Source organism: Girardinichthys multiradiatus, chromosome 18 (genome assembly GCF_021462225.1).
Source record: "Girardinichthys multiradiatus isolate DD_20200921_A chromosome 18, DD_fGirMul_XY1, whole genome shotgun sequence".
NCBI classification, from domain to species: Eukaryota; Metazoa; Chordata; class Actinopteri; order Cyprinodontiformes; family Goodeidae; genus Girardinichthys; species Girardinichthys multiradiatus.
Genome location: NC_061810.1, coordinates 10,471,059 through 10,580,596, shown reverse-complemented (window position 1 = coordinate 10,580,596; position 109,538 = coordinate 10,471,059). Strand labels below are relative to the sequence as shown.

General features: G+C 40.7%; 2 protein-coding genes across 9 annotated transcripts; both read left to right on the top strand.

The window, feature by feature from the left end:
• Positions 1 to 3,244: 3,244 nt before the first annotated feature.
• Positions 3,245 to 64,002, top strand: LOC124883963 (unconventional myosin-Ic-like). 7 transcript variants are annotated; one of them, XM_047391476.1, is made up of 32 exons: positions 3,245 to 3,463; positions 37,834 to 37,989; positions 38,594 to 38,709; positions 40,379 to 40,577; positions 40,868 to 40,948; positions 41,221 to 41,400; positions 42,516 to 42,614; positions 43,585 to 43,695; positions 46,351 to 46,422; positions 46,582 to 46,701; positions 46,933 to 47,006; positions 48,198 to 48,303; positions 49,123 to 49,203; positions 51,098 to 51,189; positions 51,320 to 51,414; positions 53,452 to 53,498; positions 53,584 to 53,664; positions 54,123 to 54,228; positions 55,260 to 55,377; positions 56,560 to 56,673; positions 56,827 to 56,903; positions 56,995 to 57,063; positions 57,173 to 57,257; positions 57,444 to 57,603; positions 58,528 to 58,611; positions 58,700 to 58,793; positions 58,874 to 58,929; positions 59,004 to 59,139; positions 59,283 to 59,353; positions 59,442 to 59,539; positions 61,579 to 61,678; positions 61,857 to 64,002. In XM_047391476.1, the coding sequence occupies exons 1-32, from the start codon at positions 3,374 to 3,376 to the stop codon at positions 61,881 to 61,883; spliced, it is 3,195 nt and encodes a 1,064-aa protein (XP_047247432.1). In that variant the 5' UTR covers positions 3,245 to 3,373; the 3' UTR covers positions 61,884 to 64,002. The 7 variants fall into 7 exon arrangements, with proteins under 7 accessions (XP_047247432.1, XP_047247435.1, XP_047247434.1 ...); XM_047391479.1 differs by lacking the exon at positions 3,245 to 3,463 and adding an exon at positions 7,843 to 8,318; XM_047391478.1 differs by lacking the exon at positions 3,245 to 3,463 and adding an exon at positions 30,466 to 30,671.
• Positions 64,003 to 65,924: 1,922 nt separating this feature from the next.
• On the top strand, positions 65,925 to 103,523 carry LOC124884121 (large neutral amino acids transporter small subunit 4-like). 2 transcript variants are annotated; one of them, XM_047391795.1, is made up of 15 exons: positions 65,925 to 66,107; positions 68,707 to 68,928; positions 75,620 to 75,839; positions 75,940 to 75,995; positions 76,172 to 76,248; positions 92,224 to 92,316; positions 92,465 to 92,598; positions 93,593 to 93,804; positions 99,737 to 99,880; positions 100,005 to 100,022; positions 100,261 to 100,387; positions 100,492 to 100,624; positions 100,975 to 101,048; positions 101,683 to 101,806; positions 101,891 to 103,523. In XM_047391795.1, exons 2-15 carry the CDS (start codon positions 68,769 to 68,771, stop codon positions 102,050 to 102,052), a joined length of 1,734 nt encoding a protein of 577 aa, XP_047247751.1. In that variant the 5' UTR covers positions 65,925 to 66,107; positions 68,707 to 68,768; the 3' UTR covers positions 102,053 to 103,523. The 2 variants fall into 2 exon arrangements, with proteins under 2 accessions (XP_047247751.1, XP_047247752.1); XM_047391796.1 differs by lacking the exon at positions 100,005 to 100,022 and having other exon boundaries at positions 65,930 to 66,107.
• The last annotated feature ends 6,015 nt before the right edge of the window (positions 103,524 to 109,538 follow it).

The following is a 109,538-nucleotide window of genomic DNA, read 5'->3' as shown; positions in this document are numbered from 1 at the left end:
TGCTGTAACAACTGAAGCTGAGTTGTCCACGCAGCAGCGAACTCACCGGCCTTTCCCTTTAACCAACTGTTACTGCACTATTGTTCGTGTAGCAGTTCTTTTAAAAGTCTCCAAAACTTTTGATTTCATTTTAACAGCATGATTGAAAGTTTTCATTGTTACCCAGTGCTTCATAAATAGCTTACATAAAGATTATTATTTTAGTGTATACATTTTGAATCACTTTTTAATGTGTTTTATTTTGTAAAAAGAACATTCTGTTATTTTAAAGAATAAAACTATTGAAAATAGGTTTTGCAAGTTTAAATGCTTTTTTCTAGGTGGTCTGTAAAAACAAAACCAATGACAAATACTCAATGATAGTTTTTTTTGTAATTACTATAATCTATCAATAGGACAAAATTACAGCATTTTTTAAAGTCAGTCATTGGTTTTCATGTTGATGCGCCACCCTGAGATTTTTAATGGTCCCATTTGCCACCCAAGGCCAACCCACCCAGCACCAGTGTGCCCTCCCTGTGAAAACCTTATGGGGGTGCCACTGGTCCCCAGCACATATCAACAACAAATAGAAATACAGTACAAGTGAAATACACAACATTTATCAATATTCCACACAGGTGATGTCTCAGGCCTCCATACAACATTGAAGCTTGTCAACCACAACAACCCCACAGTGGCCAGATCCCTCAGCATCTCAAGAAATGTGTCCGCTCCTGTCCTGGAATTCCCATTCTTGTGGAGGAAGTGCCTTTTACGGTAATCCAGCCTTTATTCAGATGTTTAGGGATGAACTAAGGCGCCATAAAAGTAGCCATAAAGTGCCGTTCACGCCTTCAACTTAAGCAGCAAAGTGCTGACCTTATGAAGCTGAATATTAGAATGTTAAAAGGTAGCAAAGATTTAATCAAAGTAAAAGTGGTTACTGTTAAGAGTCTACATTGTAAAACATAGCATAGATAAATACAGTTTTATTGGTTGTCAGTTGATTTTACATTTTTTTTTATTTATTCAGTATTTAAGTGCAGGTTAGGATTCATTTATGCTTCTTTATACTCATGAAAGGCAGGCTTTCTGCATGGACATCCTTCATTACCTTAAGTCTTGTTACCACACACTATTGTTTCTTTTCACTTTCATTCCTTTCATAAAACAGCATTGGAAGCTGATCAAAGTGAAACTACATGTTCCTTTTTTAAAATAGTGCTGAGAGGAGACGTGAGTTCTCCAGGACTGTGTGTGTGCATGTGTGTGTGAAGGCTACAGATTTCCTGTTGATGCCAGGCTGCCGAGAATGCCTCCAGCTAGGGTCAAAAGTCAAAGGATGTCTCTGTCTGTCACTTCCCCTCTCTCAGCAGCAGAATGCCCATTCTGCCACTCACCCTAAAACACAGATCTCTGTTTGCCAAATAAAATCTTTAAAGCCCATATTAGAGTTAATTTAACTGAAACTCAGCCTTCATCTTTCCAAAAAGAACTCAGAGTGGCCGGAAATGAGATAAAATGTAATGTAATTGATTGCAGAATAACAGGAGGCAGTCTGCTCAGACCTGACAGAGCAAACAGAGACACAGTTATCAGACGTGTCAGGAAGGGCCTCTGAATTATGAATGTTTGTCTAGCAGTACGGAGCTGTTTATAATTTGCTGCCTCACACACAGCAGCGTTTGACCGCCATGTCACAGTTTAACCGTGAAATAACTAATAGATGCTATCATGGGATGGAAAACGTGTCTGTTTGTTTAGTGTAAAGATCAGGTGACGTCTATAGTTCTTGGAGACAGGAAGTGTTTCTCTGACACCAAGTCCTTATTTCTTTCTAGAAAGCATGTGTTTTCCGACCCTTGTTTGGGTTGTTGAGGAGAGGGTTAGTCAGTGATACACACACACACACAAACACATACACACACACACTAAATCTTCAGGGTGGATACAGAAAATGTCTGAGGCAGGATGCTGTTTACCAAATAGGTGTGTGTGTGTGTGTGTGTGTGTGTGTGTGTGTGTGTTCACTTCTTAGGGCCTTCTTTGGTATAATTACTCACCTTGTTGGGACCACATTGCAGTCAAATAATTGCTTGAAACTGTTCAGTTTTGCATTGAGGTTAGGTCACTGATAGGGTTAGGCATTAGTTTATAAAGACTAAGGCCATCAATGCAACTTAGTATATTGTCTTATTAGGACACTTGTCCAGATTTTTGTGTACAGTGCCTATTAAAAGTATTCACACCCACTGAAGTTGCAATCACAAAAACGATACATGGTTGTCAAATTTTCCTTCCAAATAAAAATCTGTATGTATGCAGCCTCCTTTGCTCTGATACCATCCACCAGTGCATCACAGGGCAACACAGAGACACATAGGACAGGCAACCATGCACATATACACTCATCCCTAAAGGCAATTTAGATTCATTAATTAACCTAACACTCATGTTTTTGGACAGTTGGAGAAAGCCAGAGTACCCAGAGAACACCCAGGAAGCCTAGTCAGAGTTATTGAGAAGATGAATGGAGCTAAAAACAGTAATAATTAAAGAAAATATGTTGTATATGACAACATATAAATATGGTTAAGTGTTCTGTGCCGGAATGAATTGCTGGCACAGAATTTAAAATTTTCTTTATCTAAAAACATCATTTTGAAGATTGAATTTGCAGGGGTTAAAGGGGCCTAAAACCTAGCCCAGCTGTCATCTGGTGAGAAGGTTAAGTCCTTCCTGAACAATGCCCAGGTCCATCACATCTAATACTTAGAAAACTGTTATGACATTATTATATACTTTAAAAGAACTATATCTCAGCCCACTTACTGACATCGGTTCTTTTTCTTTTATTCAATAAACATATTTACTTACACCTCTTAACAAACCCATATGTGTTTACTCACAGGCACGCACATCCACACACTTGTAGGACAAAAGATACATATCCTCTGCATGTGACATCCACCTCGAGTCAGGCTGAGCTCCATATCCTCCAGATGATCCTGCAGCCAACTAGGCAACATCCTCTGGCTGTAGCGAGGGGAAGCAGCCCTCACTGAGACTCAGCGCCCTGTAACAGGTAACACCCCAGCCGCAAAGCTCTGCACTGACATTTACAGTCTCTCCATCGTGCTTTTCTGTTTTCATAGGCATATACTAGAAACACTCCTGAAACTCTTAAATGCTTTTCTGACAACAAACAAGATCTCTGACATTTACATATATGCTTTTCAGGAATTGCTTGGGATTGCACTCCTTGGCACCAAAGGATTTGCCCTCACACCAGTTGAGAGAGGTAGTTTTACTCTATCACACTTTCTGTGGAGGCAACAGAAGACTAATTTAAATCACAAGAGAGTAAAGGAATAAGTGGGAGACGGGAACAATGATGGAACTGAGGATCCAGCTGATCCCGACCGGGGAAATTATCCATTCTCCTGGGAAGAATGGAGAAGACTACTGCCATAACTGCAAGGTAAGCTGAAAGGCTGCCTTTGGGAACAAACTTACAGTCAGAGGGGTTCAGGTTGGTAGCAGTTGCTGCTGACAGAGCTTAATTTATAGACTTTTCCTGACTACACACTGACATGCCTAACAACGTACGTTTTCTCCGTAGGAGGCACTGGTAATTTGGGAAATCTAACCCTAACCCTTAGGCAGCTTTATTTGATACAACAAGAAAAATTCAGCTCAGAGACGATGGAAAGAACTGCATGGTTACCATTAAAGGGCTACTCTGAACTTGTGCAATGGCTGTTGCTCGGACTTTATAATGTGGTTTTAGTAAAACTGCCTGACATGTTAATGGCTGTGAAGTCTTACAAAGCCTGGTCTGGTTGAAATCTTCTGGTCTCAACCTTTAGCATCTGCTTTGGTGGTGTTGCATGCAGAAAACAGAAGACAAATCTCCCACTCTGATTGTTTTACATGTGTTGCCCTCTGTATGCACTGAACATATGTAGGAGGGAAGTGATACAGGCGGCTGCTGTCAGATATCAGTGTGTACAGCATCTTAGGAATGAAGGGACTGAGCCTTTTAAAAGCAGTCTGTCAGAGGTCTAAGGCACCATGTGGTACAGTTTAAATTATGAATTCACACAGGATTTAGAGTTTCAGTCAAAAGAATGTGATACGGTTCATGCAGCCGGCTGTGCCAGGCCCGGTGATGACTGGGGAGGTGTGGAATGTACTGAAGGCTGGACGAGAGGAAACAACAAAGACATTCCTGAACTGGGCTTCATTTGTTCCCCTTCCCACATTCCTCCAAGGTTGGATAACCCTGTGTCTTTTAGGTCTGTGATGCTTTTAACCTGTGCCATGTGGAGCATAACATTTTCAGCCTTCTTGTGAAGCCCCTGGAAAACATTGTGATGTAAGCACATTAGCACCAGTTTCTTATGGAAATGTTGCTGCATCATACCAGCAAAGCTAGACGACATTCAAGTAAAAACAGAAAAATAGGGGTTTAGGTAGCGATGAAAGTCTGAGTGTAATACCTGACTCACAGTAAATGAAATGAAGTGAGGAGAGGAAAAAGGCTGGAATTAGAGGATAGCTATGACCAACTTTTCCTTCCAGTACAGTCGGACTGCCCAACACGACCTTGCATACCACCAATGTGTTAGTGCATGTTGATTGGTTGTAAGTAGTTCTGTTCTGAATCGATCACTCCCCCCTCTGGCGGTACAGCCATATTACAGTCAAGCTCTTTCATGTGCACCCATCTGTCCAGCTGGCTGAGGTCACCTCCACAAGAGCTAAGGGCACATTGCATAATCGAAGTAATATCAGACACAGTCTGCTCTAACCTTGCTATGTGTGGAAGCCTGTAACAAATCTTAATAACCTTCACCATCACGAAGGTTCAGAATGGGGAATTTTGGTTTGGTTTTATTTAAAGCAGTACAATCTTTACCTCTAATGTACAGATCCTAGTTAAAGTATTAATGTAAAATTTATGACAAACTTCTATTCATTTAACTCTTATGATTGATCAACTGAAAATGGTAAATAATTGTGAAGTAAAAGGAAAAATGATGCAGGATATTCAATTCTTTTCCCACAGATATGGTTCTAAAAAGTATGGTGTGCCTCTGAATTCAGCCCTTCTGAGTAAAAAACTTTCCCTGCAGAGTTACACCTTCACAGAATAGCTGTTTTCATACAGAATAAATACAATTAATTACTATTAAATCTATCTATCTATCTATCTATCTATCTATCTATCTATCTATCTATCTATCTATCTATCTATCTATCTATCTATCTATCTATCTATCTATCTATCTATCTATCTATCTATCTATCTATCTATCTATCTATCTATCTATCTATCTATCTATCTATCTATCTATCTATCTATCTATCTATCTATCTATCTATCTATCTATCTAATATTCAATAAATTAGAATAATAATGGCAAGTTTATATACTGTATTTCAGCAGCTCAATTCACCAAGTGAAACACATATTAATTAATTACACACAGTTCAATATAAAGTTTTTGCCGCTTACAGCAAATTAAACCCGAGATTTAAGATTAGAATATTATGTATAATATTACCAATAATTAAAAAACCCTTTTTATTACAGGAATGTGGGCTTAATGAAAATTATTTTTAATACCTGCTTGAAGGTTGTTAGATACTTTTAAACTGACAAACAAGTCTCATCGGAACGTATTTTCTAATTTTTGGAATATGGTTTTATATATGGTTGCTAAAGGACCGGCCATGATATCTACGGCGGGCTCTGGTTGAGCCAAATGACTGGAAAAAACAATTCCCAGCATGGCGGTGTAGTTGCACCTTTGCTCACGGCAGAGGGCGCAAGAGGTCCTTTATACAAAGTGCTACTTTATCAGCCTGTGAAGACATTTCTCACCAAACGTCTGCATAATTTGGACCTGAATTAATTGACTTCCACTCCGACTGAAATATATTACAACTACTGTGGTTATCGTTTTAATCAACCTGATTAGTTTAAAGTCATTCAAAAAGAAAAAAAAGTTTCATTAAAGCAAATGCTTCCCCAGCAAACTGTATTTTGACTTTGTGAGCTGTGAGTTCTGTTCAACAGGTCGGTAAAGCTGGGCAATTAGGCTAAACTAAATGCAAAAAGCAAATCGTTACCATATTTCAAATGAAAAAGCATTTCCAGAAATGCTTTTTCATTTTAAGAATGTGGCTGCATTATTTGACCCATAAATAAAATTAGTACTCAATCATCCTATTTGCATTTTCTTCTTCATGACTGCACATTTTATGCCATAATCAAAAAGAAAACAAAGCAGACATTGTTTTTTCGTTTTTGTGGTCTGCCCGCAAAGTACTGCCCAGAACGCATTCCGAGCGGCGGGCGCAGAAGAGTGACGTCAGCAGCCGCTCTTCCTCAGCTCCCTGCTGACCGAGCTACCCATCTTGTTCGGTAGGGGGCGCTGTGCACGTCTGCATTGCATTACATTGCAAACGTGCCGAGAAACTGAATTGCAGCAGGCCGAGCTCAATTTGTGGCAGTGGCAGGCAGAACTGGTAGTTCCGGTGGCAGACTGTGGCATCCTCATGGCAGCCTTATGGCCTGGGACATCCAGCGTGTTTTTAAGCATTTATTTATATTTTTTTGTGAGTGATAATTCAGAATAGCCGCTCATGCTCTATAATAAACCGGCTGTTTGTGCAATAAATCTTCGTCATCCTTTCAACACGTCACACATACACATAGTGCTATTTATTTTCCATGTCAAATAAATACAATCACCTTATGTTATGGTTCTAAAGCTGTTTATTAAATAATAATCAATAATGAAATCATTATGTAAAGGTAACAGGCTATAACAATAATGACAACCCATTTGCCGATAATCAGCATCAGCTTCCACAAAAACTGCGGCAACCGCATTGGCAAGCTTTTACGGCCGGTCTGGCACCTTCTGGCATCCTCGCGGAATCCCGTGCCACCCTGCGGCAGACTGTGGCAGTTCCGGTGGCAGCTTCGGTGGCAGGCTGTAGCGGACCTACCAGTTCTTCCTGCCACTGCCACAAATTGAGCTCGGCCTGCTGCAATTCAATCAGTTTCTGGCACGTTTGCAATGTAATGCAATGCAGACGTCCACAGCGCCCCCTACCGAACATGATGGGTAGCTCGGTCAGCAGGGAGCTGAGGAAGAGCGGCTGCTGACGTCACTCTGCTGCGCCGCAGCTCGGAATGCTTTTTGGTTTTCGAGTTCTGGGCAGTACTCTGCGGGCAGACCACGAAAACGAAACAGCAATTTCTGCTTTGTTTTCTTTTTGATTATGGCATAAAATGTGCAGTCATGAAGAAGAAAATGCAAATAGGATGATTGATTACTAATTTTATTTATGGGTCAAACAATGCAGCCACATTCTTAAAATGAAAGAGCATTTCTGGAAATGCTTTTTCATTTTCAAATTTTACATTTCAAATTGAATTTTGGTATCTATTTGCTGGGGCATATTTTGAAAAATAAATCTCAAATGTCTTTTTCTTTTTCATTTTAATTAAGTGAAAGAATGAGCAGTCTTGAAGAAGAAAATTAAAATGCAAATAGGATTATTGATTACTAATTTCATTTATGAGTCAAACAATGCAGCCACATTCTTAAAATGAAAAAGCATTTCTTAAAATGCTTTTTCATTTGAAATATGGTAACGATTTGTTTCCACAGTTTATGGAGCTTAGTAGGTGTTTTTTTTTCGCACCAAAAAGAGTCATCCACCATTATTTTGTGCACCCTTATTAATTCAGACCGCCAGCGCTGACATTTGAGTTTTTGCCCACTGCAGAAGGATGATATAAAACCCGGTTCCGTCGAGAAAGTCAGCGGTTCTGCGGTCATTCCCTGGCGTGGCTCGTGCTGCAGGGAGTGGGACGGGTTTTTGGTGAACTTCCTGGTAGTTCAGGGTGTAGCAGTCCTTCAATGACAGAAAAGGAAAGGGGAAATTGTCGCACCACTCCCACAGCGGATTCAGGGGAACCGAATCCCGGCAGAAGCTGCACACTGGCAGACACCTGGTCCCCATCATACTTCATTCGAGTCCTGGTTCTGGGAGTGACCGGGGTTTCCTGCGGGTGAACGGCTGTCGGAGGGGCGGTGTGTGGCACTGTGGGAGAAGCTGTAACAGAGCCCGCTGTGGGTGCGCTGGGAGTGGTAGTGGGAGTGTCGGGAGGAACCCGGCAGGACTGGGCCACTGTAGCTGACAGAGAGCGAGCTGACCGGGCTGACGGTCTCACACAGCGGGGGACTGAAATCAAACCATCGGTCTGTGCTCTCTGCTTTGGACCGAGGAACTCAGGCTGTTTCTAAACTCAGGTATGTTTACTGTTGACATAATAAACTTTATTTCTAGCATCAAACATCCACTTTGTTACTCTGTTCTATTATTAACCTCACCTTGACTAAAAACCTGCGGAACATGTGGACGGCATGTTTCTGCTGAGTAGCTGCAGCATGTTTGAGTGAGTTGGCTGAATGTGTGCCATCTGGAGCGCACCATGTGACAAACTCCGCTAGAATGTTTAAAAAACTGCAATAACAATCATTAAAACGGGTTAGTTTTTTTTTTTTTTTGTCAGATTTAGTGTAATCCCCTCTAAGTGTCACAGCAGAGCTTCCGATTGGCTGACTGAAAGACACTAGAAGTGCTAATTGGGCTTGCGGCCCACAACAATAAATCCTTAAGGTTGGGGTTGTCTTTTTATAGACTCCACCGAGACACAGACTAAGACTCTTAACTAAATAGTATGCCGCACCTCAGCACCAGGAGTGCTGTGAAGTGACTGGATGGAATGATACTGTTTGATCTACTGTTGTACTTTAAGTGAGTGTCTGGTGAAGACCTCCATGATGAATATTAACTACTGACTGTTTGTCTGAAAAGTCCATTTTCAACACTTGTGAGCCAGTGTGAATAAACAGGTCTTACCTGACCCCATCCCTACCCTCGTTGAACTTTTAGAGGACCCTGGTGTATGAGGTTCATTACACTTGTAGGAGAGATTTTTCTGTATTGTTGCAAGTTTTTCACCAGTTGTTAAGACACATGCTGACTGGACACCTGTCTCCACAGTTTAGAGTCAACAGGTTAGCCCACTTGTTAATGTGTGTTTGGTCTGTAAACATGGGAAGTAAGTGGGTATGAAACACCTGGCTTTTAGTCTAACCAGTTTCTGCCCGAAGCTTCTCAAAAGTCAGCATATTTAATCTAATATGAAAGTAAAATCTGCTGAATTGTAGCAAAACAAGTTAACCAGCTGTCAGAAAGATGCTGCCATAATACTGGCAGGTTTTTTAAACATTCTTCTTTTTGGAAATGGGGTAACCCATTTTGATTATTTGTGTTCCCTCCATGGACCTGGTTTTTGAGCATAGTTAACAAATGTTCAATATGTTATAGATCACAGCTTCTGGAGGCCTCTCCAGGAGCTTAATGATGGGGTAATTTTCCTGAAACACCAAATTGTGTCCCAAGTTTCATCCATGTGGAGATTAAGTTGAAGTAAAATTGAAGAATTTGAAGGTCATCCACCCATCCATTTAGTGCCATGGACCAGTACCACTGGCAGCGAAATAAGGCGTTCTTAGTTTTGAACACCTCACTTTTACTCCTTCAAAGATTCTGCTTCTTATTGTAGCAATATAGATCAATTTGTCTTGTATGCTCATAAAACCTTTCTCTAGAAGGTATTTGGATTGTGCATATCACTGATTTTGTTCCGAGAACTGTATTTTGAAGGGAAACTAGAGTAGAGTTTTCTAAAAATGGTCCAAATTGGGTTGTTTGGGTTCAGATCAGACCTCTGGAGGTCACCTGGAGGGCTAGGTGAGGCCTTAAATGACAGCTAGTCATTGAAGATAAATGGCTTTGAAGCAGGGCTGTATGAAGTGACATTGACTTTTTCATAGTGGTTAGGAACCTCTTTGGCTCTTTAGAAACTACCCAAGGCGAAATGTTCTGCATGAACACAGTTATACAACAGACACAAAACATCAATGTCTATGCGTTTTTTCCAAAACAGACCTCCAGTGGTACATGCTGCACTGTGATTCACTTCTTTGATTTTCCATTAAACACATGCTTCATATAGTGTGAAGAGTTTGGTTGGATGTCACCTTTAGTGGTTAAAACCAGAGCAGCTAATTCAGGGGAAAATAGGCCTCTTTCCACCAAATCGCTGCCCGCTTCCCCATTGCTATTTTCTGTTCCATTTAAATGCTTTAGATCATCAAAAAACTTTATCAGATAAAGATGCCCAAATTAAATACAAAACTCCGTTTTTAAATCATGATTTGATTCATTAAGGGAAAAAGATATCCAAACCAACCTGGCACTATGTGAAAATGTATTGATTTACATCTGATTGATGTAAATCTGATCAAAGTATCGATTTACATCTGATTGAGATGCTGTGATATGACCTTAACCAGGGTGTTCATGCTAGACAACCCACCTGTGTGGCTGAGTTTTGCACAGGTTCTGCAAAGCAGAATGGGCTAAAATTCCTCTACACTGATGTAAAACACTCATCAGTTATTACAGACACCTGATGGCAGCTGCTGGTGGAACAAACGGGTTATCAGGTTTAGAGGCAAATTGCTTTTTTCACACGGTGTCAGGTTAGTTTGGATAGATGTTTTTCCGTAACAACTAAAACATTTGTTTAAAAACCTCCCTTTTGTATTTACTATGGTTTTCTTTGTGTGATATTAACATTTGTTTAGTAATCTGAAACATTTAGCTGGGGCAAGAAAGCTAAAACAGAAGAAATCTGTAAAGGGGTAAATAGTTTTTCATAGCACGGTAGATGGAGCAGAACAAAGGTCCATTAACTTATCTTTCCCACATTCTCCTTTTACTCATAAAGATTCTTACAAAGGAGGAAAAAAGGTGAGTAGACTGGTCATGGTTTGCTGTTTGACTGTTTATCTGATCAAATACCAGTCTTCCATTGCTCCACTTTGTCGTGACAGTAGAACCTTTCATGGCAGGCTTCTCTTCTTACAAACCAGCTTTTGAAATAGTGTAAAGAAAACCAAGTCTAGTTGTAGACTATATAAATACATTAAATATGCATTAAAACATTTGTATACCTTGTTTTGGAGGAAGTGCGACCTGGTGTTGACAGGTTGAAGGTTTTTGCACAGTAACATGGTGTCAGCTACACGTCAGGTGGATCCTGAGAGGTTCCCACGGGACACACCCATCTGATTGGCCATTACATCAACATCATCACCTCTGCTACAGGAAACGCTCTCACAGATAGACATTTACTACCTGTGCTGTGCTTTAGGAAATGATCAGGGTGGGTTATTTCCACTTCAATGACCTAAAATGTGAACCTGTTTTGTAGGTTTCACCAAATGGAGTGGCTGTTAGGCATGGTGTTGTCACACTAGAGGGAGTTTACAGTTCACACAAATGAAAGAAACGGATAAAATACTGGCTGGTGGGTGGGAGGGAAGAACGGGGACAGACCATGTCCTTGGTTCAGTCTGAAATGAGTTTTAGATATCTCTCTGCAGACTTTCAGCTTTAACAAAAAGAACTTCGAATGGTCCATTTTCCCCCTAGACATCTGCTGACAGGAAACGTCCATTAGTAAAAATGTTGACTTTGTTCTGTGTGGAACCGACTTCAGAGGCAAAACGTTAACCAGGCTTTTGTATGCTGTCAGTTTTTCCCTTCATTGGGAAGGAATTTTGGCCTACTATGGTTCACCACATTGCTTCAGTTCATTGAGGTTTGTCAGCATTTGTTTATGAATAGCTCTCTAAAGGTTCTCATATTGAGGTCTGGACTTTGACTGGTCCATTACAATCCTTGATTCTTGTCTTTTAGGCATTTGGTGTAGATTTTGTTTGGGCTGGCTTCACATTTCACTTTAGAATTTTTGGTATATAAATATGAACATCAGTTTCCCACCACCATGCTTGGCAATTGGTATGTGGTGTTTGTGCTGATATGCTTTGTTTGGTTTTCTCCAAACATAGTTATGCATTATGCCCAAACATCTCTTTTTCTGTCCTGTTCTAGAAGGCATGTGGTGTTTTTCATGCCTCCACCTTTCCTGTGATCAGCTGTTCCAAACAAGCCATATTTGTTCTTTTTTTCTACCTGTGCCATCAAACATTAGCACCGACATACCAACTTAGCTTCTGAACAGTTAACTTCTGTTATTTTCTGAAAATTGCATGGTCCAACTAGAGGTAAATTTCTGAATATTTTTTTCCTCTTGTCTCTTTGATCATTGCTGATCTCTATCCACCTTGGCATTGTGTTAACAAACTCTTGCTTCTGTAGAAGTGGTTAAACTTGCTGATGATAAATTAATCAGAGGTATTTGATTCCCAGCTACTTTCCCTCTTAAATCCTAAGGAATCATCAGAGATGTACTTAGTTGTTCCCGCAACGGCATTGACAGTCATGGAAACGTAATTTTTTCCCATGACTGCATGCCTCGTCTACAATCTGTCACGTGTGAGTGCAGGAAAAACTCCAGAACTAAGATACACAGGGCTTTGGACATTCTCATTTGATAGCAATAAGATCAGATTAATCTGAGACATAAATTAGATTGATAGGGACCTAATATATCTGCTGCTGAAAATCAACCCTTTGGACTCATTTATTCATACATTGAGGTGCTGGGATATATAATTTTGCCCTAAATTACATTTTAATGCGAGACTGCTGATAACTTATGTAAACATCCTAAAATTTCACCATTTTACTTTACATTTTCATAAAAATGTTCTAGAAGTTCTTGTTTAATAGTCGTTTTTTTTCATCCCTATGACAGATCAGCTGTAGCTTTACCTATCCTAAACATGACACATGTTTACTTGTATTCCAAGCATTTATTTGGGGGGAGGGGCAGCTCAGATTTTTTTTTCACAGTGATGATATGATGCCTGCAAAATGATTTCTTACTTCCTGTGAGACAAATCTGTGGAATGCAACATGAGATGTATCAGATCAGGTTAGACTTCGAGTACATTAAGTACATCAACTTCAGAGTTGGGTGAGTGATGCTGATGGTATGTGTAGCAGATGGTGTGCGTGATGGTTGCTGCTCAGAAACCGAGTTAGACCTTATCGATCTTAATCTTGGCAGACAGACAGTTGGAGACCTTAGGCTTCATTAAAATAGTTTTAGCATCAGTTCACAGAAAACTTTGAGCAGTTTTTTTAACAAAATCTGAATGTTCATAAAATCACGTATCTTCATGAGAATCACAAGATTCTTACTGAATTAAATTTCATGATAACCAACCTCAAACTACAACTTAAATTCTAATTTTTACAGTACAGTAGTTGACCTTTGTGTTCTTCTGTCACAGCATTTTTATTCTCTGGCCAAATTTTGCAGAAGTATTCATACCCTTTTAACTTTTTCATATTGTAATTACCAACTTCAATGTATTTTGTTGCAATTTTATACGATCGACTAACACAAAGCAGTTCACAATTGTGATGTAGAAAAAATATGATTGTTTTCACATTCATACCAGTGATATTCTAGAGTGTGGTGGTAATTTGAATTAAACCCTCCCTGAGTCAGTACTTGGTAGAACCACCTATTGCTGTAATTAAAGCTGCAAGTCTATTGGACAATGTCTCTGCCAGCTTTGGACATAAACAGACATTCATAGACTGGATGGTGAGTCTGAAGGAGTCATTTTCAAGTCTTGCCACAGATTACTAATTAGATTTAGGTCTAGACTTTGACTGGACAATTTTAACACATGAATATGTGCATCTTGTTCTTTTGCAACAGCTAAGAGGGTTTCTTCCAAGATAAACTACCTTGAACAAGTTTCTTTTTACCTGCTAAAGAAAAGCACAGCATACTGCTCCTACCCCCGTGTTTCACCATGGGAAAGTTGTTCTAGATGATTTAGTGTGTTCCATTATACATTCCTTGTTTTGCATGGGGGCCAAAAATTGTGGTCTCATCTGACCAGAGGACCTTCTTCCACTTATTTTTGCTGTGTCCTCTGCATGGCTTGTGGCAAAATGCAAACAGGACTTCTTATGGCTTGTTTATAACCAGCTTTGGGTTATAAAGATTTAAACTTCTCCAAAACATTTCCCTGACCTGTCAACTGTGTTTGTTCAACTTCACAGTGCTGTTTGCTCACTAATGTTCTGAGGCCAGAAACAGAACAGCTGCATTTATACTCAGATGTTATTTAGGGGTAAGAGAATAAATCAGGGTTGAATAATAAATGCACACCACCCTTTTCAGATTGTTAATTTTGAAAGACCTAAAAAAGCATTGTTTTCCCTCCACTTCACAATCACGACCTACTTTGTGTTGGTTTATCACGTTAAATCCCAATGAAATCCACTGAAGTTTGTTGTTGTAACCTGATTTAAATGTAAAAAAACGTTGAATGCTTTTGTATTAAAATGAAAGGATGATATAATTCAAATCAAATGTAATTTTTTTAGTTAGGTTAAAAAAGAAATGTAGGTACAATAAAATGTTGGGCTGTTTTTACTATTGCTAAAGAACCTTGTTTTGGCTGTGGTTAGCCACGAGGACCCTTGTGCACCTTGGGGGATCAGATGACCTACAGATGCAGTGTGGGAAACTTTGCAGAAGCATTTCAGTAGAATGGCAGTAATTAGAGGAGAGTGTCTAAAGCAGCTTAGCATATATGTTACCTGAGTGTTGATGAGTCAGTTGGAAAGGATCTCCTACTGTACTGAGAGTGTGGGCTTTGTTCGTTTTCAGAAAGTCTCTTTAGCAAAGCTGCTTTTGAAATTCCACATGGTTATTTTCCAACATCCCAAAAGCGGCCAGTGTGAGCACCACCCTGCTGGGAATAAATGTAACGAGTGACTCATCCCGTTTCACTTTGCTTTTATATTCTGAACTGCTTCGAGACTGGAAACCACCCTGGACATGAGTCAAGACCCCACGTCAGATTCACTGCCATCTTTGGACATGCACTGGAGGAGGTGGGATGTCCTTAAACAACCCAGTATACTTTTTCTATGCCTCCAAAAATAATGCCCATTCCATTTTGTTTCTCTGTTTTAAAGTAACATCTTTGAATGAGCCAAGAGTTTGTCACAGACCTGCAGTGACAGAAGTTCAGCCAACACAGCTCAAATACTGTCCCATAAAATCAGACTTCAGATATGTGACTGATCACGGCATCATTAGCAGTGACTACAGTCTTCTCCAGGGACAGACTTCCTGAACCTCGATGGGCTGCTTCACATTATGCACAGCTCTATGACGGGCGTGGTCTATGTCATCTGGGGACTGAACTGCTCATTCATGTTCACATGCACCACTGCTGACCAAGCCACTTCATAATCCTGCTTGGTTGTACTCACACCTTCACCTGCACCCAGATTAACCCCTGTTAAAACAAGATAACTGATAATCCCATTTCATCTGTTCTTGTAGTTTGTACTTGCTGCCAGTCCTGAAGGAGAGCAGCTCTTGTTTTATGGGTTCAGTAAAATCTGCCCTTTTGAACCTTGCAATTATTTTACTGAATCATTTGGGTGTGACTGCATGGTCATCATGGATCCAACAATAATCCATGCAAAATAGTAGATGTTTATTTAAATGCATCTTGAAGTGCATCATTGTATTGCCATGCTGCTTCCCAAGCGTAGAGAGCATTGGTGGTCTCAGGAATAACAGCACTGTGCTTATTTCACATAAATAATGTCAATCCTTGCATAATAGAACCAGGACACTTCTAAACCCACCTTTTTAAGAACTTAAATATTTGCATCTTTTATTGTCTGACTTTTTCCTGATTCAGGGAAAACGTTTTTTCTGCACAATCAGCATCCCCATTTAGGACCTTGCAGGTTTAACTTCCTGTCTGTTTTTGTGCGATTATCCTACTTGACTCTTTCTCTGCCTAGCAGAGTTTGTAGTATTTTATACCTGTGCTGACGTCCAATCCCAAACAATACACTCAGTGTGTGACGCAGCTGCCTACTTGGTATTTACTGTGATATGACACCAAAGGCAAATCTGAGTCCTTGTTGAAACAAAGGTCCGTATGGCGTGTCTTGTTTGCTTGGTTTGGATTGATGAATGCCTCTAGAGCTCAAAGGGTCAATGGGTGTTGCAGAATTTAACCCCCCCCCCCCCCCCCCCCCATACATATTTCTGTATTTGTCTGACTTGCATCTCTTCACCAGATCAGCGATGTACTCTTGCTTTGACAATTGAATCAGTTAATATGAATACTTAGATTCTTCATTTACCATTTGGTTGAATTACTTTTATCAGAAATCTTCAAATATTATTTGTAATCATCCTTAAAACTTGGCACATTTTTAGCATAAGTTTAAAGGATTACTATAAATGTCAGTTGTAAACATTGTAAAATTTGGGGTTTATATTGCCAGTGCTGGTAACTGAATTTAAACACCACACAATGATTCTACCATGTTTTTTGGCTAATGCTGCTATCAACATTCCTAACTGTATGTTCTGGGAAACGATTTATTGCTGGAAATGGGGCTTGGAAATTCAGGGAAATGTTAAATAAGTCCTGGGGTAATATTTGTGAATGCACAAATCCCTGTTAACAGCTGTCCCTCCATACTGCCACAGTAAGTTGCATACCTACTTCCCAACCCCAAGTGTCTACGCTTAGTGTCCAACAAAGACCAGCAGTCCTGCTTGGTGTTTCTTTGGTGGTTTGAATGTGAGAAAGAGAGAGATTTGGAGAATCCTCTGCTGCTTTCCAGGAAGAGATGAAACAGCTGTTTGTTTAGATCTCTCCCCGGTGGGATTTACTTATTGTGTCTGTGAAAGTGGAGAGAAGTACTCACCAGATCATGTGTGTAGCTGTTACACCTTCATTTTTTTTGCTTTAGAATCTCAACTAAATAAACTTGAAATACTCAGTGACAAATTTTTAAATGAGGCCCTGTAATCTGATCTGACAACATAACTGAGAACCCCCAGACCCTATAAAATATTTTCCATAAATAATTTTTTTTCTTTCTTTTTCCTTCTCATAAATTTGTCCACGGGTTTCTAATAATCTAACATCTTTTTGTGTATACCGTCCTTGGATCCGAGCGCATCCTCCCCCCTACCATGTTGCCCCTCCCTGTCTCCATGTGAATTTTTATATAACGAAACAAGGCTCGACGTCTGTCTGTCTGGGAGCATTTCATCATTATCATAGGGATGGCTTCAGGGATTAAATGTTTGTCTGTGTAACAGTCCGGTCACTGCTGGCTGACTAACCAAATGACGTGCTGCATCCTGCAGCAACCGAGTGTGTTTGAACTGAAGTCGTGTTTTCTTTCTGATAATTTTATGTTGATGGTGGATGTTTGGTCCTGTGTGTGCGTGCAAACAGAAAATAAAAGCAAAGGCTTAAAGACAGCATTTAGAAATGGGTGTGATAAGTTGATGCATATCTCAGAATGCAATGTGTTTCTGTGGAGCAGCGTGTGTATGTGTGTGTGTTTTTAGGATTCAGATAGAGATGTTGCAACAAAGCCTGCATGATCAAATTGCTGAGCCATCCTCTTGTGCTGGGAGGAGGTCTGTGTTAAGTTTCCCTCTCTAGAAGTTGCTCTCTCAGTTCAAGCTGTTCACTCATATATATATCCACTCATTTGTCAGTTTTAGAGTGAGCACAAGAGCATTTTAATTAGAAAAGTGTTGGCTTCTGAGGAGCGGCCCTTCCTTAAATGCCACACTTTATAATTAGGGGTGCAGAAATCAGTTTTGTGGCTGGTTTTTGTAAAGTTCTGATTGTCTGATGCACATTTTAGCAGATTGCAATTTCTCTTGAAGAACTATAATATAAGAACAACTATGAGAGTTTTTTTTATCTAGCCTTCCTGCCACTAGAGGTAATCAAAACTAAGGAGATGTCGGGCTGCTATGTCGTAAAACTGTTTTATTTTTTACATTTTTGAACAAAGTAAAACTGCAACAGTCATCGTTATAAACTGTCTTTAGCATCTTTTATAAATAAAATTCGCCGTCTTCCTGTCTATTCCATACTGAATGTAGATCCTTACTGTAGCTCTGTGATTGCCAATAATTCCAGATCCAGCATGTTCCAAGATAGAACCAGACACCCTAAAAAGAAACAGCAAAGCAACTTTGCTGTACTTTGTTCAGCCTTCCTGTTATCTGCTTTAAGTCTTACTTGCCCTTGCTGTCTTGCAGCCTGAATAAACCTCAGACATGTCTCAAGAGGATTTAAAAATCTCTTTACATCTCTGTGTTACCTCTGGCTTCATTTCAAACACATTGCTGATACTGAAAACATCTAACTTTAAGTCTTCTGCATTGAAGAGTGCTGTAGTTGTTGGTGTGACCTTTTCGTGCGTGGTTATAGCATGTTCACTGACTGTAAAAGATTGGGTCTTTGGGTTTTAGGCCAGCCAGTCAGAATCAGTTAAAATCGTCTTATTCTGGTCACCAGATAATTTCTAAGTACAATTCTGTTTCCAGTCTTTGCTTAATTTGTGACATTTTCAGAGGAGGGGTCATATTGACAGCTATTTGTTCTTCTGATGGTCCAGTAGTCTAATAGACCACCTACCCTGACAGATAAGCCTGAGATGATAGTAGGAACAGAGAATAGGCCAGCTTTTATGATGTTTTTATTAGACACCATTATTTGGTTTTGTTTTGTCCCCACTGTCATTTATAACTAATCAGCTTGGAGGAAATGCTCAGGGTAAACAGGAAGCTCCCTGTTTGGAGACTTAGCAGCTTAGCATATACTGTAACAATGCTAGACATACTGTGGAGGGGAAATATGTTGACATGTCCAATTTTCATGCCATTATTCAAATCTGATCAAGCATTTCCTGATTCATTTTACGAAGTCTAAACATTGACTGCATGCTGTTGCTGGGTGACATCGGGGGCTTAAAGCAACGCAAGCTTGCACAAAAAACCAGTACAACATATGAATGCAAATCCTGTTTGCTGTGAGCATTTTATGTGTACATCTAGACAATATGACAAGAATACAACACGAGAGACCAGTATTTTTTTCTATGTTAGGATCTGTCGTGAGAAGTCAGTACTTTTCTAACCATCACTACAACAGGCTTCAGTTCATATAAAGGCTGCTAGGTAGAAACACAACCAGGACGCCGCCTCCTGTTCTAAGGAGGACACGCGGAAGAGAGGGATGAGGGGGAATACTGCAAGATAATGGAAGTGTTTAATGCTAGAAGGAACCAGAGGAGATGCATGGATGTGCAATTTTTCAGGAAACAAAAGTGTGGAATGGAGTTTGATTCTCCCAACAAAATGCACAACAATTCATCACCTGCAGCTGGAGTGCTCTGTTAGCAATTGCAACACCAGCATTTTCTCAGTTTGATTTTTACAGGCTTTTTTACCTGTTCACCCTCCATAAGTAGCAGTAAAGAGAGGTTGTTTTTATCTCCTACCTTTATCAAATGTTTTAATGCCCAAATGAGTTGCCTGTCTCATTTTTCTTCTCATTCCAATTTTTTTTTAATGAAATGGCAGATTTGAAGCTATTGAACTGACACATAACAGAATCTAACATTTGCATTTGACAAATTATTTAAAATATATTTTTTAAATAATATCAAATGTGCAGTACCTTGAAAGTATTCAGTTACCATGGAGGAGCTGTAGAGATCCACAGCTCAGGTGTGAAAACAGCAGGAAGAGAGCCACTGTTGAGACAACTTCATTTTTGTTGCAGTTTGTTACAAGTGATGCAGGAGACCATGTGGAAGAAGGTGCCCAGGTCAAATGATATCTTAATCGACATACAAAATACTGTTTTTGTAGAAAGTCAACACTGTTGATGACAGACTTGCAGCTGCAGCAGAAGCTGGTTCTACAAAGTAAAGACATGGTGGGGGTAAAGACAATGCATGCATTTTGCTATTTCTTGCCACTTTGCACTATTTTTTGTTGGACTAACACACACAACCCCCCCCCCCCCAATAAAGTTTAGATTTTAAAGCTCGGACATGAAGTGTTGGAACAAATGATTGACTGGGAGCGATATTGAGTTACCAGCCTACTTGACACGTTGCTGATTATGCAACGCCCCAAGTGTCCCACATTCATTGAAGAGCCTGTCCTTCTGTTTCAGTATCATTATGGTGGATATTTTTCACCTAAATACCTCAATCAGGTTGTTTCCAAGTGCAGCAAACCTGCCTGTGGGCCCCCTGGTTTACTCCTACATGTGAATCTCCATGTGGCTCTTGACTGCTGTTAACTGAGTACTCTGCTTCTAATGCATTCTTACATGCATGCACAGACTCGTCTTGGAGCTTTCAACTCTTTAACCTGCTGTAGTGCCTGTCTCGAGTTTGATGACGGCAGCTCTAATAACTGTATTTCTGACTGCATGCTAAGCACTCTACTGCCCCTCACACAGAGAGATTGTCTGCTAACACCCTCCTGCTTTTCAGCTTATGGAGCTTATGGTCCTCTATGACAGACATGGGAGACTTTAGGAAATGCCTTCATGACCAAAGCGCTACCACAGTGGAAAAATGGGTGTGTTTGTGTGCAAAGGACACAGATTCTCTCCATATTTGGTGTGTGAACTGAAAAGAAGAAAAAAAACCAGCAGCCCAGTTTCCTTCATTTACTTAATTTTTAAGCCTGCTGCTCTCTTTTCTTGTCACTTAAGTGTTCTGTGCCAAAATGTCACATTGCTATGGTCTGTGGTTTTTCTCTTAACCCAGATCATTAAGGCCTTCAAGAGAGAAGCAGCCCATGTGGGTGGCGGGCCAGTTTGAGTGTATTTGGCCCCTGGGAAACCCCTTGTGTCAATAGTCCTGGATCTCTTCAGCCTGGCTGACACTTTAGTCATCTCCAAAAAATACAAACACTCTCATTCATTGACTCAAGTCTTTTTTACTATCACAGTTTTCAGCATGTTTAACCAACTTCCTGCTTCATTCTTTTCTTCTTCTACACTTCTCTCTCGTGCTCTTTCCACCTCTGGTTCCCCGGCTCTCATTTGCTGCCCACATGGCTCACATTCTTTAGCTCTGACATCACACCTGCCATGTGTTTTGTGTTTTTCAGTCTCTCTGTGATTCGTTGCCTCCTGTGTCAGTTCAGGGTCCCTTTCTCCCTTCTGTCCTGACATATAGGATACATGAATTTATGTATTTAACACTTCAAAAGTCAAATGTTTTCCTCATTCTGTTGACATTAAGCTAACGTTTGATCCTGCTCAGGCCATTGTCACAGCCTGAATCCAGAACAGAAGAGTCAAAACTTCATATGCAGTTCCTTACAAAGGAGAAGCAGCTAAGAGGTATATGGGAAATCTGGAACAGCTGCCAAGATCCACAGCTCAGATGTTAGTTGTGGTCTCCATAGATTTGACCCATATGTCCTGCTTATTTGACCCTTAGACCAAAAGAAAGCTATTGTTGGAAAAAAGTCCAGAAGAAGTATTATAAGTAGGAGATGCAAATGTGGAAGAAGGTTCTCTAGTCAGATAAGACCAAAGCCAAACTATTTGGCTAATACAAACGATGTGTGGTGGAAAACTAACAAGGCACATTTACCTGACCAGTCCTTCCCCACAGTAAAACAAGGTGGTGGCAGCATCATGCTATGAGGATTTTTTTTCTTTAGGGAGACATGGAAGCTGGTTAGAGACGATGGTACGCTCTATGAAGATAAATAGAAGGCAATCTTGGAGGACAACTTTTTGGAGACTTAGAAAGGCTTAAAGCTGGGGTGAAGGTTCACTATCCAGCAGAGCAACAACCCAAAACATACAGCCATAGTCACAATGGACTGGTTTATATCAAAGTATATTCATGTGTGCTGGTGGCCCAGTCAAAGTCCAGATCAAAGTTTGATAGTGAACCCATGGCATTTCTTGAAAGTCAATGTTCACAAAGGCTCTGTGCCCAATCTCTTTGAGCTTGAGCTATGTTGCAAAGAAGAATGGACATTTTAGTGTCTAGATGTGCAAAGCTGGTAGAAACACACCCTTAAAGACTTGCTGCTGTAATTGCAGCTACGGTGGTATTGCAAGGTATTGGGGGCTGAAAACAAAATTCCATTCACCATTTTTCTGATTTTATTTGTAAAACATCTGAAGGCTATTTGTTCTTTTGCCTCGTCACTCATATGCACTGCTTTAGGATTGGTCTATCACATTAATTATCAGTGAAATGCATGTGGTTATAACATAGCAAAAGATGAAAATTGTTGAATGGGTTTGAGTTTGATGCTGCAGTATCTGTTAAAGGTTTTTTGTCATGAACTATTTACTGTACAGGTCCTTCTCAAAATATTAGCATATTGTGATAAAGTTCATTATTTTCCATAATGTCATGATGAAAATTTAACATTCATATATTTTAGATTCATTGCACACTAACTGAAATATTTCAGGTCTTTTATTGTCTTAATACGGATGATTTTGGCATACAGCTCATGAAAACCCAAAATTCCTATCTCACAAAATTAGCATATCATTAAAAGGGTCTCTAAACGAGCTATGAACCTAATCATCTGAATCAACGAGTTAACTCTAAACACCTGCAAAAGATTCCTGAGGCCTTTAAAACTCCCAGCCTGGTTCATCACTCAAAACCCCAATCATGGGTAAGACTGCCGACCTGACTGCTGTCCAGAAGGCCACTATTGACACCCTCAAGCAAGAGGGTAAGACACAGAAAGAAATTTCTGAACGAATAGGCTGTTCCCAGAGTGCTGTATCAAGGCACCTCAGTGGGAAGTCTGTGGGAAGGAAAAAGTGTGACAGAAAACGCTGCACAACGAGAAGAGGTGACCGGACCCTGAGGAAGATTTTGGAGAAGGGCCGATTCCAGACCTTGGGGGACCTGCGGAAGCAGTGGACTGAGTCTGGAGTAGAAACATCCAGAGCCACCGTGCACAGGCGTGTGCAGGAAATGGGCTACAGGTGCCGCATTCCCCAGACCTGGGCTACAGAGAAGCAGCACTGGACTGTTGGTCAGTGGTCCAAAGTACTTTTTTCGGATGAAAGCAAATTCTGCATGTCATTCGGAAATCAAGGTGCCAGAGTCTGGAGGAAGACTGGGGAGAAGGAAATGCCAAAATGCCAGAAGTCCAGTGTCAAGTACCCACAGTCAGTGATGGTCTGGGGTACCGTGTCAGCTGCTGGTGTTGGTCCACTGTGTTTTATCAAGGGCAGGGTCAATGCAGCTAGCTATCAGGAGATTTTGGAGCACTTCATGCTTCCATCTGCTGAAAAGCTTTATGGAGATCAAGATTTCATTTTTCAGCATGACCTGGCACCTGCTCACAGTGCCAAAACCACTGGTAAATGGTTTACTGACCATGGTATCACTGTGCTCAATTGGCCTGCCAACTCTCCTGACCTGAACCCCATAGAGAATATGTGGGATATTTTGAAGAGAACGTTGAGAGACTCAAGACCCAACACTCTGGATGAGCTAAAGGCCGCTATCGAAGCATCCTGGGCCTCCATAAGACCTCAGCAGTGCCACAGGCTGATTGCCTCCATGCCACGCCGCATTGAAGCAGTCATTTCTGCAAAAGGATTCCCGACCAAGTATTGAGTGTATAACTGTACATGATTATTTGAAGGTTGACGGTTTTTGTATTAAAAACACTTTTCTTTTATTGGTCGGATGAAATTTTCTAATTTTGTGAGATAGAAATTTTGGGTTTTCATGAGCTGTATGCCAAAATCATCCGTATTAAGACAATAAAAGACTTGAAATATTTCAGTTAGTGTGCAATGAATCTAAAATATATGAATGTTAAATTTTCATCATGACATTATGGAAAATAATGAACTTTATCACAATATGCTAATATTTTGAGAAGGACCTGTACAAGAGAAACCTTTGTTGTTGTTGAAACTGGAGAGTTTCAAGAAGACATCCTGTCCTGCCTCTGCAGAAACAGACATAATGCCTGAAAGAGAAGGCTAGAAATTGCCAAACATTCCCTCTCGGCTTTCGATGACCATGCTAATTCTCATTTTCCTTCCTTTGCTGCTTCTTTCATTGAGATTTTGACCGAGACTGTCGTGTTGGGGATGGGGTGCTCTGATTAGATCCCAGGATCTATCAATCTTTCATCATATTGCAGCTGGCCAACAGCCACAACTCTCCCAGTATAGGTGTGTTCCTTCAACATAATTTATGTCAGCATAAGAATGCAGACATATTGTTTTTAGATGAAAGACAAATATGTTGGAATTTTGCCCACTGGGACAGGAGTTTCATATCTTACTGATTCTTAATCTTTCTGTAATGAAGAGAGATATAAGTAATTTATGGATGGTTGCCTCGGCTGTGAAACCTAAAAGATCAATCTTTTATTTCCTTATCTGGATTTAGCTCTAGTTTATCAAACATGAACATATTTGCAGTACTGCTGCTCCATCATAATGGTTGAGTTCCAGGCTAATCTCCATGGCTTCAACAATCATTGGGACTTACTGTGTTATTTATTAGCAGTGAGGGGTCATATTGCTGATGTCTCTGCTGAATATTTCCCAGCATTTTTTTCTTTGAAGTACGAAAACTTACAGCGTAGGGTAGAAATGAGCTTAGCAACCTTGGAACCGAGGGCATGCTCAGCATGATGCAACCGCGCTACCCGGGAAGTGAATGTACCTGAATGTACCTGGGGAAATTAGAAAGATGAAAATAAAACACACTGTAACAGTAACACAGAATAAAATGAGTGCAAAATACATCAGGCTTATGTCTTATTAATAGTATGTAATTTGTACTAGAGACAGCCCCTTGCAGAAGTACTTGTATCCCTTGAAAATTTCCTTTTTTTCCCATTTTGGAAGCACAAACTTCAGTGGCTTTTATTTGGAGTTTGTGATAAACCACCCTAAAATACAGCATAATTGTGAAGTGGAAGACAGACAACACACAGATATTTTACAAATAAAAATCTGACTTGTGTGCTGTCTTTTAGTATTCAGAATTTTGTCCACTAGGCCGGCTCATTATTTCCTATCTTACTTCAAAAAGAGTCTCATTTATAAATAAAGGTTTTAAAACTCTCACCTTTGTATCCCAGGTTCTTAATATTAGCTTACATTCACCAGACAAAGATACACTGACAAAGAAACTTGATGGAGGCTTGGGAAACAAACTCCACTTCGACAAGAAATGTCACATTTTAATAAAACAAGACCCCATTCTACAAGATATAGCTCCACACAAAAGAAAGCCATAATAAGTTTAATTTACCATTTGCCACAAGCTATGTAGGGGATAAACAAGCGGGTAGAAGAAGGTGCTCTGGTCAGATGAGACCGAAACTGGGTGGTGGATAACACTGTACATCACCTGGAACACACAATCACCACAGTGAAACATGGTGGTGGCAGCATCATGCTGTAGGATGCTATACTTCAGCAGGGACGGAGTTGATGGGAAGATGAATGGAGCTTTATAAAAGCAAGAAAACTACAATATATGACATCACATTTGTCAATGAATTTGCAGGTTCATCTAAAAAAAATTTGAATATCATGAAAAAGTTAAGTTTCCAAAAGTGAAACTCATATATAGATTCATCACACAAAGTATATTTCAAGCCTTAATTTCTTGTAATTTTGATGATTATGGCTTACAGAGAATGAAAAGCCAAAATTCAGTTACATAAGATCAGTTAAAAAATATATTTTAAACAGAAATGTCAGGCTTCTGTTCATTTCTCTGCAAAGCTTGGTTGGGTCTCCTTTTGCATGAATTACGGCATCAATGCGGCGTGGCAGGGAGGCTTGTGGTTTTGCTGAGGAAGAGACAATTTATGGGGTCAGGAAACCGCTGCAAGTGTTTTGAGTTAATTAGCTGATTAGTGTGCAACACCACGAGGTTCCAGTTTTTAACCTTTTCACAACATTAAAATTTTCTGAGACACGGAATTTTGAGTTTTCTTAAACGGGCTGCACAGTGGCGCAGTTGGTAGCACTGTTGTTTTGCAGCAGGGGGTTTGCATGTTCTTGCATGCATGGGTTCTTACCAGTTACTCCGGCTTCCTCCCAAAAATCTGGCTGTTAGGTTAACTGGTCTTTTCTAAATTGCCACTAGGAGTGAGTGCATGATTATCCTGTATGTCTCTGTGTTGCCTTGAGATAGACTGCCAACCTGTACAGGGTGTTCGCCACCTTTCACCCAATGACCGCTGGACATGGGCACCAGTTCTCCCGCGACCCTGCACAGATAAGCGGTTACAGACAATATATTGATGGATGGAATATTGAACTTCATCACTATATTCTAGTTTTTTTAGATGCTCCTGTTTGCAGGTCTGTATAAGCTTTTTGGTACTTTGACTTCCTAGTGATCAGTTATTCAATGCATTTGATCAGCAGCACTTGGTTGCTACGTTCTTTCTTACTTCCAGTACAAGCAAGAAGGACCCAACTTCTACAACTGTTAGTTTGGTTATATTGAGTGATGCATATCAAATGCTTTTTATCCATCCTCATGCCTTCTAACACTTTTATATACAGTCAACTAAATGCTTTAGATCATTTTTAGTCACACACTAATTGTGTGTTCATTTCTGAATGAATTGATGATGAGATCGCATAGAGTAATTTTGGTTTGGAAATATTACTCCCCATTATATATTCACTATGCACTATCTGGTAAAAGGACACCTTGAAGCAGATAAATCTTCATATTGGCCAGTGATTGACATAAGCACAGTCTGGCATTAGCAGCTACTAAATATGACAGCAGTGTGTATCATATTTACATAGTATTCCAAGCCAGAGTTAGTTTTATTGAGGAGGCATTGCAAAGAGAACTGAAATTTATTTATATCCAAGTTAATTCTGAGCGAACTTTAAACAGGAAGTGCAACAGGAAATAAGAATTTATGTCATGAGGAGAGCGAGGCATGGAGCTTGAGGGGAAATTCAAGCTCTCATTTCTGATTTCCCACAGAGATGATATCACATGCATCGGCCTGAAAAAAGTCAGATTGAAGTACTGTTTTACACAGCCAAAAACACAGCAGGGTCAGTTTTTTTCTCCTAAAGTAATGTGTCTATATTTGAATACAAATCAGAGCTAGGGCTTTGCTTGAAGGAAGGACACACACAAATGCACACCAGGACCAAAGTAAATCCTGTAATAATTAACCCCAAAGTGACCAAAGTTTTGTTTGTAAAGTGGATGGATAGGTATCAAAGCCTGTGGTTAAAATGATCCACCCTGGATCAAATGGCAGGTATAAACCAATGTTTGTGTTGTTTCCATGGATTTATAGTCCCTTACTGGCTGTATGCCTCATCATTTATACACTGATAGTCATAAAATACATATAGTAAATTCATAGCGAATACACTCCTTGTATAGGTGAAGGCTTGTTCCCTCTAGTGCCAACCTTTGCTGAGATATTATCAAGGACATATGAGTCTAAGCCTAAGAGCAGGGTGAGATAGTGGTGGTCAGATACAGTCCCTCCTCTCTTACAGCTTAGCTCAAAAATGCTGCCTCAGCATGAAAAACACAGACAGACACACACCTTTTCAGTCCGCACAGCTCTGTCAGAAGTGGCTGGAGCTGGAGATGAGAGGTCGCAGGAACGAACAAATGAAAGTTGTACGATGTGTTAAGTGTGATACAAGAGTGAGCCGCTATCTTGAGTTGTATCAGTGTTCGCTTCCGTCTATCTGACCACTGTGTTCTCACACTGCGGGGAGAGTGAGACACACATAAAGGGAGAGAGTGAGAGCATCTGGAAACCATTACTCATATTCCTGCAGCAGAGGATGTGAATGTACTGGTAATGGGGGGGGCATCAGATGAAACTGGCAAAGACAAAGGGTGCAGGGTAACCTGTATCTAGGGTTTTTTGGCTCTTACCACCACTGAGCACACATGTAGAGGGTTATTTCATACATTTCAGCTAACTTGTCTGCATGGGCGACACAGCATGAGATGACCAGCAGAGGCCATTATAGAGCTAAGGCACCTAAAGTGTGCATTTTACCAGTGGATCGTCCTATGCCCCTATAGGACTGTTAGACAAGACTTAAAACTCACCTTTGTGTGTTGATGACCATTACATACTTATTCCATTTGTAAGAATTATGTAATGGTGAGGTATTATTGGCTGCTGTCAAGAGTTGTGAAGGCAAATGGGCACTGAATCTTTTGCTCAGTTTACCAGTGTTGAAAAGAGCCTTTGTGCTTTCTAAAGAGACTTAGTCTTTGGTCTTGGGCTGAGCACCTTCAGGTAAATTAATTAGAAGCATGAATAAGATGACATTGAGGAAGACTTTACCCCTTGCCAAAGTCGACTGAAGTAAAATGAAATGTTCTGAGAGAAACAGAAACCTCTCTTTACAAATTCTCTGTATTCTTCTCCCCATTTTCATCTCTCTCTGCTCACTCCTTTTTAATAAGTGCTCTCATAATGTAAAAATATCAAGACTCATTAAAAAAGTCATGTGGGTGAGATGTTGAGACAAAGATGATGCAAAACAAATAGGTGCTAATTCTTTGGATCAGAATCTTTTTCTCAGATCCACCAGCAAGAAGCAAGGCATCTTAATGAGGTCTATAAAACCTGGCTTTTACTGCTGCCGCTCCTCTCTTTGAACAGGCTGCTCGTTGCCTGTTGCAGCTTAGACTAGACTGCTTTAATCGGTTCTCCTGGTGTGAGGTTGCTGATGATTGGTTCTTTCATAAAGCTGCTTCAGGAGATGTTTACCTCAGCTTAGAGAGTAAGGAAAAGCAAGCCAAGTCCTGTGGTCAAATCAAAGAAAACAGTTTTGCAGTTGCTCATTCTTGCAAATGGTAGCAGGCAACAACAATCTGTATTAGTCTTGTCTCATCAATCTTTGCGTTACTATGAATAACAGAGAAATTTACATGTTCTTGCCTTTAAGTAATTTTCAGCCTGTGTGTTTTACATGCTGCAAATATTTTCTTATTGATGTCCTGGAAATTTATGTAAACAAATAAAATGACCTTAGGGAACATTCAATTCAATTCAAAAATATTTTATTAATCCCAAAGGGAAATTAAATTAAATTAATTAATTAACATTGTTCTCTGACTGGTTTTTAGTAAGATAACGTATATCTCTTTACCTTCTGAAGCCTAGTTGTATGTTGTTAAAGATCTTGGGATTCTGGGTAGTTAGTTTAAACAGGTTTAAAAATGTTGTAAACTGCCTGGCAATAAAGATAATACAAGAAATGTATTAGGTACACACATTTTTTTCACTTTCAGTTTAGTGCAACATACCAAGTATTTTCAAGTCAATAACCCCAAGTGAGGTCATAAGTCACCTGTGTGAAAATCCAACTTAAGTTTAAATTCTTCTGTGATTTCACCAAGCCAACTCTCAAGTCATTAAAATTGTGACTTGAGTGCAAGTCTGGTGGCTCGAGTCTCCACCTCCATTTAGTAGGTTTGCGAGTTGGAGGTGGGGCGATGACCAAAACATTTTCAAAATGTTGAGTCTCGGTTTGTGGTACACTCCAAAATCCAAGGTTTGTTTATCGACCTTTTCCCTATAGAGCCAGTTTCCTAAAAATATTGTTTCACATCTCCTCCATAGACATTAATGCCAGTTCACTGGCATCAGCTAAGAATTTTTAGTTTTTTTATTTATTCATTTATCTTTTTTAGGATATTTAAGGAACTACATATCTAATATTTCCTACCTAACTCTACCTATACATCCATAGTAGTAGCAGCTCAACAACCTGTCTGGTGCTCTAAGCGTACAAAAAACACCACTCCAGTAAGTGTATTGAAAACTTGCCTCTGTTCAGTGTAGCACACGCCCCTTGCCTGTAACTTGTCAGATGTTATTAGTGTTAACAAGCAGATGCATTAGACCACAGAGACCTTTGATCTTCAGCGACCGGGTATGTTTGTGTTCATGTTACACTGATCGGGACAAATTACACTCTGCATAATAGGATGGACCGAATGATACTAATTTTACATGTGTGTATATGAGATGTTTGTTTGCTAAATGTAGCAAACAGCATCCATAATTCTGCTAGTAGAAAATCTTAACTGGAGGCGAGGAACATAAAGAGCAGGAGAACACGTTTCAGTTTTTGGATGCGTGCACGCAAACACACACACGCGCACACACACACACACACACACACACACACACACCCCACCACAGTGGCATCAGCATGCAGCTTTTTTCCCTCTCATTCTTCTCTCCAGTGGTGGTAAAGGCCAGATGTTTGTGCACACAATAAAAAGATGTGCACTCTGCCTTGGAAGGAGCATGCACTCCATTTATTTCTCCCTTGAGTCTAGGTGTCCATTGGATTGAGGAGGGGACGATAGAGAAAATAATCACAGAAAGAAAGGAGGGGGTTTCTGTGTCACAAAAACACAGGGACTGTTTCCTCCAAAGGGAGGGAAAGGCTGGGCAAATGTGGTGGGAGTAAGCGGAGGCAGAGTGAGGTGTGCACTCAGAGTCTGTGTGCAGCAGTAAGAGGAGAAGCCATGGCAGCTGCCTAACAGGACGGCAGGGAGAACTTCTAAAAACAAACTCTCGGTTAAATTGTGGTCCTGACGCAGCTTTGGAGGCCACATTCCTGACAGCCCGGACTGTCAGAGCAGTGGGAAGGAGCATAAGCCTGTCCACATCACAGGAGAGCTGGGCAGGAGCCATGAAGTACAGACCTTTGGTAAGAAGGAGGGGTGGGGGTGGTGTTCTAGATGCGATTAATTCAGGACATTGATCACAAAAGAGTCAGTTTTGGACTTGTTGGTTTTCAGTTAAGAATAATGGTTAAGAACGTATCTCTAGGATGGGAGTTACTTTGGTCTGACTTGTCAACTAAATTTTCTATGAGTTCCCACACTGTGCTTCCGATCGTGAGGCAATCTTGATGGTGCAATCTTGGACTTGACTGACACAGGTGAGCAGAGGTAACTTGTTGCTCACCTGTTCTGTATATTTTAAGTTTATGCCCTCTCAGCATCTTTAGACTTCTTGCATTATACTTGTTACACTGATGTTTGATCTATTTGATATCTGCAAGGGAGTGTCCTCACCTAAGAGTGTGTCTACGTGTGTGTGTTTGCAGTGCCCCAGGGCGAGGCAGTCACACAGTTGCTTTGCGTAGCTGTGCTGCATTCTTGGGCATTCACTGAACCTAAGAGTCAGTGTGTCAATGTGAAGCAGATTCTAACTGCTTTTTACTTGGGATATTGTGGGTCAGGACTTCTTTCGTGTTTTAGCACATTTCTGAACATCCATAGGGATTCCAGCCATATCAGAAGTCTTCTCTGAGCCTGCAGCAGGGTATGTATGTGCAAGACAGATAGCTGACACATGCCAGAGTTGCATATTACACCATGAAATTCTTGACACACTTGTCATTGTTGCCTGCAAGGCATTTGACTTCAGCTGAGAAAGTGGTTGATACTGGGATTGTCTCACTCTCTTCAGAGTTTCCTCGGCTGTCACTTTGTTGACTGCAACAAACTTTAGTTGTGGAAAGCTTTTATTTGCTCTGGACGGGCATGTAATCTGGCTGGAAGTAAAAAGTAATAATATGAAAGCCACAAAGCCTCTCTCCATGGAGTATCGTTGGGGTCAGGTAAGTTAGTGGCTTCTTGTGGATTGTATGAATGATAAATATTTCTTCACTCATGCCTATAATTGGTAACTTGTAGGTTAAAAGTGACTGTCCTTTCATTTTATAGGAGTGGAACATATTCTTTTAAAGGTTAAAGTTTCAGGAAAGTAGAGCTTCAGTGTTTTGCAGGGGTGTGGCAGGAGGTCTTGTGATTTCAAAACACCACATTATTTCTCATCAAAGTAATTTTTGTTTTTTATGAAGCACTATTTAGTTACTGTCAGTGACCTTGTTTGAAGTAAGTAAATTCCTTCATGTTAGAAGCTCTTATTTTGAAGTAAGAAAGGAAGCAGTTCTTGAGTTGCCTTGTTTTTTTGATTGTTAGCTAACAACACTGGATTACAAATGCATTGAGGAGACCCCCACCCCTTTTCATATTGTTTTCTGGCAGTATTTGCAGTAGAAAACAAATGGCAACACACAAAATGTTTCTGCTTTGCACCACAGTGCCACCGCTTTAGAACTGATACCTTTTACTTCTGGGAGATCATTTTATTTCCATGTACTTGTTCTGGTTTCACTCCTCTAAGAAGGCTAAAATAAACGCGATCAACGGTACACCAGGTTTTAATAAGAATGAAGAAAAAACGGGAGTTGCTTAGAATCAGTTTTGTAGCAAAAACGTGGGAGCATTTCAGCAGCTGGTGATGTTTTTTAACCCACATGCCCTCAGGTGGTTGGCTTAATTTTTGCAGCAGATAGCTCATTCTACCTGTCTGACTGCTCTGCAGAGCAGTTTTGCTCTGTGTGGAGAGAGATTTAAACTTGTTGGAGGTGGGTCGCCATGGTAATAATACTGAAAAAATCAAAAATCAGCAGGCTTGAATGCTGAGCATGTGAGCAGTGGGAGAACGCTTCGAGCATTGACAGATTTACCTGTATAGGCTTGTGGAATATTCTTTACAACACATTCACACAAGCCTGGCTAGACCATGGATGATTGGATGCTCTGCAACAGATCTTTGTAGTGTCTTTTTTAACCGCTTCCTTGTTTATAAGATCCTGTGGTTGACTTGTGATCCCAGCAAAACCAACTGCTCAGCATTGCTTTTTGGGTAACACTATTTGTGGCTTTACTTTAATTTTCACATGCATATGTTATGTGTTTTTTACATTCTTAAACATTGTATTCCAGTTGGCTGACATGCACTGAAACCTGATCTTTTTTCAGAGCCTTACTGTACACTACAACAATTATTGGAGAGTATCTAGCCATGATGTTCAAATATACTGTGTCTTGCAAAACTATTCCTAACTCTTAAACTTTTTCACATTTCATCATGTTACAACTCTAAACTTCAATGCATTTTTTTTGGAATTTTATGGATAGATCAACACAATAGAGAGCATAATTGTAAAATTGGGGTATGCATGCGTATTGACCTTTCAGTTGTAGCTCTGGCTGTGTATTTAGGGTTGTTGTCTTGTTGAAAGGTGAACCTCCGCTCCAGTCCCAACTCTGCTGCCTCTAACAGGTTTTCTTCCAGGACTGCTCTGTATTTAGCTCCATCCATCTTCCCATCAACTCTGACTAGCTTTCTTGTCTCTGGTGAAGAAAACAAAATCCCCACAGCATGATTCTGCCATCACCATGTTTCACCATGGGGTTGATATGTTCAGGGTAATAAGCAGTGTTACCCTTGGCACGTGCTTCAATGTGTTTTTTGTGTTGCCTACATGGCTTGCGGCAATCTCCAAATTATGGCTTTCTTTCAACAGTGGCTTACGTTTTGCCACTCTTCCATAAGGAATTAGATTTGTGTTTGGAGTTCACAACTAATAGTTGTCCTGTTGAAGGATTCTCCCACCTGAACTGTGGATCTCTACAGCTCCTCCAGAGTTATCATATTACTCTTGCTCACATCAATATCAATGTGTGTGATGTTATCACAAAGTACTAAAGGGATTTAATATTTTGGTGTATATAATATTTCAAGGAACCTTGCATCGGATACATGCCAATAATCTGACTGTATCGTAATTACATGTCTTCCTGATATATCGTGCACCTCTATTTACAGTTGTGCTAAATTCGATGGATTTCCGAATCACTGATTGGGCTTTGATCCTTGAGTTGTTTAAAATCTGAAATATTGTTTTATAACCTAACTCTGCTTCAGACTTCCCCTTCTCTTAAAAAGTTTTTTAAAAGCTGTTGATCCCTTTCCTTCCAGTTTATAATTATGCATGTCTTTGTGTTTGACTGTCGCAAAAAGATTCCAATAAAATACATAGAAGTTTGCAGTTGTAAGCCGACAAAATGTGAGAAAGTTCCAGGACTGTTAATACTTTAGCAAGGCAATTTTTTTTATCTGATGCATTGAACCTGCAGTGATAAACTTTAATAACCATCCTATCTAGGCGACTGTGGCTCAGCGGGGAGAGTAGTTGGAAAGTTGTGGGTTCGAGTCCAGCTTCCTCCTGTCTTATGTCGCTTAGCCTATGGGCAAGGCACTTAACCCCAACCTGCCTACTGATCCGTGTATTGGTATGTGAATGTGTGAGTGTTTTGAGAGTGTGAATGGCTGGATGTGACTCTAGTGCAAAGCATCTTCAGTGGTTGGTATGGCTAGACAAGCGCTACATAACCATCAATGTCTTCCAGACAAACAACAAAACAAATGCAGTTTGGCATATTTGTATAAAATGTACTGTTAGGAAAGCTTTCCTTATACTACATTTTAAAAAGATGAATCTGGCTTTCGGCCACTTAACTTGTATCATAATTTTTTTATGCTTTTCTACTGATTCTCCCGAATTTATGGAGCTGCAAAGCTGCAACAAGTCAAGTCAAGTTTATTTATATAGCGCTTTTCAGCAACAAGGCACTCAAAGCGCAAAGTAGATTATCCATTTACAGTAATTTTACTGCACATAAATTGCACCTTTAGAAGGCAATGCTTTTTTTTACTTTATAGACAAAGGTGTTTTGGCCTGTTTAACTACGGTTTTAATGTAATGTACATGAACATATAGTATAGATCAGTGGGCAATCAGTGCTAAGAAGTGCTTAATGTTGGAACAGTGACACAGTAGTGGTAATAATAACAGTAGATCACTTCAATCTGTCCAACTGATGTTAAGATATTTCTATCTGAACCATAACGATTCAAACAATCAACCATCTCAGAAGAGGGGCACCTTTACAGCTCTCCTCCCTCTAACCTGCCTCCGAGCTGCTTTGTTTGCTGAACATGATTTGGAAAACATGACGACATGTTTTGGGCAGGCACGTACGCCGCGTGTTCCTGAAACCGGGTGGAGGTCCATAGTACCCTCAGGAAAGCCAAACAGTGAAAGAAAAACTGGGAAACAATGAAGTAACGGGGCGAGTGGAACAGTCTGAACAAGGAGTAAATGTTAATGAGATGTGTTTAAAGGTGAAGACAAGGGGAGCGTATGGAAATATGTCACCCACTATGCATAGACTGTCCAGTTTTAAAGCATAGCAATATATGTTAATCAATGTAAATTTTTCTACAATAAATACTTCCTTCCCATTGTGCTAAAACGCCCGCTCTGCTCAGTCAGCTCAGTCTTTCCCAGGACGAATCCTCAGAGGAGGAAGTCGTGTTTCCAGCTACAGGAACAGATCCTTGGTTAGATTCAAAAATCCAAACCTTTAAAATAGCTGAGGGAACATAGAAGTTCTCTCCCCAAACTACAATACCTGATACCTCACATTGTCTTTACTGGGAGGTGAGAAGAGCAAATTAAAAGTGTCAAAGTGATGACTGATCACAAGGATCTTTAAACACACGACTGTAACGACACACACACACACAGACACACACACACACATCTGCTGTTTTCTGTGTGAAACAATAGGTCACCAGAGCTCACATTGTCCAAACAGAGCAGAGATAAAGTTACATGTCAACACACAATAAAAAGGATGTCAGAACTTCTTCTGAGGAGATTGAATCAGATTGGTTGTATCCTGGATGTGTGCCATTTAAAGACATTGAGCTTTGATTTTGACCTAAAAGAGGGACAACAGTGAAAGCTGGAATGAGCATCAGGAGAGAGGTGAGTCAGCTCCAACAGCCATCCTCCCTGCCAGCCAAGCCACTTGCCTCTTTGAGAGGCTGTAAAGATAAATTACAGAGTGGTTCAGTTAATTAAAAAGCACAAATGCAGCAGGCAGTGTTAGCTAATGTTATTAGGCTCAGCGAGCTGCTGTTTGTGCCAGGTTTGTTATCCTGATGTTTGACTGTCCATTCAGGGACACGGACTGACACAAGCTCGTGAAGGCTGACTGAGCACTTTGGACTCTTTTCAAAAGCTGGGATCAAACATGTTTCTGCATACTATGGTGAAATCTGAACAAGATGCAGTGATGGTGTGTGTGTGTCTGCTCCGCCAAGATTATAATTGGCCAGCTGTTGTATTAAGATGGCTGCAGTTTGGAATTTCTGGGAGGACTGTTAACTTTCCAGGAGAGTTTAAACAGGGTGATGGAGCTGAACTTGAGACATAACCTAGCATCCATCATGTTCTCCTGCGATTTTTTTTTTTCCCTCTCCTGTGTTTCTCCCTCTTCTCTCACTCAGCTCTAATTAATATGTTCTCTCCTCCCTAAAGCCTTCTCATCTCTTTCTCGATCCGAGTCCTCATTGTGGTCTCCTGAGGGAGAAGTCTGCTGCACTGCCTAACACAACAACAACACCTGCTGTGCTACTGTGCGTGTTTTGCACCCCTGCCCTGTCCTCAGACTGGCTCCCTGCAACACAACTTATTTTAGTTTGCGCCCTGTACTGCTGAGTGCATGTTAACCATGGATGTCGGTAACTTGTCCAATCTAATGCGGAAATCTCAAGCCACTATTTTAGAAAACGGCTTCCTGGGCAAACGCCTCGATGAGCTGAGACATGTGAGTGCTGTGCTCTGACTTCACACTTCTAATGCTAAATTTGTTTTGTGTACTGTTTTTTTTTTTTTTTAAGTGAAACCTGGGTGGACTTCTTTTTGCACTCTGAGACAAAAACACTTCCCCCCACATCTGGGCAAGGCTTGATCTCTCGTTTTTAGAAGTGGGAAGTTCACTCACAGAACATTCTTAAAAACGTGGAGGGTCTGGAAACAGAAAATGCTGTTTTGTTTTTGTGTTTCAGAGAACCGGAGGCCTTTAAAGTGCTTTGTCGTTGATTTTCGTGTACATAAAAGCACAGTTTACCAAGTACTTTTATTCATTTTAACCTGTGTAGATTTGTTGTTATCATTGGAATATTGAACATGACAGGTCAAAGCATCCATACCTCCTTACTAGAGATGCTCCGATCAGAGATTTGTGGCTGATTTATGTTCTGTTTTGCAGTAGGGTATTTTATAGTTTTTCTAGATGTTAATGAGTAGGGTTAGTATTTTCCAAACAATTTTGAACCTAACCTAACTGAAGAGATTGTTAAATCATTAAACAGCGCCCTATATAAGAGCAAACAGCTGGTGTAAATTTATAGCTATTTCATAAGAGTTGGCCAATAGTTTCTCTCTTGGACTCGCCTGTATATGTGCTGAGAAGTCATGTTTTTATGCACTTATCAGTGTACACCCTCTTCTTTCTACTTGTTTGAACAGTTTTTCCTCTGACCAGTGTACAGTGTGTCTTTAAAGTGAGTGGATGTTTTATCAGCTGTCGTAAGCATTTAGTGCATATACTGACCATGATTTAAGAATATAGCTTAATGGGCCATTAATGGGCAGTCTCAAATTGTTTGTTTTTGCTGTCAGAGAAGCATATTGGAAGAATTTCAGAACAAGAGCAGCTTTATTATACATTTGACCCTATTAAAAGACAACATATGTAATTACAGAAAAATTAAAGGGAAGTGAGATGATGCCAATAAAAGATCTGAGACCAGATTGCAAATACTAAGTGACAATACAGTGAATATGCTGTTTAACCAACAACATTACCTTCCAACATTTAACAGTTTTTTTTGTAAAATTGATCTCCTACAAAATGCTAAATGTTGGGGCTTTAAGTTTACTTTCCATTTACCTTCATCTGCTGTAATTCTGGTTCTACAGGCAACGTTTTCTTCATCTGCTGGTTAACTTTCAGTAAGGTCATAGTGTTATTTGCTCATTACCTTATCAACCTATTTCTGTTTTTATTAGTTGGATTTATTCATCAGAAACCAACTTTGTATTTATTTTAATTTTCATTAACAAACATGCTGATTCCTTCCTGCTCTTGTTTCAGGTGGCGGCGAGTGACGGGGTCCGGGCGATGATGGAGTCGGCCCTGACAGCCAGAGACCGGGTGGGGGTGCAGGATTTCGTCCTGCTGGAAAACTACACCAGCGAGGCGGCTTTCATAGAGAACTTGCGAAAACGCTTCAAGGAAAACCTGATCTACGTGAGTAACTTATTCCTGTCCTGATTTATGAGCTCATTGAGGTTTTAGTGTCATGTTTTCTCCAATAAGGCATTTTAGGTGTATTACCAGGAGGTATAATGAACTCCCGCAGCAAATATAAAAATACAGATTATTTCTTTTTCTGGTGAAGAAAGCCTAAGCAATCACTATGAAGGGTTAGGGTTAGGTGAGTGCTTTAAGGTGGACTGCCCATAACTGTTTTCATGACTCTTATTTTTGAAGTTAGAAATAAAGTAGTTCTTGAGATGTGCTGTCAGAGTCGACCAATGAGGATTCTGTTGGATTTTCTGACAAACACTCAGTTAAGTAAGCATAAGACGAATTAAAGTTCTTTAAAACCCAGTTTAAGATTTCTGAAATTATTATTCTAATCGTGAAAACCCAAAAAATAGATTTCATTTATTCCTATTTTTTTATTTTTTATTTTATTTTATTTTTTCTCTTTCCGTAGCTAAATATATTGTTAGATCCTTAATTTGCACACATAACAGGTTTGTTGACATTTTCTTTCTTCTCGTAGAACCGTTGTCAAAAACCCTTTGTTTATTGCAATGTGGTGACAGTTATGTTCCCTTTTCCATAGACCTACATTGGTTCTGTGCTGGTGTCGGTAAACCCATACAAAGACCTGGAGATCTACACCAAGAACCACATGGAGCGATACCGTGGTGTCAACTTCTACGAAGTTTCCCCACACATGTAAGTGCGCAGATCTCTCAGCATGCAGCCACAGAATATTCATACACATACGCCATGCTCACAAGGTCTCACTGTGTTTTTCTCTATTAGTCAAACTGTCAGCATGCAAGACGTCATGGCTGCAGGCTGAGTGTTTGTTTGAAAGGTTGCCACAGGAATGGTCAGGGAATTCCCTTTAAATCCTCACAGAACCCGAAGACCCGCAGTGAAACAATTCAGCACATTATAAAGAGTCAGAGTGGCCTAGCTGAAACGTTTCACAAGCATTTGCTCTTATGTTGTCTGCACTCCAGCATGTGGCCAAATGTTTGCTCTCCCTGGGGGTAGGAAGAGAGATGTGCTTCAGCACGGAGAGGAGGTTAGAAGACGACGGGGTGGGGGGAGGGGTGCTGGAATGAAAAGTAAGCAAATGTTGGTACCAGTCAAGAGGTTTCCTCCCTCAAGAGGGAATTCCTCTGACCCGTACACAACCCCCGCTCAGCCTCAGGTGTTGAACACGAACTGTACCGTTACAAGTGCCGCAGCGTTCCAGCTGCTGCTTTTTATCTTTCACCAATTAGTCTGCTGTCAGAAATGTGTCAGAACATGCTGAAATAACAAAGCCAGGAAGATAGCATCCCAGAGCTGATGAATGGCTGTGTAACTACAAGCTGGGTTTCACTCTGGGCTTTAAGATTAATGGTCCAACTCTGACAGGCTATCATATGACACATTCTAAACATGAATTTTCCAAACTCAATATTTTCTTTAACACATTATCATGCAGTAATGGTGTACATCACTCTCATTGTGGACACTTTCTGTTTTTCTAAATCTTTTAATTCCATTTGTTGATTTTGGTACTGAACTAATACACATGGAAAGGTCCCTCTTCAACGAATGGATTATTTGGACTCAAAGCTCCTACTAGTCTGTGAATGGCTTGGGATCCCCCAAAATGAGCTGGAGAGTATTATGACGGAGCAGAATATTTGGGATTCCCTCCTGGTACCCGATCTTAGATGATGACCCTTTGGTACAGAGATGCATCACTAAGAGCTTTGTGAATTTCCAATTGCTGGTTTTTGATTCCTGATCTGAGCAGTCATTAAAAATTCATATTTCTAAAAGAGGCGGAGATGGGCACAGCACTGGTGGCGCAGGGGGTTAAGTGTGCAAACCATGTACAGAGGCCTTAGTCCTCGATGCAAGCTGTTGCGAATTTGAGTCCCAGCCACACTGTTTCCTCTCTAATTACTTTTGAAAAATGTGAAAAATAAAGGCTGCCAGTGCCTAAAAACAAACATACCTTGGAAATGACAGTTGAAAGCTTTTGTGTGTTTAAATGTGAGCATGGCTAGTATTAATTACTCACCATCTCTATGTGTATTATATAGAGAAGTGGTTCTCAATCCTGGTCCTCAGGCCCCACTGTCCTTCATGTTTTAGATGTGTCTCTGCTTCAGCACACCTGATACTGAAAATAGTGAACTTAGAGCCTTTTAAATACACTTAACTGAATATTACAGATTATGAGCTTTTTAACACGCGCTTCGCTGTTTTTGGGCTTTCTAAGTTGAATGAGGGTCTTTCTATCACCATCCTAGGATAAACTGAAACATTTTCTTTTCCTCTAAGACATAAATCATGTTCAAATCTTCCGATCACTTGACGTCCTCCACTTGTGCAGATATGCGGTGTCAGACAATGCGTACCGCTCCATGAGGACAGAGAGGAAGGACCAGTGCATCCTGATCTCAGGGGAGAGCGGTGCTGGGAAGACAGAGGCTTCCAAGAAGATACTGCAGTACTACGCTGTCACCTGTCCAGCCAGCGAGCACGTGCAGACCATCAAAGACCGTCTGCTGCAGTCCAACCCAGTGCTGGAGGTGAGATACCGCAGAATTTAGGACAGAATTAAGGAGAGATTAGTTCTCAGAGAAATTCTTAATAGTTTGTACAAGTAGATTTCTAAACAATCCCTTGTGAATATCTTTCACTCTTTTTTCATTTTCACTTTTTTTTTCTTTCTTCTACTTCTATCTTTATCACCTTCCCTCATCTGCACTATCTTGTTATCTTTATGCCATAATCCATCACTTGTCACTCCTGTCCTTCTCTTTCCTTATCTACTGTTTTATCCTTCCCTCCCCTCCCTTCCCACTCCCTTCCCCCCCAGGCCTTTGGTAATGCCAAGACCTTGCGTAACGACAATTCTAGCCGCTTTGGCAAGTACATGGACATTCAGTTTGACTTCAAGGTGAGTAACAAGCAGTCAAACATTTCCAAAATCCATTAATATTGAGAAAGTAATTGAAAATATATTTCTGAGAGAACGATTAACCTAAGACATCTTATGACCATACATCCCCCCTTTTTTATGAGTTCACAATATATTTCATGGACAACAAAATCCCTCTGGAACCTGCATGTTTTATTACACCTCAGTACCCCAGCCTTACCCAATCCTCCTCTTCCTCCTTCTCCTCGTCTTCTTTCCACCTCCGTACCTGGCCTCTGTCCCGTCGACAGGGAGCTCCCGTCGGTGGCCACATCATCAACTACTTGCTGGAGAAGTCCCGGGTGGTCCACCAGAACCACGGGGAGAGAAACTTCCACATTTTCTATCAGATAATCGAAGGGGGAGAGGAGGACCTGCTGAGACGGCTCGGCCTGGAGAGAAACACTCAGCATTATCAGTACCTGGTCAAGGTGAGGGTGGAAGATCTCCACTGGTGTATATACTATCTATATACTATATACTATCGCTCATTGCATAATGTGTTCATAGAGAGCCTTGTAAAAAGACTTAACACTTCAAATGACCCTGAAATCACCATTGCCACTTTGAAACAGTGTGATTGCTGCTACATGCTGGGCGACACTTTTCTTCAGCAAGAACAACAAAGCTAGGCAGAGTTGATGGAAAGATGGATAGAGGCAAAAACAGGGCAATCGTTGAAGAAAACCACTTAGAGGCTGTGAAAGACTTAAGACTCAGGTGGAAGTTCACATACTAGTACTAGAGCACAACCCTTATGATCAACCAGTTCTGTTAGAATGGCCCAGCCAAAGTCCAAACATAACTTTAATTGAGAATGCTTTCCATCCAGTCTGAGTTTGAGCTATTTAGCAAATATGAATGAGCAAGAATTCCCTAACCCTAGATGTACAAAACAGGTAGAGCGTACCCGAAAAGACTTGTTGTAGTTGCAGAGGTAGGTGGTTCTACAAAGTATTGACTCGCTTGGGCTGAATACAAATGCATGCTGCACATTTTAGATTATTATTAGCAACTAAAATTCCTTCCACTTTACAGTTATGTTCACTTGGTGTTTGTGTATCACATAAAACCTAATGAAATATGTTTAATCATGTGATAATCTTTTGGAAGGCATGTAGCTTTAGTGCTACATGCTAAATCCACTTGAGCAAAATGTCATTTGGTTTTTCTAACCTCCCTTAATGCTGTTAGTCTGTACTGAACGTCTGCCTCTTTGTCCCAGTGGGGGGGGGGGCAAGTTAATAGGCTCTGAGCGAAGAATGCTCAGTGCAGTGGGAAAGGCTTTTCTCAGAGGACAAATCTTTCTTAAGGGACTGGCTGAACACTCTCTTTCACACAAACTCTCTCCATCATCTAAACAAAAGCACTTTCCACCTGTGTTTTCCTTAGTAGGTGTTTGCATTGCATACACACAGGTGTTTAGCTGTAAGCAACTGTTTGCACGTCACCTGCCCTGGGAATTTCTGCCTTACATGTTTAGGACATCATCTGTTCTTCATTTGATTTCCAAATTTTTGCTTAATTTGTTTGATGTGTCCCACAGGGCAACTGTCCCAAAGTGAGCTCCATCAGCGATCGTAGTGACTGGAAGGTGGTGAGAAAAGCCCTGACTGTCATCGGCATTAATGATGACGAGGTGGAGGTGAGTAACAAACAATACAATTATGGCAAAAAGAAAGTCAGACACTTTTTTACCGTTCGTTTTTTGTATCAGAAGACAAACTATAATCTGGTCCTTACTAGGTATTAAATATCTCGATATGTAACCTCAGGCCAACCACAACCCAAGAAATAATAACAGTAGCTGAACCAAATTGCTGAGGTATTCTGCGTACTTGTGTGCTTTATCTCTTGTTTTGTGGTTTTTGAGCTGCATTTGCCCTGCTTTAAAGAACCAGATCACACCTTGTCTTAAAACAACACAACACAGGAGCTCAAAGAACATCTAGTAACTTTTTATCTTGCCTCTTCCTATTTATTTATTTATTTGTGTCAGACCGTGGGCATTGTGGGAATATAATCTAGCTGTTTATGTGACAAAGTTCGAACAAGCTTTATATTTAACTACTGCTACACTTAAAGTTCCTCTTTATGCTGATGATCCTTTTTTTGTGTTTTTTTTTTTACCTAAAAAGGCTTTCAATAAAAATATATTAAGCAAAAGAAAAATAATTAAGCTAGAAGAACTTTTAACCATTGCATCAGCTTAGACGGAGCCTTCGTTGTTCCTGAGGCCGTTTTTGTCTTTTTGCGGATGTCTTTTAGACAGAACAGTGTGTGTAGCTGTTATTATTTAGTTAGAAGTCACTTTTGCTCAACGTGGGAGTCTTCCAACATATTCATGACTCTGGGTTTGCTTCCAAAGCTCCTCTTGCAGCTCCCGCTGCTTAGAGAGTCAGCAGCAGGTGTGAGAGTGTGCGCGTTGCTACATTCCTGACCCGATCTTTGTCCAGTTTTTAATCGAAAGAAGAGCTTATCAGTTGAGCTGCTCATAAAGATAGCTTCAATCTTATTGTGCTGCCGCCTTTTATCCCCTCACCTTTGTTCCCTTTATGTCCTCCTGCAGCTCATCTTTTTCACTGCATCCTCTTTTAATGTTTTTTTCTGTACAGGAACTGCTGAACATAATCGCCAGCGTGCTACACCTTGGTAACGTGCAGTACAGCGAGGAAGAAAGCTACACCCACATCACTTCGGACATACAAATAAAGTACCTGGCCAGGGTAAGACTAAACTGAGCATGATCATGAACGTTCAAGATCAACCAATAAAACTTTCACAAGTACATCAAAGTCCTTACGAGGAAATGAAAGGAAACTAGATACAACCAGACACCATGCAGAATATGACTCTGACTTTAAATGCTTTAGAGATGGTGAATTTCTCAAAACCACAGTTTAGCATTATTATCAGACATGCTGACAGCGTTGTTCCTGGTCTTTTACCGGATCGGCTGACATTTTGCTGACACCAAATTCTAAGTTTGGAGGTTTTATTGTAGGTTTACATGCTATTTTTTTCAGAATGGAATCCAGTGTCTCAGTATAAGAGGTTACAATAAAGATTACAAATTAGTCTTTCTTTTATTATTATTACATTTATTAATTTTTTAGATTTTCTCGTACTCGTACCCGTCGTCTTCCGCTTATCCGGGACCGGGTCGCGGGGGCAGCAGGCTCAGCAGAGATTCCCAGACGTCCCTCTCCCCAGACACCTCCTCCAAGGCGTTCCCAGGCCAGCCGAGAGACATAGTCCCTCCAGCGTGTCCTGGGCCGTCCCCTGGGCCTCCTGCCGGTGGGACGTGCCTGGAACACCTCCCGAGGAAGGTGTCCAGGAGGCATCCGGTATAGATGCCCGAGCCACCTCAACTGGCTCCTCTCGATGTGGAGGAGCAGTGGCTCTACTCTGAGCCCCTCCCGGATGGCCGAGCTCCTCACCCTATCTCTAAGGGAGTGCCCGGCCACCCTATGGAGGAAGCTCATTTCAGCCGCTTGTATCCAGGATCTCGTTCTTTCGGTCATGACCCAAAGTTCATGGCCATAGGTGAGGGTAGGAACGTAGACCGACCGGTAAATCAAGAGCTTCGCTTATCGGCTCAGCTCTCTCTTCACCACAACGGACCGGCACAGCGCCCCCATTACTGCGGCAGCCACACCGATCCGTCTGTCGATCTCCCGCTCCATTCTTCCCTCACTCGTGAACAAGACCCCGAGATACTTAAACTCCTTCACTTGAGGCAGGAACTCCCCGCAGGAACTCCCCTCCAACCTGAAGAGGACAAGCCACCCTTTTCCGGTCGAGAACCATGGCCTCGGACTTGGAGGAGCTGATCCTCATCCCAGCCGCTTCACACTCGGCTGTGAACCGCCACAGCGCATGCTGTAGGTCTTGGCTAGAGGGGGCCAGCAGGACCACGTCATCCGCAAAAAGAAGAGATGAAATCCACTGGTCCCCAAACCAGACCCCCTCCGGCCCTTGGCTGCGCCTAGAAATCCTGTCCATAAAAGTTATGAACAGGACCGGTGACAAAGGGCAGCCCTGCAGGAGTCCAACATGCACCGGGAACAGGTCCGACTTAGTGCCGGCAATGCGGACCAAACTCCTGCTCCGCTCGTACAGGGACCGGATGGCCCCTAATAAAGGGCCCCCGATTCCATACTCCTGGAGCACCCCCCACAGGGCATCATGAGGGACACAGTCGAATGCTTTCTCCAGGTCCACAAAACACATGTGAACCGGTTGGACAAACTCCCATGAACCCTCGAGCACCCTGTAGAGGGTATAGAGCTGGTCCAGTGTTCCACGGCTGGAACTATGTGGTGTTTAACTAAAGCAGAGATTTCAGCATTGAAAGGGTAGGGAAATGTATATAATCTTACTTATCGGTCATAGCGGCAATATTAATATTGACTATCAATATTGGCCCAAATTGTGATATCGGTGCATCCCTAGTCAAAGCCTTTCTTTAGATGCATCCTATGTCTTTTATGGTCATTTGGTGTACTCAAATTCAATTCAAATCAGTTTATTTATATTTCTCTAATTCACAAAAGATCATTTTAAGGCACCTTAGAAGACATCTAGTTATCTCCAATATATGGAAATTTATCGGTCAAATTCATACCAATCCAGACATATAGACCGAGTCAGATTCTATTGCATAGAGACAGAGTACATTGTAATTGTAAATGAAAGTAGCTGAATTCAGTTGATCATACTAACAGTTGTCTTTCTAAGGTAGTGGTGTCCAATTTCAGCCCTAAAGGCAGTTTTTAGGCTCCAACACAGCAGAGTCAAATGGTTGGATTACCTCCTCAGCAAGTTACTTAGCTCTGCAGAGGCCTACTAATGAACCATTCATTTGATTCAGGTGTGTTGTGAATTAAGGCAAGATCTAGATGCTAAAGTAAACCATGCAGGATACCGGCCCTTCAGGACTGAGTTTGTACACCGCTGTGCTAAGGAAACCTAGCCATGCAGTTATTTGGGGATTTGAATGCCTTCATGTATTTTCCCTTAAACCACCACATATTAATTTTCCATTATTTCTCAGCATGTTTGCCTCTACATGTCGCAGGTGCTGTCAGATTATCTCCTCTCTTCTTCTGTTGACTCATAATGTGAAAACAGCAGATTTGGGGATTTGATCATTTACGTCCCTCGGTTGATTTTTCACCTGTGATTTGTTGTCCTTGCCAACCACAGACATAATAAGCAGTCAGCACAGACTATGCTCCTAATGCTGAATGGCCTGACGTCTGTCTGTTTACTGGAGGAGGTGGATTAGTCACTGATGAGACTGTTGGTGTGTGTGTGTGTGTGTGTGTGTGTGTGTGTGTGTGTGTGTGTGTCTGTGTCCTAATGTTGTGCTTTTCCAGTTGTTAGGAGTGAATGGGACGGTGCTGACAGAGGCACTCACACATAAGAAGATAATTGCCAAGGGAGAGGAGGTAGGTTTAGATACACACTGTCATTGTGTGATAAGCACATGTATACAAAGCTTTCCGGTCTGTGTAATGTCTGCTCTGGTTCAACATAATAATATTGCTACATGTGTAAGTGTCCCAGCTCAGCTTCCCAGCTCTGTTGCATGCTGTGTGTTTGTTCAGCTTGTTAGCCCTCTGAACCTGGAGCAGGCGTCTTCTGCTCGAGATGCTCTGTCCAAGGCTGTGTATGGACGCACCTTCACGTGGCTGGTCAACAAGATCAATGCTTCACTGGCGTACAAGGTACAAACGCACTGAAACCAAACCATACTGCTGAGAGGATCGCCTTCATTCTGTAGCTAGACAGTGCCATCTTGTGGCCACAACTCAGTTATACTGCATAAATAAATACTGATCTTATAATTATCATTTCAAAGCCAGATTGCATGAATGTCCTTGACGATAATAATGACAATAATACTAGTCTTAGATTTTGGCTGCAAACGATGAGTTTTTACTCTGTATCTCTAACAGGATGAATCTCTTAAGAACTCTTCTGTTATTGGCCTGCTGGACATCTATGGCTTTGAGGTCTTCCAGCACAACAGGTACAGACAGTGTCACTGAAAAGGAGACATGGCAAACATTGTGGACACACAACCCATGTTTTTCTGTGTTCGAGCATGATGATTAGCTGTATTTTCATAGTTTATCTATTAAGGGCTACTCTAACATATAAACAGGTTTGCTTGCCTTGCAAAAGTATTCATAGTTAAAATAGACATTTTTGTCACCTTACAACCACAAAATTCAAGGTATGCTATTGAGGTTTGATCTGCTAGACCAACACAACATTCGGCATAATTAATTGCCCAGTGGAAGGAAAAGGATGCTGTCACCTTCATGTATGTTTAGGGTTTTTGTCCTGCTGGAGGAATATCCTTTGCTCCAGTCTCAAGCCTTTTGGAGCCTCTAACAGGTTTTCTTCCAGAATTCTCCGATATTTAGCTCCACTTATCTTTCCCCACAGGATGATGCTGCCACCACCATGGCACTCTGTTTGGAGACTGTGTTTAGAGTATTAAGTGTTGATAGCATTTTGCATGCAGACTACTTCTACTGTTGTTTCTTCTGACCAGAGTATGTTCTTCCACTTTTGATTAGTACCTACATTTCTTAGTGCAAACAGCTGAGTTTTTTCCTCCCACTCATTCATAAAGGTCAAATTTGTGGACTGCATGAATAATAGTTTTTGTGTTGACTGATTTCCCCACTTAGGCTGTGTATCTCTGCAGCTCCTCCAGAGTTACCATAGATCTCTTGGCTGCTTCCCAGAGTGATGCTCTCCTTGCCCAACCCCTCAGTTTTGGTTGGCAGCTAAGTCAACCTAAACTCTTTCCATTTTAGATTGATCAGAGCTCTAAGAGAAGCTAAAGCTGTGGATATTGTTTAATAACCTAAACCTGCTTCAAATTTCTCCAGAACTTTCTCCCTGACCTGTCTGATGTGCTCCTTGGTCTTCATGATGCTGTTTGTTCTAGAAATCTTTTCATTTCACCTTAGAATTATGTTATTTTGTGTTGGTCTGTCACATAAAATCCCAATCAAATCTGAGGTTTATGGTTGTAACTTGACAAAATGTGAAAAGGTTTGAGGGTTCTGGGTACTTTCGCAGCCCTAGGCGATTTCCTTTATTTAGATGTCCCTGAACCCTTAAAAAAATCAACCTGCAACACAGTCTCAGTGTAAAGTATTGATATGCGCTGTGCCTGATCTTCCTGATTTTCTATGTACTGCAGCTTCGAGCAGTTTTGCATCAACTACTGTAACGAGAAGCTGCAGCAACTTTTCATTGAGCTCACCCTGAAGTCAGAGCAGGAGGAGTACGAAGCTGAAGGCATCACGGTCAGTCACACACCCCGCTATCCAAACAGTAATGTGTAATGTGACCTTGTGAGTCAGCTGATCACTATGTTGATCTGGGGAATCAGTCTGTGTAGTAGTTCCATCTGATCACCTTCTATCATCACTGTTTATATTTGGTCCTAATGCCATCATTGTTGTAGGGCTCTAACTATATTGAGTGCACATATTTTTAGAAAGAATCTGCCGGATTAATTATTAAATCTCCACATTCTGGACTGTTAGTTACTTCATTCAGAGATAAAGCCTCCTAAGGAGATTTCCCATCAGAAGAGTTCTGCATTGAAAGCTGATTCCAGATCGCTGAGTTGATTATCCTTTTTTATTCTCTCCTCTTTTGGCCTTTTCTGTTTATTGCGTTTTCGTTTTGCTCGGTCAGAACAAAGACCTCTTGTTTTCAGTCTAATGTAAATGTGTTCAGAGCAAACATGTGGGAGAATCTTGGCTTTGTGTCTCAAAGAGCCCATTATGATGCGTCATGAAAGCTGTGGGCTGCTCCCTGTGGAAAGGATGTCTCTCTCCAAGCTAACACCGTCTGTGATTTATTTGTGTGAGTCCACATATAAGTAGGTGAGGGTGTGTCTGTGTGCCAGGATTCCTGGCATTCCCTGAATGATTGAAATTGTGGCCATGAAAGGCAGTTTCCACCGTTCTTCTTTAGAGGAGCTACAGCTTTAAATAGCTGTTTGCTTTTTGTTTCCATCCATGTTTTTCCTGTCTGATCCAACCTCCCCGTGACCTTTCCGACTGTCAGTTCATTTTTGCCCAGCTTCGTTCATAATCATTTGTGTGTGTTTGCAGTGGGAGCCAGTCCAGTATTTCAACAACAAGATCATCTGTGATCTGGTGGAGGAGAAGTTTAAAGGCATCATCTCCATCCTGGTGAGAAACTGCACCCGAACACCTAAGCTAACCTCTGCCTTTACATTGCATCAAGTCTAAGCACTACAAACTTAAAGCACATGATCTTCTGACCTTAGGGCCTATATAATGCTCCATTCTGTGGCTTCCATGCTGGGAGTCATATAAAGAATAAAAAAAATGTTACATGAGGTTTACTTAACTTTGTACCAACTCTTTTGGACGTCTACTACGAGGGTTTATCAAACTGCAAGATTTCAGGCACAGTTTAACAAAACAAAAAATAAATAGGAGAGATTTATTCCAAATGAACTTCAGTTGAGGTTCAGTGTTTATGCTTGCCAAGTTTAAATCAGAAGTTTACATCAACTCGTGATGTGTTTTGGGATCTTCATCCTATTGAAATAGCCAGTATCTCCACTGTCTAGTTGTTGCTTTGAGGTCTTTTTAATTTTTCTGGCCAATCATTCTAATGTAAGATTACCACTGGCAGCCAAACAGCCCCACAGCATAATACCACCACCTCTATGCTTGTCAATTTGTTAAATGTTTGTAGATATAAAAAGTTTACCTTATCTTCTATAAACATACAGTGCTTTCATACTTTATCCTAACCATAAAATTCAGTGTAGGCAGTTACAGTTCAAACCCTAAGCATATTAGAGAAAATCTACAATAAATTGAATCTGTCCACCCAAACCGTGCCTTTATTAAAAATCCTTGTAATTGTATGTTGCATAATCATTCCACTCTGGAAAAAGAATGCTTTAAATAAATAAGGGTTTGGCAAAATAGCAAAAATGTCATATCATGATTTTTTTTATGGTAAAATCAAGAACCAGATTTTATCACGGTTTGCCGGCATAAAATCTCTTCAAGAAAAAAACATAACGGAGCATGTGCTAAATCTAAATTTATTTTAATCAGTTTGCACAAATTTGCCAACTTATGTCAACTGAGATTTAATAATTAAACTGGCAAATTTAAGACTTGGAAGTTCACTTTGTCTCCAACTGAATTACCTGCCCCAATGAAACATATTTTAAGATAATTTCCAAAACCACTCAGGTAAGGTGCACTCTTAATACACAATAAAGATCTAAAAGTAGGAAGATTTTGTGTCAGGATTATTGTCATCAATATCATTTGCTAGTTTAACTCCAGCATAAATTCTTCTTCTCTTCTTCTGGGGGTCTTGCCAAGTATAAGCTGACCCTCAGATACAGTGGTGGTAATCCAATAAATCATTAGATTTATTGGATTACCACCAATTCTAAAGGCTAAAATATCCAGGCAAATGTTTATTAGCTTACAATCAGCTGCTAGGAATCCAACACCTGCTGGGGGAGAGGACTTGCCCTGCTAATTTCCCTCTGCATGTAGTGAGGTTAAGAAAGCATGTCAAAAAGCCTTCCTTGTGCTGGTATAAAGTCCAGAGTACCGTTATTTTGCTTAAAGCTGTTTAGTTTAGGTATTTAATACCACAGGAAAGGCACATGGTTCTAATGGTAATATTTAGTTAATAACTAAAGGATTAATACAAAATGTTCAAGTTAACCATTAAAACCTTTTAACCATTTTAACCCTACAAGATAAAAGTTAATTCATGAAGGAATTAACTTTTATCTTGTATATGACAGATTGTGGACACTTTCTATTTCTTCTGAATCTAGCTCCATGTCGTCCACCCCTGAAGTAAATCATTAAAAGCCCAAATCAGTATAACACTAATGCTGATGATGAGTGTTTGTAAACGTCTGACGTCTATAGGTTTATCTATAATAATGGTGAAGTTGCCCCTTATATAAAACATCCAAATTTTGAATATATCCAGGAAACGGGAATGTAACTCAGTGTGGGACTTTAAGTCTTTGTTTTTCTCCTCCAAGATCCTAACCCTGTCTTCTCATTACAGGATGAGGAGTGCCTGAGACCTGGAGATGCCAGTGACTTCACCTTCCTGGAGAAGCTGGAGAACACCCTGGGGGGACATCCACACTTTGTCACGTCAGTTCGATCCTCATTCAACCCCAGTTTGGTCTCAGATTAAAAAACTTGGCCTTCCGGCTTGCTTCAGAATCTAAACTACCAAAGAGGCATCCTTTAATGTGGTTGCTGTGTGTGTGTCTTCCTTCAGTCACAAGCTGGCCGATGGAAAGACCAGGAAGTTGATGGGCCGCGATGAATTTAGACTGCTGCACTACGCTGGAGAGGTCAACTACAATGTTAACGGTGTGTATGTATGTATATATATATATATATATATATATACACTGCTCAAAAAAATAAAGAGAACACTTAAACAACACAATATAACTCCAAGTAAATCAAACTTCTGTGAAATCAAACTGTCCACTTAGGAAGCAACACTGATTGACAATCAATTTCACATCCTGTTGTTCAAATGGAATAAACAACAGGGGGAAATCTTTGGTGATTAGTAAGAAACACTCAATAAAGGAGTGGTTCTGCAGGTGGGGACCACAGACCACTTCTCGGTACCTATGCTTTCTGGATGATGTTTTGGTCACTTTTGAATGTTGGTGGTGCTTTCACACTCGTGGTAGCATGAGACGGACTCTACAACCCACACAAGTGCCTCAGGTAGTGCAGCTCATCCAGGATGGCACATCAATGCGAGCTGTGGCAAGAAGGTTTGCTGTGTCTGTCAGTGTAGTGTCCAGAGCCTGGAGGCGCTACCAGGAGACAGGAAAGGTGGCAATTCTTTGGAGGGCCGCACAGATTGCAGCTGGAGTCACTGCTTCAAGAACCACCACACACAGACGTGTGCAAGGCATGGGTTTCAGCGGTCGCATTCCTTGCGTCAAGCCACTCTTGAACAAGAGACAGCATCAGAAACGTCTTGACTGGGCTAAAGACAAAAAGGACTGGGCTGCTGCTGAGTGGTCCAAAGTTGTGGTCTCTGATGAAAGTAAATGTTGCATTTCCATTGGAAACCAAGGTCCCAGAATCTGGAGGAAGAGAGGAAAGACAGAATCCATGTTCCTTGTGGTCCAGTGTACAGTTTTCACAGTCAGAGATGGTTTTGGGTGCCATGTCATCTGATGGTGTTGATCCACTATGTTTTTTGAGGTCCAAGGTCAACGCAGCCGTCTAATAGGAAGCTTTAAAGCACTTTATGCTTCCTGCCGCCGACCAACTTTATGGAGATGCAGATTTCATTTCCCAACAGGACTTGGCACCTGCACACAGTGCCAAAGCTACCAGTACCTGGTTTAAGGACCAATGTATCCCTTTTCTTAATTGGCCAGCAAACTCGCCTGACCTTAACGTATTGTGAAGAGGAAGATGCAATAAGCCAGACCCAACAATTCAGAAGATCTGAAGGCTATCAGAGCAACCTGAGCTCTCTTAACACCTGAGCAGTGCCACAGACTGATCGACTCCATGCCACGCCAAATTGCTGCAATAATCCAGGCAAAAGGAGCCCCAACTAAGTATTGAGCGCTGTACATGCTCATACTTTTCATGTTCATACTTTTCAGTTGGCCAGCATTTCTAAAAATCCTTTTTTTGTATTGGTCTTAAGTCATATTCAAATTTTCTGAGATACTGAATTTGAGGTTTTCATTAGTTGTCAGATATAATCATCAAAATTAAAAGAAATAAACAATTGAAATGCATCTGTGTGTAATGAATGAATGTAATATACATGTTTCAGTTTTTGAATGGAATTACTGAAATAAATCAATTTTTTCATGATATTCAAATTTTATGACCAGCACCTGTACATCAAATGTGAATATATTTCAGAAAGCCTGGTTTAACTCTATTTTAGGGGGATCAATTAAAATCCTCCAACTGAGATTCTCTGACACTCTTAAGAAGTTTGTAAGAAAAAAGCGAAAGCAAATATAAAAAGGCACATTAAAAGGAAACATTTATTCATATAATACCTGTTGTAAATTAATTAGAAACCAAAAGTAAATTATTTAAGACTGAAACTTTAATCCTTCCACCAATCAAACTGAAAGAATTGTGAGGAATTACTTGTATTTTTATGTAAATACATTCTGAATAAAACTGTTCCTGTAGCTGAAACTGTGGAGCTGAATATTAAAGAGACTTCTCAACACTGCTGGACAGTTTAGAGGATCAGTTCGGTTTTCAGAAACAGCAAACACCACCAACATGTAATCTCACAGGCTGACCTCCTCCTGGAGTGTTAACAATGTAGCAGATGTGGACAGAAAATGGTAACAGCTGTTTTGTGGTTAAATGAATGAAGGTTTGTCTTTTCTTGTTCAGGATTTTTGGACAAAAACAACGATCTTCTCTTCAGGAATTTAAAAGAGGTGCGACACAGTTTGAATGAAAAAGCAAAGCATTTCATAATTTGCCTTTACAGGTTGAGGTCAGTCGCTGTGTTTGTATCCGCAGGCTATGTGCATGTCTGAGAACAAGATTCTGACGCAGTGTTTTGACCGAGATGAGCTTAGTGACAAGAAACGTCCTGACACGGTGAGCTATCCTACACCCTGGGTCTGTGTTTATGTTTTGAAGTTTCTCTGCTGGCTTTGCCCTCTTCTAAATGGCCCCATGCTTCCCAGCATAGTTTCCCACAGCACAATAAGCAGCGATGTGTTTCCCTCTCCGATACTGATGGGGATTCTCTGCTGCTGCCTTCTCACTGAGGAATGCCCAGTGTGCGCACACACACATAATGACGCAGGGCACTGTCACAGGCTGGCAAGTTGGCATCCCGGTCTTCCACACTGGGCCCAGTGTTCAACCAGTGCTGTGTTAACATAGGTCTCCTCAATTCGTTGACTCTGTCAGCGCGATCTAACCTGCTGCTCGTCTCTTTGTTGTCCCCTGCTCTTACTGAACAGCATCCTTTGCCCAGCGTCTTACCCTCCATTCATTCCTAACAACCTTGAATCTTTTTTTTATTTATTTGTCTGTGTCTGCCCCTTTAGGCAGCCACCCAGTTCAAAGCCAGTCTGGCGAAACTCATGGAGATCCTCATGTCCAAGGAGCCCTCGTATGTCCGCTGCATCAAGCCCAATGACTCCAAGCAAGCAGGTAGGGTGTTAAGTTTCTCTTGATCTCATTATTGTTTACTTATGTTTAATAAGGTGAATTACAACATTTCTGGTGACATGCTGCTTCTTGATTTTTATGATATTTATTGTTTTAATCAAATGTTCTCTGCATTCTTGAGGATATTGAAAATTTGGTCTCCTCTCCTTTTGTCTGTTTTACCTGGATTTGTTATATGAAAGTGTAATTATATTAGTTGGCTGCATAAATGTATGAAATAAAGCTCTACATTGTTGTCACAACATCCAATTAGAGGTTTATTCAGAGATTTACCCATCAGAATTTTGTGTCCGTTTTCCAATCTATGCTGGTCTCGCTGTGGCCGTCCAACTGATTTGTCTTGAACAACTGTTATATAAGAAGATATGAGAGAAGCATTCTAAATATCAGGCAGCCATTAATTACTAATAGTAGGAACAGAAGTGACAGTATGATGCTGTGCAACAGGTCAGTTGCTATAACAAAGGGGTTTACCATTAGGACAAAAATAAAGTGACTACAGAGATCACATCTTTAAACTTTAGTATTAGCTAAACGCACGGTTAGTGTGGCCAGAATTATTGAAACCTCTATGTGTATTTCCAGTTTTTTTTTTACATATCACACAAAAAGATCTAATGGTTGCGTTTCTGATTAGCCGGTCACCAGTTAGAACTGATCAAGCTGAAAACGGTCCGATTTTGGCCATCAAGTGATTACTCTGTGCATCTCTACATTTTATCTCTTTTTACACAGCTATGTTGACATTTCAGACAGTCTGTTTTCTGCTGCATCAGTAGTGGCTGTATAAGGTTCTGTGTGGCCATCAGCAAATTGGGCCAGCCTTTGTTTTTCTCCACACTTGGCCCTTTGTTGGCTCCACACTGTCTCTCTGTCCTCTGTTACTCCTACTGCTGCTGCTTACCATTTACTTATTCTCTCTGCTTCATGTCGTCCAGCTCGCTGATCCATTTCTCTCAGTGTGATGTGTGTCTCTGAACGCCCCCCTCTTCTCTCTCTCTTCTGTGTTGCAGGTCGGTTTGACGAGGTGCTGATCCGTCACCAGGTCAAGTATCTGGGACTGATGGAGAACCTGAGAGTGAGGAGGGCTGGGTTTGCTTACAGACGGCGCTATGAGATCTTCCTACAGAGGTGATCAGCCACTCGTTTGTAATGAAGACACACCCACCAGTTGCTGGTCAGCTGGGTCTGATGGACTGAGCTGAATCTAAATCAGGAACTCTCCTACTGTTTTAACTTCAGAAAAAACTATGTACATGTTTCATTAAAACCTGGGTTTAGTTTATAAAAAAAGGTAGAGAAATTACAACCCCACCCCTGTGTAGACACTCATGAGACAAAAGAGAGAAATCCATCCTTCATATTGAGTGGTTGTTCGAGGTCTATATTTAATTTTTATGACTAAAATCTCAGCCAAAAGTCTTAGTTCGTATTTTATAATAATTTATTAAAATAAACAATTCTTTTTTTAGCCTGCATCAGAGCTAATATCAGGCTTCTAAGCTCAATAATAATTATAATTTACAGTCCTTTCCAAAATTCTTCATGCCACCTGAACGTCTTGACATTTTCACGTTATAACAACAGACTTCATTATATTTTGACTGGGTTTTGTGTGATAGAGCAACACAAAGTAGTGCAGAATTGGTACTTTGTAGAACCACATCCTGTGGCAGTTGCAAGCCTTTTGGGACATTTCTCTACATGTTTTGCAAATCTAATGAATTTCTGTTTGCAAATTAGCTCCAGCTCAGTCTGATATGATGGAGAGCATCTGTGGACATCAACTTCCGGATCTTGCACAGATTTTTAATTGTTTTTGGTCTGGACTTTGACTGGACCATTCTAACCCATCAATAAGCAGATGTATGTTTGGAGTCCCATCAACTCTGACAATTTTCACAGCCTGTGGGGCAAAAAAGCATCACCACAGCATGATGCTACCTCTACTATGTTTCACTGTGGGGACCATTTGTTCAGATAGCATTTTGCATGTAGTCCAAAAGGGTTAACTTTAGTCCCGTCAGAGCAGAGGACCACCTTCCATGTGTTTGCTGTGCCCCTTACATGGTTTGTAGGGAAGTGCAAACAGGAATTCCTTCAGCCTTTTTTCAACACTAGTTTTTATACTGAAGTTTATAACATGGCAAAATGTAGTAAATGGCTGTGAATACTTGTGCTAGGTCGTTTCACAAGATGGCTGTCCTGTGGAGATGGATATTACCTTAACCTTTACTCCTAGGGTGTTCTCTCTAAGCTTCATATCTAAGCAAGCATGCTGGTATTTATTTGTTTTGCCTTGTGTATGTTTAGGTACAAGTCCCTGTGCCCAGAGACATGGCCTAACTGGAATGGAAAGCTGTCTGATGGTGTGTCCACACTGGTCAAACACCTGGGATACAAGCCTGAGGAGTACAAACTGGGCAGGTGAGCTACACATAAGTCTGTTATATAAAGGTACAGATTGGGATAGGTTGCTGTTAGTGCACCTGTCTTTTCCTTAACTTAAACCTTAGCCTAAAAAGTGGTCTGATTATTAATGAAGAATACAATTTTGGATTTTAATTCTAAACTGTACAGATCCAAAATCTTCATCCGCTTCCCAAAGACTTTGTTTGCTACGGAGGATGCACTGGAGACCAGGAAACATGGCCTTGGTAAGAGTCAGGATGTTAAGTCATAAGTATGTATTTTTTTTAAGCACCTGTTTAATTTATGTAATTTTTTTGTTTCTTTCTTTCCTGACAGCCACCAAGCTACAGGCAGGATGGAAAGGCTACTCCCAGAAAACCAAATACCAAAAACTTAGGTCCTCAGGTGAGGAATCTAATATTTTCACATGTCTTATGTGCATCCAGCATTTCAGACTAAACATAACAGTTTCATGGTATTGGTTCAATAAGTTTGTTTTTTCTGTCCCAACTAGCCATTGCAATCCAGGCATGGTGGCGGGGCATCCTGGCGAGGAGGAAGGCCCAGCGCAGGCGACAGGCAGCTAATACTATACGCAGGTATGACACTATAAAGCATGCAGACGGAAAGCTAATGTCAGGATCTATTTAGGGTGTAAGGGATAGAAGTACAAGTATATTATCAGATAAACCCGAAGGATACAACAGACTCCTGTTTTTCAGGTATTATTTCCATCTTGTCACAGGAACTGATTAGACCTTTTAAAGTCATTACCTTCTCTTCAGGTTCATTAAAGGCTTCATCTACCGCCACAAAAAGCGCTGTCCAGAGAACGAGTATTTCCTGGACTATGTGCGCTACTCCTTCCTCACGAATCTGCGCAAGAACCTTCCCAAAAACGTCCTTGATAAAAACTGGCCAGCTCCTCCGGCTGCTCTGGTTGAGGTGGGAATCTGGATTTGTTTAATTACACATTTTCTTTATCCAATATATACCATATGCTTGATTTAACCATTACTTTACACTTTGTATCTAACATAAGCACTAACATATAAAAGAAAGGAAGGAAAACTTCCTCTGTCTTTATAAATTAGATACAGTTTCTTGCAAAAATCTTCATATGCTTTGAACTTTTTCACATTTTGTAACATTACAGCCACTAACTTTAGGATATTTTATTGGGAGTGAATATGATAGACCAACACAAATAGTGCATCATTGTGAAATGGAAGGAAAAACTGATTCCATAAAATTCAGTGCAACATGCAAGCCTTCTGAAGTCACCTTGTGGTGTGTAATTTAGCTGTCCTGTAAAGGCTTCAGAGGTTTTGTTGGAGAACATTAGAGAACAAAATCAATCATGAAGAGCAAGAAAACCTGATAGAGATTAGATCAAAGCATATCCATGTGTTAGAATGGTCTAGTAAAAGTCCAAACTTATATCTGATTAATATGTGATGAGACTTGACAATCGACATTGATCGACACTTTCCATCCAGCCTGATTGGGCTGTAGCTAATTAGCAAATGAGTTAAGGAAAATGGAAAGAAAATCAGTTTCTAGATGGACAAAGCTGTTAGAAGTATATATCCCAACAGATATGCAGCTGTAACTGCAGCGAAGCTGGTTCTAGAAGGTTTTGGACCTGGTGAAAATGCCACATTTTCTAGAGTTTTGTTTGTAAAACATTTTAAGACCATCTCTCCATTTCCTTCCACCTTACAGTTACAGTGTGCACTACTTTATGTTAGTCTTAATTAGAGTGGAGTTTGCGACAAAATGTGAAAGTTTAAAGGAGACAAATACTTTTGCAAGGCACTGCATGTTTGGACATTAGCAGTGTTGTGAAAACCCTGTCTGTGTCTTCAGGCGTCAGAGCTTTTGCGCAAGATGTGCATGCAGAACATGGTGTGGAGTTACTGCAAGAAGATCAGCTCTGAGTGGAAACATCAGGTGAGAAATATCCCCGGTCAGGACTTGCACTTTAGAATCTGTATTATGTCCTCTAAATATGCTTTACCGTCGACACTGGTTTGCATAGATGGAGCAGAAAATGATTGCCAGCGAGATCTTCAAAGACAAGAAGGACAACTATCCGCAGAGTGTTCCGAAGCTGTTTGTTGGCACAAGGCTCAGTAAGACTTCAACACTTGGACTATACCATTCTTTATACAGTAGGGTTTCAAATAATTCTGCCTTTTCTGTTCCTGCTCAGATGGTGAGGACATCAACCCCAAAGCAGTACTAGCTCTGGGCACTGAGAAGATGAAGGTTAGTGAAGCCTGGAATTCTGTCTAAGAGTTCAGCTTTTGCAGTATGCTGATGTGCATTCTTTCTATGCACAGTACGCTGTACCAGTCACCAAGTATGACAGGAAGGGCTACAAGCCTCGGTCCCGGCAGCTGCTGCTCACTGCCAATAGTGCCATCATCGTCGAGGAGGGCAAACTCAAACAGTGCATTGACTACGCAGCCCTGAAAGGTCCCAGATTAATAAACAGATAAATAAATCTGAGGATAAGATGAAGAATTGGATAATCTGAACCAGGATCTTATTTATTAGCATTATTGTTGTCTCTCTGACACTTTTACTCAAGCCACTTCACCTATGTTTGTTCTCCTCAGACATCTCGGTCAGCTCGCTCAGCGATGGTTTGTTTGTTCTGCACGTGTCCAGTGAAGACAACAAGCAAAAGGTGAGACCAAAGCCGAGTCAAAAAAGCTTCCTGAGAACTGTTCATGTTAGCTTTGTATGAAAATAAGCGTCTGTCTATTTACTCCCAGGGGGATGTGGTTTTGCAATGTGACCATGTGATCGAGACCTTGACCAAAATCGCCATCTGTGCCGACAAAATCAACAGCATCAACATCAACCAGGGCAGGTGAGAGTCAGAACTGACAGAGACATAGGCAAACATTACCTTGAATGTGTGTTCAAAACTATCATTGATCAGCTCTGAACTGATCCAGTTTCATCTCCAGAAGAAAATAAAAACGTAGCCTTTGTCAAACTAGGGGTTCCTCAGGGGTCCATATTGGGCCATGTATATATGCATCAATCAGTTACAACAGGAAAATCCATGTAGTTGCCAAGTGTGAACCATATATTCATTTAGATTGAGTTTATTTGAAAATTCTGAACTTTTTTTAAACTGATTTTGTTAATTGGAATAACTGATAATTGTAATTTGTTCCACAGAAGTGGAAAAATAAAGGTGAATTTAATTTTCATACCATGATCCACCAATGGTTTACTTTTTCAGAACTTTCTAAGTATTTGAGGAGTTGCTGAGAAACATTTAAGACACTTGTATACCTAGAACCACAGAGGGAGTTGTTTTTAACTCCATAAAGAGACGATATAATTAATTGTTTTTCTGTTGCCATGGAAACTCTGTTGTAAGCTATACCACCGATGAGGATCTTGACTAACATAAAAAAAAAATCAGTCTTTGCTGTTTTGGTTTATTGATTGAATAATGCATAATTATAACAAATGAAATAATAATAATATAGGTTTTACTGGTTCAGCAGAATTACTTTTTACTGCCGGCTAAAAAAACTGACAGAGAAACACAGTTGGCTAATATAAGGTTAGTTATATGGGTCTAGACATATTGCAGTAGGATATAAATTACAGGCTATAGTTTTGATGCAGATTTTGGTTTGATGTGCAAGAAAAAAACAATAAACATTTAATAACATCCAGAACATCAGTGTATATAATTTAGGACTTTGGATAGTTAGGCTTTGTTTTTGCATGGAGCAATTCCAGGAGAATGGGGTCAGCAATCAATATTGTATTAAAAACAAGATGATTACGGAGTCCTCTGCAGCGACATGCCTCTTATGGCCTAATATAATTTCATTTCTGCACTCTACATATTATTACAACACTAAACACAGAGTTTGGGACTTTACACCATGTTTGACAGATGTTCCTGACAAAGTGCTTTGCTGGTGTGTGTTTGTGTAATATAAAAATATTTTGTAAGTGAATATAACTAATGCCACAAGTCACATCTCTTCAGCCTGATTTGCTTCCATGTGTTCTTTGCTCTCTAAACTGGACATCAACGATCCAGGCCATGATATTATCAGCTGTTACTGTAATACTAACAATATTTTAAAGAAAAAATTGTTGTACTCTTTGGTGGATCCATTGCAGTGTAGTAGAATTGCTTTTTGGATACGCTACAATCCTTAATTTTTAATTGAGGCAGAAGCAGACAATTTTACTTTGAATTAAATCTTCCACAGACGTTGCATTGCTGTTCCATGTGACAAAAATGGTCAAAGTTGAATTTTTTTTTTTTTAACTCTGACAACGGTGCTCTGTGACAGATTCTCATGGGAGACAGGATATCTATCAAACTGCTCTGACCGAGCAGAAAGCAGCCGGTCACTATGGAAGCAGAGCTCCTTCACAAGCTCCATGCTGAATTACAGTCTCACCAAGTTTTTCTGTTTTTTTTCTCTCTGTCTCGCTTTACTAAGTTTAGTCTATTGATGGTTTTAGCATAAGACAAACTGCAGCTTGGCAGATAAAATATAGCCATTACTTGTTATTTTTAAAACTCTGCCTCTTTTGCGCTGTGTGCTGCAGTGGATGAACACAGAGCAGTGACATTAGTGTTTACAGTGTAGCACCTCTCGCTTCACTGCAGACGTCTGCAGGAAGCTCAGTGAATGCTGTTGTGTGGAACCCCCCTGAAGGATCCTCTGATGAGAAGCCAGAATAAGTCCCTCTAGTGGTTCTAGGAGGAATTAGAATCTTTCTGGTTCTAGTGCCGGATGTTTTGGATTTTTCCATCCAGACACAAAAATCATTCACAGTAGCAGAGAAAATAAATTGCTTAAAGCTCATTGCACTCTCTGTTTCCGGGTGTAACTTCATCTATAATCTGTTTTGCTTCTTCAGTATAAAGTATACAGTGGGTAGTGGGAAAGAAGGAATCATAGACTTCACGCCCGGATCAGAACTTCTAGTGGCAAAGGCGAGGAACGGACACTTGTCTGTGGTGAGTAAAATTTAATTTATTTTGTTTATGTCTCATTATAAAACTATGGCAGCTTGATGACTATAGGGGAAAACAACACTCAGCTATTTTTCCAGCTGCTTCCAACACTTTAGATGTTTCCACAGAATATTTCTTTACATCCTGTTGAGCTTTGACTTCTTCGTTCCTTTTTTTCCAGACTGCTCCGAGACTGAACTCCAGATGATGGCCACCCTGACCGGAACATAGCAGGAATCCCCTGAGCTCCCCCATCCTCCAATCACACGAACGCAGACCTCGTTCTGCCTAAGCCAATCACGTACCGCCTGTCTCTACATGGCAGAATCTTGCGCTTCCAATTAAAATTTTAAACCGAAAACGCTTAAAAATCTAGCTAAACTAATTGATATATTTATGTTTATATATAATATTTTTGAGATTAATAGTGTTGCTGTTTGAATATTCTGATTTTATAAACATATGTATATGGCCAAGGAATAACAAATATTTCTGGTGCATTTTTCTTGCACCTTGCCGGCTTATTGTGCTTTATTCTGGAACACGAACACAGTGAGGGACAAGACACAGACACCAAAGGAGAACAAGAGAACTGTGTCTGCAGAAGATCAGAGTAACCTGTTGCTGGTGGCTGTCTTTTTTTCTCCCTCCTTTCTCAGTTGGACTAATCACCTTAATTTCTGCTATTCTGGAGAAGATGTCTTCTCATTAAATCATGAAGGTGCACAGATCAAGGCTAACAGCATGTAGAGCAGACGAGGAGAGGTTAAGTGGTGAGGAAGAAAAATTCATCAGTAGGCCTAGAATACTTCGACACAGAAACAGCTGCTGATGTCAGACTGTACCTTTCTGCAAATGCTGCATGAAGATGACCAAAGAAAGTGACATGTGGATAAGAGAGAGGCGAAAAACACAATAAAGCATAGCCATGTTTTACCTTGAAGTCAGGTGCCTGTTTATTTTATTGGCTAATTTCTTCAGAACAGGTTATCATTTGTTTTTGACAGATTTGGGATCACAAAGTCGTTTTTTGACTAAATGTCTAACCACAGCTTTAGCTTCCCTGTCCTTATTGCCACCTCTGTTCTGACGCTTCCTGCCAAGGCCTGAACTGGTCTACTGGGAACATCTAGCATCTATACAGACGTGGTACAAAAGTGATTCTGGCAGATTTTCTTCTTGTGTATGTATATTTCCAGAGATGAGCTCATTTACCTGAATTCAGACTATATCTTGTAACTCTTGGACTCACAGTGCTTCTGTTTGGGCTTAGCTAAGGCTTAGCTTAGCTAAAACACCAAAAAATACCAGTTTGAGAAGCAGAAGATATTAATGTTGTAGAAATGTTTTCCTTTCAAGGGATTAATTTCACATTTTGGTTAAAGATTTTATAAGCCACTCTGTCAGTAGGCCTATGATAAATCTTTAAATGCTACAGGCTGGAGGTAGCTAGCTGAGCTTTAATTGTCTCCATTAGCAATAAGGCTCATCAGTGACACAAGTGTTGGACTAGAATAGTTTTTATGACAACAGGAAGGCTAGATGGTCTGGAAAGAAAGGAAATAATAAGAAAAACTGCTCTCTTGAAACACTAAGAATACCTAGCTTGGGTTCTTTGACAGAAAATCCGTGTAGAGTTGAAACACCGGGCCCCCAGTGGACCAGTTCTGCAACAAACAGCGCTTACTCCAACTCTGACCTCTTTCAAACCAAAGACTGATGATGAAAAGCTTCCCAGAGGAACCTCTAAATGTTTTCCGAGTATATATAAAAAATATATTTCACGTTTTTACCAAATTTATTCTATGACAACTTTTTATCCGCATCATGGTTCTGGGTGGTGGAGCAACACCACAAAACAGGACTGTGCCGCTGCACTTATTAGCCAAAGATCTTGTTAATTTCTTGTGATTCTGTGTTGTATGATTAATATAATGTAAATGTATCTGTAAGGAATGTCATGTTTGTTTTCTTTGGGGGGAGAAGTTTGTAAATGTATAGTTTGTGAACTGAGCAGTTAAAGTAGAGAATGGTTTGATGATGTGAAATTCAAAAGAATGCTTTTAATCATCCTTAATGCACGCTTTGTGTTCACGTGCCTTCTTTTAGACAGACACAAGATCTGCTTGCTGATAGAAATCCCTCTCTGACTGTCAGAGGTTTGCTCCCTCTGTGTGTACAAGCTTTATTCGTACCAAGTCCAATGTATGCTGATTTACAGATGCACTCTGTTCAGTCCCACCTTACTGTACAACCAATGTATAACTATGCCAACACACTAAATAATACTTATAATTTGAATAAATAAATTTAAAAATTTAATTAAAGCTGATGAGTGGTTATTTCGTTTTTGACTTCTTGTTTAACTGCATTCTTTTTTTTTTTTAAGAGATCGAGAGTTTAGGACTGAAACTGTTTCATGGCAACAGTTTAGTTGCCGAGACAAGGGGTGTGATGGAACCTATAACTTTCCACAACACCAGTGCTATATAGCTTTATGTACAAAATGAACAAAATATAAATGCTTAGGAGAAGAATGAGGAAAAACCTACCCAACTCCAGTGAGGAATTCTGGGGATTGGACTGGAGATTGCGGTCGATTTGACGTTTATGTTTATCATGGCATAATATGCCAGGGTTGCATTTTTAATTTTAGTGAGGGTAAATCAGATATAATTCAAGATAAAATGTGTGATTATGTAAAAGTTATGTAAAGTTACATTATGTAAAAAACTAATTTGGCCATCAGTGACAAGTCTTATATGATGCCACCCTAGGGGCGCACTTCCTTAAACCCCCACTCCCCCAAAGATATTAAAGACTAGGGCACTCTTGCCAAAGGCAGAGAGGACATCACCAGTTAACTTTGACTCCATTACGTAGGGGCTATGATTGAAACCACCAAACACCATGCACCCTGAAAACCAACCAACCAGCAGATCATTATAGGGAGCACTCTAGATCAGCAGGCAACAGGGTGCACCTAGTCAACACAGGGGGGGCACTAAATACTCACTGACTGCACATGCTTGTAGTCATCATTCACTCCTTTACATACAACCAGAGTGACTGGATGTTTAGGGTTACAGTCAAACAGTGTAGACCAAAGCATATACATATGTTAGAATGGCCCAAAATCCAGACATAAATCCAATTGATAATTTCTGGGAAGGGGCTCTTCATCTAATCAAACTGACCTTAAGGTTATTTGCAAAGAAGAATTGGCAAAAATGTCAGTGTTTTGTTTAGAGCTCAGAGAGACATACACTAAAAAACTTCAGCTGTAATTGCAGTTCTAACTGAAAGGTGGTCCTACCAAGGATTGACTTAGGGAGGCGGTAACAAAATGTGAAAACATGTTAAGGGGTGTGCATACCTTTGCAAGCCTCTGAATCTGTGCTAATACTGCCCCGAAACCCTAGATGGTGAACAAGCTTTGGATAAAAGCTGCATTTTTTCCTCCTGGAAGACATGTTTTTCGTCATCACTTATTTTAATCAGGGTTACGGTATTTTTTGCTGTTTATCCTTACAGGAGTGATTCTGGAATACGTTTACTGTAATGTATAAATTGGAAATACTTTCTCAGGTTTTGGTTTAGCGCAAAGAACCAAAGCGTTTGAGGTGGCCACTAGATGTCGCCCTTGATACCCCAGTGTTTTTCATGCCCACCCCCGTCAATCCTCTTTTCTTCCAGACGGATCATGTGAACCCTGATTTCTAAGAATTACATCTTTGGTTTGAAGCAGAAGCAGTGAAGTAAACAGGGTGTCATCTCACATGATGACGGATGTATTAGCAGCAGCACAAAGAAGACACGCAGCGTGTTTACAAGTGTTGGGAATAAACTAAAGTAAAACATGTTGGATGCTTGAAGGATTGAAATACAAAGAAAACAAATCCCCGGAGTTTGAAACACTTTAATGCAAAACAGTTGCCTCTATAAAAGTGTCTTCAAGTCGCGGTAATTTTATCTGCAGTATATGTTGTCTGGTGCCAAAAGGGAGTACAAGGAGATAGAAAAACTATTGTTGCAATTGTTGTAACTATTTTTTAAAATGGGTTATAATCTTGCTTTGATTAAAAAGTTGTTTTGGATCTCCTAATTGTCCCTCTATTCAGTCATTCTCAAGTTTTTCCAGACAAAAAAGAAAAACATTGGATGTTCTCTGATTGGTTGTGGATGGTCTCTCAGCTTAGCCATGGACCAATACCGAGGCTGCGCTGTTTGTGCGGTGCCGCTGCAGCAGATATAAAAGCGGCAGCTATGAGAGAACAGCCAAAATTACTGAAACCAAGTGAAAGAAGAAAAGCGAGCAGGAATCCCCCCCAGGTGACTGTCCACCTCTGCTCCGTCTTTTGGTCAGCAAGGGGCACTTGGAGCCTGACGGAGCTGTCCCGTTTGTTCCCACAGCATCCATCCCCGCGCTCAGGTGAGGCTGTCCGCATTCACCGAAGATGCTCCGCACACACACATAGAGCTCTGACAGAAGAGGACAGGATGTCTCCTAATGTGGCTCAGATGGAGAAAGGACCGTGAAATGACAGGAGCGTCATTATGCAACCTACTCTGCATCTGAGCCGCTTCCCCTTCATGCCAGCTTTATGGTTACATTAAAGGAAGGTGCAACCGCCTGAAACACGATCAACTTCCGAACTGTCACTATTATAGGAACAGTCTGCTTTCGCCTTCTGCTAGTCCACATTTTAACCATAAGATAAATATGTTGTGGTAAAATGATCTTACTGTCACCATTTTTTGTTATATAGGCTGACAGGTGCCTCTCACTCTGGAAGTAAGTCATTTTTTCAGTGCTGCATCAAAATAATGTTTACATGCACAAGAACAAGCGTTCCTTGTCTATTAAAAGTAAATATGTAACTATTTACAATTTATATTAGTTGTTATGTTGCCCTTCATGAGCTGTCTTTGTTCCAGCGACACGATGTTTTGCCTACTCCTGTTGTCACCGAACAGCTGAGCGCTTTAATTGCTGCATCAAGATGCAGAGAATTCAGCATTAATCCAGAAAAAGCTAAGAAGCGCTTCAAAATAAAAGCATTTTGATCTCATGACTCATTTAACGAAGAATAACACGTCGGCCTATATTACGGATTATTCTTCTGTCTCTTATTAAGAGTGTTACAGTTTGGCATCAAAGTTGTACACTATAAATTTTTATGATTTTTAAGAAATCATAAATTTATATCTTCGACTTTAACAGTTCTTGGCGGAAACGCTAGGTTTCCGTGGTAAGCCTAACAGAGGAAGCTGGAGGATGGATGGGTGTGTTTGGTGGGGGGGGTTATTGTGCAGATGATTTCAGTCCAGTTTAGACCAGTTTCAAGCCAGTTCCTTCAGCTTTCTAGTAGTCTTTAATTGTTCTCAGAGCGATAAAGGGTATGGCCACTATGTAAAAGAGTTAGAGCAACATGACTCCTGTGCTATTTTATATGTGGCTTATTCAAATGCCCCGCAGCGGTGGGGGAAACGAAAAGTTAGTTCATGTAGAAACACGCATACACAAGGGGCCCATCACTTTAACTGTTATGTCGAAAATCATAAACATTATCAAAAAAATCCGAAAATAAGGCATATGTCTCACAATTGCTCCTTCATAATCTGTTTTTTTAAAACTGTCATTTAAGCACGTTATTTTTTCTTTCCTTGAAAACCTGAACTTTCGTATTTTTCCAAGAAAATGTAGTGAAGCTGGTGCTATATTTACACCTACAGACTGAGGGCTGCTGCCAGCATCACTTGAGCGGCGCTTGTGCACAGAGCAGTCTCGCGCCGTACCGGTTCGAACTGGCTTGAACTCGCGCTGCGTTCACGTCCAATGCAGTTATCAGTAAACAACACGTTTTCTTTCAGAAAAAAAAAACCCCGTAGCAAAGTCGATGTTTTTTTCTTTTTCACACACACACGTTTAAAGTGTCCCCCCCCCCCCAAACACCTAAAGGAGAATGCGCTAACCATTGTTGTGGGTTCAAGTTGTGTTGTTGATTCCGTAATCAACGTGACACTTTTTAAATTTTTACTGACATTGAGAGTTGCCCTATAAATGAGTACGGCTTTCTTTGTCTTTAAAAGGACCAAGCTATATCTGTATTTCAGTATTTCAGGTGTAAGCTCTGACATTAGTCGCCTTTTCTGTCAGTAAATTATCTTGCGGCGATCTTTTCCCATCAGTCTGGAATGCAACAACAACCTCACGTGTAGCAAATTCAACCAATATCCTTAGCAGCCAATAAGCGAAGAAATAATAAACTTATATGCCAATCAGATATCTCCGTGGGCGGAATATTTAATATTTATAGGCGAGGTTTAAGTTGTTTGTTCCTGTCCTCGCCATCGTCATGGTGCGAAAACAAAGGAGTTTTAGTAGTTGCTCAACAAGTCACGTGAAGGTTGTTTTTGTTAACTCGAGCAGTTTTAAAACATGCAATAGATATAAATTTCCAAGTATTTGGTCTAGAAACCTTTTTGAGGGACTGTTTAAAGGAGTCAAAACATTTTCCCTGTATAGGTTTTGTTTTTCTTCACTGTGGCCCAAACAGATTTCCATTAGGACTTCTAGTTAAATGTTGTCACACCTGGCCTGACCTACCTCTATACATGTCCTGGGTGACGGGACCTTTCCTTTGTGAAAAGCAAATGTGAACAGGCTTAAACTCTCTTAGCACTTAGGTGTGTCCTGTGCATATTCTCAAATTGTTAAAGTGCCAATTCTGGGTGCTAGTTTTTTTTTCCCGTTTGTGATTTTATATCTTTGTAGTTTTGGTTGTTTTGTATCTTACTCCACGGGTGGTTTCACACTGAAAGGGCTGAAAGATACAGCAACTTGTGCTTAACAGGGGGAGAAAAAAAATGAAGGGTAGAATTTACCAGAGCACAAACTGACAACCTATAAAACCGCTTTTTAATAAAAAAGGAAATCAGAACCTCTCTTTGTTGTCCACATTCTAGCATCTTCTAGCGCGATGCTGAATCATCAGCTTCTTTTCTGTATTTGTCTTCTTGTCTTTAAGGCACCAGGAGCCTCCCTTAGATCAGATCAAGTCAGTGTGCCATTGCCTTCCCCCCAGCAAATATGGCTCCTACCCTCGCCACAGCCTTCAACCGCCGCTGGTGGATGGCCGTCACAGCGGTCATCGAAAACCTGCTCTTCTCTGCTGTGCTGCTCGGCTGGTCGTCCCTGCTCATCATGCTGAAGTCTGAGGGCTTCTACTCCTACCTGTGCAAAGCACCAGGTGTGTCTGCATTATCTGGGTTGTCATTTAAGACCCTGGGGTTAGATCAGTCCAATGTTTGTCCTAGTTGGTAACATCTAATGCAAAATCTTGAAGAAAACCCTACTAATAAATAACATAGATTTTGGCTGTTTATGATGCATTGGAAATCTACATGCTGTAGATTTCTGCATGCTGTTGTCATCAACTGTCTTCGAAAAACACACCATCTGGTTTTAATTTAGAGTTTGCAAGATATTTTTTATTGCCTTTAGTGTAATCAGAGAGAAACTATGAGAACAGACTTGTTGCAATACCATGACGTGTGACAAAATTAGATTTATGAGCAAAATTATGAGGACTTACTTATAAAACACATTGAATTATAGCGAACTAGCTCTAAATAAGCTCAATAAGCAGTTTTGAAATGTTGAAGTACAACAAAGCAACACAGGGATCCCATGAGCTAATTTAGTTATCATTTCTTTCTGTCCTCAGCCCACTATGATCAAAGGTGATGTGTTGAGCATCTGCACTCAGAGGGCCTGTATTAGGCTGTAAACAGGGCTTTGTCTGGGGACATCAAACTAAATGATGTTTGGGGCTATTGTAACAGGAAGAAAAATAATAAGTCTGTTCATCTCCAACAACTGTACAGTCTCTGAGGCTGGGCAGCTGATCCATATGCCAGGAAGCCCATTCTCTCTGGCTTTCTTTCATCTTCTAGTTGTATTTTTGTGTATTTCTTTTTCTCAAAGGGAGAAAGATGGAACTTTTCGGCTAGTTTTTGTGTAAGAAACAATTTAATCACTCTGGTCTAACTGTTCACAAATGATTGTGTTTAGATGTTTGAAGAATAATGGTTTCTCACTTTTTCATAGTTGTTTTTTTGTCAAGTTTTAGCAGGAGACTGGAAGAGGGCTGAGTTTATTAAAGAAGGTTTGAAACGTGGATCAGTGAAAAGTATATGTGTGCTGTGAGAAAATAACACTTATTTGAATAAGGAGAACCTTCAGGTCCGTACTTTTTCATTCTGTGAACAAAGACCCAGATTTTCGAAGTAATGCTTTAGTCTTAAACCAGCTTTACTTAAATAACACAACTGATCTTTTGTCAAGGACCTTATACTCTTAGTTAATGTAAAATTAGATGAAGAGGTGTATAGAAGACCGTTTGCGTTTGAAATGTTGCAGGACCTAAGTATATAGTTGGAGGAGCATGTGCTGTCATATAGACATAAATGCTGGCATGAATCCTTGTGATTTCATCTGAGTTACCTGCTCTAAATGCAGATACACATTTCATTGGCTGTGTAACAAGCAGGCCTTTGTTACATAATGGAACTGTAAAATCAGCACTAAAAAACTAAATAAACTGGAGCTTTTCATACTTTACACTCAGATGTCTTTCTGCAGCTAAATGGCTTCTAGCTCTTCTCAGCATTGATTTGCTGTCTATATAAGTGCTATGTACATGTGAGTGCACATGTGACACAGCACTGAAAAAAACTAAATTTGATTAAGAAGCCAACAGAAATGCAATGCATCCTGGGTATCCACTAATAAATGTTTTCTAGTTTTTATCGCAAATGTTCCCTAAAATTGGATTGAGTGAAACCTTATCCTAAACAAAAGTTGCTTTAAACCTGGTCACAAGTTTCCAGACCTGCCTTTATGTATGGTCAGGACTAAATCATCCTCTGTCCTCAGTAGATTCATTTTTGAAACATACAGATCACTTTACCAACATGTCTGAACAGCCTCAGTACTTCGGTTGCAAGATTATTAAAATGCTTTTTGTGTTTTCCTAAACTTCACTGGACTTGCAGTGAGTGTAAGTTAGCTGTTGTGCTGTAAGAGACGAGTTATCAGCCGTGTAGCTCGCTCATGCTGTCCCCTCACTTCATTCATTCTCCTTGTCCTACCGTCAGACCCAGGCTGATAGCTTTGGTTGAAGTTCTTATGTTTGGTTTCATGTGTCTATATTTCCACTCTTTATAAGCCCAGCTGATTCAGAACATATTAGGCAGACTGGCCTTACACCCTATGGAAGTTAAATGGAAAGTGTATGCTTCTGTCCATTCAACTTTAAATGTGTGATTTTCATCCTCTACTTTAACATAGCCATCTTGTTTTACTCACTCATCTATGCACCACCAAATCAATTGTACTGCGAGCAAGCATGAGCGCCCAAGCTAGTAACTTAACAGCTATTAAAGGTTAATAGCACCACAGCGCCCTACACTGATGGCTAAAGGCGGGACTTCAGCTGCCATAGCTCCAGCCCTCAGTGGGTCAGTGGAAACACAACAGGTACCGTACAGAGTAGAGAGAGACCGAGTGGAGCGGAGCTTCGCCACCTAAAACGCCTAAAATTAACTCAGAATAATCTCTGTGAGTATATAAGCATGCATAAATATGCAGGATCAGATCTTAGTTTCTGCAGCTTTTAGTTAGGTTCAGCAAGGACTTCCCTACAACATTTGAGGGAGTTTTGTGTGAAAAGCTAAAACTCACCCCTAAATCCATCACCCGGCCACATTTAATATTTAATTTCACTTTTTTGGGGAACTCAGACTCACACAAATGGAAGTCTAGGCTGGGATTTCTGTTGATGTTGTCAGCTGCCAAGTAAAGCCCCAGCTGCTTGCTGCTTGTTTTTGTGGTTGCACTACTGGTGTCAAACATATCTGTGTGAAAGCTCAGATGGAGGGAAAATGCACATCCCTTTAAGACGTCTGCTTTTCTAACTTGACTCATGAAGTAAGCTCCCAGTCGACTGTCCGTCATTACTCAAATATTCATCATCTGTTAGTTGAAAAGCTTGTTAGCAAACGACCAACATGGGACGTCCGAATTGTTGCAATCCCTGCTCACATGTAAGCTTTCAGGCTGCAAAGATGACCCTCAACTGACCCCTTTTAAATGTGCATAATTAATGCATTATTTGTGAGTTTACCTCTACTATATCTCCCCTCTGACTGGGTCTCTGCCACTGTATTGTTTTAACTTACTGTCACTCAAGCTGTCAATCAGTATTTGTGGAATTTTGTTGGCACAACGTCCTAATGATTAATCCAAATTTGTTGGTTGAAAGCTTGTTTGCATATGACAAACCTGCAGAAAAAAAGGTCATGAAGAAACATGGCGCTGAGATGAGCATTCCCTGAAACTTGGCAGGTGTGCACTGAACACAGTGGGACCTTTCACTGAAGATCAATTCTGCCTGGTCGCTGTGTTTGTGTGTGTGTGTGTGTGTGTGTGTGTGTGTGTGTGTGTGTGTGTTTGCAGAGTTCTTCCCCTATTGACTCAGGTTGCTGCGATCATTTTATTAGTCAGCAGGCTGAGCTGCCGAGGGACAGATGCTACTGGCTTCTGTTAGCCCCTCAATCAGCACTTAATGCTCATAAAACACTTCAGATACCTGCCTTGTGGGGAGAAAAGTTTCTATTTTCAAAGCACTTTACCTGTGATTTTGAATCACCAAGTGGACACACTGCATTAAATGTTTTTAAAATTGTCTCAGTGCTACCAAGATACATGATCAAATATTGGGTATGAAATGTCTTTCTAGTTGACGCAGCTAAATGTGTGCTGAAATATCAAAGTAGTTAATGTTCCCAAACAAGGAGCACTGGCCAAGAGGTCAATAAGATCTGTGAGGGAGCCTCAAATCTGCTGTTTAGGTGGGAGAATCCTTTGCTTGGATAACAGGGAAGCTGGTCAAAGGTAATGGGAAGATTGATGGAGCCAAATAAAGGACAATCCTCAAAGAAAACCTGTTAAAGACTGCATAAGACTTCAAAGTTGGATGGAGGGTGGCTTTCCATCATGAAAACGACCTTAAACATACAACCGGAGCTACAGTGCAATGGTTAAGGTCAAAACGTAATTATGTGTTAGAATGGCCCAGTCAAAGTTCAGACCTAAAACCAGTTGAGAATCTGTGGCAAGACTTAAAACATTTACTGTCCATCCAATCTGACTAAAAGACAAATGGCTACATCTACAGGTCCTTCTCAAAATATTAGCATATTGTGATAAAGTTCATTATTTTCCATAATGTCATGATAAAAATTTAACATTCATATATTTTAGATTCATTGCACACTAACTGAAATATTTCAGGTCTTTTATTGTCTTAATACGGATGATTGTGGCATACAGCTCATGAAAACCCAAAATTCCTATCTCACAAAATTAGCATATTTCATCCGACCAATAAAAGAAAAGTGTTTTTAATACAAAAAACGTCAACCTTCAAATAATCATGTACAGTTATGCACTCAATACTTGGTCGGGAATCCTTTTGCAGAAATGACTGCTTCAATGCGGCGTGGCATGGAGGCAATCAGCCTGTGGCACTGCTGAGGTCTTATGGAGGCCCAGGATGCTTCGATAGCGGCCTTTAGCTCATCCAGAGTGTTGGGTCTTGAGTCTCTCAACGTTCTCTTCACAATATCCCACAGATTCTCTATGGGGTTCAGGTCAGGAGAGTTGGCAGGCCAATTGAGCACAGTGATACCATGGTCAGTAAACCATTTACCAGTGGTTTTGGCACTGTGAGCAGGTACCAGGTCGTGCTGAAAAATGGAATCTTCATCTCCATAAAGCTTTTCAGCAGATGGAAGCATGAAGTGCTCCAAAATCTCCTGATAGCTAGCTGCATTGACCCTGCCCTTGATAAAACACAGTGGACCAACACCAGCAGCTGACACAGCACCCCAGACCATCACTGACTGTGGGTACTTGACACTGGACTTCTGGCATTTTGGCATTTCCTTCTCCCCAGTCTTCCTCCAGACTCTGGCACCTTGATTTCCGAATGACATGCAGAATTTGCTTTCATCCGAAAAAAGTACTTTGGACCACTGAGCAACAGTCCAGTGCTGCTTCTCTGTAGCCCAGGTCTGGGGAATGCGGCACCTGTAGCCCATTTCCTGCACACGCCTGTGCACGGTGGCTCTGGATGTTTCTACTCCAGACTCAGTCCACTGCTTCCGCAGGTCCCCCAAGGTCTGGAATCGGCCCTTCTCCACAATCTTCCTCAGGGTCCGGTCACCTCTTCTCGTTGTGCAGCGTCTTCTGCCACACTTTTTCCTTCCCACAGACTTCCCACGGAGGTGCCTTGATACAGCACTCTGGGAACAGCCTATTCGTTCAGAAATGTCTTTCTGTGTCTTACCCTCTTGCTTGAGGGTGTCAATAGTGGCCTTCTGGACTGCAGTCAGGTCGGCAGTCTTACCCATGATTGGGGTTTTGAGTGATGAACCAGGCTGGGAGTTTTAAAGGCCTCAGGAATCTTTTGCAGGTGTTTAGAGTTAACTCGTTGATTCAGATGATTAGGTTCATAGCTCGTTTAGAGACCCTTTTAATGATATGCTAATTTTGTGAGATAGGAATTTTGGGTTTTCATGAGCTGTATGCCAAAATCATCTGTATTAAGACAATAAAAGACCTGAAATATTTCAGTTAGTGTGCAATGAATATAAAATATATGAATGTTAAATTTTCATCATGACATTATGGAAAATAATGAACTTTATCACAATATGCTAATATTTTGAGAAGGACCTGTAACTGAATACAAATTAATGACACATTGGTCATATTTTTCTTCATTATTTTGTTGTATTCTGATATTTTATTTTGTTCTGCTTTGGATGTGGGAGCTACACTCAGTCTGCCAAAATCAAGTGTTCCCACGCCCCTCTGTGAATTAATGCATCCGCATTAGAATAACACTGCAGCCATCAGATGTTCATTTATCCAAGTTAACCTTTTGCCTACTTAAATCCTCACAAACACAAACCGGTTTTCCATTTCAGGATGCATTTCATCTGACACTGGAGCTTCCTGTTGCTCTGAATCCACCCCAGCCCCCTTTTCCAGAGGACTGGCGTCAACAACTCCTTCCCTGTCCTGTTTCACTGTGAGCTGACTCGGCAAAGAGAGAAACCAACATTATGTTGTCTGTCTGAGCACAGACAGGAAACTCAGTCTCAAGTGTTTTGCTTATTAAATAAAGTTAGGAGCTTAGCTGCTTTTGACAACTGTCCTTGATAACTGGAATAAAAACATGTCTAACTAGATAATTGTTAAATTGCATCGTGGCTGTTAAATGCAGATTCTCTATTGTTTTCTCTGATGTTGTTACAGCAAACGGGTCAAGCTAGGGGATGAACTGCTCTCCTCGGCTGTGTTCTTGACACCCAGTCTAACTGTTTGTACCAACAGCTTTTGACACAAAGATAGATCATCAGGACAGAAATAGACTCCACATGAACTCAGTGGACTGTGTTTACCAGTGATTCAGCTGAGGGAGTGAGACAGAGAGTTCCCTCCAGCCAGCCAAAGTTCAGACCGTGACTATTTCTGGGGGCTGTTTACCCAGGATAGGTTTTTTCTCTCTCTGGATTGTTTGCTCAACCTTTAATGTATTGGTTTTTCAATCAGCTGGTCAGCTGTGAGGGACATTGGCAGTGACGTAGCAGAAGTACGTTCTCCATGAACAAATATTAGAAATGTGCACTACCTAAATACCTGGAAGCTATGAAAGGTAAGATATTACTAACATGTCCAAAGAGTACATCAGCAGGCCCCTGGTGTGTTAGATGTTGGAACAGGTGATGCTACTGCATGGTTTTGTAGGGTTAGATTGCCACATTACAATTATCAGCAATGAAACAAGTATTCCACTTCTTTTTATGTAGAAAACAGCTCCAGTCTCAACATCTCCAACTCATCCATGTATAAGACTGACGGTGAGGCAGAGGAGTTCCTGCTGATGAATAACTGGCCTATCTGCAAGGACCAAGATGAGATGCTGAATCTGGCCTTCACTGTGGGATCCTTCCTGCTGTCAGCCATTACTCTGCCCCTGGGCATTGTCATGGACAAATATGGGCCGCGTAAGCTAAGACTTCTTGGAAGGTGAGGCTAGAGAAGGAACCCTCTGTTGATACGGTACGGGCATATATGGTCATTTAGAAATGTCTCCATCTTCTACATAGCTATAACTTTGTGTTCCCAGTGCATGCTTCGCCTTCTCCTGCCTCCTAATTGCTTATGGTGCCAGTGATCCCAAAAGTAAGTATCTTGTTGTGTTGTCACTTTGCTGGTCCTCAATGTTCAGTTAAGAGTGGTGCTGCATCACAATCTGTCCTTTATCAACTTAATGTCCTTGGTGACCAACATCATCTTGAACATTTACATTTTATTCAGTTAGAGCTTTACTTCACTCACCTGCACTTTTTTACTCTCAGATCTTTCCATCCTGATCTTCTTTGCTCTGGCGATGAATGGCTTTGGAGGCATGTGTATGACCTTCACCTCTCTGACGGTAAGAACGCCTTTGCAAGGCAGAATCGTCTACATGTCGTTCATATTCTCCTGTTTTTGTTGTCAGAGCATAAAATGACTGTCATTCTAAAATCACTAAGAGGTCGATCTTCCTATTCAATAAAATCCTGATTTAATTTAGGCATAATGGCCTAGACATATACAGCAAACCCCCAGATTTTCTGAATATTCTGAATAAAACAGCTGAAATCTGGAGTCCTGATGTTTACATCTGCCATTCTTTTTTAATGACACAACAATGAACTGTTCATAAACACATCCGTTCCAAAATTCTGCTGGAAGAACAAAATGAAAAAATGTTCTTCCACAGTTAACTGTCATTTAATGGGTCTATTAAACCAGTCCCTGGAAACAAGACACAATATAAAGTCAATTTTCTAGTTATTATCTGGTTAGGAATACTGATACACTGATCAGAATTTTGGGGCTAATTTCCTTTTTCTTTTTTTTTTTTTTAGGTTTTAACCTGTCAATTCCACCTGTAGCTGTTTCTGATTTTTAATTTAAGAACTGTAATATAAGAAGATACGAAGGCATGAAAAATATTTTTCTCTAGGCTTTCACAGTTACTCAATTATATTAGAAGCTTAGGTGACATGCTGCTGTGTTAGACAGCTGTCACTTTAAATCAGGGCTTGTTTAAACAAAGACAAACATGAAAATACAGTTTACATTTTAAACGGGCTTTTTCATTTATACTAATGATTAGCATAATTGGTGCAGTTAGCTTTACAAAAATATCAGTCCGTCTGTATATTCTAGAAAATTTAGATCTTTACCTTAACTTTCCAAAAGACTACCAACATTTCCAAATCCATAATATTCCATGGCAGTGAGGTCAAAAATATAAAACAGAGCCCCTTTTGCTGTACTCCCCCGAACCTTCCTGTTATCTGGTGAAAGATTTACGGTGGCCGCGGAGTGCAAAACACTTTTACAAGTACCGAAACAAATTTACATTTCAGAAAACAAATTTATATTTCAGAAAACACTTTTACATTTCAGAAAACAAATTTACATTTCAGAAAACATTTTTACATTTCAGAAAACAATTTAACAAGATGCGAAACAAATTTACATTTCAGAAAACAAATTTACATTTCAGAAAACACTTTTACATTTCAGAAAACAAATTTACATTTCAGAAAACAAATTTACATTTCAGAAAACAAATTTACATTTCAGAAAACACTTTTACATTTCAGAAAACAAATTTACATTTCAGAAAACACTTTTACATTTCAGAAAACAAATTTACATTTCAGAAAACAAATTTACATTTCAGAAAACACTTTTACATTTCAGAAAACAAATTTACATTTCAGAAAACACTTTTACATTTCAGAAAACAAATTTACATTTCAGAAAACACTTTTACATTTCAGAAAACAAATTTACATTTCAGAAAACAAATTTACATTTCAGAAAACACTTTTACATTTCAGAAAACAAATTTACATTTCAGAAAACACTTTTACATTTCAGAAAACAAATTTACATTTCAGAAAACAAATTTACATTTCAGAAAACACTTTTACATTTCAGAAAACAAATTTACATTTCAGAAAACACTTTTACATTTCAGAAAACAAATTTACATTTCAGAAAACAATTTAACAAGATGCGAAACAAATTTACATTTCGGAAAACAAATTTACATTTCAGAAAACACTTTTACATTTCAGAAAATCAACCGGAAAGGGAATGTACCAACGCCGAGGCTGACCCGGAAGTCAGCCTCAGGGGCTGCATCCTTCGAAGGCCGTATTTGTAGACCGATTACGTTACAGCGCGGCGACGAAGGCTGTCCCAATTCATGAATCATTCCGAGAAAATGCTGCCGACAAATGTGTCCTTATTTTCCCGATTTGAAGGATGCGTTGTGAGTATCCTTCGCGGCCCATCATTTCCCATCATTCATTGCGGGTCGAAGCGGATTGGTCAAGCAGGTGAAGCCACGGTGGACCATAGAAACAAAAGCTGTGAGTAAATTGTGGAAAATTACACTTTCTGTGACACAAATTAACTTCTACAATGTTTTTAGTGCGGGAATATAACTATGTAGACGTGAAATATCTGCTTGATTTATCTAGACATCGCTTAATTTCAAACGTGCTCCGATGTGTTTGGAGTTTTCCGTTCCCGGCGTAGTAACCGGCTCGCCTCGCCAGCCCTACCGGCAGTGAGGTGAGCTAGCCCGGTAGAGATCTGACCGGACTATCGGCACTAAGCTCCCACTGGCAGTCATCACAGTGAACGTTTAACACAAGTGATTTCTAACAGTTTATGTTATTATTTTAATTGTTACTGAAAATCGATTTAATATTTCAGGTGATATTAAGGTTAACCAGAATAAATGGACAGTTTTATGTAATCCAACTGTATCGCTGGAGAGTGTGATTGAGAATAAATAAGCTTTTCAATATGAATTTTTAATGAAGAAATGTGCTATATGTTTTAAAAGTTTATTTATAATTCAGTTAGCATTATAATTTCTGATTCCAGGTACAATCCAGAGACAATCATGTTCAGGTAAAAAATATGTTTGATTTAACTAGCCAATAAACAAAGAGATAGCAACTTTATGGCTAATGTATGTCGACATATTATATATATATATACATATATATAAACAACAAATTTAAATTTTAAGATAGATGGGAATTATAAAGTATTTGATCCCCTCTGGCTGTTCTTAGATAATTCTATAATAATGCAGTGTTTTTGGTGTATTGGCATCTACTTGCTTTGATCACTTAAAATATCCAGAAGTATGCCTTAAAAATAACGTGTTTTTCCATCTCCATTCTTCCCTTTTCTAGAACAGACCTCTTTACTGCAGGATCAACCTGAGTGTCCCAGTCCTGAAACGCTTCTTCAACCAGGAGGACACCAGGCCTGATTTTCAGCTGAGCAGGGAGTCTCTGGCAGTGCTGCTTAATCTTTTGCACCAGGACAGGCGACATGGATGGGTGCTACTATTGAGACCTTGGTTTTTCTTTTCTGGCTGGCAAGTGGCACATCCTACAGAGTGGTCTGCAGAGTGTTTGGGATGCCTCGCTCTACTGTCCATCGCATCGTCCACAGAGTTACAGAGGAGATCGTGGCTATTCGTCACCAGGTCATCTACCTTCTAAAGACCCCTGAGGACTTAAGGCAGTGTCCCGTGAGTTTGCAGGGCTGGCACGCCACAGAGTTTTTCTTTAAGCTGTGGGTGCAATTGACGGCTGCCATATCCACTTCAGGTGTCCAAGCAGCCTTGATGGTCAGTGCTACAGGAACAGGAAACTCTTCCCTTCCATAATCCTGCAAGCAGTTTCTGAGAGCCATTTTATTGACACGTATGTGGGCTGGCCTGGGTCAGTGCATGACTCTACAGTGCTCCGCCACAGCCCGCTGTACAGTTTATCCTCCTCCAGGGTATTTTATCCTTGCTGATGGAGGGTACCCATGCCTCCAATATCCACTCCCCCTCATCACTCCCTACAAGAGGACAATCCGATTACCTCTTAGTGATGTGGCAGCCGTCAATTCAGCCAGCCCTTTAAACCCACTTGATGGACGATGACGTGGACAGCGGAGAGAGGAATCACAAACATCTGCAGACCACCTGTGTGATGCTTCGCTCACCATTCAGAAAGACTAACCACAGATCTCAGTTGCAGCTTCCCATCCATGTCTCTGACCTTGTGAGAGATTTAGCCACACCGCCAGAGACTTTCTGTTCAGAAAGACATCTGCCTCTTTGTTCTGTTCAAGAGGTTTTTCCAGGAACCGGTCACTCAGGTTGATCCTGCTGTCACCATTGTAAATAGGATTCAAGATGGCGCCGCAGATGGTCGCCTCGGCGTGTTGGTGCGCATTGTTTTGTTTTGTTTTTTGCTTTAAAACGGTCTTCTGTGATGGTACCCGGAGCTCTCTCACCAGAGAAGAACTTATGAACATCATGGCTACTACACCAGAGGAGTTATTTCCCACTTTTCTGCCTACTGCTCTGGAATTTTTGGACATTCTGGTCAAAGGTGCGCTCACCTTTGTTCACGCGGTGAAACGCCGGAAGAGAGGGAAACGGGCTGGGGTGCTGGTACGTCTTCGCCAGCGTGGACTACGAACACCGTTACCTGGAATATTTCTCTCTAACGTGCGCTCACTTCCCAACAAAATTGAGGAACTACAACTGCTGTTGGGGAAAAACAGGGACTTTTATTCATCGGCAGTTTTGTGCTTCACGGAGACGTGGCTGTGTGGATTAATACCGGACTCTGCGCTGCAGCTGGCAGGATTCCAGCTCTACAGAGCGGACAGAGACACGGAACTCTCCGGCTAAGCGAAAGGTGGAGGAATCTGTTTTTACCTGAACAGTGGTTGGTGCAACGACGTGACAGTGATTCAGCAGCACTGTTCTCCAGACCTGGAATCCTTCATCATAAACTGTAAGCCTTTCTATTCCCCCCGTGAGTTCGCTTCGTTCATCCTGGTCGGTGTTTACATCCCACCGCAAGCTAACGTGCAGGTCGCACAGCGCATGCTCGCCGACCAGATACTGAGTGTGGAGCGGACCAACCCGGACTCCTTAGTAATCGTCGTTGGCGACTTTAACAAAGGTAATCTCACCCACGAACTCCCCAAATATAGACAGTTTACAAAATGTCCGACCAGAGAGGACAACATTCTGGATCACTGTTACACCACCATCAGAGACGCTTATCACGCCGTCCCACGTGCTGCACTGGGCCAATCCGATCACATCATGGTCCACCTGATTCCTGCATACAGGCAGAAACTAAAGCTCTGCAAACCTGTTGTGAGGACGACAAGGAAGTGGAGCAGTGAGGCTGTGGAGAATCTCCGGGCGTGTTTAGGCTGTACAGACTGGGATGTGTTCAGGACTACTACCAACAGTCTGGACGAGTACACAGAGGCTGTGACTTCCTACATCAGCTTCTGTGAGGACAGCTGTGTACCATCATGCACCAGGGTGAGTTACAACAACGACAAACCCTGGTTCACAGCTAAACTCAGAAGGTTAAGACTGGATAAGGAAGAGGCCTTCAGGAGTGGGGACAAAGACATATACAGAGAGGCCAAGTACAAGTTTGGCAAGGCAGTGAAAGAGGCCAAACGACTGTACTCTGAGAAGCTCCAAAACCAGTTCTCAGCCAACGACTCTGCGTCTGTCTGGAAAGGGCTCAAGCAAATCACCAACTACAAGCCGAAAGCCCCCCACTCCATCAACGACCGACGCCTCGCCAACAACCTGAACAAGTTCTACTGCCGCTTTGAAAGACAAAGGGACAGTCCTGCAACCATCCCCCACGACGCAACCCAACAGCTGCAGCCACAATCCACCACCCCCACCTCCCCAACCTCAAGAGGGGCCTTGGCACCTTCAACCCCCACCCTGAAGTTCCCCCCCACCAGCCCCACCATCGTCCCTGTTCCCAAGAAGCCAAGGACCACAGGGCTTAATGACTTCAGACCCGTCGCCCTGACCTCTGTGGTGATGAAGTCCTTTGAGCGCCTTGTGCTCTCACACCTAAAAGACATCACCGACCCCCTCCTGGACTCCCTGCAGTTTGCCTACAGAGCCAACAGGTCTGTAGATGATGCAGTCAACCCAGCCCCTCACTTCATCCTCCGGCACCTGGACTCCACAGGAACCTATGCCAGGATCCTGTTTGTGGATTTCAGCTCTGTCTTCAACACCATCGTCCCAGCTCTGCTCCAGGAGAAGCTCTCCCAGCTGAGTGTGCCCGACTCCACCTGCAGGTGGATCACTGACTTCCTGTCTGACAGGAAGCAGCGCGTGAGGCTGGAGAAGCACGTCTCTGACTCCCTGACCATCAGCACCGGTTCCCCCCAAGGCTGTGTTCTCTCTCCTCTGCTCTTCTCCTTGTACACCAACAGCTGCACCTCCAGTCACCAGTCTGTCAAGCGTCTGAAGTTTGCGGACGACACCACCCTGATCGGACTCATCTCTGATGGTGACGAGTCCGCGTACAGATGGGAGGTGGACCATCTGTTGGACTGGTGCAGCCAGAACAACCTTGAGCTCAACGCTCTAAAGACAGTGGAGATGGTTGTGAACTTCAGGCAGAACCCAGCCCCACCTGCCCCCATCACCCTCTGTGACTCCACAATTTACACTGTGAAATCTTTCCGCTTCCTGGGAACCATCATCTCCCGGGATCTCAAGTGGGAGCCAAACATCAGCTCCCTCATCAAGAAAGCCCAGCAGAGGATGTTCTTCCTGCGGCAGCTGAAGAAATTCAACCTGCCGAAGACTATGATGGTGCACTTCTACACAGCCATCATTGAGTCCATCCTCACCTCCTCCATCACCATCTGGTACGCCGCTGCTACAGCCAAGGATAAGGGCAGGCTGCAGCGTGTCATTCGGTCTGCTGAGAAGGTGATTGGCTGCAGTCTACTGTCGCTCCAGGAACTGTACACCTCCAGGCCCTGAAGCGGGCAGGGAAGATTCTGGCTGATCCCTCCCACCCCGGTCACAGACTCTTTGAGACTCTCCCCTCTGGCAGGAGGCTGCGGTCCATCCGGACCAAAACCTCACGCCACAAGAACAGTTTTTTCCCATCTGCCACCAGCCTGGTTAACAAAGCCCGGAAACCACCCTGACACTCTCCCTTTCCCCCACACCCCCCCCTTTTTTGCTGACAGGACACCTGTAACCTGTAACTCTATGCGTTACATTAACGCTCAGCATGGACTCCTGCTTTACTTGCACTGCCATACTTGCACAATGATCACCTGCACTGTTGTACTGCTCTTGCATCTTATACTGCTCTATATTTACTCTCACTCACTTAAAACTGTGCACATATATTTATATTATATTGTAGATATGTTTATACTGTTTAATTTGTACTGTATTGCACCGACTACGCCAAAACAAATTCCTTGTATGTCCAAAAACGTACTTGGCAATAAAGCTTTTCTGATTCTGATTCTTGTACATAGTTTTATTTTATGCCTTTTGTCTTGTAATCTTTATCTGTTTTAATGTTTTCTTCCCCCATTCTGTTTAAAGTGCTGTTTGTATTTTTCATAATAAATTCTGTTTATAACTTTAAATGAAGTTGATGTATTGTTAGATCAAATGTAAATAACTAGTGACAAAAACAATTTTGAAATTTATTAGAACACCTTAAAACTTTAAGAAACAATCTGAACAAAACACATTTATTTATTTCTTTCATAGCACCTTATTTTGGTGCCATTCTTTGGAAAACAGTCTGTCCATTCTCTGTGCCCTCATGTCCTCCCTGATCAACTCCATCATCTCTGTCCCTCTTTCTTTTCTGACCCCTTCCTGCTGGCTCACTGTCTTCCTTCTCCATCTGGTTGCCCACCGCTCCGCTTGGCCCTGGAGTGTCCTCAGGGATGGAGGCAATTAGGACAGGAGGTGTTGTGGAAGGCCTCTGTCCCAACATCTCATCCATAAGGACAAACCAGGGCCAAGTAGCAGCAGTGGGCTTTTCACTGACTCCCTCTCCTGACCCTGGATACTTACAATCCTAAAGTTAGATGGAATTAAAAAAAAGAGTTGACTAAACAGAGAAACCAACAAGACTTTTAAAAATATTTTTTATTTGTGTGACATGAGAACTTCTGAACATACTTTATATTCTTTTTTTTTTTTTTTTAATTGTCCCACATTGTTTTGGCCTGCAAAGGGGGTGACTTTCCCCTGTTGGTCCATCTTCTCCAGAATTGTCCTGAACCAAAAGAAGTATGTTAATCACTGGATGGATATTTATGAAAGTTAGAAAGATAGGAGTTATTGAAACTGGACAGAAACTGACTGCAAAGAATGTTGTTATTGTACCTCCAAGCCACGGTGGCTGAGTTTTTAGCTCCAGTAAAAAGGTGGTGGTTCTCACCCCTGAGCTTAATAAACTGGCCCATCTGCTCCTTTGTACCTAAAAAGAAAAAAATCTTGCTTAATATCAGAGCAAAAATAAAGCCTTTTTTAATTTTACATTTGTCTTAATTTGAAGAAAATATTAAAAATATTTCTATGCAAATGTCTAAAACAAGCTCTTTCAAACTTTTAACTTCTTTACTGAGATTCACTTACATTTGGAGGTGTATTCCTAGTCGGGTGTACCTGGAATCAGAAATTATAATGCTAACTGAATTATAAATAAACTTTTAAAACATATAGCACATTTCTTCATTAAAAATTCATATTGTAAAGCTTATTTATTCTCAATAACACTCTCCAGCGATACAGTTGGATTACATAAAACTGTCCATTTATTCTGGTTAACCTTAATATCACCTGAAATGTTAAATCGATTTTCAGTAACAATTACAATAATAACATAAACTGTTAGAAATCACTTGTGTTAAACGTTCACTGTGATGACTGCCAGCGGGAGCTTAGTGCCGATAGTCCGGTCAGATTTCTACCGGGTTAGCTCACCTGACCGCCGGTAGGACTGGCGAGGCGAGCCGGTTACTACGCTGGGAACGGAAAACTCCAAACACGTCGGAGCACGTTTGAAATTAAGCGATGTCTAGATAAATCAAGCAGATATTTCACGTCTACATACATACTAAAAACATTGTAGAAGTTAATTTGTGTCACAGAAAGTGTAATTTTCCACAGTTTACTCACAGCTTTTGTTGCTATGGTCCACCATGGCTTCCCCTGCTTGACCAATCCGCTTCGACCCGCAATGAATGATGGGAAATGATGGGCCGCGAAGGATACTCACAACGCATCCTTCAAATCGGGCAAAATAAGGACACATTTGTCGGCCGCATTTGAGGGAGTCATGATTCATGAATTGGGACAGCCTTCGTCGCCGCGCTGTAACGTAATCGGTCTACAAATACGGCCTTCGAAGGATGCAGCCTCTGAGGCTGACTTCCGGGTCAGCCTCGGCGTTGGTACATTCCCTTTCCGGTTGATTTTCTGAAATGTAAAAGTGTTTTCTGAAATGTAAATTTGTTTTCTGAAATGTAAATTTGTTTTCTAAAATGTAAATTTGTTTCGGTACTTGTAAAAGTGTTTTGCACCCCCCGGCCACCGTAAAGATTTGCTCTCTCTCTCGAAATATTGCATAAAGTGCAGTTTCCTTTTAAATCATGTCTTACTTCTCTGTGCTTCCTCTAAATTCATCTCTAAACACATGACAGTTACTAAAAAAAGCCAACACAGAGGAGGACTTCTTCACTCAGTAACAACTTCCACACAGGAGAGTCAGAGACAACATATTAACACTTAAATATGGTGCGTTCATTGTTTGGAAAAAGATAGCATTTTTGAGTTTCCAGCTGCTCGGTGCTGATTAAACCAAAAATCCCTCACCAGCTGATTTCTCATTGCATCTCTTGTTAGTACTTTTTTTTTACACTTATTCTTAAGGGAAACGTTGATTCATTGTAGATAACAAATAAACGTACAATATTAACTAGATTGGAAATGAGAAAACATTATTAGGAATGAAGAACAGAAATTAAAAGAAGATGCTAAACAGGAAAATGTTTGGAGAGGGAGTGGGGCAGGAGGAATTTGTGCACTTTCAATGAATAGGGTTGGGAGAGAGAGAGAAATGTATTAGACAGGAGGATGAATTGAGAACGTAGAAGAGGAAATGCCTGTGCAGCGTTGCCAGATGCAGATTTGCCGTAACAACAGGCTTTAAAGAGGCATCTGCTTTAAAGAAAACCAATTTGAGAGTCACTCTTAGCATGAAAGTGGTTTCCTTTGTGGTGCTTTGTTCCTGCATGATAGCACTTTCTTTGAACTGTGCCAGTCTGGACATTACATTGTTACTCCATCACAGCACACACACACTCTTGTTTTGCTAAATGTAGTGAGGACCATGTGTTGACTCCCATTGACTTCCATTGATTTTCAGTCATTTCCAACCCTTTCTATGCCCTAACCCTGACAATAACCCTAAACCTAACCATTACCAGTGCTTACCTAACCCTAACCTTTACCTAAAGTCAATTCACACCTTAGTCCTAAACCTAACCGTTAGCAAAATAGGTCGTGAGGACAAGCAAAATGTCCTCACTTTGGTACAAACGGTCCTCAATTTGATGGTGAAATTGGGAAATGGTTCTCACTGTGATGCCAAGACAGGAACACACACACACATGTTGTTCAGCCTGTCTCTTCCTGCCTCCCTCTCAGTCTTAGATTTAGCTGTTTTCCTCCATTCCTGTTTCAGCAGCCGTCTTGGTGGGGCGGGACCCGTATGCAGCTGTCAAAAGCAGGCCACGAATAAGCAACAGTTTGTGCATGTTGCAGTGTGTGCAGGTGTGTCTGCACAGGCTGTGGTTGGCACTTGAAAAATGATTTTCTTATTACTGTTTTGATGTGTGTAGCTTACATAGCCAACACTGAGAGTTTAAACAACTTTTCTCTCATTTATATGCTTGAATCTCCATCTCTACCTCCATCATTGGTCAGTTGAACACTGCAGCTCTAAGAACCATTTAGCTTTCCACCGAATGCATGTTTTAGTTTCTACAAGAAGACATTTATCTCATCCTCTTCTTTGTTGGAATACTCCCTAACCTGTCTGTTAATCTCACCAGTCTTCACCTCACTTCCTCACCCTACCCTCTTTGGAAGAAAACTCACAAGAAAATATCTGGTTGAGATGATGTCCTATTCTGTGTGTGGAAAGAGAGTCGTGTTACAGAGAAACCCTTCTTTTTTTCTCACTGAAAACTCCCAAACAGAAGCCCCTCTATACTCTATACATACACATACAGTCCATTTGTACAGTGTATCCACACCCACAAGAGCACATGAAACTCCTCCTCTTGTTCTTTGTCTCGATGGTGGCTCGTTTTAGAGCCTACACTGCTCCCTGTCTGCATGTTCACCAGCCTGAAGCTTTTAAATCTTCCTCACACTCTACTTGATAAAGCAGAAGCTGATATAGTTTTTATGTAGTAAGTCTCTGAGTTTAAGGTATATTATGAATGAGCTTCCAAGTAGAAGGAACAGGAAGAAACTGGTTTTTGTATTAAGAATGTAAGGTTAGATAGAGGAAGCACAGTGGATGTAATCATGAAGAATCCATGCAGTTAGAGGAATGTAGCAGAAGCTGACTTCAGGTCGATGGAGGCATGCTGTCTGCTGTTCGTCAGTTGCTGTTTGCTAATCTTACAGTCCACTTGGCTGCTCTTTATGATGGAAGGAGTCCTGCTCCGTGCGTCAGGACAGGACCGGTCAGAGCTGGTTCTGGCAGCTGAAGTTTCCACTCGATATATCACAAAAAACCTACTTCCTTCTTTCGTTTGTCTGTTTTTTCCTCTTAAACGGCTGCTTTCAGTTTCTGCTTTTTTACCTCTTTACAACTTTTTAAAAGGCTCAGCATGTTTCCCTCATTTTCCTTGGTCCACTTGTCACATCACAATCTGTTCTGTCCATTTTAATTTACAACACTCAGCAAATCATCTTATCCAGCATCACTTCCAAAATATGCACAGGAAAACAGGTTCACAGAACATGTTCTCAGTTCTGAGGCAAAGGTTAGACAAAAGATCAGACCAGGACTAAGTGTCACTTCTGCTTGAAGGATTGTTGAAATATTATTGATGAAGGTGTTTATTATATATAAAAGAGGTTGTATGGTACACAGACATTCCTCTACTTTGTTTGCACTGATAGCATTCACTCTTCTCACTCAAAAGATGACTAACTGCAAGCTCACCAGATCAGAAGTAGGTAAACATTTCTGAGAACTGCTTTTAGTGTACAGTTGTCTAAAAAAATCATGAATTCAAAGTATCGATACTAAAAAATGTCCCAAAGCTATAAACTGAGCTTTTTTTCCAAGTTGGCACACAATTTTGCACAACAGCACCACAAACACAGACACCAGGCCTCTCCACTCACCTACAGCGGCAGCTAAAAGTTCAAAACTCCTGTAACATGGCAAGTATGTGGAGAGACAAGTGTGACACACTTTAGTTGGAGAGACAAAAGCAAAAACATTGGTTGGAGGTTATTGGAAAAGCCAAAGGATGTTGATATGCCTTTATGCAAGCTGTACCACAGAATAGTGTCTAGAAAGCTGAGTAGCACTACAAACTTGATATATCAAACCAACACTCGTAAAACAAATTTAAGAAAAGCTCAATAAAGTTTCCATCACTACAATAGCAAACTATTAAACATGCTAAAAAACCATAGGTTCATGATATCTCTTTCAATATTAGAAACTTCCTGATAGCCCTGTTATAGCTCTGCTGCCCTAGCATGTAGGACATGTTTGGTCAGTTATACAGAAAAAATGTTTTCTGTATAATTCTGCCACTGAATCCAAATACTATATTTCCATCATGAAAACCTACTGGTTTTGTAATAAGAAAACAAAAATATTCTATTGCTATTGTTTCTGAGCTTTATTTGAAAGAACCAAACCCCAAAGTAATAAAAATGGTCTGAATTGCTTAGTATTGTTCTTGGTATTGATATCCAGATTGAAACTTTAATCTTGTGACAACATTATTTTATTATAACTTGTCAAATTGGCCTTTTTCTGTCCTAAATATAAACTTATTGACTTATTGTTTTTTTTTCACCATTTGTAACATCATTTGTCAAATAAGAAACCTCAGACAAGACCCATTCTACTCCCAGTCCCTGCTCTCATTTTTCCACATGACCTCTCTGAAACTAAAATAGACCTTTATAGTCGCTCCATGTACCATATGTGTGCGCTCTCTGCATTGGATCCACTTATTACAAAGCTACCAAAGCATCAAAGGAGCTATTCTTTGCAATATTAAAGGTAGACCCTGGGGTTATTAATTTGAAGATGAACCCAGGCAGATAAACATTTGTGTTGTAACACAGATTAGAAAACTAATTGTTACTCCATCACCTTGATACTGAGATAGCCCCGAGGACAGACAATACCATTTCATTAAGGTTCAGACTGAATGATCTCAACCTTTACTGGCAAAGCAGCCCCAGACTGTACTTCATGCTCAACATAAATAAATGCTTATTTTTTTTTATTATAGATTAATTTTACCTTATGTGTTTGGAGGTTATGGATACAACCCTAAAATAAAACTATAGATTGAAACGTTAAACATTGCTGTACACTGCCAGCATTGCATTCTTGTTCTATCAAAGCTGTCGTAATCAGTAGCATGCATGTAAAATAAAAAAAAAGCTAAAGCATTGTTATGTTCTAGCTGTCAAAGCTGATAACAGACAGTGTGTTGTAGTCCTCTCAAGACGTCATAAACCTAAATAGGTTAGCTGCACATAGGTGCAGGTCTGGCTAAAGACTCAAGGTCAGAAATACACTTTGAATGCCATGTCTATGTCTATGGCCTGATGGAGGCTACTGTGGAAGCTACTGTAGAGGCAGATGTCCAGAATTACTTGATTTAGTAATACACCCTCATTAATATTTGGACAAATGTCCAAATACTGGCCTTAAAGGTGTCTGTTTTGGAGCCTCTTACTCCATGTTGGTGTTGCTAGGTTGCTAGATTGGTCTTGAGCATTTCCTTTTACCTGAGGGTGACAGTTTGGTCCAGATGACTAAAACATCAACAGAACTGTGTTTTGCAAAGGAAAAAGGATCCCAAACACACGCCAAAACTGCCTTGAAGACTTTTTCGGGGGGTAAATGCATATATTTGAGCTTGTACGCATAATTTTGAACTTTTGTGTATAAGAAAAAAATCTACAATAAATTCAAACTTGTCCTTAAATGTTTTTCAAAATCCCGGACGTTGTGTGTTGCAAAACCTTTCCACCCTGGAAAAGAAGTCCAAATAAGCATTTAATGTCAAAAATTAACTGCATGTGAATAATAATAGTACAATTTAAATAACTGCATTGAAGCTATATTTGAGCCCATTTAAAAAACAAATAGAATCTGAATCTGAGTCATTTCTCACCTTAGTGCTCATGTTTATTGTTCTGGGACTGTTCCTGTTAAAGAGACTGTGCACCGTGAGTGTGCACTGTGGCCTGAAGCCACAGCTGTTTCTTTGTTCCTTGTGTGACAGTTACAGAGCAACCTGTCTTCCTGCCTGAATGATCTGTTATTTAGCTCCAGCTACATAAACACTTTTATCTTCATCTCATCAAGCCCAACAGCCGCTCTTCCCAGCTATATGCTCACTCACACTTCACAGCGCAGCTAAATCCATTAAACCCGACTCCGTCTTTCGTGAGCGGCAGCCCAGAGCGGATTGTCACATGTTTTTGTGAAACGCTGATCTCAGCTGCTGGCTATGACTCAGACCTATAGTAAACCTGAGAAAGTCCCAGAGTGACCTAAGAACAGGCCCATGATTTGCTGCATGCAAACCAAAGACCCTGATTTTTAATCTACTCTATTTGTCTAGAAGCTTGTCAGAAGAAACAGAAAATGTTGTAGATGTGTTAGCCTGCCACCACAGTCAATTATTTTTACCTCTACAACTTCTTACAATGGAATAAAATATTTGAGCTCTTGTTGAAGACAAGAAAAAGTGATAGAGTATCAGTGAGAAACTGTAAATCTATTAAGTGCGAGCATTAAAGGAGTTGGGGGCTGTAGTCATTCTTGAGAGCTCACTTTGTGCTTCAACTATTCTAAGGAGTGGCGTCTGTCTGGGGTGAACAGGTTCAGGAAGCTGGATAAGCTACCCTCCTGTGGTGAACATTGTATATAAATGGATACATCATGACAATGTTGGAGAAGGACAGCAGGGAATAAACAGTAAGACTTTAGTATTGATGTCACAAAAATACAACAAAGAACACCTAAAGCTGACATACTGTACATCCCAACGACAATCATCCACTAAGTCATGTTCAGTCCTCTGTGCTTTTTGACTTCCTGAAGATCACTGTTTACATTTTCAGACGGTCTGTTTGAGAACGTCGTGTGCTCTTTTTAAGCCATGCATGATTTAATGGAATGCCAGGCCTTTTCTCTCTGCTCTGCTGCAAACACCAGAACACAGATAATGTGATACATACCCAGTTGAATTCAGCACTCAGTTTTAACAGCCAGAGGTCAGTGGGACTATGCTTTCTGCCAACATGTGTGCATTTTACAACATTCTTTCCTGGTCAGTGACCTTTTGTTGGTTTTAGAGGTGTAATCAGGAGAAAAAGTTGACTAAGGTCAGTGTGGAACCTGTAGAGCTGTCCACAGCACAAAACTAAAATCTGGCGTAGATAAGGAAATCCAGTAAAATATAATTTTGTGTTGCAGCCTGATGGCTGGGGGTTGAGAAGTTTCCTCTGGCAGAGTAAAGCTTTCAGCTCACATCTTCAGCAATTATACTACTTACCATTTTGTCACCTTGCAATCACAAGCCAATGTACTGTATCTGTTCATGGGAACTGTATGTGTGACTGACCATCACAAAGTAGCACTGAAGAAAAATGACAGTAAATAATAAAATCTGAAAAGTTTGATCTGCATTTGCATTTAGCGCCGTTTTACTCTGACACCCATAAATAAGGTTATGTGTAACCAACTGCCCTGTGAAGTGACTGTTTTGGCCTAAATAGAAATTAACCAAACACACCTCCCCACAGCACAACATGGTGATGGAACCATCATACAGTGATCTGCTCTAAGTAGCAGGAACAGAGAAGATGGTCACAGTTGTTGAGTAGGTAGATGGAAATTAAGGCAAACTTGGAAGAAACCCTACAACCAAACTAACAACAGGCACTGTGAGATTTTTAAAGAAATTTTAGAAAATCAAAATGCATAAAATACCAGCGTCTATTCTGTGGTATTAAAAAATTGACAACCGCATGGCTTCACCCCTTGTAGTTTTTATTTTATGTTCATGTCTTCCTCAGGAAACTGTATGCAGTCATGCGAGTAAAAATTGTTGATGCTGGAACCATTTTTCTGTGGAATCAGGCACCATCCTATTTAACATTCATCTTAAATCAGCTGATTATTTCTGCTTGTGCTTGCTCTAGCTTCCCAACATGTTTGGAGACCTGAGGTCGACCTTCATTGCCCTGATGATCGGATCCTATGCTTCCTCTGCTGTCACGTTCCCTGGCATTAAGGTAAAATCTAAACTTTACTCCAGTTTGTTCAGCCATTAGTTGTCTTCTCCAGACCACAGTGCTTATTCTTTCCTAAAAGACAGCAAAGGATACGTTATTGATTTTCCATTATGATGTTTTTGTTTGGGTTCTGTCTGCCGGCCTCTAGGTTATTTATGATCTGGGGGCTGCCTTCATCTCTATCCTGCTGGTTTGGGCTGGCTGCGCCTGCCTCGTCTTCCTCAACTGCTTCGTTAACTGGCCTCTGGAGCCCTTCCCAGGTCCAGAGGACATGGACTTCACGTAAGACCAGAGGACATACTCAGTCTGGGACATATTCAAATGAATACAAACAGATGTTATTGTCCCATTTGTCATTCATCTGAGGATTTGCCGTAAAGCAATATAACTTCAATGTATTTTACAAGGTTTTTTTGGGATAGACCAACACAAAGTCCAGTATAGTTTTAAAAAAGAAGGAAAATGTTTTCGTCCAGCATTGTCCTGTATTTAGCTTCATTCAGCTTCCCATTATCTCTGACCAGCAGCCCTCTTCAGCCCTTCTGAAGAAAAGCATCCCACAGCACCATGCTGCCACCACCATATTTTATGGTGTGAATGATTTGTCTAGAGTGATGTGCAGTATTAGTTTTATTCCACACAAAGCGTTTTGCATGTAAACCAAAAAGGTCAGATTTGGTTACATTTCAGACTCTGTTTACTAATTAGCCAACATCTGAGAGCACTGGGTTTTATTTAGGAGCATCAGAGTAAAAAGGACTGAATAGAACTATTGCCAAATATTTTAGATATATATACATAGATTTTCAAAACTACACAGGTTTTTTAACACCTATATTTAACTTAATTGTTAAGTCCCAGTTAATAATTATGCCTCTCCTTGTGTTAGTTTGTTACATAAAGTTCCAATAAAATACATAGAGATTTGATGTTGTAGCAATAACAAAATGTGTAAATGCTGAATGGGTATAAATACACTGGACCTCAGTGTCTCTTCCAAATACACACATAGCAGATTGCATAGACATGCATGCTTACTTCTGTGTGGTAAATCCTCATGTAAGGCAGCAGAGCCCACTGAGCTCTAAGGAGGAAACAGCATAAAACCAGATGATTGGCAGGATTTGCCTGCTTTCAAATGGGTCTTTAATGTTTTCCCTCTTCTCTCTGTTCGCTCATATTTACTTCTGTTGTCTGCTGGCATGTTGCATGTTTGTAGAACGTATGTGCTCAGAAACAGCCTTCACTTTTTCTTACCCTCTGTACGTTCCCTTAGGGTTAAGATCAAGTTCAGCTGGCTGGGATTTGACCACAAGATCACAGGGAAACAGTTTTACCGGCAGGTGACCACGGTGGGCCGCCGTCTTAGTGTGGGGAACGCAATAAAGCAGCCGCAGCAGCCGTCCAAAGATCTGTCAACGCAGAACGCCAACAAACTGTGCCTGTCCACTGTCGACCTGGAAGTGAACTGCAAAGGCAACAAAGAGTGTAAGTCACAGAAAGAACATCTTCAGCATGCTGCTATCAGAATGCTCGCAGATTGTTTGAGAGGGAGCCAGGATCCCAAAATAAAATATCATGTGGCAGATGATTCAGTACCGAGTTTAATTATCCCAAATCATTTTTGGGTGTGCTTTCCCAGCTAAACTGTGCATGTGAGTGTCTCAGATGGCAGATTGCTGATTGAGCTGTGAAGGAAATGATTAAAACTTCATTTAAACATCAAATACCTGTCTTAACAAAATTGAACTCTTTTAGCCTGCACAAGCTGGAGCTTACCAAACAACTAGACACCAGCTGGAATGTCAAGCTTTTCCACCTTTTTTGGAGCACATAATAATACACCTGTTGCTGCACACTGCCAGTCAGCTGAATGAAAGAATCCAGCTTTCAACTGTTCAGCTGTTTTTTCAGATCCTAAAAAACAGATTAGTGGTCAGAGGGATTTTAAGCCAGGTTTTAGACCACAATAATTTATTAGTATGGTGTAGGGCCTCCTTTTGCGGCCAATACAGCGTCGATTCATCTTGGGAATGACATATACAAGTCCTGCACAGTGGTCAGAGGGATTTTAAGCCATTCTTCTTGCAGGATAGTGGCCAGGTCACTACGTGATACTGGTGGAGGAAAACGTTTCCTGACTCGCTCCTCCAAAACACCCCAAAGTGGTTCAATAATATTTAGATCTGGTGACTGTGCAGGCCATGGGAGATGTTCAACTTCACTTTCATGTTCGTTAAACCAATCTTTCACCAGTCTTGCTGTGTGTATTGGTGCATTGTCATCCTGATACACGGCACCGCCTTCAGGATACAGTGTTTGAACCATTGGATGCACATGGTCCTCAAGAATGGTTCGGTAGTCCTTGGCAGTGACGTGCCCATCTAGCACAAGTATTGGGCCAAGGGAATGCTATGATATGGCTGCCCAAACCATCACTGATCCACCCCCATGCTTCACTCTGGGCATGCAACAGTCTGGGTGGTACGCTTCTTTGGGGCTTCTCCACACCGTAACTCTCCCGGATGTGGGGAACCAGTAAAGGTGGACTCATCAGAGAACAATACATGTTTCATATTGTCCACAGCCCAAGATTTGCGCTCCTTGCACCATTGAAACCGACGTTTGGCATTGGTATGAGTGACCAAAGGTTTGGCTATAGCAGCCCGGCCGTGTATATTGACCCTGTGGAGCTCCCGACGGACAGTTCTGGTGGAAACAAGAGAGTTGAGGTGCACATTTAATTCTGCCGTGATTTGGGCAGCCGTGGTTTTATGTTTTTTGGATACAATCCGGGTTAGCACCCGAACATCCCTTTCAGACAGCTTCCTCTTGCGTCCACAGTTAATCCTGTTGGATGTGGTTCGTCCTTCTTGGTGGTATGCTGACATTACCCTGGATACCGTGGCTCTTGATACATCACAAAGACTTGCTGTCTTGGACACAGATGCGCCAGCAAGACGTGCACCAACAATTTGTCCTCTTTTGAACTCTGGTATGTTACCCATAATGCTGTGTGCATTTCAATATTTTGAGCAAAACTGTGCTCTTACCCTGCTAATTGAACCTTCACACTCTGCTCTTACTGGTGCAATGTGCAATCAATGAAGACTGGCTACCAGGCTGGTCCAATTTAGCCATGAAACCTCCCACACTAAAATGACAGGTGTTTCAGTTTCATTGTCCAACCCCTGTAGTTCAGTTTTTGGTTTATAGGCCTATAGACAGTTCTTTTATACAGAGGTAATCCTTTAGGCTATATAAACTGTTTTCGCTGGCTATGATGTTTTTCAAAGCTTCTATTCTGTCATCGTCCAGTTGTAATTTTCTCCTTTAACTATGAATGAATTTAATTTAATCAGCTATGTATTTGGGTCAGTCCTTGAATGACATCATTGCTAAGCACCTAGTTGGAGTGAGACTAAGGTCATTTGGTCTATTTTCATTGTTAAATGTTTTCATTATTGTTTGTTCTGTGAAACATGAATTTGTGTTTAAAATTAAGAAAAGGAGGCAAAGAAACTTTTAACATTTATTAAAAACTGCAAGCAACAACTTTTCCAAACAACATATAAACAAAACTTCTTACTAAAACATTTTCAAACATTTCCAGCGGCCTTCAGCTCTTCCCCTTCCATGACCCATCTAAGAAGGTTTAGAGTCCTCCAGCCTGCTGACACACTCCTGATCAAAAGTCTAAGTTGTTTGTTTTTACCAACAGAAAAGAACAGATGCAGGCAAGTCATGGTTTTTCTTACTCAACAAGATAAGCTAGCTATTTCTTATCCTTCTTCTTCAGTGTTTTATAGTGAATTCAATCCATTCTGTTGCATTACCGCCTCCTTTAGACTGAACCACGTGCCTACATTTCAAATTCTATTAAATAACCCAGTTGTTTAAAGACTAGCTTCTTTTGAACGAACTTTTACGGAAAATGAGAATAATTTCTCGAACAAGAATCATTCATTCTCAAACTTTTGAAGTCAGTGAGTCTCTCGGCTCTATTTCCGTCCAACTCTTGGTCACTTTGAGAATGATTCACTCTTGTGAGAAAATCATTTCTTCTCATGGGAGAATCATTCAATCTCAAGCTTCAGTGAGAGAATAATTCACTCTCACATGAGAATCATTCATATTCAAGCTTCAGTGAGAGAATAATTCACTCTCACATGAGAATCATTCATATTCAAGCTTCAGTGAGAGAATAATTCACTCTCACATGAGAATCATTCATATTCGAGCTTCAGTGAGTCTCTCTCACATATTTTCGTCCTACTTTTTGCCACTTCATTGTGTAGAACCAACAGTAAGGTTACTATAGACCTTTTCTAAAACACAACTGAATCAAATGATTGGCTCTTTACCAGGCCTCTTTAGACCTGAATGGTGATGAGGAAATTCAGCCATTTGATTCTGGTGTCTTGGAGAAGGGATGAAGCTAAACGTTGAAGGACAGTAGCTCTCAAGAACTGGAGTTGGAGACCAGTGCAATAGATCTTTCACTTTATGTTTCAGTATTACAATTTATGCCTTAAAAGTTTTCTTCAAATGGACAAAAATATGTCAGTGTTTAGTTTAACTTTACGTGTTTTTCCTAAAATAGTTAGGACAAAGAATGCTTAAAAAGGCCTGTATGGCCTTCAGACCTTTAGTTATCAAAGCCCTACATATTAAACACTTGTGGGATGTGAGACACTCCAGGTCCCACATCCACAGTAAGTCGACCCCTGTCATCCCTCTCCCTCCAGGGCTCTGCTAGCCTTCTGGTCTCTTCCTCAGGGTCAGGCTCTCCCAGCGGTAGGCTGGTAGTTTCCCTCTTGGTCCTTTTGGTACCAAATGGACCATGGAATCAGTTCAGACTGACTTCTAGGAAAAGCTGCTCAGCAGGTGCGGTGCTCTGGCAGAGAGCACCAGAGAAGCATTGTTTTGGGTTAACTGGTTCAACCGTGTGTTCATTTCATACTTTTGTCTGTTTGTACTTATGCGTGTTTAGTGTATTGAGAACAGCTGTCCGGAACTTTAAAGAGGCCCATTTCCTACACAACCCTCCTCTTCTTATTTATCTGGTTAGTCATTCTGGCTTTGGTTTTACCCTTTTGTTATTTAATATTTTCTCATGTAATATGTTTGTAACAGTTGAAACTTATGTGAGTGTTACAAAACGTTACATTAGAGGCCAGAGTGGACTACTTTTGTATGTAAACTCTACTTGCTTCCCATTCTGGAAATAGGAGAGGACATAGTTTTCCTTAACCTGTAGCTTAGATTGATATTCAGAGATAAACTAACTGTATTTCTAAACTGTGTTTCTAAAAGCCTAGCTGCAATGGAAACCTGGAAAAAATGTTGTACTGCTCATTCTTTGACCTGTGCTGTGGTTAATGGGTCATGCTCAGATTCCAATAATGCATGGCTAAATGGGCTTGGAAAACATCCTAATTTCTTGTGGCCATTAGCAAACAGTTCCAGTGATTAGCCTGACATGGGTATCTGTTGGTCAAGGCAATAAACCCTCCTGCTCCATCTGTGCACTCATCACTTACTGGATAGTGCGGTACTTCACTATATGGACAGAACTGTCCATTTTCTTTTAATATTCACAACCTTCATTAAGGATTAACTTTTTCTACAGTCCGCTTCTCTTTAGATCCTCCTGCTGCGAGCTGCCTCATTCAGGTTAACAAGTGTTACCATGACACCCAGAGGCAGGGGGAATATTTAGATGACAACTTCTACCCTGCAGTGTGCAGCGTCTTGCAAAATTATTTGCAGTCCTTGAACTTTTCTACGTGTTTCCACATTACAATAGCGAACTTCAATGTGTTTATTTGGGTTTTGGTATGATAGGCCAAAACAAGGTCTTAACCATTTCACAATCTTTGAACACCTCACAGAGCACTGTTTAATCCATGGACAGAGTATAGAACAACTACAAAGCAAGATGTGGTCCTACATCTAAACTGATTGGGATCAAATGTCAGGAAAACAGAAATGCTCCTGTGTTAAGTCTGCAATAGAGCAACAGCTCAGGTGGAAGGGTCTGATGACAAGGCCAACTTTTAATTGTTGGGCCTTAAGGGGCAAAAAGAACACAATAAAAAGTATAGTTTGCAGCAAAAGCATTTACTCTGGTCAAATGAGAACGAACATAAGCTTTTTAGCCTACATGGAAAATGCCGTGTGTGGGAAAACTAACACTGCACATCACCCTGACCACACAATCATAGAGATGTTTTGCAAAGAAAAATGTGGAAAAACTTTTAATATCTAAATCTGAAAAGCTGGTAGAGACATATCCCAAAAAATGGCAGCTGCAAAGGTGGTTGTAACAAGTATTGACTTAGAGGCTGAGTACAAATGCAGACAGGTGACCTCTGAATACATATAGTTCAACTGGATTGGAGTTTAAGTCATGGAAATGTGGAAAAGCATGTATCAGCTACCTTCCACCTGTCAGTTAAGCACCAAATAAATACTAAAATTCACTATAATCTTAAAATACATTGAAGTTTGGAGTTGTATAGTTACAAAATGTGAAAAAGTTAAATGGGTATGAACACTTTTTTAAGACAGATGCATTTGAAAATAGGTGACTGGAACAGTTTTATATAATATAAAAATAGGGAAGAGAGGGTCAGGCATGCCTAGAGATGTCTGTGAGGTACAGGATGATCTACTGCTGTTGAGACATCAGAAACAACATGCATGTTGACACACAGGTTTTACACTTCTAGTTTCTTTGTTCAAACGTATAATATGTTTTGCATTTTTAAACCATGCTGCAAAAATCTAGTATGTTTTAGCAGCTGCAATCTGACGAGTTTCATGTTTCCCTCATTATTCATTCAGTGGGAAGCAAAAGGAAGTTGACATCTGCTTTTTGAAGTAGGAAATATAAACTGTAAATAAAACCACTAAATCTGGAAATTCAGCAAAATCTGAAGTCCTGGGCTAGTTTTTCACCTTTGAAAGACAACCCTTTAATTACAATCAGTTTCTCTAAGGAGAGCAACATTTTAACTGTGCTTACATAATACACATTTAATGTCCATCAGCTTGTTGCTATTGATGTGATCAGAAGTTGTGTGTGAGGCCATGAATATAGAGGTGACTGCCTGCTGCTGGATAACATGAAAAAAAGGGTTTGATGTTTTCCCTTTAAGATTTGCTGAGGGCGATGTTGCATAACTGAACCACTGAGTAATTTATGGAGCCCAGAGTTACATTGGGGGCACTGAGGGCAAAGCAAGCCCAGAATTTCTGTTGTATCTGGGAAATTATGAACTCTCTCCAAATACTCACCATGAACACCTGCACTCCCTCCAATCAGAGGCAAATCTAACACTTTTTATTAAATTTCATATCTTTCTGATCCCTCATCAAAACGATTTTATTAAATCTCGTCTCATATCCTCTACAGCCCAGTCTTTCATGAGGAGCGTCCTCAGTCCCATCTTCTTGCTGAGCCTCATCACCATGTGTGTTACTCAACTGCGACTCATCTTCTACATGGGAGCCATGAACGCCATCCTGGAGTCGCTTACAGACGGAGACCTGAACACAGGTGACTATCATATCCTGCAGGCTGTGTGTTAAGCTACACTTGAAAATGCAGATGCTGCTCTGTGTGCCTTTTATCTTTAATATCTCAACACCCCTGTCATGTCTGCTTCCTGCTGCTGTTGCAGTGGATAGGATGCAAGTGGGTAAGAACTCTGAGGCCCAGTTAACATCCTTCATTCATCCCCTCCTCCACTGTCTGTCCTCTTCAGCTGTCCTTGTTTAGAGCATGAAGTCTACAGTAAAATCTGTGTTCAGAGTACCAGGAAGCCTCATGAAATCCAATAAGCAACAAGCATCATTTTATGTTTTTCATAAATTTTGTGCTCAGGCTCTGACCTGAAAGTATAATAAGTAATTCTGTGTTTGCTGTGTGTCCCTCAGTGGGCGTGTACGCGTCCATCTTTGGCGTGCTCCAGCTTCTGTGTTTGATCACCTCTCCTGTGATTGGCTATGTCATGGACTGGAAGCTCAAAGACTGTGAGGATGAGAATGACAAGACTGTCAAAAGGTGGGGGTGAATGCTCTTGGAGTTTCAGACAGGAAGAGAAGCAAAAGCCAGAAAACAAGTTAAAACATATTCTGTTCAATCTGTATGCCTATTTTCCCAACCAGTGAACCTGGTCAGCCCCGGCGCCCGACCAAAAAGATCCAGAAAATCATCAATGCCACCAGAGCTTTCATCTTCACCAACCTGCTGCTGGTCGGCTTTGGAGTCACCTGCATCATACCAAACCTGCCGCTTCAGGTGTGAAATTCTGTGTGTGTGTGTGTGTGTGTGTGTGTGTGTGTGTGTGTGTGTGTGTGTGCGTGCACGCATGTGTTATATTGCTGTGCAGTGTTATAGATGTCAGACCATTTTAGGCCTTCAGGGATTCACATTTCCAAACATGTGCCGCTGTTGCTCCATGGATGGTCAACACTGCAGATGCAACCAGTAATCCCAACAGGAGAGAAGCTATATGTTCCTCAGTACTTCAGTGACATCTACTGGACAAACATAAGATGCTTGTTTTTTATTTGGTTCTGAATATCCTTCATTAAAGATGAAAGCCAGCTGTTAAAGGACAACATGTCTATTTTCTCATTTTTTTACAGATTCTGTCCTTCATCCTGCACACAATAGTCAGAGGCTTCATCCACTCTGCTGTTGGAGGCCTATATGCTGCTGTGTAAGTGTGGGACATGTTTAAAATACTGTGTACCAATATTGAAGGATTACAAAGCACAATAATTCCCATGTCGCTATGTATTTGAATGGAATTTTATGTAGTAGACCAACACGAAATGGAAGAAAATTATACTTGTTTTTGAAAATCCTAAGCAAATAAGTGTTTAAGAAGTATATTGGTGTTGCCACAAATTTCAGTTGGACTTTGAATGGGCCATTCTAACACATTAAAAGTATTTCATCTACACCATTCCACTGTAGCTCTAGCTTAAGACTGGGAGCACTGGGTGTCCCCCATTACTACCCATTATCTATCTCCATCCAGAAGAAAAGCATCCCCACAGCATGATGCTGCCTACAACATGTTTCTTGGTGGAAATGATGAGTTCACCAGGATTAGCAGTGTTTGTTTTCTGTCACATATTTTGTTTTACATATAGCTGAGTTCAGGAACACCTTCTTCCACATGTTTGCTGTATCCCCTACTTGTCTTCAGGCAAAATGCAAACAGACTGTTGCAAATGGCATTTATTGTCTTTCATAATTGGCTGTCTTCTAACATTTAAAATAAAATTGCACTGTAAACAAGCTACTTTGCAAAGAACCTTCTGACGCCTTTGGTTTGTCCTCTGCAGGTACCCATCCTCTCAGTTTGGCAGCCTGACAGGCATGCAGTCCCTGATCAGCGCTCTGTTTGCTCTGCTGCAGCAACCTCTCTTCATGGCTATGGTGGGACCCCTGGAGGGAGACCCTCTATTGGTAAGACACATACTGATACACCAGCATGACTGAGTGTTCCCCTTTCTGCATCGCTGCCTACCATCATGTCTAACTGATGCTCAGGTGAACGTGGGTCTGTTGGTGCTGAGCATGCTGGGATTCTGCCTGCCCTTCTACCTGCTGTGCCACAGCCGCCACCTCCAACGCCTCAGAGACGAGCGCGAGGAAGACCCCAAGGTCTACATCAAGATGAACAACGACAGTGCTCCTGAGGCCAGTGTGTAGAACGGAATGAAGAAGAAGAAGCACAGAGAGCTGGAGGAGATCAACTCTGTCTGACACGTGTGATGAACCTATACGCAGACACATCTTCTACACTCACACAGAAACCAAAATTGAACCGTTATTTCTGCAAGCGTGAACTCTGAGATGACTGGTTTCATCTTCTCTGATTCTCACTGAAAAACACAGCACAAACTCAAAGGCCTTGGGGAGATCACAGTTTCTCCCATCATGACCCAAAACTGACTAAAAGGGGAGAGATAAGAAGCTGCGGTGGACTTTCCCTTAATCCCTCCTCCTCCTCCTCACCCCTGCCATTTTGTATTCACAGTGTTTCACCTGACAGAAGCACAGGAGAAGATGGCACTTGACAGTAATCAACAGTGTGACCCTTCTTGGTCCTAATTTGCAGCACCACAGGCATTTTGTGTGTGTTTACAAACACACACACACAGAAAATAGAGCAGCATCCTGTGCCCTGTCTTCTCCACTAACCCCCTGTTAGCAGAAACCCACAATGCAACAGCTTTGGGATCAGTGCAAAACACACTGATAAGTCACTAAGGAAGCACAGCAGTATCTGTGTGTGTGTTATATTGTTGGTGCATGATCCCAGTGACAGTGTTGATCCACCAGAGCAGGAAAACAGATGTCCGTGCAGCTGTTCTCTGTCCTTATGTTTGAAAAACCTGACAGATCTTGTGTTAGTTTAGAGCATGGTCTCTGATGTGATGATAAATCCTGATCCATTGATGTGAAGTAATATTTAGGGCAGGTACACATAACAAAGACAGCACATTTTTAAAGGTTGGAGTAGTATCCATACACAATTACACAATGAAATTAGAGTATTTGTTCATATCAGCAATAGGTATTCCTGTGCAGTGCTGGGCACTTGACATTCACCCAAATCTATGTGTTCATTTGATAAAGTCTGTTCCTACACTATGGAAGGTGCTAGATAGAATACCAGAAATAATGTGTTTGCATTTTGTTTCAGAGTGCAGCTGAGGTGGTATTACTGCAAACAGACAAATCAAATCTCCATTTTTATCCTTCACAAGTCTGATTCCAAAGAATCACTGCAGCTACAGTTTCATGTAGCTTTTGATTTATTTTTATTTCTTATGTGTTTCGTGGCAATCCCACAACGTTCAACATGGTGTGCAGCCCTATCAGCAGCAGCAGCTCAGGGAAACTTGACTCCACCTCATACACCTGGGAACGGCAGTTTGCTTGATGGTAACTAGGCATGGGCTACATCTCATAGAAACCTAGAGTACAAATATCCCATTTTCACAGTGTTTGCACAAATATTTTAAACAAAACTGTATTACATTGCCTGATTGATTTTTTTTATTTATTTAGCAATGATTCCACTCAAGCAAAAACAATTTTAGACATTGCTTATTATAGCTATAATAATGTAATCTATACTAAATAGTTGTTATTTCAATAGACTAATTTAAATAGACACCCACTAAATGTAGTTTTTAAGTAAATCTTCCTGTTGCCCATAATTGTAGAGCTTTTTTGTTTATGCTCTTAAAAGCTTTGCAAAAGTATAAGCACTGATATTAGCTGGTTAATTAGTTGGGCCATCAGCTCAGGTAGCCAGCCTGCAGTCTGCTGCCACACAAACATGCCACTCGTAGCTCCCTAATTTGACTTAAAACAGCTTTACCTTAATAACAGTGATGGGTAGTCTTCTTTCAGCCAGGCGACTGGCAGTGTGCAGCAACAGGTGGGGGATGGGAAGCACTGTGTTATTCTATGCCCTATCCACCTGAAGTAAAACAACCACTCTGGCATTTTCTCTGGCTTCTCATTACAAGAACTTAAAACCTTTTAATTACAATCTGACAATAACAATCTGATGAAAGATTTTAACGGTTTTAAAACCTCAGGTATGCCTTGGTAACAGCGGGAAAGCAATAACGATTGGTTATTCCAGCTTCTGAGGGAAAAAAGCTGAATGTAATAAGGCTAAACTCAGACAAGAAAGACACTTTGTCTTTCAGAGACAGAAGCACTGTGTGCTGACAGTGGAGTGATGGAGATAATTGTTCCGTGCACTGCCTGTAGATGCCACACAGTGAAGCTCCTCAGATCTCTCCTATCTGTGCCTCTCCAGGCGATAGGAAGGTAAATCCAGGCAGGACGAGCCTCCTTCCTTCCATCTGTAAAGCTGACTAATGAACACTTTCAGCTGCCCCTCTGTCTGCAAACACAACTTATATCGTTTACAGGTGACTGAACTGAGAGACGACACTCTGCTGCCCACACATGCTCCCAGCGACAGACGTTAATTGAGGATTAAAAAGCACATAATGCACTTTAAAATGTCTTAAAATGGACCTTATTTGCATGTTTCTGCACAGCCTGTTGTTGCTGTGTCCAACACAGGGCTGCTTACTAGTGGTGCACAAAGGAAATAATGTAGATCCAGGGCTTTGGATTTAGATTTGTTTACATCAAGGAAGCTGAAAGATGCTTTTTTATTTTTTTAGAATACCAAGAGAAGTGCTGCTTCACATGTTTGGCCTTTATTCACACAGAGGACTCAGCAGAGTCTTGTCTCTCACTTCACAAACCTTTCTTTTTGGTCCGAATGTATTCAGATTTTATAAAAAGAATTGCACAGTTATAAAAGAAAATTGGTGGCGCAGTTGGTAGCACTGTTGCCTTGCAGCAAGAAGGTCCTGGGTTCGATTCCCCAACCGGGGGTCTTTCTGCATGGAGTTTGCATGTTCTCCCCGTGCATGCGTGGGTTCTCACCGGGTACTCCGGCTTCCTCCCACAGTCCAAAGACATGCCTGTTAGGTTAATTGGTCACTCTAAATTGCCATTAGGTGTATAAATGAGTGTGTGCATGGTTGTTTGTGTGTTGCCCTGCAATGGACTGGCAACTTGTCCAGGGTGTACCCTGCCTCTCGCCCATAGACTGCTGGAGATAGGCACCAGCTCCCCTGCGACCCACTATGGAATAAGTGGTAGAAAATGACTGACGACTGACTGACTAAAAGAAAATCTGAAAATTTTAAATGAAATATTAAATGTTTCCTTTACTCAGATGTCTAACATGAAGCCCCACTTCTCCTCCTCAGAGAAATATTTCTCTATGAAATTATTTGGTGTCCTTCTGAAAAAGAGGCTCAGATTTAGAGACAGGGATCTGTGTTAACACTGACTTTTTTTTTTTTTTTTAGCCTGCTCTGTTTCTGAGCTCCTTCAGAAATATAATATTAGCATTATTTACAGGACATTTTTCTGGCATTGCTATCCATTGTGAGATATGAGCCTGTACTGAACAAGTGATGAGAAAATGGGAATTGAGTTACTGACTTCCTTAGAAGGCTGATCCTGTCATCCACTTCCCCACCAAACCCTGAGCACCCCAGGATAAAGATTCTAGTCTACTTTGGTGATCATTTCAGTGGATTGTTTTGTTTCCTGATGACAAATTTCGGATGTTATCTTTTAGTAGTTGTTCATGTAGTGTGATGCTTCAAAGTGGGGATTTTTTTGACATTTTACTTTTTTTTCTATTACATCTAAATTTTTTTAGTCTCTTTTTTCCATTCTGTGTTTACAAGAATGTGCATTTCCATGATATTTCATCTTGTATTTCGTTGTGCTTTTTGTGTTTACCACAGTATTGTCAATTACTTTTCAAGACATGCTCTTTCAGTTGAAAGAAAAAAACATTTGAATATATGAAATGAAATAAACAGTCATTTTTGTATTTGTCTCCTGTTTTTAATGGCGCAAATGTGTATATTTGAGTAAAATTGTATGTAGAGGCAATCCCTTTTTAAAGCAGTAGGTGTCAGACTTCCATGTCAACGATAATGCTCATATTTCTAACAGACAGAGAATAATTAGTCTGCTGTATGTCACAATTAAAACATACCAAACATTTGACAGAAATGACGCCAAATCATTTTTATTTGAACCATCTTTTGAACACTGTAGGTTGAAACAATGGACAGGATCTATAAACTCCTTCCAGGAGGTAATAGAATACAGAGGTCTGCAGAACATGGTATCCTTCAGGAAGCTGTGTCTGAAATTTTGAGGAAAAACAAACAAAACTGAAAGGTTGTAAAAGATAAACTTCCAAGTAGACCAAGGAAGAAAACTTAAACAATCTTACTGAAAAGATAAAAACTGCATGCCATCAAAAGTGAAAGACAGGGCAGAAATAGTTGTCAATGTTTGTTGCAGGTTGTAAGAAATACAGTGTCTTGCAAAAGTATTCACACACTATTCACATTTTCTCACATCAAATATTTAAACAATAGACCATGATGTATTGTGTTTATTTTATTTATTAATAAAAATTTGGAAGTGTTCAGCGCCCTGAGTCAATACTTTGTAAAAATACATTTAAGTTTGATTGCAGCTACAGATCTTTCCACCAGCTTTGCAAACACTTTTTTATACAGAACAGCTCCAGGTTAGTCAGACTGGATAGAGTATGTGTGAACATCAATTTTCAAGTCTTACCACAGATTCTTGAATGCATTTAGATTTGGACTTTGACTGGGCCATTATAACACATGAGCCTAAATATAAGCCATTCCATTATAACTCTGGCTGCATGTTTAAAGTTTTTGTTCTACTGGAAGCCAAACCTCTGTTCCATGCAGTCTTAAGTCTTTTACAGCCTCTAACAGGTTTTCTACCAGGATTATCCTATATTCATCTTCGTCCATCTTCTTTTTAATTCTGACCAGCTTCCCTGTCCCTACTGAAGGATGAAAACACCAGAGCATGACGCTGCCACCCCCACTACCAGGTTTCCCATTGTAGGTGAGGTGGTTAGCATCCTGTACACCATCATTTATTATTGTGGTATCTCCTATAGAAGACAGAGACATGGTGATAAAAGGATGAGGCTTTCTGGTACAGAGTAGAGTGATGTGGTTATTTGTTTTTAGAATTGTTGAACAGGGTTTCAGAACCACAGAGCTTGGAAGTACATGTCTGGAGGATGTCCTGAACACCGTGTGCAGATCCCAGACTGAGTCACAATCATTTTAAACATAAAAACAAACTACAAGTGAAATCTAGATCACCCAGCTGAGCACAGACCTGTATGAACATGATTTTGGATGACTTCAACAAACATTCTGACTGAACAATAAAATGTTTTAGTCTCCAACACAACAGAAAATGTAGGCCCTTGTTTGACTAACGCTGTTCCTTGTTTCATGTCAGGTTGTAAAGACTGCTGGATGCCATTTCTGGCCGAACCTAAATGGTTTCTCTCCTAAACGACAGCCCAATCGATGAGGTATGGCTGGAAACTGGATCTGCAAGTCTCCATCGCTCTTGTCCTGCCATACATTGGTTCACAGTAAAATAAAATAGTTTGACTATAAATATCCACATTTAATTAAAAAAACACGATCATATGTGTTCTTTATCTTCATTTTTTACTCATTAATTTATGTGATTCTAAGTTTTATCGAGGACAGTACTTAAAATATACTTACTTTGTAAAGGGTACAACTCTTAAAATATATAAACACCCAAAAATCACACTCAATTTTAATAATGTGAGTACATTTTATATGTCCTCCTCTGAAGCTTGAAATATCTTCTAACCTAGGTTTGCTTTAAACGTATACAAAGCTTTCGCTCTGAGCTTCTGCTGTGTTCCTTGGTCTTCACGATGCTGTTTGTTCACAGAACACCTGAAAATGACGACAAAGTTCAAGGTGTGTGAATACTGTTGCAAGGGACTGTATATCAACTGCTACAGAAGGATGTTGGAACCTGATTCATGAGGAATCTTGTTTTTCACATGCCACCAAAATTTATTTGGTTGATGATGTGATGATGTTTATGTTTTTAAAAAACAAATATTCACTCATTTTAAATTTAATGCTTGCAACACGTTCCAAGAAGCTCGCAAGGAGCAACAAAAGACTCGGAAAGTTGAGGAATTCCCAAAAAACACCTGTTTGGAACAGTTCATAGGTGAACAGGTTAAATGGAAACAGGTAAGTTTCATGATTGAGTATAAAAGGAGCATCCCTGAAAGGCTCAGTCGCACACAAGCAAAGATGGGGCTCACCACTTTGTGAACAACTGTGTAAGTAAATAGTCCAACAGTTTAAGAACAACCATTCTCAAAGTACAGGTACAAGGAATTTAGGGATTTCATCATCTGCAGTCCATAATATCATCAAAAGATTCAGAGAATCTGGAGAAATCTTTGCATGTAAGCAGCAAGGCCTTTTTTCTTTTTTCTTGCCGCAATACAAATTCTAACAGTCTATTCAGTGGGACTATCAGCTGTGTACTGTATCCACCTCCTGCACAACACAACTGATGGTCTCAACCCCATTTATAAGGCTTGAAATCCCACTTGTTAAACCTGACAGGGCACACCTGTGAAGTGAAAACCATTTCAGGTGACTACCTCTTGAAGCTCATCTACAGAATGCCAAGAGTGTGTGTAGCAGTAATCAAAGCAAAAGGTGGCTACTTTGAAGAACCTAGAATATAAGACATATTTTCAGTTGTTTCACACTTTTTTGTTCAGTATATAATTCCACATGTATTAATTCATAGTTTTGATACCTTCAGTGTGAAGCTACAATATTCATGGTCATGAAAATAAAGACACCTCTTTGAATGAGAAGGTGTGTCCAAACCTTTGGTCTGTACTGTATATATTGTCTTTGTAGTGTATTAACTTGTATTTAAGTTGAACAGGATTTGCAAATCATCGTATTGTTTTTATTTACGTTTTACACAACGGCCCAACTTCACTGGAATTGAGTTTGTATATTTTTAGGAGTTTGAGAAGTGATACATCAGTTATCTTTGTAGGTAAATGTGTTGGACAAGAGACGAAAAAGCAATCTTCCTGTGTCTTCTCAACGTACAATTAGGTGGGAAGTAATAACTGATTCAAATAAACCGGTTGGTGATGGCAGGGTTGCCAGACGTTACTGACAGTTTCCAGCCCAAACACAACATAGAACCCACCCACTTCAATAAAAACCAGCCCAAATCTTAACCCTTCTTGGACCTCATGCGTTGCCGTCATTTGAAATATGAAGTTGCGCCTGGATTTTCTTTATTACAATACTGACAATGAGTTTTTGCGTCATTCTCTGGTACAAGGGCAATCCACGATTTTAGCTCAGGATTAACCTCTCATTAATTTATGTATATTTCTTTGTAATTTCCCTCTTTATCATGATGCTGTCTCTCAACATGAAGTAAAACCTTAAAAGTAAAGGGCTTTAGGCAAGTGCACATCAATTTAGCTTAGATGTGAACTCTGAACCCCATTAAGGTCCTTTACAATTGGCATTAACCAATATAGGTTACAGTGGCACTTCATTAACCAATGATTATCACTGACTGATGAGCTTCAAGTTCAACAGATTCTCTGCATTTCAAAATAAATGAACTAACGACATCAGGGCAAGGACACATTACATTGAAATGTGTAAGTTTTTACTTT

Coding starts and splice junctions, on each gene's coding strand:
- LOC124883963 (XM_047391475.1), top strand. CDS start 36,397: ATGTTAACCATGGATGTCGGTAACTTGTCCAATCTAATGCGGAAATCT. Junction 42,615..43,584: donor TTAATGATGACGAGGTGGAG/GTGAGTAACAAA, acceptor TTTTCTGTACAG/GAACTGCTGAACATAATCGC. Junction 58,930..59,003: donor TGGGCACTGAGAAGATGAAG/GTTAGTGAAGCC, acceptor TTCTATGCACAG/TACGCTGTACCAGTCACCAA.
- LOC124884121 (XM_047391795.1), top strand. CDS start 68,769: ATGGCTCCTACCCTCGCCACAGCCTTCAACCGCCGCTGGTGGATGGCC. Junction 92,599..93,592: donor CCAGAGGACATGGACTTCAC/GTAAGACCAGAG, acceptor ACGTTCCCTTAG/GGTTAAGATCAAGTTCAGCT. Junction 93,805..99,736: donor CTGCAAAGGCAACAAAGAGT/GTAAGTCACAGA, acceptor TATCCTCTACAG/CCCAGTCTTTCATGAGGAGC.